The sequence below is a fragment of the Salvelinus fontinalis genome, chromosome 19 (assembly GCF_029448725.1).
Source record: "Salvelinus fontinalis isolate EN_2023a chromosome 19, ASM2944872v1, whole genome shotgun sequence".
Lineage (NCBI taxonomy): Eukaryota > Metazoa > Chordata > Actinopteri > Salmoniformes > Salmonidae > Salvelinus > Salvelinus fontinalis.
Genome location: NC_074683.1, coordinates 22920483 through 23064661, shown reverse-complemented (window position 1 = coordinate 23064661; position 144179 = coordinate 22920483). Strand labels below are relative to the sequence as shown.

General features: G+C 43.0%; 4 protein-coding genes across 6 annotated transcripts in view; 2 read left to right on the top strand and 2 right to left on the bottom strand.

The window, feature by feature from the left end:
* Window positions 1-6348, bottom strand: part of LOC129816505 (5-hydroxytryptamine receptor 1F-like) — a 10449-nt gene extending 4101 nt beyond the window's left edge. The window contains exons 1-2 of one of the 2 annotated variants that reach the window (XM_055871063.1): window positions 6127-6348; window positions 3155-3279 (exon numbers count right to left, since the gene is read on the bottom strand). The gene's annotated coding sequence lies outside the window, so the exon portion shown is untranslated. The remainder of the gene's footprint in view (window positions 1-3154; window positions 3280-6126) is intronic. The other variant, XM_055871064.1, reaches the window with a different exon arrangement.
* Window positions 6349-36164: 29816 nt separating this feature from the next.
* Window positions 36165-44272, top strand: pou1f1 (POU class 1 homeobox 1). 2 transcript variants are annotated; one of them, XM_055871059.1, is made up of 8 exons: window positions 36165-36287; window positions 41040-41203; window positions 42322-42483; window positions 42585-42683; window positions 42778-43020; window positions 43125-43289; window positions 43391-43451; window positions 43608-44272. In XM_055871059.1, the coding sequence occupies exons 2-8, from the start codon at window positions 41068-41070 to the stop codon at window positions 43813-43815; spliced, it is 1074 nt and encodes a 357-aa protein (XP_055727034.1). In that variant the 5' UTR covers window positions 36165-36287; window positions 41040-41067; the 3' UTR covers window positions 43816-44272. The 2 variants fall into 2 exon arrangements, with proteins under 2 accessions (XP_055727034.1, XP_055727035.1); XM_055871060.1 differs by lacking the exon at window positions 36165-36287 and having other exon boundaries at window positions 40812-41203.
* Window positions 44273-45401: 1129 nt separating this feature from the next.
* On the bottom strand, window positions 45402-60027 carry LOC129816504 (charged multivesicular body protein 2b-like). Its single transcript, XM_055871062.1, has 6 exons — window positions 59961-60027; window positions 56630-56721; window positions 50195-50389; window positions 48937-49039; window positions 48584-48690; window positions 45402-46855 (listed from the first exon to the last, which is right to left on the bottom strand). Exons 1-6 carry the CDS (start codon window positions 59992-59994, stop codon window positions 46742-46744), a joined length of 645 nt encoding a protein of 214 aa, XP_055727037.1. The 5' UTR covers window positions 59995-60027; the 3' UTR covers window positions 45402-46741.
* A 15213-nt stretch (window positions 60028-75240) lies between these two features.
* Window positions 75241-85718, top strand: LOC129816502 (transcription cofactor vestigial-like protein 3). The gene is made up of 4 exons (XM_055871058.1): window positions 75241-78635; window positions 79339-79702; window positions 82579-83163; window positions 84801-85718. The coding sequence occupies exons 1-4, from the start codon at window positions 78513-78515 to the stop codon at window positions 84836-84838; spliced, it is 1110 nt and encodes a 369-aa protein (XP_055727033.1). The 5' UTR covers window positions 75241-78512; the 3' UTR covers window positions 84839-85718.
* Window positions 85719-144179: the final 58461 nt, after the last annotated feature.

Genomic DNA, 144179 nt, shown 5'->3' with positions numbered 1-144179 from the left:
TAAACGTTAATCTGTGGATTGAAGCGCTAGGACTGTGAGAGTGACGTGTCCCCCTGGAGATGCAAAGCTTAGCATGACTAATTTATCAAGCTGGGGGTAGAATCAGGGATTTCAACAGACCTGTTTCAGTTGAACTGAGATTTAAACAGGCCTGTTTCATTTGAACTGGGATTTAAACAGACCTGTTTCAGTTGAACTGGAATTTAAACAGACCTGTTTCAGATTAACTGGGATTCAAATAGACCTATTTTAGTTGAGCTGGGATATAAACAGACTTGTTTCAGATGAACTAGGATTAAAACAGACCTGTTTCAGTTTAACTTGGATTTCAAAAGAACTATTTCAGCCAAGGCTTGGAGTATGCAATAATGCATCAATCTTTAAAAAATGTCTCCCCCTATCTATATATCTATCTATCTGTGTGGGGATGTAATCTCCTTCTATAAAGTGCTCTGGAGACAGAGCAGAGCAGACAGGACACCCAGCAGCAGTCTACTGAGGTGATACTGGGTGACACAAATATGGCATTTGATTATTCTTACTTCGATTGTCAAACACACACACACAGACACAAACACAGATACACCACCACCACCGGTCAATACTGTTATAGACACACTTATCTCCCTGACTGGCTGAACTGAGGGACAAGGATGAGTGGCTTCTGTTGGTGGGGGATGTTTGTGGATGAACACACACACATACACGCACACTACATGACAAGCAGTAATTACTCTGTGTTGATTTGAGTATAATCAAAGGAATGAACTAATTTAGGATGGAGTGTATGTGTACAGTATGCGTGTGTGTGTATGTGTGTGTCATGCATACTTCCTCCTCTCAGCAGGATCACATCCTGCTAATTATTCGCCTCACTGTATGATTGTGTAATGAGGCACCATGTATAAGGGGGCTGTATCAGGGTGAGAGACAGGGCCCTTTTTAAGGTTAGGGGGCTCTATTAGGATGAGAGACAGGACCTGTGGTGTATAATAAGGAGTCCCAAAGCAGTACTTGCAGATGAAAATAAATCAGGTTTTATTCCCTATTCGGTCGAGAGCTTCAAGTTTCTCTGTTTCCAAATCACTAAGGACTTAAAATGGTCCACACACACGCGAAGTCGTGAAGAAGGAACAACAACGCCTGTTCCCCCTCAGGAGATTGAAAAAGTTTGGTATGGGCCCTCAAATCCTCAAAAAGATCTACTGCTGCACCATTGAAAGCATCTTGACTGGATGAATCACTGCTTGGTATGGCAACAGCACCACCCTTTACCACTTGACACAACAGAGGGTGGTGCGGACAGCCCAGTACATCATTGGGGCCCAGTTCCCTGCCATCCAGGACCTCTATATCAAGTGATGTGAAAGGAAGGGCCAGAAAATCGTTCAAGACTCCAGCCACCCAAGCCATAGACCGTTCCCTCTGCATCCGCACGGCAAGCGGTACCAGTGCATCAAGTCTGACACCAACAGGCTCCTGATACAGTTTCTATCGCCAAGACAAATGACTGCTAAATATCTAACAACAATGGCTACATGGACTGAGTTGACCCTTGTATTTATTTAAAATGTTGAACTGTCTCTATGCACACTCACAGGACTCTACACACACTGACACTCATAACCTCCACACACATTTTTACTGACTCTACACGCAGGCATACACACTTATGTATAATCTTCCATTACACTGCTGCCACACTGTTTATCTTACTTTCTTATGTTCTCATTTCTTATTTTAATTTCTTGTGTTTTTGTTCTACCTTATGTAAATGTTAGTACTACATTGATATTGATTACTACATTGTTGGATTTAGAGCTTGCAAGAAAGGTATTTCACTGTACTTGTGTAAGTGACATTAAAACTTGAAACTATTGGTGGAGAGAGAGCCCATTTGCAGAGAGTGGCGCTCTCCACTACTGTGGTGATTTCTTCAGGGCGTTGAGGGCGCTCTCCGTGGTCCTGAAAATTGATTTTTTTTGGAATAGGCACATTATCTGGCTTACGGGTTAACATGATATTCTTCATGTAGTTACAACAGGGCTTGTCTAAGGTGGCTGTATTAGGGTGAGAGTCGGGGCCTGTGAACAGTTGAGTGACTGTTTTAGTGCAGAATGACTCTGTTTCCTTCTCTGGAGACACAGCCTGTCCCACAGTGATGAATACAGCCATGGTAATAAAACAGTGTAGCTCAACATACAGTAATGAAGGTGTGTACATACTGTCCCTGTCAGAGAACAGGACACTTCTCTCAAGGACTTGGCAGACGACGAGGGATGAAAAAGGAGAACACGTTTAATATATCTTTCCCTCTCAGCAGAATATACATAGGTCTGATGGAAAGATAGGGGAGAGAGAGGGATACTATGCTCTGATTCTAAGGGTTAAGTGGGAGACACCACCAGGTCTGTTCTATAACCACCGTCTGGCCCAGTGATTGATGTAACGTATTGAGGTATTTCCTTCCGAAGCTGTGGATATTAAGAAAGAGGCTTTAGAGCAGACGGCTAATTGGTGGTGTTCTGAAGGGAACCTCAGAGGGGCAGAAGATAGACCCTGTAATCTGTGTTAAAGGAATAAGACCCTGGTAGAAATCAGTGTTCACACCGCGTTGCTTTCTGCCACAGGACCCTGGGAATCATTTAGACCGAAACACGTTAACAGTCTCTTAATAGTGAGACCATAGAGGTACCGTTGGGCCGGCTATGTGTGTTTCACCAAAAACTCAACAGTAGATCCCAAGACGATATGTTGCTAAAACATTTCAATTTGACTGCAAGATCTTCCTTCAGCAGTCTTTATTTGTTTGAGTATGTAACCTGTCAAGGTATTTTCTGTTCTCTCCTATTCACCTGACAGAAGAATCCCTTGACTGTTTCATCCTGCTTCCAGACTAAACATTTTGCTTTCAGACTAATCAGTGTTTGTAAATAAGACGTCTGATGTCTGCCTGTGATAACTGGAACAGAGGGGGTTTGTGCATAATATCATTCATTACCCACTGGGCACGGATGTCAGTTCAATTTCTAGTTTGATTTACATTTGGTTGAGTTGTCAACTAACGTGAATTCATCATAAAATCAACAAAAAATGTACCATGTCATTGGATTTAGGTTAAACATTGGGTGGAAGAAAGACTAAATGCCCTTACGTTGATGACGTTTTGCAAATCCAATCAGTTTCCCACGTTGATTCGAAATCATCACAGATGTTGTTGTTGAAAGGGTGTGGAAACAATGTTGATTCAACCAGTAGTGGGTAGTTGCAGGATCAAAGCTACACACAAACGAGGCAGGAAACAGTTTTCTATAGTGGGTAGTTGCAGGATCAAAGCTACACACAAACGAGGCAGGAAACAGTTTTTCTATAGTGGGTAGTTGCAGATCAAAGCTACACACAAACGAGGAAGGAAACAGTTTTTCTAATGTGGGTAGTTGCAGGATCAAAGCTACACACAAACGAGGCAGGAAACAGTTTTTCTAATGTGGGTAGTTGCAGGATCAAAGCTACACACAAACGAGGCAGGAAACAGTTTTTCTAATGTGGGTAGTTGCAGGATCAAAGCTATACACAAACGAGGCAGGAAACAGTTTTTCTATAGTGGGTAGTTGCAGGATCAAAGCTACACACAAACGAGGCAGGAAACAGTTTTTCTATAGTGGGTAGTTGCAGGATCAAAGCTACACACAAACGAGGCAGGAAACAGTTTTTCTATAGTGGGTAGTTGCAGGATCAAAGCTATACACAAACGAGGCAGGAAACAGTTTTTCTATAGTGGGTAGTTGCAGGATCAAAGCTACACACAAACGAGGCAGGAAACAGTTTTTATATAGTGGGTAGTTGCAGGATCAAAGCTACAGACAAACGAGGCAGGAAACAGTTTTTCTATAGTGGGTAGTTGCAGGATCAAAGCTACACACAAACGAGGCAGGAAACAGTTTTTCTAATGTGGGTAGTTGCAGGATCAAAGCTACACACAAACGAGGCAGGAAACAGTTTTTCTCTTTCTTTCTCTCCTCTGACAGACAACAGGGTTTGACTGAGACAATGTGACTTTTAAAAACTCAATATCCTCAATACTGCCTCTAGGTTTGAGGATCACTCATCTGTACCCTTTACTATTAAAACCTAACTGCTAATGTCTGGATTTATGATGGATGAATGGCCCAAGGTCTGTCTCAGATCCCCCTCCCTCCTGCTTCCTCCTCCTCCTCAGTAATAACAGAAGAGACTACAGATTAACGGTCCTCTTCACCAGAGACAGGGAAGAGATTAAAACCTCTACAGGATCGATGTCCCCCCCGCGGGACGGTTGAGCTAACGTAGGCTAATGTGATTAGCATGAGGTTGTAAGAAAATTTCTCAGGACATAGACATATCGGATATGGGCAGAAAGCTTCAATTCTTGTTAATCTAACTACACTGTCCAATTTACAGTAGCTATTACAGTGAAATAATACCATGCTATTGTTTGAGGAGAGTGCACAGTTATGAACTTGAAAATGTAATAATAAACCAATTAGGCACATTTGGGCAGTCTTGATACAACATTTTGAACAGAAATGCAATAGTTCATTGAATCAGTCTAAAACTTTGCACATACACTGCTGCCAACTAGTGGTCAAAATCAAAATTGCGCCTAACCTGGAATATTACATTTTGACCTTTCACTTGCATTTCAAAGATAATGGAACAAAAAAACGCATGTTTTTTTCTTTGTATTATCTTTTACCAGTGCTAATGTGTTATATTCTCCTATATTAATTTCACATTTCCACAAACTTCAAAGTGTTTCATTTCAAATGGTATCAATAAAATGCATATTCTTGCTTCAGGTACTGAGCTACAGGCAGTTAGATTTGGGTATGTCATTTAAGGCGAAAATTGGGGAAAAAAGGTGTCTACTCCAAAACCTATCTATTATATTTTTGTGTTTTTATATTCGTTTTTATTTATATTACATTTTACATATTTGTTAGGAATTCAGTTTACTTTCAATTCGTTTTCAGACCTGTTTTACTAGTTGTTTTTGTTTGAGTTATATAAGCCATTCTATTTCGTTTTTACATTATTTAGTTTCAGTTTTAGTTTGAGTGTTAGGGACAGAAAGTAGCAGATTTATTTCCTGTTAAATACTGTAGTGATAGCTAGTAATAGTGATGCACAAACTAGCCCTATTTGAAACATCCCCATCTCCTGGCTGCATCTACCTGCCAGATTCACAAGCTTGAAAACCCCATTAGATGTTTTTCCCCCATACAAAATAAAAACTCTAACTCAACATATAATTCATTATTTTAATTTGTTTTGGAATCAAATATAGTTTCAGTATATATAACAGGTTTGTTAATTATTTTATTTCAGTTTACGAAAGTGTTTTTCCATGTTTCGTTTTAGTTTCAGTTTTCGTTTACTATAATAACCTTGTTTGGTAGAAGTTGGCCGAAGACCGACCCTCCCCCATAATGGTCCATCCGGTAAGGGGGATTTGTGCCCTACCCACTCTCCTTGGGGAATCATCATCACATTGTATAGGCCCTACATGGAAGTTCACGGCTGGCAAAGATGTCTGTTGAAGTTGCAATTCAGCTGACCAGCATAATCAATAGCAACTAGTCTGTCTACTACTGCTCTGAAGGCTTGCTCTCATGAGAGAATGGGTCAAATAAATCATTAAATTAGAGACATAAAGGCCAGGGGATGAAGAAGAGGAGGATAAAATATGAAGGGGAAGAGGGAAAATGGGGATGAGATAAAAGGGATAGTGAAGTTTCTCCTCTCCCTGCTAGTCAACTATAGTGACCATCTTATTAACAGACTGACAGGAAATCTATATAAATCATTATGGATTGGAAAAGATGCAGCAGCCTATCTTCATTAAATACACAATACACAGGACAACGAGACAAGGGAAATCATTATCGTTCAAACACTATTCAAAAATAGTCATTTCAATTAAACAAATGCTGTAGAATGAAATGGTTCCAGCTGCAAACCATTCATTATGGTTCCAACAAATAAAATCTACTTATTTGTTTGTTGCAAAATTGTTCACGCCTGCAATTATTTCTAATCTACAATAGTATAAAAACAGACGGTGAATAAAACGTGTCATCTCCTCACCTGTGTTCTCAACCGCGATAAAACTGTCCGATAATCTGATGATCTGTTGAATAGTCACATCCTCCCGCTCTTCTCCCGGTGTTTTGGTCCCTGGCCACGGTTTGAGGGTTTGACCGGGGAAAAGCAGGTGAGGAGGGGATATAGCTCAATTCCACACAGCGACGTGAATACCCTTTTCTGTTACCGACTTCCATCCGACCCGTCCAAACACGAATGCGCAATTGGGAGCGCGCACGGGTGGTCCTCCTACAGTTAATGTAGTGCTGGTGCACCAGCGCTCAGGGAATGGAGCTATAGGTATCTGCGCGAAAAGGTGCCACAGGCTGTGCTTGTGCATGCAGGTCACCCGTGATACAAATCAGTACACTCTAAAAAGTGCTGGGCCAATATATAGTACATTTCCAGCACTGGGTTATTTTGAAACAGCTCTGTTTGGTTATATGAATGATCAAACACATTGGGTTTCTTGATTTACCCCAAAATGTGGTTATTTTGACCAGTGGCGGTCAGTGCCTTTTAAGATGAGCGAGGACAATATTTTTTTTTTACGAGCATGGCCTTATTTCTATTACAGCATATTGGATGACTGTCATTCATACTCCATTCACCCAGCTCAATGTAACATCAATACGTTTAGGCAACTACATGATACTCACATGTTCCCTTCACCCATCATGAGGTTGCTACTACCTAGTCTATGAATGAAAGTTTACAACGTAGGTGCACAGGTGAAGATACATTTTAGTAATGAAGGTAACAGACATTGACACATTCAATACCGCCTTGCACACTCCTGCCTGCATCTAGCTGATCTAGGGTGTAATCATTAGTCCAACAGCTGCAAACGAGAGTTTCTATTGGACAGATTCAGGTATGTTTACCCCTGTTTCGTTCCGTTTGATTCCTTTTAATAAACGTTTTTCAACAGAATTGGCAGAATGAATACACCCCTGATCACATGCAAACACAGTTCACTTTTGTAACAGCCACATAAAAAAGCATGATCCCTTTGATCGTTGTATTCCTTTTCGCATCTACGCGCTCTCCTCTCACCTTTTCCCTTCACTTGTGCACAACACATCAGATTTCTGTGACCAGGCAAAAAAAACTCTACAGGCCAAACCTTCATATCATAACCGCTACACACAGCCTATGTTGTCACTATATTAACATCATAGTCAACAGAGGTACTAGAACTAACATGTTAGTAAATCCACTACAATCACGCAGTACAGTGTATGGTCAGTAGCAAAAAGTTTAGCAGTTACACCAGCGGGTCCCAGTGGCAATAAATTAATAAACCAAAAGCTTACCTTGACTTGGAAGCGTTCCAGTGTTGGATAGCCATAGCCAGCTAGCTTACATTGCATCCCTCTCTGTTTGAGCCAGGTGTTTGAGTAGTCTAAACTAGCAAGCTGCATTTGCTAGTTAAGTAGGCTAGGTGAAAGTGAAAAACAAAAATAAAATATCTCTCTCCTTTATTTTTGAAGAAATTAATTTGTTCAAAACTATTCAACTATTGTCTTTTGCTCTCTTTGAGTCAACTACTCAACCTATTTTATGCACTGCAGTGCTAGCTAGCTATAGCTTATGCTTTCAGTACTAGCTTCATTTTCTGATCCTTTGATTGGGTGGAAACATGTCAGTTCATACTGCAAGAGCTCCGATAGGTTGGAGGACATCCTCCGGAAATTGTCATAATTACTTTGTAAGTCTATGGAAGGGTGTGAGAACCATGTGCTTCCTAGGTTTTGTATTGAAGTCAATGTACCCAGAGGACAGACACTAGAGCTGTCCCTCGGCTACACCAGGGTGCTACCCTACAGAGCGCTGTTGAGGCTACTGTAGACCATCATTGCAAAGCAGTGTATTTTAATCAATTATTTGGTGACGTGAATATATTTAGTAATTTTATCTAAACACATTAACTTTTTTTAATGTTTCACTATTTTTATTTTTATGAAATTCACTGAGGAGGATGGTCCTCCCCTTCCTTCACTGATTTTGACCCAGCTTGCTTTTAACTGTTTTGCTGGGTTATTGTTATTCATGTATTTTTGACCCAGCCGTTAACGTTATTTCTTACTTTATGTTTGGGTTATTTTTTTCTACCTTCTCTCTATTACAGAATCCGTTCATTTTTTAACGTTACAAATATGTCAAACAATATCAATCAATGTTACAATGTTACTACACAGTTGATGAAATTCTTAAAATTACATATGGCCAATTATAACCAATTGTAGATAAAAAATCAAAATGTTTATTTTCATATATTAATTTCAGCTACAAAATGAAGTAACGCAAAAGAAACAAATAAGCAATACACAAATAAACAGAAACTTTACAAACACAATCCATAATTTGAGAATCACAGCAGCCCTACCAATTACAGCTGAGGAAATGGGCTGAAGAAAAGGAATCACTTTACCCTCTACACCCACAACCCCTACCAGGTATCAATTTTCAATAGCAATTTGTGTAAAACAACAACATAACATAATGTCTTTTGCTCCAGAGCCTGCCCATTCATGATGGCCAGGGAGTAAATGCATTTGTTCCAGAGAGTCAGAACTAAGGTTTCGGGTCTCTTGTTCTTTTGGTCACCTGGTAGAGATATTCAGCCATATTGGTTCCAGCCTGGGGATTAGAGAATATGACTATAAAATGTTGAACAATAATCAAGACACTCATCACACTCTTGCACAAGCCCGCGCTCACAAGCACACAAATTGTGGCATTTCTGAATACTCAGAACAAACTATACTCATATATAGTCTATTGCTGTGTGCAGGACTTTAAGTCCAGCCACTTTGTGTGCAGTTTACAGCAGGGGTGGGAAGAGTACTGAAATAGCCTACTCAAGTAGAAGTACTGTTTTTCAATTACATTTTACCCCAGTAGATGTAAAATGACTGACTTTGGAAAAAAAGTACTTGGAAAAGTTACTCAATTATAGTAACGAGAGTATTTGTATTTATTTACTTCCCACCTCTGATTTACAGTATTACATATGAAATAGTATTCAATATTCCACATGTATACTTACGCTACATTATGACTTTCAGGCCTCATCAATGCTTGGGTGGGCAGTCTTCTTTCCAACTCATCTTTCCAACTCAACTCGATCATGTTGTTTTTAGTACCTGGTGGACAAAGACTTTGCAAGCTTTTAGGGGACAGACAAAATGGATAAACGTGGATGAACATTTGAGAAACAACTTTCATTTCAATATGTAGCTACCTGCATTCGGTGTATTGGTGGTGGGAGAAGCACTCTCAGGACCATGCAACCTCTAGTATTCTTGCAATGGGGGACAAAGACATAACATACATTTTTATTTTTAACTAGGCAAATCAGTTAAGAACAAATTCTTATTTACAATGACGGCCTACCCCGGCCAAACCCTAACCCGGACAATGCTGGACCAATTGTGCACCGCCCTATGGGACTCCCAATCACTGCCAGTTGTGATACAGCATGGACAAATCCACCACCGACAAATCCATTATAATTGAGAATTTCAATAAGCATTTTTCTACGGCTGGCCATGCTTTCCACCTGGCTACCCCTACCCCGGTCAACAGCACTGCCCTCCCCTCTGCTACTCGCCCAAGCCTTCCCCATTTCTCTTTCTCCCAAATACAGTCAGCTGATGTTCTGAAAGAGCTGCAAAATCTGGACCCTTACAAATCAGCCGGGCTAGATAATCTGGACCCTTTCTTTCTAAAACTATCTGCTGAAATTGTTGCCACCCCTATTACCAGCCTTTTCAATCTCTCTTTCGTGTCGTCTGAGATTCCCAAAGATTGGAAAGCAGCTGCGGTTATCCCCCTCTTCAAAGGGGGAGACACTCTAGACCCAAACTGCTACAGACCTATATCTATCCTACCCTGCCTTTCTAAGGTCTTCGAAAGCCAAGTCAACAAACAGATTACCGACCATCTCGAATCCCACCATACCTTCTCCGCTATGCAATCTGGTTTCAGAGCTGGTCATGGGTGCACCTCAGCCACGCTCAAGGTCATAAACGATATCTTAACCGCTATCGATAGGAAACAGTACTGTGCAGCCATATTCATTGACCTGGCCAAGGCTTTTGACTCTGTCAATCACCACATCCTCATCGGCAGACTCGACAGCCTTGGTTTCTCTAATGATTGCCTCGCCTGGTTCACCAACTACTTCTCTGATCGAGTTCAGTGTGTCAAATCGGAGGGTCTGTTGTCCGGACCTCTGGCAGTCTCTATGGGGGTGCCACAGGGTTCAATTCTTGGACCGACTCTCTTCTCTGTATACATCAATGATGTCGCTCTTGCTGCTGGTGAGTCTCTGATCCACCTCTACGCAGACGACACTATTCTGTATACTTCTGGCCCTTCTCTTGACACTGTTAACAACCCTCCAGACGAGCTTCAATGCCATACAACTCTCCTTCCGTGGCCTCCAATTGCTCTTAAATACAAGTAAAACTAAATGCATGCTCTTCAACCGATCGCTGCCTGCACCTGCCCGCCTGTCCAGCATCACTACTCTGGACGGCTCTGACTTAGAATATGTGGACAACTACAAATACCTAGGTGTCTAGTTAGACTGTAAACTCTCCTTCCAGACTCACATCAAGCATCTCCAATCCAAAGTTAAATCTAGAATCGGCTTCCTATTCCGCAACAAAGCATCCTTCACTCATGCTGCCAAACATACCCTTGTAAAACTGACCATCCTACCAATCCTCGACTTCGGTGATGTCATTTACAAAATAGCCTCCAAAACCCTACTCAATAAATTGGATGCAGTCTATCACAGTGCCATATGTTTTGTCACCAAAGCCCCATATACTACCCACCACTGCGACCTGTACGCTCTCGTTGGCTGGCCCTCGCTTCACACTCGTCGCCAAACCCACTGGCTCCAGGTCATCTACAAGACCCTGCTAGGTAAAGTCCCCCCTTATCTCAGCTCGCTGGTCACCATAGCAACGCCCACCCGTAGCACGCGCTCCAGCAGGTATATCTCTCTGGTCACCCCCAAAACCAATTCTTCCTTTGGCCGCCTCTCCTTCCAGTTCTCTGCTGCCAATGACTGGAACGAACTACAAAAATCTCTGAAACTGGAAACACTTATCTCCCTCACTAGCTTTAAGCACCAGCTGTCAGAGCAGCTCATAGATTACTGCACCTGTACATAGCCCATCTATAATTTAGCCCAAACAACTACCTCTTTACCTACTGTATTTATTTATTTTGCTCCTTTGCACCCCATTATTTCTATCTCTACTTTGCACCTTCTTCCACTGCAAACCAACCATTCCAGTGTTATTTTTTTTACTTGCTATATTGTATTTACTTCGCCACCATGGCCTTTTTATATATATTTTTTTATTTATTTATATATATATCTTGTTTGCCTTCACCTCCCTTATCTCACCTCACTTGCTCATATTGTATATAGACTTATTTTCACTGTATTATTGACTGTATGTTTGTTTTACTCCATGTGTAACTATGTGTTGTTGTATGTGTCGAACTGCTTTGCTTTATCTTGGCCAGGTCGCAATTGTAAATGAGAACGTGTTCTCAATTTGCCTACCTGGTTAAATAAAGGTGAAATAAATAAATAAATAAATACAGCATGGAATCGAACCAGGGTCTGTGGTGAAGCCTCTATCACTGAGATGCAGTGCCTTACATGCTGACCACACCGCTCGCGTCGCAAAAAAAATGCAAACAAAGATGTTATTCAATTATGGCACCCACACTGCTGGAGCACGCCAACGAGCATCTGCATTGCCAACGAGCATCTGCATTGCCAAGTGCTAAAATATAAGTTAGTTCTATTTGTGACCCTGAATGCGGTGCAAGTCCTGCCTCTCCCATCTCCTCATTGGTTAATAGAAGCAGATACCCACGTGCCATCTCCTCATTGGTTATACCCACGTGGGTGATTGAAATATGAACTGAGTTCGGTCGTTCGTCGAAGTAACTATTGAAGTTAGATGCCAATCGCCATATAAAATCCTGGGAGGAGAGATGACTAGAAAGAATTCAGTCGACCGTTTTCTGTGTGGATTAATTGTCGGAGTAGAGGACCTTGTGCATTTCAGGTAAAAAACAACTCGACGTCTATTTCCCAGGACAAATTATCTAGCAGCAGCAAGCTAGCTAAATAGTACAAATTAGCTAGTAACTGCAAGCTAGCTAGCTAAATTGCCATAAATGTTTAATGCTTTTCGACCTGTCCCCAAATTAATATAATTGGTTCAGAGTTTGTTTTGATATTTCAACCTGAGTGTCGTGATCGCGTTTGGTGTGGGGGGACAAAATCAATTTGAGCATGATGGCGCGCGCCTGGTTTGTGTATGGTGTGAGACCACATTAACATAATTTAAGTAGAAAGTCAAAATGGATAGTTTAAAGTGGAACTGACAGCATTTTAGCAACATGAAATCTTATAAAAAAATCTGTTCATATACAAACCCAAGGAAGAATATGATACTTTTAAAAACAATTTGGTCATTTTCCTATTCTCATTCATACTTAGAATGTTTGGGAATGACGTGTACTAAGGCATTTAAAAAAATTCTATAGCAATATAGAGTGGGAAATGCAATTGGACAATTAATAGACACTGCAGGAAATAAAACCTATTAAAAACATCTGTCTCATCCAGGACCGGAGTCTACGCAGACAGGTGCACCATAGCCAATCAGAGCTACAGTAGGCCTTCATGCAAAAAAAGCCTGCCATCATTCACTTTGAATTGGACTGTGTGTTTACAGGCAGTTGCAACAGTGTGACTTTAGATCATTTTAATACATTTGACAATTTTACAATTTGGGACTTTACAGTCCTATTGATTAAACAACCATGAAAAGGTAGGCTCTCTCTCCCTCAGTTAATCGCATCAACAACAAGATGTAAGGACCGACACTGGAGGAGAAAAGCAGGTACGGGGAGTCAACATTTAATTGGAACAGACGTGGAACATGACAGGAACAGCGTCAGCACACTGGTAACACAAAGACAGACGACAATCAATGCAGAAGCGGGGAACGGAGCTGGGGAACAGACAGATATAGGGGAGGTAATAAAACAGGTGATACAGTCCAGGTGAGTCCAATGAATCGCTGATGCGCGTGACGAGGGAAGGTAGGTGTGTATAATGATGGTGGCAGGAGTGTGTAATGCAGGGCAGCCTGGCGCCCTCAAGCTCCAGGGGGGAAGAGCGGGAGCAGGCGTGACACAAGATCAACAACAAATGCTAGCCAGAGCGAGATTAGCTAAAATCTAACGAAGGAACATGAGATAACCTTTTCAATGTCACGACTTCCGCAGAAGTCGGCTCCTCTCCTTTTTTGGGCGGCGTTCGACGTCACCGGCTTTCTAGCCATCGCCGCTCATTTTTTCATTGTTCCATTTGTTTTGTCTTGTTCCCTGCACACCTGGTTTACATTCCCTAATCACACTGCATGTATTTATTCCTCTGTTCCCCGCCATGTCTTTGTGTGAAATTGGTTTTGTTACGTGTCTTGTGTGTACCCGCCAGGCTGGGTTTTTTCCCGTTATTCCGTGGTATTTTCACGAAGGATGTTTATTGTAAAACATTTGCTCATTTTTGTGACTGTTTCGCGCCTTGCACTTTTACCTTTGCCTGGAGGTTTTGACGCAGTGGCATCTGTCTGTTTTATTGCCTCTGCCTAAATAAAGTGTGCGCCTGTTCACAACTCTCTGCTCTCCTGCACCTGACTTCTCCACCAGTAGCGCACACCTTGACACTCAAACTGTTTCAGTTAGCTGGCCATCAAAATTACACTGATAAGCGAGGAGGAATTGTAGCCTACTTGTCCTCTGCGGCTTGTCTGCAACCAAGCTAACTGGCTAAAGTTGGCTAGCTAGCTACTTCCAGACACAAATGAGAGAACACCTCACTCTGAGGATGGTTTTGAATGTTTTGACATTCCCAGCCTTAGTTACAATAAATTCATCTGTTTTGTCCCAAGAATTTTGTCATGGAAACAAACAATGCATCCCGAATGGAGGCTGCAAACAATGTACCAGGCCAGCTGTGATTTACAACCTGATAGCAATATGTTTTGGACTACCAAGAAATGTATTGGTGAATTATATTAATCATGCATTGAACTGCATCCATCTATTCTGCCAACAATGCCTTACTGTACGTCATGGAATGTTGAGTCAAATAGAACCTCTTATTAAAACCTCTTATAAAGTTGGTTTTGTAGCATAAACTGGGATTTGATTATTTTTTACTGATATGATTGTCTGTTTCATATCTGCAAAGTAGTTATGTTTGTTTCATATCTCCAAAGTAGTTCAAATGCGGTCAGTTCCACTTTAAAATTGGATGAACAATTGAGACACTCCTTTCATTTCAATATAAAGTCAAAGTAACGGTCTGCATCCAGACTAGCTCACTAACTCAGAAACAATTAGGCTATAACAACATACAGTAACTGAACCACAACAAAAGCATGAGTTATAAGCTTGCCAACGATCATACACTGTTTACCAGGGGGCAGGGCTACCGACGTAAAGGCTAATCTGAAGATGGTGCTGGCTAAAGCTAAAACTGGCGAATGTAGAGAGTATAGGGAAATTGTTATCCCCGTCAGCACCAACGATGTTAGGATGAAACAGTCAGCGGTCACCAAGCGCAACATAGCTTCAGTGTGTAAATCAACTAGAAAGATGTGTCGGCATCGCCAGTAATTATCTCTGGCCCCCTCCCAGTTAGGGGGAGTGATGAGCTCTACAGCAGTCTCACAACTCAATCGCTAGCTGAAAACTGTTTTCTGCCCCTCCCCCAAAACATTTTTTGGTAGATAATTGGCCATAATTGGCCTCCTCCTGCTGAGGAGTGACGGACTCCATCCTAGCTGGAGGGGTGCTCTCATTTTATCTATGAACATAGACAGGGCTCTAACTCCTCTAGCTCCACAGTGAGATAGGGTACAGCCAGGTGTTAGCCAGCCTGCCAGCTTAGTGGAGTCTGCTCCCCAATGAGACCGTGTCTGTGCCTTGATCTAGGTTGGGCAAAACTAAACATGGGGGTGTTCGCCTTAATAATCTCACCGCAATAAAGACCTACATTTCTGTCATTATTGAAAGAAATTGTGATATCTCCCATCTCAAAATAGGGCTACTTAATGTTGGATCCCTCACTTTTTTTATATCATGTAGAATAATCTGTATACATACAAGAAGTATACAAACAGAGAATGATAACATATGCTAGGGGGTACAACACATTACAGATTATACAAAGACCTTAAAAGAAACACACATATTGATTGTTTTAACAGCTTTCTTATTAGAAGAATGTTGATTGGTCTTAATGTACTGCTCAAATTCCTTATAGAAAACACGGAAGAGTGTTTTTTTATTAGTGAATTTACCTTTATGAATATGACATTTTGCCATTAGCACAATTAGATTTATGAGATAAAATATTTTTTCTTTATCATGGTTAAGAAACCGAGCAGCACATTCTCCCATAACAAACAAAAGTCATCAAGAATATTAACAATTATAAAACTGTGAATATCTTTCCATAATTGTTTTACATGTAGACAATGCCAAAATAAATGTGAAACTGTTTCTGGATGCTCAACACAAAACGGTCAGTCAATGTTAATGTCTTTTTTAAGTTTCTTCAGGTAATGATTCGCAGGGTAATACTTATGGATCACTCTGAAAGAGACCTCTTTGACCTTGTTAACAAGCAAGTGTTTGTGTGGTAATAACCAGACTTTTTTCCAACAGATATTAGTGACCAATGTATTCCAGTAAGTTGTGACATAAGGAATGGATATAATATCCCTTTGAAATAAAGCACGTATAGATCTGTTGTTCTGAGGGAGCAAGGAGAAACATATTTTCCCTATTGGAGAGTCAACTGGATTAAGCGAGGGTAGGTCAAGAAGGTGAGGTCTGGCTACACCTCTAAATAACATGAGAGTTCCAGATGGAATAGCATCAAAGACGATGGCCAACTCTCTAGGTGTTACAGGGATATTGTAACGAGATAAAAATTGCTCATAATTGAGTGAGAATCCTTCTGCATTAAAAAGTTAACTCACCAGCAGGATATGATTATTGAACCAGTTCTTAAAAAATAAAGACTTGATTCAATACAAAACGTCCTTATTGTTCCAAATGAAATACCTATGCAGGGAAAAATTGTGTTTATATATTAACAACCACACTAACAATACTTGTCTATGAAAAGCAGATCATTTTGCAGGAATCTTATCAATGTTATAGTTTTTTTAATTTTTTTATGGCGGTTTTGGAGCAGTGGCTTCTTCCTTGCTGGGCGGCCTTTCAGGTTATGTCGATATACTTTTGTACCTGTTTCCTACAACATCTTCACAAGGTCCTTTGCTGCTTCTAAAGCCTTGACATAATTTTCTGGAATTTTCCAAGCCGTTTAAAGGCACAGTCAACTTAGTGTATGTAAACTTCGGACCCACTGGAATTGTCATACGGTGAATTATTAGTGAAATAATCTGTCTGTAAACAATTCTTGGAAAGATTACTTGTGTCATGCACAAAGTAGATGTCCTAACTGACTTGCCAAAACTATAGTTTGTTAACAAGAAATTTCTCTGGAATGGTTGAAAAACAAGTTTTAATGACTCAAACCTAAGTGTATGTAAACTTCCGACTTCAACTGTAAATTCCTGTCGAAGTTGCAACTAAAGTTAGAGATTAATTTGGGATCATCGTTGATGATGAAATTATTTTTAGAGTGGTATTTTTCTAACGTGAAAAAAGATGAATTTTGTTCACCCTCTAGCCACTTCTTCCTAGATCTGACAAAGGCTCCCTTTGCTTTCAGTTCATACATATCATCCAACTTGTTTTGTAGCTCAAACAGAACAGATTTGTCCTCTGAGAGACTTTCAACAGGCTTTAGAACAAGAGAGGTGCTCTTTGTAATTACACTTTCTTTTTCAGCTCTCCTCGTCTTGGCAAGAATACTTCCATATTTTCCAACCTCATATTTAAAAAGCTCCCCGTTATTACTGTATGAATTGTCATTTATAGCTTTGTTCCAAAAGTGTGTAATTAAATAGTTTATCTCCATAATGACCGATTCATGTTTTAATATAGTGTCACTTTCGTCTTAACATTTAAGAGAGGAGGACCAAGGCGCAGCGTGATAACAATACATTCTTCTTTAATGAAGACGAAAACGAAACGAACACTATACAAACTAATCAAAACAACAAACAGACGCACGTGAAGCTATACAAACAATAAGTGCAGACACTGGCAACTTACACATAGACAATCACCCACAACCTACCTAATGACTATGGCTGCCTAAATATGGCTCCCAATCAGAGACAACGATGGACAGCTGTCTCTAATTGAGAACCAATTTAGGCAACCATAGACTTACATAAACATCTACAATGAACACAACCCCATGAACTCTACAAACAACCCTAGACAATACAAACACCCTAGACGAGACAAAAACACACAAACATCCCCCATGTCACACCCTGACCTAACTAAAATAATAAAGAAAACAAAGATAACTAAGGCCAGGGCGTGACATATAGAGCTATTAAGCTTCCAGTAGGATGCTCTGCCAAGGCCATTATCAGAGATAAAAGTTTCATGTCAATATAAATAGCTATATGATCAGTAAGGGGAGTGGCCAGGATGTTAACAGAAATGCCCTGTTAATCAAAACATTTAGACACCAGACAAACATCTACGCGTGATTGTCTGGAGCATGCCTTAATACTCCATGTGAAAGACTTGTCATTAGGAAACTTTACTCTCCAAATATCTATAATATCAAACATTTCCATAAACTGCCTCAAACTTGTATTCATAGAAGTGTACTGACCCGGAGGCCATCTATCAATTAAAGTATTCAGAGAAATATTAAAATCCCCATCTACTATAAGTAAAGCATTCAGGAACGTGGTTAGGCAACGGAGAATAAGTTTTTCTAAAGATTCAAGTGTTAATTTTCAAGTTTGGAATTGTAACCATAAATGTTGGTAATAATAATGATGATGTTGTTACAGTTGATAACAAGACAAAGAAAGTGACCAGAAGGGTCACAGTCGGAGTGCAAAATATTTCCATTGAAATGATTCTTTAGAGTAATAACTCCAGCAGAGCGTTCAGAACCATGAGAGAGACATCCTTCTTTACCCCACTGAGAAGTTGACGTCAGTAGCAACTGAATGAGACTCTTGAAAAAAAACATAAATCTGTTTTAAGCTGTTTGGCAAATAAAAATAATGCTTTGGGCTTTACATTATTTCTTAACCCTCTAGCATTGAGTAACACAATAGACAACGACAAAGTGGAATATAGAACAAAGTACTATGAGCTAAATAACAATCACAAATCGAAAAAATAATGAATAGATCCCTCACTTCCAAAGCAGTTAAAGTCAACAAACTAATCACTGATCATAACCTTGATGTGATTGGCTTGACTGAAACATGGCTTAAACCTGATTCATTTACTGTGTTAAATGAGGCCACTAGTGACCATATCCCCGCCCATCCCGCAAAGGCGGAGGTGTTGCTAACATTTACAATAGCAAATTTCAATTTACCCCCCCCAAAAATGACTGTGTTCTCGTCTTTTGAGCTTCTAGTCATGAAATCAGCCTTCTCAATCACTTTTTATAGCTACTCTTTACAGGCCTCCTGGGCCGTATACAGTGTTCCTCACTGAGTTCCTATCGGACCTTGTAGTCCAGATAATATCCACATTTTTGGGGACTTTAATATTCACATGGAAAAGTCCACAGACACACTCCAAAAGGCTTTCGGAGCCATCATCGACTCAGTGGGTTTTGTCTAGAGGTCAACCGATTAAACGGAATGGCCGATTAATTGGGGCCGATTTCAAGTTTTCATAACAATTGTAAATTGGTAATTTTGGACGCCGATTTTGCAGATTCTTTTTTACAACTTTATTTAACTAGGCAAGTCAGTTAAGAACACATTCTTATTTTCAATGACGGCCTAGGAACGGTGGGTTAACTGCCTTGTTCAGGGGCAGAACAACAGATTTTTACCTTGTCAGCTCAGGGATTCAATCTTGCAACCTTACGGTTAACTAGTCCAACGCTCGAACCACCTGCCTCATGAGGAGCCCGCCTGTTACGCGAATGCAGTAAGACGCCAAGGTAAGTTGCTAGCTAGCATTAAACTTATCTTATAAAAAACAATCAATCAATCATAATCACTACTTATAACTACACATGGTTGATGATATTACTAGTTTATCTAGCGTGTCCTGCGTTACATATAATCAATGCGGTGCGCATTCGCGAAAAAGGACTGTCGTTGCACCAATGTGTACCTAACCTAACCATAAACATCAATGCCTTTCTTAAAATCAATACACAGAAGTATATATTTTTAAACCTGCATATTTAGCTAAAAGAAGTCCAGGTTAGCAGGCAATATTAACCAGGTGAAATTGTGTCACTTCTCTTGCGTTCATTGCACGCAGAGTCAGGGTATATGCAACAGTTTGGGCCGCCTGGCTCATTGCGAACTAATTTGCCAGAATTTTACGTAATTATGACATAACATTGAAGGTTGTGCAATGTAACAGGAGTATTTAGACTTATGGATGCCAGCCGTTAGATAAAATACGGAACGGTTCCGTATTTCACTGAAAGAATAAACGTTTTGTTTTTGAGATTATAGTTTCCGGATTCGACCATATTAATGACCTAAGGCTCGTATTTCTGTGTGTTATTATGTTATAATTAAGTCTATGATTTGATAGAACAGTCTGACTGTGGGATGGTAGGCACCAGCAGGCTCGTCAGCATTCATTCAAACAGCACTTTAGTGCGTTTTGCCAGCAGCTCTTCACAATGCTTCAAGCATTTCGCTGTTTATGACTTCTAGCCTATCAACTCCCGAGATTAGGCTGGTGTAACCGATGTGAAATGGCTAGCTAGTTAGCGGGGTGCGCGCTAAAAGCGTTTCAAACGTCACTCGCTCTGAGACTTGGAGTAGTTGTTCCCCTTGCTCTGCATGGTTAACGCTGCTTCGAGGGTGGCTGTTGTCGATGTGTTCCTGGTTCGAGCCCAGGTAGCGGCGAGGAGAGGGATGGAAGCTATACTGTTACACTGGCAATACTAAAATGCCTATAAGAACATCCAATAGGCAAAGGTATATGAAATACAAATCGTATAGAGAGAAATAGTCCTATAATTCCTATAATACCTACAACCTAAAACTTCTTACCTGGGAGATTGAAGACTCATGTTAAAAGGAACCACCAGCTTTCATATGTTCTCATGTTCTGAGCAAGGAACTTAAACGTTAGCTTTCTTACATGGCACATTTTGCACTTTTACTTTTTTCTCCAACACTTTGTTTTTGCATTATTTAAACCAAATTTAACATGTTTCATTATTTATTTGAGGCTAAATTGATTTTATTGATGCATTATATTAAGTTAAAATAAGTGTTCATTCAGCATTGTTGTAATTGTCATTATTACAAATACATTTAAAGAAATCGGCATTGGCTTTTTTTGGTCCTCCAATAATCGGTATCGGTGTTGAAAAATAATAATCGGTCGACCTCTAGTTTTGTCCAACATGTCTCCGGGACCTACTCACTGCCAGTCATACTCTGGGCCTAGTTTTGTCTCGTGGAATAAATATTGTGGATCTTAATGTTTTTCCTCATAATCCTGGACTATCGGACCACCGTGCTTCTACATCTGCATTGCTTACTATTTGGGGTTTTAGGCTGGGTTTCTGTACAGCACTTTGTGACATCAGCTGATGGTGTGAAACAATGCACCTCACAGTAACGTTAGGCTTACAAAAGACAAGCTTTCTATGGGCACGGCACCGACATGGCTAGTTAGCTAGCCAAACTTCAACAAAAGCCTAAAATGTTTGCTTCCACACAGAGCACAGGAATATAGCTTGCTAGCTAGTCCACCCACAGCAATATAGCTTGCTAGCTAGTCCACCCACAGCACAGGAATATAGCTTGCTAGCTAGCAAGCCAGCTAAGTTAGCAAACGTTAGCTAAGTAGCTAGCTAGCTACTTGCTCAAGCTAGCATGCATGGGGTTGTTTGCTAACTAGATACGATTATCTAAAATTGTCACTGACAGAGATAATATGTGGATAATGGATAATTAGTCATGTTATCTAGCTAGCAATTTTCTCACAGTTTTTGTTCAGCCACAATGCCTTTTTAAAAATTTTAGCCCTTTTTCTCCCCCGATTTTCGTGGTATCCAATTGCTAGTAATTAGTATCTTGTCTCTTCGCTACAACTCCCGTACGGGCTCGGGAGAGACGAAGGTCGAAAGCCATGCGTCCTCCGAAACACAACCCAACCAAGCCGCACTGCTTCTTAACACAGCGCGCCTCCAACCCGGAAGCCAGCCACACCAATGTGTCAGAGGAAACATCGTGCACCTGGCTCCCTTGGTTAGCGCGCACTGCGCCCGGCCCGCCACAGGAGTTGCTGGTGCGCGATGAGACAAAGATATCCCTACCGGCCAAACCCTCCCTAACCCGGACGACGCTAGGCCAATTGTGCGTCGCCCCATGGACCTCCCGGTCACGGCCGGCTGCGACAGAGCCTGGGCGCGAACCCAGAGTCTCTGGTGGCGCAGCTAGCGCTGCGATGCAGTGCCCTAGACCACTGCGCCACCCGGAAGGGTTGAAAAGATATTCCACTCAGTGCTGGCTGCACTGTCTGGTATACTTGCTACACAACTGCAACAATCCTCATTCACGAGCTTCATGATTTTAAAATACAAAGTCTGCATGGGGGCTTTACCTCGCATTACTCAGCAACATAATTAACTGTACCTATAACATCATGTTATACGTACAGAGGGACCTGGATTCTCACTCAATTATGAGCAATTTTTATCTCGTTACAATATCCCTGTAACACCTAGAGAGTTGGCCATTGTCTTTGAAGCTATTCCATCAGGAACTCTCATGTTATTTAGAGGTGTAGCCAGACCTCACCTTCTTGACCTACCCTCGCTTAATCCAGTTGACTCTCCAATAGGGAAAATATGTTTCTCCTTGCTCCCTCAGAACAACAGATCTATACGTGCTTTATTTCAAAGGGATATTATATCCATTCCTTATGTCACAACTTACTGGAATACATTGGTCACTAATATCTGTTGGAAAAAAGTCTGGTTATTACCACAAACACTTGCTTGTTAACAAGGTCAAAGAGGTCTCTTTCAGAGTGATCCATAAGTATTACCCTGCGAATCATTACCTGAAGAAACTTAAAAAAGACAGGTCAGAAAATGTATTTTATTAACAAATGGTAAATAAATGTTTGCTTTACTATACTTTTTATTGTTGTTGCAGTTTTACAACAAACTTCCTGCAATTCTACATTTTGCCATGGGGTCGGGAGACATTTTTGCAGTTTTATAAGCAAATTTCCTGCAATTCTACACATATTGCCATGACTTAGGTCATGTTAATATCTGAGTGAGACTGACTAACAAAATCAATTGGCGCCCCCTGGGCACATGCCCAGGCGGTAATTTGGCCATGATTACTACAAGTGGCTAGACTAACTAGACTGATTTACCAATCACATTCATTTAACTTTTTTTTTACTGACATGGGCTGAGTGACTGCCAGTAAGTGACATATAACAAGAAGAAAACTGCTGATGCACAACCAAGTTTTCAATGGCACCTTGTGTATTCTACTATTCTAACAACAGTAAATCGTTTTTATTCTAAAATAGTTCCGGACCTCAGTGTCCTTATATAGCTATGGCCTTGCATGGACTCCCTCTGTGTGAAATAAAAACATATTGTTGACTACCCCTTCCTCTGCCCCCATACATACAACATCTGTAAGGTCCCTCAGTCAAGTATTGAATTTCAAGCACAGGTTCACTACAAAGACTAGAGAGCTTTTCGGAAGCCTCATAAAGTAGGGCAGTGATTGGTAGATGGTTAACAATAACAAATCAGATACTGAATATCTCTTTAAGCATGGTCAAGTTAATAATTCTGCTGTGGATTATGTATTAAACCACCCAGACACATCAAAGATAGTCATCCTTCTGATCTGATCTGAGCTGCAGGAAAGGATGGAAACTACTCAGGGATGTCACCATGAGGCCATTGATTATTTTACATTTTAATTTTAGTTCAATGGCTGTGATAAGAGAAAACTGAGGATGGCTCAACAACATTGTACTGACTCCACAAAAATGACTTAAATGTCAGAGTGAAAAGAAGAATACAAATATATAGAATACCAAACATGCATCCTGTATGCAACAAGGCACTAAAGTAATACTGCAAAAAAAACACAGCAAAGGAATACACTTTTTGGCCTAAATTGAAAGCCTTATGTTTGGGGCAAATCCAACACAACACTATGTAACTGCCTCCTTATTTACAAGCATGGTGGTGGCGGCACCATGGTATCGGTATGCTTGACATCGGCAAAGACTGTGGAGTTTTTCAGGATAAAAAGAAACGGGATGGAGCTAAGCACAGGCAAAATACTAGGGGAAAACCTGCTTCAGTCTGCTTTATACCAGACACTGGGAGAGGAATTGATCTTTCAGCAGGACAATAATCTACAACAAAATGCAAAATATACACTGACATTGCCTACCAATAAACGGTGAATGTTCCTGAGTTGCCAAGTTACAGTTCTGACTTGAATCTGCTTGAAAGTCTACGGTAAGAATTGAACATTTCTGTCCTAGCCATGATTCCCAACACCTTGACAGGGCTTGAAGAATTTTGAAACGAATAATGAGCAAAAATGGCACAATCCAGGTGTGCAAAGCTCTTAGAATTACCCAAGAAGACTCACAGCTGTAATCACTACCAACGTTCTTTCTAACATGTATTGACTCAGGGGTAATCAAGGTATATTTGTGTTTAATTCTTCTTAAAAAATGTCCACTTTGACAGAGTATTTTGTGTAGATCACTGACCAAAAAATAACATTTCATCCATTTTAATTCCACTTTGTAACACAATAAAATGTGAAGAAATCCAAGAGAGGTGAATACTTATGATACCCACTGTATGTGTATTAAATGAAGCGTAAGGGGAGATAAAGCTGAATGGAACATGAAGACTCCCTGATCTGTTTCAACTGTTCCTGTGATTGTCTCCACCCCCTCCAGGTGTCGCTTATTTTCCCCAGTGTATTTATCCCTGTGTTTCCTGTCTCTGGGCCAGTTCGTCTTGTATGTTTAGTCAAGTCAACCAGCGTGTTTTCCCCGTACTCCTTTTTGCTATCCTCCTTTTTCTAGTCCTCCCGGTTTTGACCCTTGCCTGTTCTGGACTCTGTACCTGCCTGCCTGACCATTCTGCCTGCCTTGACCATGAGCCTGTCTGCCACTCTGTACCTCCTGGACTCTGATCTGGTTTTGACCTTTTTGCCTGTCCATGACCATTCTCTTGCCTACCCCTTTGAATTATTAAACATTGCAAGACTCCAACCATCTGCCTCCTATGTCTGCATCTTGGTCTTGCCTTGTGCCTTGATAGACTGTTGTAGTTAACCTGTGATTAACCTCCAAGCCCACCTTGCAGAATCTATGCATTTATTATAATTGGCATCAAAATGCAAAGCTAAGATAAAGGCAACAAATAAGATAACATGTCAAAGTCAACAAAACGAATGGAGACATCCCATTCATAGAGAATGACCAATCACATCTGTAATCAGATATGTTCCAAAATACACACACACACACACCAAACAAGTGCTATAGAAGGACATGGGGACTGGATGAGGAGGGAGGAGAAATTTAGTCTGTCTTGGTCCCTGATTAGAGGGCCAGCTGAATCCACCTTTTGTCATGCCTTGGCTCTGGATGGGCATAGTGGGTTTTACACTGTTTGAACGGGCATAGTGGGTTTTACACTGTTTGGATGGGTGGTGTGTGGATTTAGATGGGCTGTGCTTTGGTCAAATTAAAGAATGCCACAGATTCATCTTTGTTCTCATATGCTCTGTCACACTGACCATCACACTGTGGACCATGCAGGGGAAGGGCCATTGTTCTATGACTGGTGCATGGTGTCACAATGTCACTCCTACACAACGCCAGTCCTTCCACACAGTACAAACAGTCGCACTATATAAAATCAGAGCTCATGGAGGTGGCTGAAGAAAAGACAGGTGACTGAAAGGCAATATTTTCTGAAAGATGAACCTGAAGCTAACACTCCCTTGCTGGGTTTGGATACACAGTAATTCCCCTGTTAAAATGTAATTTCCATGGTCCAATGCAGTTACATCTTTGATTTTCTATTCATAACTCCCAATTGAGTAAGGAGTGAGCACACACTGGTTGAATCAATGTTGTTTCCACATTATTTCAATGAAATGGCATTGAACCAACGTGGACTAGGATTTTAGTTAATGTCTATGCCCAGTGGGTAAGAAGTGGGCGTAGAACAGCGAAGTAGGGCATAGAGACTGCAAAAGTCTAGGAAGTCTACCAAAACAATCTGGGCTCCTTCTACAAAGACTCAGAACTCTTTGACAGACAACAATGATGAATTATGCAGTTAACTCAATTCCCTCTCAACAAACCCTGCACAAGTTTCCTTGAATTGTAATAAAACTCAGACTTGCCAGTGAGCTTCTTCAGTCAGTTATTCAGAATGTGTGGGTGTTCTGAGCTCCTGTTTAAGGGAAAATCCACTCAACAACTGCGTTACATGGCCAAAAGGATATGGACACCTGCTCATCGAACATCTCATTCCAAAATCATGGGCATTAATATGGAGTTAGTCCCCCCTTTGCTGCCATAACAGCCTCCACTCTTCTGGGAAGGCTTTTCACTAGATGTTGTAACATTGCTGCGGGGACTTGCTTCCATTCAGCCACAAGAGCATTAGTGAGTTCGGGCACTGATGTTGGCCGATTTGGCCTGGCTCGCAGTCGGCGTTCCAATTCATCCCAAAGGCGTTCAATGTGGTTGATGTCAGCGCTCTGTCATACCGATCGACAAACCATTTCTGTACGGACCTCGCTTTGTGCACGGGGGCATTGTCATGCTGAAACAGGAAAGGGCCTTCCCCAAACTGATGCCAGAAAGTTAAAAGGAAAAAGGGGGAGGCAAAGTTAAAAAAAAAAATCTTATCTGACTTGCCTAGTTAAATATAGGTAAAAAAATGTAATTGTATGCTGTAGCGTTAAGATTTCCCTTCACTAGAACTAAGGGGCCTAGTTCGAGCCATGTAAAACAGCCCCAGAGCATTATTCCTCCTCCACCAAACTTTACAGTTGGCACTAATCATTGGAGCATTTAGCGTTCTCCTGGCATCTGCCGAACCCAGATTCGTCCGTCGGACTGCCAGATAATGAAGCAAGATTCATCACTCCAGAGAAATCATTTCCACCGCTTCAGTCCAATGGCGGCGAACTTCACACCACTCCAGCCGACTCTTGACATTGTGCATGGGAATCTTAGGCTTGGGAGCAGATGCTCGGCCATGGAAACCAATGTCATGAAGCTCCTGATGAACAGTTCTTGTGCTGATGTTGCTTCCAGAGGAAGTTTGGAAATCGGTAGATAATATTTCAACCAAGGACAGACGCTTTTTACGCGCTTCAGCACTTGGCAGTCCCATTCTGTGAGCTTGTGTGGCCGTTGCTGCTCCTAGACGTTTTCAATTCCCAATAACAGCACTTGCAGTTGACCAGGCAGCTCTAGTAGGGCAGAACGAACTGACTTGTTGGAAAGGTGGTATCCTATGACGGTGCCACATTGAAAATCACTGAGCTTGTTATTACGGTCTATTCTACTGCCAATGTTTGTCTGTGGAGTTGAATTGCTGTGTCTGTGATTTTATACACCTGTCAGCAATGGGTGTGGCTGAAATAGCCGAATCCACTAACTTAAAGTGGTGTCCACATACCTTTGGCCATGTAGTGTATCGTTTGGTATTTTTTTTCATTAGTCCACTGCATTTTGCTTCATCAAGATGATGTGGCTTGTGACACTTTGCTTGTTGAAAGTCCAAAATCTTGACTGCTGACATGCAAAAGATTTTGGGCCTTATCAACAGTTGATTAATTTAAAAAACACCAAAAGAGTGGATTTTACAATCAATATATTTTTTATAAGTCTTGAGATGTTATAAGTATAGCAGTCTTTCTAAATCAGAAAGATGGCATTCCTGGACAGATAGGTCTACTGTCGGGACTGAAGGAGTATCAGTAATACGGGGCACGGTCACTAGCAGTCCAAAACTACACATTACAGCTCTCAGTAATGCAAATAACACACTCTTGATACCAGAAAACAAGATCTAGATATCATTGGAGTGCTATTCTGAGTTGTTTGGTAGGATATGCTGTGGAAGGGACAACTTTCTAGCTGTGTCTCTGGTCTCTTCTAAATGAGTGAAAGGATGATGAGGACCTGCTGAGCATCACTAGCTGATGTACCATATGTGTTAATGATAGATGGAGGAATGATAGGTGATGTACCATATGTGTTAATGATAGGTGCCGTTTAGATTCTGCCCTTTCTGTCCTGCCACCTCGTGCGTGTTTCTGTATGTGCGTGTGTACAGTATGTACCTACCTAACTACCTAAGTAAAGATGACGATCTGCATAGTGATGATGAGCGCCACCTGGGTGGAAACATTCCTTCTCTGCAATCGCAATCCTTTCATCTGACAAACGCACGCACACACACACACACAATAACCTTTCACATGCCACTGTTTCATCAGGAAAGGCATACTGAAAAAAGGAACTGAACTGCCATTATATTCCATCCCTTTCATTCCTGTCAGTGACTCTGACTGTTAGAACAGCATGGGGCTTACAGTAACCATATCTACATATGGAACTAATCAGATCAAACATGCCTCCTCATTTCTCATAAATAATAAAGGTGTTATGTGATGAGTAACCTCATCCCCAGGTTCAGTTGCTAAAGAGCCAGCAGGGGACAAGTTGATGTGATGAGGGTGGATGAAGTGTGGTGGTGGGGTGGAAAAAACAACATCATGGCATTCCAAAATGAACAATTAATAAACTAGTATTTATTTAACAAACAGTTTTATATACTGTAGCATAACATTCTCAAATAACCTACACAATTGCCCATTTTGTTTTGAAATATTTTTTTGAAATATTCATAAATGGAGACACACTGTCAACAGGCAAACCCTCCGCGGTCTGTCTCAGGGGCCACGGGAGGCATGTTTTCTTATAACCCTGTGAGTTATAAGAAACCCTGTGAGTTATAAGAAACCCGGGTGCGTTATATGAAACCCTGTGAGTTATATGAAACCCTGTGAGTTATAAGAAACCCTGTGAGTTATAAGAAACCCTGTGAGTTATAAGAAACCCTGTGAGTTATAAGAAACCCTGTGAGTTATAAGAAACCCTGTGAGTTATAAGAAACCCTGTGAGTTATAAGAAACCCTGTGAGTTATAAGAAACCCTGTGAGTTATATGAAACCCTGTGAGTTATAAGAAACCCGGGTGCGTTATAAGAAAAAATGCTACGCTAACTATACTGCATTGTGTACAGGTCCTAAACTCGTAAGTAATGTAAAACACTACATAGGGCATCTCCTTAGACCCAGATGTTTCTCTTTTTAGTATTTGTTGTGGGTTGGTATGATTAATGTGGCATCAGTAGTCTCTGCCACAACCATTAGAAACCTGCCCACTCGTCTGACACCACACTGGTCCCCTACACACGCAGATGTTGTAAGCCATCCATGCAATTACATGACTTAAAATACATTTTCCTGTCTACTCTAACATGTAATGATTATGTAGAAATAAATCGATAAAAAGACCATTCTGAGCCAGGGCTGGAGATAGTTTAGTAAATATTGGCTTAAAGGGTTGCCAAACTGAGCCATGGGGCCAGATTAATTTATTGATAGACAAGTTAGAGTGATTGTTTCCTTTTCAAATTCATCATGACACAGAGACAATATTATGATATAAATAGACACTACCTCTGCAGCCCGCACTTCAGTAGCTAAATAGGATAATAGCTTGGCTCAGTCTGCGCTCCAAAACACACACATGCATGCACGCGTACCAACGTACGCACACACACACACACACACACACACACACACACACACACACATTGCGTAGGAACCGACACATTTCTGTCAAAAGGGAAATCAGAGAAGAAGGCCAACTCCAGTCAACTCAGCCAGCCAAGCCATTACACCAGTTCTCTCACATAGCCAGACTCAGGCAACGAGAACAAGTGAACCTAGCCAAGTGATTATACCAGCAAGCGAGTCCACAGATAGCCAGACTCAGACCCAGCCAGGCAACAACCCACCAACATGGACCAGACTGTGTCAGATGATGGGGTGAACGATAGAGGCTGCACAAAAAAGCTGCACAAAGAAGCTACAAAATGTAACAGAATGTTTTAGAGTTATTTGCTGGATATGGTAACTTAAACCTTGAAACTGACGTCACCCTTTTCCCTCTGCTGGGGAGAAGGGTTGTTGCTGGAAAAATGACGATATTGATTGAACCATGGTTGAGATATTGTAATCTGACAGACAGGAGCAGTCATTCGTGTTGACACATTCAGTGAAGGTCATGGCTAGAAGGGATCCAGTTACCTGTAAGTTACTGTAAAAAGAATAATACAGTATGTTACCGTAAATTCCAAAGAAACTCTGTTTTAACAGTACACTATTGGAACGTTTGTTGCATTTGATCTAACCCTAACACTAAGCCTTTTCCTAACCGTAACCTACTTCTCCTAACCTGCTGCGTAAGTTATCCTAACCTGCTTCGAAAAGTCAAATCTGACGTTAATTTGACAAAAGCTGGAACGCTTCTAGACATGACTGTCAGTCAGTCAATAGACAAAGAGATATTCAGACACTGTGGAGACAAAGTGGAAGTGAATTAAGTGTTTAATTGTTAGCAAAGCCACATGTGTGTGTGTGTGAGTGTGAGTGTGAGTGTGTGTGTGTGTGTGTGTGTGTGTGTGTGTGTGTGTGTGAGTGTGAGTGTGAGTGTGTGTACTGTAAAGGGGTTGCTGTGAATTTGACAGTAACTTACAGGCAGCTCAGTGGCAGGTAAAATTCTGTATTTCATATTACAGTACACCTACTGTAATATAAATACGGTATCAAAGCAAGTACTGTGTAATGACACACAGTACAATACTGTAAAAAAGTAAATGCTACCGTACTCACAATGAATTCATCAATGGATGAATGGAATTCATTGGTATTTGATATTTTATTAGGATCCCCATTAGCTGTAGTGATAGCAGCAGCTACTCTTCCTGGGGTCCACACAAAGCATGAAACATAATATAGAATGACATAATGCAGAACATTAATAGACAGGAACAGCTCAAGGACAGAACTAGATAAATGTAAAACAAGAAAAGGTTCTGTACTGACCCAATACTGAGAGAAAAAACACAGACCTACTATTCTATACCTACATTTATCATTTCTATGTTCATATATTGTATTTTCATTCAGTAGCATTTATCAGTACATTTAGGTCAAAATCGGGGGAGGCGTTGTGCTGGGAGGTGTTGCTTTATCTGTTTATTAAAGCCAGGTTTGCTGTTCACTTGAGCAATATGAAATGGAAAGGAGTTCCATGCAATCTTGGATCTATATAATACTATACGATTCCTTCGAATTCGTTCTGGATATGGGGACTGTGAAAAGACCCCTGGTTGTATGTCTGGTGGGGTAAGTGTGTGTGTCAGTGCTGTGTGCAAGTTGACTGTGAAAACCATTTTTAATTTTCAACACATTAATGTTCCTTATAAAAACATTGGGGGGGAAAAAAAAACTTACAGCATATTATTCATATTTAGTGTTTTATATCACTTACACTTCTAAAGGCCTTAACAAGAGCTTCCACACTGTCAACAACTACAGGGCATAACAGAACAAAAGGTCATGGCAAAAATACTCAACCATTAAAGGTTTAAAACTTGCTTCCACTCCAATCTGGACCCTATACCTTTTACATAGATGGGGTACTATAATCACATAGGAGTTAAATTGGTACAGCATTCTCACCCACAGTAACAACAAATATAGCCTCAAAAATATGAAATAATATATAATAATGGTCATAGGGTACGATAGTGAATTCTGTGGGGTGGAATTACGGTACACTGTAAAAAAATATCCTGTTGTTACTACAGTAACTTACTGACACCCAATATGTTACTGTAAATTCCAAGGAAACCTTGGTTTAACAAAGAAAGCACCCCCCTCCCTTCCATGGGCAGAGCAGAGCAGACCAGCAGCAGAAGATGTGGAGGGTGGTAACAACAGGATAATGACTCAGATATTCTGCTACCGGAGGGAAATAACTGCTAGTGGGTTCATCAGACCCTGAGGGGGGGGGGGGGGGGGGGGGGGGATTTAGAACTACGGCACAGCACTTCCTGCTTCCTTCCTTCTCACAGGGCAACTGTCTACACCAGCTGGTCCTGGTCCATGATAGAGGGAAATGGAACCTCACCCTCATGTCTGACTACACTAACACCACTCTATGGATGGTAATGTTCTCTAACACCCACAGAGATGAGCACAGAGCCTACACATCCTGACACACAAGTATCAAATCAAATTGTATTAGTCACATGCGTCAAATACAATTTCACCTTACAGTGAAATGCTTACTTATGAGCCCCTAACTAACAGTGCAATTTCAAAAAAATGAGGATACGAATAAGAGATATAAGTAACAAGAAATTAAAGAGCAGTGGTTAAAAAATAACAATATATACAGGGGGGTGCCGCTACAGAGTCAATGTGCGGAGGCACCGGTTAGTTGAGGTAGTATGTACAGTACATGTAGGTAGAGTTATTAAAGTAGTGTGTGTGTGTGTGTGTGTGTGTGTGTGTGTGTGTGTGTGTGTGTGTGTGTGTGTGTGTGTGTGTGTGTGTGTGTGTGTGTGTGTGTGTGACTAATAGGTCAATAGTACATGTGAATCATGTGTGATGATCAGCAGGCAGTCAGGATGTGACATGTGGATTACGCAAGCTACCTACATCACAATGATCTTAGCAGGTTATCCAGCTGTGATTCCTTTATACACAATAAACCACATCACCCTTTCCTCTCCTATAGTTCATCTGTGTTAGTTATTAGTGTGGTTATAGGTGGAAGTAAGTCTGGCGGACACAGGAAGCTCATGGGTGATAGAATACACTTAATCTCTTGGCAGTCACAGACGTCTGTAAAAAGTATTTCTCCAACGTCATACAGGGAGACACAGTTTCACAGCTAATGAAAACTTTGAAACTCTGCACATTCATTATGTTATGATCTCAGCGGGGGACCAAACAATCCTGGATTTCTGCGTGTGCATGCGTGTGTGTTCACACTAAAGACCTGTGCTAATTGGTTGGAAGTTGGTTGTTGCAGACTAGACATGGGTTGTAGCAGACTGTTAGCTGTATGAAGTGTGATCTGCTGGGACTTTGGGAGGGGAAGGGCTGCATGTTATAGTGCTGCATAATACTACTGCTTACATTGGTCCATAGAAAACAAAGCTCAAAAAGCTTCCTGAACCCGTGGAATACATAGTTACATAGGGTGAATGTATATTAATGAACTGGATTAGCAGTGGCTATAGCCTCAATAACTGGGAATCTGTCCCACATTTGATAAAATTGTCAACTAATGTGAATTCAAAGGGAAATCAACAAAAATGTAACCATCTCATTAGATTTAGAGTCAAAGTTAGATGGAAAAAAGATTCCTTTACATTGACTTTTTGCAAATCCAAACAAGTTTTCCACTCTGATTCAACGTCAACACATTATATTTTTGTTGTTGTTGAAATGACATGAAAACAACATTGATTCAACCAGTTTGTGCCCAGTGGGATGTGTGTTTACAGACCTGTTAGAGGTATCCAGGGGGATTTTAACATGTTCATACAGTGGCTTACTTCGCAAACACAGATGACAGTTTAACCATAATGTTAGACACCAGCTGATACAAGCCATACCACGTCTCACAGCAAAAACGAAACTACCCTTTAGAGGGTGAATCATGACTCATGAATAGATGGATGGATGGTAAGATGGAAGTGAAGGTTTGGATGCAGTTTGGCATCTCTGCTCAAGAGCTCTCCCCCCACCCACACGCGTAGCTTAGCGACGTGGGTCTTTTATCAGCGACAAAGAGCAGTGGTCTGTTTGATCTGGATCTCCTGTTCTCTGTCTGAATGAGCCCGACTCTACAGTATCAGTCCTGGACCACTAGAAAGAGCCCACCACAGCCCTGTCCCTTATCATCATCCTCAGCCTGACCAGTATAAGTACCCAGTTCTCCCATCCCCAGACCCCAAACCCTGCATGGCACTGATCAACGACAGCTCCCTAATCAGGCTGTTTAGTCATGGTTGTCATTCTATACATGCAGCAAGGACAGTCTCTCTCGCTCTTTGTTATGTGTCCCCCTGGTGGTCAGGTAGGGAGATTGCTCTTGAATCCCCTATTGTTATATCGAGCACTCTGAATGGTGTTGTAGTTCCTTTTGAAAACATTTGACCTGCCCATCCATCTATTATATTGCTGTAATAACTACGTACAGAAACCCCAAGCGTATCGTGGGTAGTATGGAGCTCATTCAGCCAGTCCACCATGTGGACACAGTTTCCCTAGAGCGCCTGTTGCTTAGCTACAATCTACTATCAGGCCCCCGAGGACTGGAGTTGCCCACCCCTGTACTACATACACCATGGTATGTTTCAGCTGCATATCTGGAAAGCTCTTAAAAAGTACATACAAACCATCTCTCTCTCAATTCAATTCAATTCAATTGACATGGTAGGTTCGTTATTACTTACATTGTCAAAGTATACATATCGCAAAAATAAAAATCAAATATATATGTATATATATATACAAAATATATATATATATATATATAAATAAATGGTGGGACCAACAGCAATAATAACAGTACTAGTGGACATGGGATCACCATTAACAACAACTACAACAACAATATTAATCAGAACAACAATAAATTAAAGCAACAGTAGTAGACCAGTGTCAATATGACTTGAGAAGACATATGACCTGGTATGAAAGACAAAACAAACTAAGCTAAATGGGAAATATTATCAATATTACTTTGCATTTTTCACTGGCTGTCCCTCAGGTTGTGGCAGGAGGACACATATTTGGCTGCCAAAACTGCACATTTTGGCTTTTCACCCAATAAATATTAGATTTTTTCTTCATCTTTTATAGTTTCAAATTCTTTGTATTGAGTTATAATTTTGGGAAAGAAATATGCTCTTAGGTCTGAGTATTTGTCACAGTGTAGTAGAAAATGCACCTCTGTCTCTACCTCTCCCCTGGAGCAGAGTGAGCACAGCCTGTCCTCTCTGGGCAGCCAGGTTTGTCTGTGACGACCGGTCTCTATAGCCAGACGGTGCTCACTGAGTCTGTACCTAGTCAATGTTTTCCTCAGTTTTCTATCAGTCACAGTGGTCAGATAGTCTGCCACCATGTACTGTCTGTTTAGAGCCAAATAGCATTGAAGTTTACTTTGATTTTTTGTGTTGTCTTTCCAATAGGTGATATATTTTTACTTTTGTTTTGTGATGATTTGGTTGGGCCAGATTTTCTGAGGGCTGTCCCGAGGCTCTATGGGGTTGGTTTAGGTTGGTGAACTGAGCCTCAGAACTAGCTGGCTGAGGAGACTCTTCTCTGGTTTCATCTCTTGACATTGTAGAGCTGTATGATGGAATGTTTTAGGGTCACTTGTTTTTAGATGGTTGTAAAATTTGATGGCTCTTTTTTCTATTCGAATGAGGAGGGGGTATTGGCCCAATTCTGCCCTACATGCGTTATTTGGAGTTTTTCTTTGTACTTGCAATACCGTCTTGCAAAACTCTGCATGCAATATTTCAATTGGATGTTTGTCCCATTTGGTAAATTCATTATTAGAGAGTGGACCCCATACTTCACTGCCATATAGAGCAATTGGTTCTATAACTGATTGAAAAATTTTGAGCCAGATTCTAATTGGAATTTCAATTTTGATGTTCCTTTTAATGGCATAGAATGCTCTTCTTGCTTTGTCTCTCAGCTCATTCACAGCCATGTGAAAGCTACCTGTGTTGCTGATATTTAGTCCTAGATATGTGTAGTTTTTGGTGTGTTCTAATAGAACTGTGTCCAAATAGAATTTATATTTGTCATCCTTATTTCCGGACCTTTTTTGGAATATCATTATATATATATTTTTTTAGGTTAACGGTCAGAGCCCAGGTCTGACAGAACCTGTGAAGACGATCTATGTGCTGCTGTAACCCCTCTTTAGTCTCTCTCTCTCTAGCCTTCTCTCTCTCTCTAGCCTTCTCTCTCTCTCTAGCCTTCTCTCTCTCTCTAGCCTTCTCTCTCGCTCTCTCCAGTCTTCTCTGGCTCCCTCTCTCTCTCTCTCTAGCGTTCTCTCTAGGCTCTCTCGCTCTCTCTCTCTAGCCTTCTTTCTCTCTCTAGCCTCTCTAGCCTTCTCTGTGCACATTCTCTCGTAGCCATGACTATAAATGAAAGGCACTGCTTCAGTTCCCCATAATTGTTCAGCGAAAATAAAGATTGAGGTTATTTCATTTTCTTTTGACGGTATAAAGGTAGCTGAAAGCAAACAGTCTGAAACGATAAAATAGTTTCCTGTGCATGTTTATTTTAAAGTATATACATATATGACCCTACACTGCACCCTTTGCATTATCATGATATCATTGTTAGCTGTATCTGTGTATGTAGTCGACAGAGAGAAAGCCTATCAGTAAAGTATAGTACCCAGACAGCTATGACTATGGAGGGAGAGAGGGGGGACTCGGGTGTGTTCTTGGTGTATATTGATAGTAAAATACATGTATCTTTAAACATTCAGCATTGAGTCCGATAAATATATTTACCAGTCCGATAAATATATATTACCAGTCAGATATATATATATACTACCAGAGACGTATTTCAGAGGGATCAGAGAGAGTGTTCAGACTGATGAGGTGCAGTGTCTGGGAGGTCTGGAACTGTAGCTACAAAGGAAAGAGAAAAAGAAAGAGAGAGATAAAATAAACCAGATTGACCAGAGAGATATGCCCTGATGGACTGGTAGGTCATATTCTGATAACTTTCTACATTTCTCCAGGGAAAATTTTCTTTAAAAGCAGGCTATGACTGATTCGTCTCCTTGCTCACAAGGTTTCTGTGGTAATAGAGAATTTCCTGTTCTCAGTAACCAACAGAGCATTGATCTTCTTGTTTGTTTAACTACAGTATGCGCTAACTGTAGCAGGATGCACATACAAAAAAAAGAGGCTAAGATTACATTTTTATATTGATAATTATCCAGAAACGTTACTTTCTTTATGTGGCTCACCTTCACTCTACTATATTTTAACCTTTTTCCTCTTATTGTCCAAGTCTTACCATAGTGACAGAAGGACAAATCCAACAGATATGACACCAGTAAAATGCCATGTAAACTGACCAAGGAATCACCACCAATGCACTTCCTGTAATCTGTGCAGTTGGGGACAAACAAACAAACAAACACATGCAATCTCGTTTGGCCGGAAAACATTTGGCTGTGACATTTACTAAATGAGAGCAGATGAATGGAGCAGAGTTGTATATCCAGGCTAACCTTTAGCTTGTTGAATATGTTGATGAAATTAGCCTCATGCACTGGTGCTACGTGTTTATGCAGTAGAGCTCAGAGGCAATGAGCGCTCAGGGCAGATGTTGCACGATGGAAGCATAGGGTAGCTCTCTATATTCATCAGTTGGCGAGGCGCTCTGCTATAGTTCAGGTTTGCATAATGGAAACAGGAGTTAAACATGACTCTGCTGTTTGGCCTCGTAGGGAAAACCACTTCAGTTTCAGGTGACATTAATGTCCCAGTTCAGTTCTGCTTGCATAAAGAAAGTATAACTTTTATGTAAACTACGTACGCTTCATCTGCTTTCCACTGTTATATAACTGTACTGTATGAGATGACATTATAACGTCACAGGAAAATATTTTATGTTACTTCATTGTAAATTGTATAAAAGCTACCAACATCCTTAACCCTTAACCACACACAAACAACCACACACACACACACCTACCCACAGATCACCTGGCCTCAGTACTGTACGGGTGCATGTGTGTATATGATGTGATACCTGTGAGAAGACGTGGATGTGTCCTGTTCCCACTGCTCTGGTAGATCAGGCTGTGTGTGTGTGTGTCTCAGTGAGGGGTCGGAACAGGGCAGGTGCTGGGGACAGGTCCCTGCCGGCTCATGGTCCAATCACTAATTAGGTTGAGGGTCTTTGTTCCTCCACCATGGGAAAGGTTCCTCTTCACAGCTCCCTAACCCCTCTCTCTCTCTCCCCTCCCTAACCCCTCTCTCTACCCTCCCTAACCCCTCTACTTACCCTGCCTAACCCCTCTCTCCTCCCTGCCTAACCCCTCTCTTTACCCTCCATAACCCCTCTCGCTACCCTGCCTAACCCATCTCTCTATAACCCCTCTCTTTACCCTCCTAACCCCTCTTTACACTCCCTAACCCCTTTCTCTACCCTCCCTGACCCCACTCTTTACCCTCCCTAACCCCTCTCTTTACCCTGCCTAACACCTCTCTTTACCCAGCCTAACACCTCTCTCTACACTCCCTTTACCCTTTCTAGCCCATCTCCTTACATTCCCTAACCCCTCTCTACCCTCACTAACCCCTCTCTCTACCCTCCCTAACCCCTCTCTCTACTCTCCCTAACCCCTCTCTCTACTCTCCCTAACCCCTCTCTCTACTCTCCCTAACCCCTCTCTCTACTCTCCCTAACCCCTCTCTTTACCCTCCCTAACCCCTCTCTTTACCCTCCCTAACCCTCTCTCTACCCTCCCTAACCCCTCTTTACCCTTTCTAGCCCATATCCTTACATTCCCTAACCCCTCTCTTTACCCTCCCTAACCCCTCTCTTTACCCTCCCTAACCACTCTCTCTACTCTCCCTAACCCCACTCTTTACCCTCCCTAACCCCTCTTTACCCTCCCTAACCCCTCTCTTTACCCTCACTAACCCCTCTCTTTACCCTCACTAACCCCTCTCTTTACCCTCACTAACCCCTCTCTTTACCCTCACTAACCCCTCTCTTTACCCTCACTAACCCCTCTCTTTACCCTCACTAACCCCTCTCTTTACCCTCACTAACCCCTCTCTTTACCCTCACTAACCCCTCTCTTTACCCTCACTAACCCCTCTCTTTACCCTCACTAACCCCTCTCTTTACCCTCACTAACCCCTCTCTTTACCCTCACTAACCCCTCTCTTTACCCTCACTAACCCCTCTCTTTACCCTCACTAACCCCTCTCTTTACCCTCACTAACCCCTCCCTAACCCCTCTCTTTACCCTCCCTAACCCCTCTCTTTACCCTCCCTAACCCTTCTCTTTACCCTCCCTAAACCTTCTCTCTACCCTCCCTAACCCCTCTCTCTACCCTCCCTAACCCCTCTCTCTACCCTCCCTAACCCCTCTCTCTACCCTCCCTAGCCCCTCTCTCTACCCTCCCTAGCCCCTCTCTCTACCCTCCCTAGCCCCTCTCTCTACCCTCCCTAGCCCCTCTCTCTACCCTCCCTAGCCCCTCTCTCTACCCTCCCTAGCCCCTCTCTCTACCCTCCCTAGCCCCTCTCTCTACCCTCCCTAGCCCCTCTCTCTACCCTCCCTAGCCCCTCTCTCTACCCTCCCTAGCCCCTCTCTCTACCATCCCTAGCCCCTCTCTCTACCCTCCCTAACCCCTCTCTCTACCCTCCCTAGCCCCTCTCTCTACCCTCCCTAACCCCACTTTTTACCCACCCTAACCCCTCTCTTACCCCTCCTAACCCCTCCTAACCCCTCTCTTACCCCCCCTAACCCCTCACTCTACCCTCCCTAACCCCTCTCTCTACCCTGCTTCTCCTCTCTCCTTTGTACCAGTATTCTCTCTCTCTGCTCCAAGAATCCAGCTCGTTCCGTCCAGACATGAATCTTTACAGTAGGGGATATTACAGAGACTATTCACTGTGGTTAAAGGGCCTGCTACTCTGGAAATGGTTAGACAGCTAAGCACCTTGCTGAGGACAGACACACACATTTGAACCGCAACTAAGCACCTTGCCAAAGGCATAGGGATAAACCATGATTTATCAATTATGACGGTTTAAAATGGCATTGTAGTGTGTTCACTGCTTGTTTTCTAAGCTTTACAAATCAATTTGATCTATTAGGGTACATCAGTATGGCTTTTTACTCCTTGTGGTGTTGTGAGGCAGGTTGGAGCGTGCCCACATGATGCTTTGACTTCTGGCTAGTTGGTGACATCAGCTCACCTGCTGCCCACCTACAACTACAGCTTATTGTCTCTTAAACAACAGTGTGACTTCACTGGTTTAACTCTCACTATAATCACCACAAAAACAACAGCTGGACTGAAGTCTTTCTCCAGCAGAGTGACTCAGGGCCAGAGAGGAACTCACGGCAGCACGCGTCTCCAGATGAACTACTAATCAGAGATGACTTCTGTTGTCTTTCATGCGAACACAGTTAACACACATAGAGCCCACACAATACACACCCAATACCAACCTATTTGATACAATACTAACACAATACACACCCAATACCAACCTATTTGATACAATACTAACACAATACACACCCAATACCAACCTATTTGATACAATACTAACACAATACACACCCAATACCAACCTATTTGATACAATACTAACACAATACACACCCAATACCAAACTATTTGATACAATACTAACACAATACACACCAATACCAACCTGCTTGATACAATACTAACACAATACACACTCAATACCAACCAATTTGTTCAATATTTACACAATACCAACCTAATTGATACAATACTAACACAATATAGACACAATGCCAAAACAATGCCAGGCACATCCTCTCCAATTCCCCTCCTAATCCTGCCAGACAGATGGTTAGAGTACAAACACACACACAAACACTTACAAACACACACTCTGCTTCTTTCACTACAAAACCAGGTCAATCACATAAAAAAAGCTTAGATTAATTAAAATGTATTGCTAGAAGTTTTCTAGTATTCAGTTCTGCAGGGAGGGACATTGCTAGAAAGCTCATGAAGAAAGTATAAATGAAGTTTAAACCTATAGATGTGAATGTTCGATACTATTGATGTATGTAGTGTGCCTTCTTTTTCCAGCAGCACTCATGACTATTCTGTCTTTACACATGTTACCCTAGCACAGTTTCTTCTCATAAACATAGAGTTTGAAATTGAAAGATGGGAATGTCTGTTCCCTATAGAGTCTGGTGCTCAGAATATCCATCCATATCATAAAAATAGCATGGAAATAGAGACAGACACCCAGAGAGAGAGAGAGAAATAAATGGATTGAGAGAGGGGGGGACCCAAATAGACCCACCTAGAGAGAAGATTAAGTTACCCAATTCTCTCTGCTACTAATCCAGGCTTTTCCCGGCACTGGCTAGAGGGCTGGAGGCAGAGGGTCAGATACAACCACAGCTATGGGGGTTGGGTGGGAGTATTAACATGGATGAGGTGGCGGTGGTGGGGGGGCAGAGAAGGGTGGGGTATAAATACCTGCAGTAGACAGGCGGGCGTCACTCAGGTGGGCTCACAGGGAGGCCAGGGAGGAACACAGAGTAGATACTGGCCAGGTGACAGACACATGGGAAGCAGAAGGAGAGGAGACCAGCCAAGCACAGCAGCTTTTACCTGTCCAGGGAAGAAACGACAAGAAGTCAGCACCTGTGTGTTGACCTGAGAACAGCTAAGTGCAGAGAAGGTCAATCTTCCTGATCCTGTCCAGGTGAGAAGGAGGTCGTGAGATCATTGTGATGTCGTGCCAGGCGTTCAGCACGGACTCCTTCACCACCCTAGCAGGAGACTCCCTGCCCCTCCTCATGCACCACGCCTCCGCTGCCGACTGCCTGCCCTCCTCCGCCTCCACACACACACACATGGTGTCTGCAGGTAACGTCTCACCCCAACCCCTAACCTCTGATCCCTGACCTCTGATAACACATTCTTTCTATCCCTCTGAACCATGTCCAGTCTTCTAACAGGTGTGCTGGGCCCTGCTCTCTGTGGTGTAACTGCGTTGAAGGCTGTCTTTTTGCTGTGTGTGTGTGTGTGTGGGTGGATATTAGCAGAGCTGTTATAGCTGAACCCTGAAGATCTCTCTTAGATGTTTGTAGATAGAACATCTTCAGCTCTTGGCCTTGGAGAGATTCAACAGAGATGGATAGAGTTGTGTGTGTGTGTGTGTGTGTAGAGCGTAGGTGGGGTGTTTGTGTGACCCCCACTGCTATCCAGGCTGCAGACTGGATTCATTAACTAACACCCCCACACTGGCACGCGATTGCACACACACACGCACAGGCAGCAGGTAGCCTAGCGTTTAGAGCGTTGGGCCAGTAACCGACAGGTTTCTAGTTTGAATCCCTGAGCTGACAAGGTGAAAAATTGGTCAATGTGCCCTTGAGCAAGGCACTTAACCCGAACTGCTCCAGGGTCGCGTTGGCAGACACTGGTCGTGACTTGACTCTCCGAAGGGGGTCTCAGGGAGAGTTGGGAAATGGAAAAAACACATGAAATAGCACAGATCAAATTATTGTTACACGCACACAAACACACATCTTACTTTACAGCTGAAGATGAAGATTTTGGACTGCATCTGAACATTGTCTGCACAGTTTCTTATAAGATTCACAGTTTCTCCCTGCTGTGTCTGTCTGTAGAGAATTATTACTGTAGTATGGAGGACAGTAGGAGTGTTATTAGCCTGTCCAGTTTGAGAGCTAAATTAACAGTCCACATTCACCATGAGAAATGACTTCACCAGAAGAACACACCTGCTAACTGAGATCCAATGTTCTGTCCATTGTCATTGGAAAGGAACCCACACTATTGCTAATTCAACACTACAGCTTCTACAACAAAGAATGTAAATCAACCACCATCATATTGCTATCACTCAATACAGTTTCTTCCACAAGCAAGTGCACCCATTGACAATTACACAAGTACAGCAAAAAGCCATGTCTAAACTGATCTAAGGTCTCTCTCCCTCGTTCCCTCAACCTCTCCAGTCCCGTCAGGTCTGTCTCTCCTCCAGTCCTCCAAGCGTTCCCACATGCACCTCTCCACCTCCACCCTTGGCAACGCTCTCAGCAACGGTCCCCCCGGCCTGCACTACCCCGTCACACCCTGTCACTATAGCAACCAACAGACCACTTACGGCATGATGGCAGGTCAGTGATGATGGTGGTGGTGATGATGATGATGGTGGTGGTGGTGGGGATGATGATGGTGGTGATGGGGATGCTGCTGATGATAAAGGTTTCCTCCCTAGCTCAGGAGATGCTGTCTGCCAGTATATCTCAGACCAGAATCCTCCAGACCTGCAGCGTCCCACACCCCAACATGGTCAACGGAGCAAACACACTGCAAGGTACACACACACACAAACAACACCCTTTACAGAGCTACACTCCCCTCTAGTGGCTGTAGCTGGTATCACAGTTGATGTTTCTCCATCTATTTAGGTTCATTGGCCCCTTGTCTGTATAAGTTTCCAGAGCATGGTCTGGGTGGGGGGTCGTGCTCTCTGAGCCACAGTTTCCCCCCACTGCCCCCTGCCGTGCTGTCTGAGGAGCCGCCCCTGGGGGGCACTAAGGACCTCCGCCTTAGGAGCCGGCCACCAGATGACCCCCCCGACATGGACTCACCTCAGATACGAGAGCTGGAGAAGTTTGCCAACGACTTCAAACTCCGCAGGATCAAACTGGGTGAGTTAGATAGCTACTGTCTTTCTGTCCTGAACTGTTTAAAACAGTTACACACACACACCCACAATGTAATGGCTGACTGTGTGTGTGTGTCTGTTTCAAAGGGTACACCCAAACTAACGTTGGAGAGGCTCTGGCTGCGGTGCATGGCTCAGAGTTCAGCCAGACAACCATCTGTCGCTTTGAGAACCTGCAGCTGAGCTTCAAGAACGCCTGCACGCTAAAGGCCATCCTGGCCAAGTGGCTGGACGAAGCAGAGCAGGCCGGGGGTGAGTGGAAAACTATGCTCTTCCCCTGGAAGAGAGGGACAGCCATGACCTTAAAGTAATGAATGACTAAGGATGTGACCTTAATGTTGTTCTTTCCACAGCTCTGTTTAATGATAAAATGGGCATGAATGAGCGTAAGAGGAAACGAAGAACCACTATCAGGTAACTACCCTCGCAATTTTCTCTTCTGCATCAGATACCTACAACATATTTTTCCATCAGGTAACTAACTACACATTACAATTACAGAGATGCTTGAAGGCTGTTTGATCAAACACCACCTCCCTCTTTAAACACTGCATCCCTCTCCTCCTGTAGTCTGGGGGCTAAGGAGGCATTGGAGCGTAGTTTCGGGGAGAAGATCAAGCCCTCATCTCAGGAGATCGTCCGTATGGCCGAGGGGCTACACCTGGAGAAGGAGGTGGTCCGGGTCTGGTTCTGTAATCGTCGGCAACGAGAGAAACGGGTCAAGACCAGCCTTCACCACAGCTCCTACCTGACCAAGGACAGTCCTACCTATAGATAACCCTAGCCCCTATCTGTCCCCCAATGCCAAAAAACCTTGAGTTCGGGTGTGACCTCATTCTTTATTGGACCAAAAGCATATTGTTCTTCAAGTTCCTGCAGCCTACTACTATTTCTCCCAGAAGTGCCTAAACCAACGAATAACAATTTATGATTCCATGTCTGGTCGTTGTAAAAACAAATGATACTAATACATTCCCATGTGTCTTTATTATGATTTATTTATCTGAAATATAATATATAAAACTGAATCATTATGAATGTGAACATCTAATTTATTGACAGATGTGTTTTCAAGTCAGAGACATCTTCAACACAGAGAGAGAACGATATAGAGACATTCTCAGACATTTTGATATGTAAGAAATCAAAACGCAATGTCCCAGTTGCACATGTCATTTTTTTCATACGTACTGATTTCTTGATGCATTTCCCATGAATAAATACATACAAACCAACAGTGTGGTGAGGACAGGAGATGATTTAAGTGATGAATATACAAGCACCTGTGTCCCTGTAGCATACTGGAGACATTATACTGCATCAGTGTAGAGCTGGGCTCAAAAGCAGGCCAGAAGTGCCAGTCATTGTCTTACAATCAATCATTCAGTACAGGGTAGATGTATACAGATGAAAGAGGAAAACATATGATTTAATTAAACATTTATCAGAGATGCAATTAATTAATTCATGGATTGTGCACTGACATGCATTTAATGTAATGATTTGTTGATTAATTTATTAAGCAGTTGGTATTTCCGAGCCCAATAAAAGGGAGCTGAGCACCATGCACTGTATGACAGTGACATTTGACATATTCCCTAATTTATTAACGTGTTTCTGTGAATACGAAACATCCAGCCCACTAGTCAACACGTGCATACTGTGCTAAACTCACCCGGTCATTATAACTGTAGAGTTGCTCCTGTCTTACAGCTGTCTGGTGGAGGAACCTCTGAATTCATCTCCATAGCCCCTTCCCCCAGGAACCATTCACTCTCCCATGTCTTCATTGGGTTGTACTGGGAGAGCAGAACTGTAGGAATCTAGACAGAGTCATCTCAATAGGACAGGCATGAAACAAGGATAAAATTAGAAGGGAGCATGCTCTGTGGCCTGAGAAAAGGACCCTACATAATGAGCTCTATGCGCTAATTCACAGCCTGTGGTATATGGCTGCGCTCTCCAGCGGGACAAATCGTTGCGTGAGTGTGTCAGGGCTGGGGTCAATTCAAATTGAAGGCAGTCAATTCCGGAAGTAACCATTCCACATTTGAAAAAACTGCATCTATTTTCAATGACTTCACAATAAAATGAGTAGAAGCTATTTATTTAAAAAAAAATCCTTTTTGAATTTCAATTAAAATCACTTCCTGAATTGACTCCCTTCAATTCAAATTGTGTCATTACAGCTCTGGGCCTCCATGCTTCTAATGTGGACTATCCTAAATGTAAAAAATGTAAAATCCTCTTCAATGACTGAATAAAAACACCATTGATGTGAAGGAGGTGTGGTTGGCATAGGTCATTGTTTGAGCAGCAGCTAGTAAAACAACACATTTCACTGCACCTATTCAGTCTGTGACAATAAAACAATTTTTTTGTACGATGCTATTTTATTCATTATAAAAGTCATCACGTCTAAACAGCACAACTGTACAGATACAGAGGATACATACAGTAGTTTACATACATGGTGGATAAAAAGTGTAACAACCTTCATTTATTCACCTTTCCTCATTGGAGAATTGCACCACAAAATGAAGTTGAAAAGAAACTGATGTAACGATAGTAAGCCAGTCAATGTTTTCCAGTAACAATCATTAAGACAATTACTTTAGTATACAGTGATATACTAGAGTCGACATTAGAAAACCAGATGAGAACCATGAGAGGGAACATTCTACAATGATATACTAGTCGACATTAGAAAACCAGATGAGAACCATGAGAGGGAACATTCTAGAATGCATGAAATGTTTTTTAGTTGATAATGCACAATATGTCATTGTCTCCTAACCTGCTCTTACAGCATGGTCGAGTGAAACAGAGCACGCGTCAGGAAGACAATGATCAGTGTCTTCTTCATAAACCCATTGTACACTCTAGAATGTGTGTGTGTGTGGTGTTAAAAAAACAGCTCTAACAGATACGATAACTGCACAGCAGCCGAGATAAAAGGAGAGAGATGAGGACAGACAGACTGCTGGTTCAATCCCACATCAGAAAGACAGGACACACAGAGATCAACTAAGACAATATCTTCAAATTAGAGTACAACTCAATAGTACAAAACAAGCAACTCAAAATTAACCATTCTTTGATATATCAAGTTAATGATTATTAGTTTGAATTCTCTTAATTATTCTTTCACACATTGTTTTAAACTGAATCTATTTACGTATCTGACATCTAGTATGATCCTGCTAATTCCATAGATTCTCATGCAAAATGTTTATTAGTGAAAAAGTCAAGCCCTTACCCTACTCGTAGGGGTTAATGTCAGTAGTTCCTAGAGTTAATGTCAGTGGAACTAGACAGACACATTGTCAGTAGTTTGACACCAGCAGCATCTATAGTACTGTACCTAAAGATGTGAGAGCACAGAGAACAGTCATTACCTCACTCTGTTTCTTTGACTTCATCATCCTCCCACAGGATTTGTACTCCCAGGACTAATGGAGAAGCCATGCACAAAATATAATGTGAACATAGAGGTCACTTTTCCAGAGTCAACACTCTGTATGTACATAAAGAAGCCAACCCCTTCAGCAGGCTGCCTGCTGCAGCAGAATGTAGTGTGGGTCACAATATCATATTATTCCTTCATTTAGTCATTAAATATTCATAACCACCCACAATCTCCCAGTGTCAGACACATGGACCACCAGCCTGCTAGTACACAGGCCTAGACCATGGTGTGTGTGTTAGTCCACTCCCAGGGCTCGAAGTTGTCGCTCTATCTCGTCGTCAGAGATCTGCATTTTCCGTTTAGGAGAAGCAGTAGGGAGACTCTTCCCTGCTGCTGGGGCTCTCACCATCTGAAACACACACACATTACAACCGGTTAACACTGGCACTGGGTTTACAACACACATCCCAACAGGTTAACACTGGCCTTACAACACACAGTAGCCCTTCTGTATAGAAAGCGGTGGTGTAGTAACACATGCTGTCCCCCAGGGGGAGTTGGTTCCCTGCCAGATGGACAGTTACTGTAACTGCCTCTCGTTTATCACCACACACAGGACGTCTACAGCACGTGTCAAACTCATTCCACGGGGGGCCGAGTGTGTGCAGGTTTACGCTCCACCCTTGTACTGATGGATGAATTAAGGTAACTAATTAGTAAGGAACTCCCCTCACCTGTTTGTCTAGTTCTTAATTGAATGGACAAAAACAAACAAAAACAGACACTCAGCCCTCAGTGGAATGAGTCCTGGTCTACAGGCTGTCATCTCATAAAGACAGGCAGATGACAGGCTGTCATCTCATAAAGACAGGCAGATTACAGGCTGTCATCTCATAAAGACAAGCAGGGTACAGGCACAGACTACAGGCTGTCATCTCATAAAGACAGGCAGATTACAAGCAGATTACAGGCTGTCATCTCATAAAGACAGGCAGGCTACAGGCACAGACTACAGGCTGTCATCTCATAAAGACAGGCAGGCTACAGGCACAGACTACAGGCTGTCATCTCATAAAGACAGGCAAACTACAAGCAGATTACAGGCTGTCATCTCATAAAGACAAGCAGGCTACAGGCAGACTACAGGCTGTCATCTCATAAAGACAGGCAGGCTACAGGCAGACTATAGCAGTGGCATTGAAACTTTTTCAGCAGGGACCCTATTTTTTTACCACCAGAATTTCCATTCACCCCCCAAGAATTTCTCACTAGCAGTCCAAATCTAATGACAACCTTAATCTACAAATTTAGATTTTTATAACAAATAAACCTTTAATTCATTGCATTCATCTCTTATCAAAATTAATAGAAACCAATAAATACATTTACTCAATAAAATGGTTTTTCAAATCTTTCTCAAAACCGTTTGTATATTGTCCCACCCAGTTATCTGTACACGCAACCCAACTGCAGTACCCCCACCTACAAGCAATCTTCCATAAAGACAGGCAGGCTACAGGTACAGTCTACAGCAGTTTCCCAACTCCAGTATCTCCAACTGTACACAATGTTGTTGTAGCTCCGGACAAACACCTGATTCAACTTGTCAACTAATCATCAAGTCCTCAATGAGTTGAATCAGGTGAGTATTTCCGGGACTACAACAAAAATGTTGGGTAGGGCTATGACGATACCAGTATCGCAATATTTTTTCCACGACAGAAATGAAAACACAAAGCAGTAAGAACGCGTTGGTCCTTTAAAAAGCTGCTGTATGTAGAATATTGTGTTCTATATCTTGGAATATAAATAAATGTGACTCTAGATGACAACATGATGTTTCCAACATTAGGGCTTTTTATAAAGTTAAATCTACTTTGTTTTGTTTCCTTACCATGATACTAACGAGTATTGTGATACTGGCATCGTCCCAGCCCTCCTGTTGGGTACTCGAGGACTGGAGTTGGTCTTCCTCCCATTAAGACAGGCTACGGGCTATCCTGCTACTTTCTTTGTCTGCTACACCTCAAAGCATCCAGACGGGAGAGGGCTTTGAGATGATACAAGACTCTCTCTTACCTTTCCACTACTTGTGGGGAGAAGTGACTGGGGATTGGCATTGGGCAGTATGTCTTACCTTTCCAGAGATCTCGATGCCGATCTCATCCAGAACCTGGTTCACTATGTCCTGAGATTCTTCCTCGTCTCCTGATTCCACAAATATCTCATCTAACGTATCGTTGACTGGAGGGAGCAAGAGAGAAGGGTAGAGGGGGAAAGGGGGAAGACAGAGAGTGAGAGGCAGCGAGACAGAGGTCCTAGTAAGTTTACCGTTAAAAGTTGCGAGTTAACAGGTCATTGAACCACTAGGCAAACACACTGATCTGCATGATGTTTTTGGTTCGGACAGTTTTTTTTGTCCGTTACTAATGTGCATTTTTTTTAAATGTTTAAATCCTAGGCAAGGGAGCCAATGACAGCAGGTCTTACTCATGTCCTCGGTCATGCCCATCTTCATGTTCTCCTTCTGGAAGTCCTGCATGGTCTGGAGGGTCTTCTGAGGATCCATCTTCTTGTTCACCACCTGCATCGTCTGGACAAACACAGACAAGACTTACAGCACCAAAACAGTTATATTACACAGACACAATACACAACTCCCAGAGCATGTACGCGCATCATAAATATGCAGAGGGATTCTGCCTCTTCTTCCTGTGTGTTATCAGCCTTGGCCTAGTTTCACGACGGAGCCTCAAACTGCCAAATGAGCTGCACACGCCACATGTAATTAGATGACATTTTTGTATTGCTCAAAAACGTTTTTAGAGCGTGTCCCTGTTGTTAGTGGGTCTCTCTGCAGCCCCATAGTCTAGATGAAGCTAGAAGTGGGCTGTTTGGTGAAACTTTACTGTTTTTCCTCCACACTGAAGCCTTGGTAACACAGGCACGGTAACGCAGGCACGGTAACGCAAGCACGGTAACGCAAGCACGGTAACGCAAGCACGGTAACGCAAGCACGGTAACGCAAGCACGGTAACGCAAGCACGGTAACGCAAGCACGGTAACGCAAGCACGGTAACACACAATGAGCAGCGCTCCCTAAACACATTCCTTTTTCTGGTCTAATTCTGTGAGACCAGCCAATCAGACATCCTGCTCATGACTAATTAACTACCACACAGAGAAAACACTCCGATCAGAAACAATGCACTGATTAGAAACAGATTAATACATGAATAACTACATTAATAAATACTTTCCGACTGTAAATAGTTCACATTCTTAGCTCTAAACATTATGGGCTTATAGTCCTATAACGGGGCTAATTAGATACGCTACTTTATACATTACCAGAAGACTAAATAATAATAAACTAAGATGTGTAAGGATGTCATCTGATCTGTGTCTCTGAGCTGTGAAAAGGTATAGGATGGACGAGAGTAAAATGAGAATCTCTACCCAATCAGACAAACATTACCATCCTGAGGGGATGACAGGATATATAGACAGACTAATTATCACACACTCAGAGATGAAGAGAGGAATCCTTTGAACTGTTTTAGAGAAGCTGTTTTAATGTTAACTGGGTTAGTCGGTCTGCTTTTGAGCCTCATTTACACAGATGTATGTTTGTGGAGCAACAATACAATAAAAAAGATGACTTTTAGAGGCCCAACATCCAAAATGTGATGGTCTGCGTGCCTGTCAGAATGTGTGTGTGAATGGACGCATGTGTGGTGCTCTTTACCTTAGCCGTAGTGGACATGGCTCCAGCCATCTTCATCTGAGAATTCATGACCTTGGTCTGTGTGGACATGGAGGTGACCTTTGAACTGACGGCGTAGGTCCTGTTCTTCTGCTTCCTCAGCTGGACCAGCTGCTTGGCCAAGATCTTACACGCCTCGCGGTTCCCAGACTTAGCCATCTTCTTTATCTCCATCTCCTACAGGGGGAGGGAAGGAACAGGAGGAGGATCAGCAAGGGGGAGCTTCTGACTGGCTTTGCATCCGGCTGTAAACAGGCAACTTCACTACACTCACACGTTACAAAAATATATAAACACATACAGTACCTGTCAATTTTGGACACACCTACTCATTCCTGGGTTTTTGTTTATTTTGACTATTTTCTACATTGTATAATAATAGTGAAGACATCAAAACTATGAACATAAGATAAGGAATCATGTAGTAACCAAAAAAAGTGTTCAACAAATAAAATTATATTTTAGATTCTTCAAAGTAGCCACCCTTTGCCTTGACAGATTTGCACACACTTGCATTCTCTCAACCAGCTTCATGAGGTAGTCACCTGGAATGCATTTCAATAAACAGGTGTGCCTTGTTAAAAGTCCAGGCTATGTAAGGGCTATTTGACCTAGGAGAGTGATGGAGTGCTGCATCAGTTGACCTGGCTACCACAATCACCCGACCTCAACCCAATTGAGATGGTTTGGGATGAGTTGGACCGCAGAGTGAAGGAAAAGCAGCCAAGTGCTCAGCATATGTGGGAACACCTTCAAGACTGTTGGAAAAGCATTCGATGTGAACCTGGTTGAGAGACTGCCAATAGCGTGCAAAGCTGTCATCAAGGCAAAGGATGGCTACTTTGAAGAATTTAAAATATATTTTGATTTGTTTAAACACTTAATTGGTTACTACATGCAACCCTGAGTGGCCCAGCGGTCTAAGGCACTGCAGCTCAGTTCTAGACGAGTCACTCCAGACCCTGGTTTGATCCCAGGCTGTGTCAAGAATCAGCCGTAAATCGGGAGTCCCATAGAGCAGAGCACAATTGGCCCAGCAGCGTCCGGGTTAGGGGAGGGTTTGGCCGGAGTAGGCCATCATTTTAAATAAGAATGTGTTAACTGACTTACATAGTTATATTTAAAAAAATATTCCATGTGTTATTTCATAGCTTTGATGTCTTCACTATTATTCTACAATGTAGAAAATAGTAAAAAAAAAAAAAACTTGAATGAGTAGGTGTGTCCTAATGTTACTATGGAACACTGAAGTATAGTTACAAGCATTTCATAAGTGTCAAAGGCTTTGATTGACAATACCATGAAGTTTACGCAAAGAGTCAATATTTGCAGTGTTGACCCTTCTTTTTCAAGACCTCTGCAATCCGCCCTGGCATGCTGTCAATTAACTTCTGAGCCACATCCTGACTGATGGCAGCCCATTCTTGCATAATCAATGCTTGGAGTTTGTCAGAATTTGTGGGTTTTTGTTTGTCCACCCGCCTCTTGAGGATTAACCACAAGTTCTCAATGGGACTAAGGTCTGAGGAGTTTCCTGGCCATGGACCCCCAAAAAATTATGTTTTGTTCCCCGAGCCACTTAGTTATCACTTTTGCCTTATGGCAAGTTGCTCCATCATGCTGGAAAAGGCATTGTTCGTCACCAAACTGTTCCTGGGTGGTTGGGAGAAGTTGCTCTCGGAGGATGTGTTGGTACCATTCTTTATTCATGGCTGTGTTCTTAGGCAAAATTGTGAGTGAGCCCACTCCCTTGGCTGAGAAGCAACCCCACACATGAATGGTCTCAGGATGCTTTACTGTTGGCATGACACAGGACTGATGGTAGCGCTCACCTTGTCTTCTCCGGACAAGCTTTTTTCTGGATGCCCCAAACAATCCTCAGCAGTCCAATCCCTGTACCTTTTGCAGAATATCAGTCTGTTCCTGATGTTTTTCCTGGAGAGAAGTGGCTTCTTTGCTGCCATTCTTGACACCAGGCCATCCTCCAAACATCTTCACCTCACTGTGCGTGCAAATGCACTCACACCTGCCTGCTGCCATTCCTGAGCAAGCTCTGTACTGGTGGTGCCCTGATCCCGCAGCTGAATCAACTTTAGGAGACGGCCCTGGCGCTTGCTGGATTTTCTTGGGCGCCCTGAAGCCTTCTTCACAACAACTGAACCGCTCTCCTTGAAGTTCTTGATGATCTGATAAATGGTTGATTTAGGTGCAATCTTACTGGCAGCAATATCCATGCCTGTGAAGCCCTTTTTGTGCAAAGCAATGATGACGGCACGTGTTTCCTTGCAAGTAACCATGGATGAAAGAGGAAGAACAATGATTCCAAGCACCACCCTCCTTTTGAAGCTTTCAGTCTGTTATTCGAACTCAATCAGCATGACAGAGTGATCTACAGCCTTTTCCTCGTCAACACTCACACCTGTGTTAATGAGAGAATCACTGACATGACATGAGGTCAGCTGGTCCTTTTGTGGAAGGGCTGAAATGCAGTGAAAAATGCTTTTTGGGGGATCAGTTCATTTGAATGGCAAAGAGGGACTTTGCAATTAATTGCAATTCATCTGATCACTCTTCATAACATTCTGGAGTATATGCAAATTGCCAACATACAAACTGAGGCAGCAGACTTTGTGAAAATTAATATTTGTGTCATTCGCAACTTTTGGCCACGACTGTATCAAATCAAACACCTGAGAGCTAGCAGCCCCTCTTAGCTTTGGTAAAACAGCCTATTGCCCTGAGGGAACACACACTGCAAGGCTGTAAAGCCATGGCCCCTGGGAAACAATACAGCTGCAGCCCTGTGTGTCTCTGTTTATTCTGAAGAGCCAGTCCTCAAAAAAAGTATTTAATAATTATGATTATTGCTGTTTATTTTACAGGAATAATAGTCCCATCCCTCTACCCCTTCCCTCTGTCAGAGTGTAGTGCAGGTTAAACTATCATTAGACCGATCAGTGCTATGTAGATTGGAGAAGAGCTGAGTGAAGGAGATGATTATTCAGCAGACCCAGTCTCCTCCTCAGGTAGCGTGCTCTGCTGAACAGCTGAGTAGGCATATTTCCATTACATTACCCCTCAGACACACAAACAGGTGCAGTCTCTGCCTGCAAAACATATTAATGATCAGAATAGACAGAACATCTTAATAATGAGGCTGCTATCTGCCATAAAGCAAAATGACATTTAAATATGTAACAGTGATCTAGGATGGGATGACGAGTGCTGCTGATGTCAGCTTATTACTGATATTATATTAGGAAATACCATGGTTGAACATGACCAATGGTACAACTACCTGGAACAAAAAACAAACAAAAAAAATCAGCGCCTCTGGTGGATTTGGTCTCGGAGTGAATGCACGAAAGAAAAAGCCTGCAAAGCATTTTACCCCCCCCCCCCAAAAAACAAATCTAAAAATAAAAAAATATTCCTATTCAAATCAAGTACAAAATATTCAATAGTGTAATTTTACCAATTGCACTATATGGAAGCAAGGTTTGGGGTCCAATCTGTAATTACGATTATAAGCATTGTGCAAAAAAACTCACATCCAGAATTCTGATTGCCAAAGCCTGAGGGACATCCCATGACCATTAATTCCTTGAAGTATTTACATTGTATATAACTTACAAGTAATACAGTGTAAACATCATCCATGTATATTTTGTTGTTTATTTAATAGCCATTCTTTTTTATAATATTATTTTTATTTAATTAAATGTATCAACCAAAGATTAGACTATACAACTGCAGTAGTGTTGTACCTGTAGACATGATCATATGTGACCCGTTTCAAGAAACTAGGCATATGTCACACGTCATAGGAGTGTCATTTGAACGTGTTTAATTTTTTTTTTTTAAATGCGTTTTTTGGCAGAAATGACTTCTGGATCATGTGAACGTTCATGTACCTTAATAAAAAAATTGTATGCCATCTGTAAACACATAAATATGTTAAATTACAAGCCTAGTTTGTTTAGCCATGGGACAAAATACAGGAAACTTCCCGCTAGCCATGATTGGCTGAGATAATGTCTGGGCTGGACATGCCGGGAGATGAGTTCGGATTGGTCTGCCATGTAAAATGCTTGTGTCTATAACATGAGCTGCTCAGTATGTGTAGATAATCCTTTCTACTGTGGCGTATTTTGACAAAGTGCTGCCCTGAGGTTAATAGCGCTATTGACAAAAATCAGTGGGAAAAAGTAGTGATGGAGTACTTTCTGGAGGACGATCGTGCGAAGCTGACTCTGAAAATGAATCAGACGATGAGGAAGTCCCTGATTTAGGTAAAAACATTTTATTTGAACCAGACATTGTAGTCTTCCCCCATCACTGTCATCAGAAGAAACGGCGCTCAACAGTATCGTCTCGGAAGAAGTTGAGCGAGTTTAGAAATCAGTGGAATGCCCGGTGGAAGCAGAGAGATGATTACCAAATGCAGAGTCCAGAGAGTCCAAAAGAACACAGGAGAATGTTGTAGAAAACACCTGTCTCTGGATTACATCTTCAAACTAAGGGCAACCATGGCATCTGGGACAGAGGGAGAAGTGTCCATCCATGTATATGGGTAAGAGTCTAGCTACATTTTCAGATATTATACGTTTCCAATTTGGTCAGAAAGCTGTTTTCATTGCAAGTTAAAGCATACTGTTAGCTAGCTAACGTTAGTTGGCTGGCTCGCTCGCTAACATTACGTGTATCATCTGTGTTTCTAAACACAAGCCTACATTATGAAAGTAACCATTTCACTGTACCGTTTACACCTTATGTATCTTGTGCATGTGATAAATAAAGCTTACATTTATTTTGATATAGTATGACAGATACGGTAATGTGAAGAACAACATGACCTGCACCAAAATCAGATTAGGACTAGATAAAGTGTATTTCGACTAAAACTTTCTGCTACTACTTTCACCACTTTTAATCTTGAAATCTTTGTTTACTACACTACTATCGTATTCACTCTGTTCAGCACATGGCCTCACATGTGAATCCTTAAAGAGATGGGTGGGGCTAAGGCTTAAGACTGTGTGAACGATGCTGAATAGTGTAGACAAAGAAGGGCTCTCAAACATTTTTATGGGACATTTTCTCAAAAGTGAGGTTAGAGTATTGTCAACATTCAAAGCAGAATTACTTTACCATTGTTCTTCAACTGCAGGTTATGATATTCAATTTTCTAGCTCCGAGTCTCTACTTTTATCCAATGTAAAAAACACAATTTAAATTTTTGCTACATTGGACAGAATCTAGGTGGTGGGTCACATACTGTATGTACTTTTATTAATACTGAAATGAACTGTGTTTCATTATCCTCATTGCACTATATTTACTGAAATGCTGTACCACTACACTGCTTTGGCAATATGTACAAATTGTATTTCATGCCAATAAAGCAAACTGAATTTCAGAGAGGGGAGAGAGAGAGGGGAGAGAGAGAGGGAGGATTCAGTAAAACTGATAGATGAATGATGCTATCACATAACAATGTACATAGAGACAGACTGATCTAATGTTCACTGGACCAGGGCAATAATTCAGCTAGACAGAGGAGACAAAACATGCTCTTTTTCATCTGAATAATGAACCAAGTTGTTCTATGGAATAAAGTGGCTATAAATTCAAATCATGGGCTATCCCTGGATCCATGCCAGTACACACACTTTGCTGAATAATATAGATATCTTGAAGAAAAACAAATGTTCTTCTCCAAAAGGGTGTTGTGTTTTTGGGACACATGCTGAAAGCCCAAGTAGCCTCTGTGTCAAGAGTCTAATACTAATGAGTCTCCCAGCATAGCAATTACAGCAGCCCTAGCAGAGGAAGTGCAAACAGACACTGGGAAGGCTGTGTGTCACAAATACATTTATACTAAATTGTAATATAGGACACTTCCTCTTCTTAGAGAATAGCTTTTTTTTCAGACCAACAAAGATAAAAAAAATAGATTAATTAGGAGAAATATTAATGAGTAATAAAACGCTTGTCCCTGAGAAGGTAATTATGGCCTGTGTGATGTTTACTTAAAACAGAGAGACCACTCTTCCATACATCCTTATGGTATAGTGGGAAAAGGAGGGGAAACGTTATATTCTTTTGTTCACACAGCCCTATGGTGAATCATTGTGTGTGTACACACACGTGTTCTATCTCCTCTTTCCCCTGAAGCTATTCTACCTGTCCAAACCTGTCTTTTCAATCCCACCGGTTAGCCAAGCAGCTTGTAGGCCTAACAGACAGATCAGGAAAGGGATTGAGTGGAGGTAGGGGGTAGTAGGATGGAGCAGGATTCGCCTTGAGTCATTTACACACATTTGATGCAATCAGCCGCAATCAGCAGAAAAGGTACTGAGAAACTGAAACCTGCTGCCGTCCTACAGCACTTCACAGGGGGAGAGGGGGTCTCACCATTTGTTTCTCTTGTTTCTCCAGAGCAGCTCTGTCTCTAGTGATCTGTCTCTGAGTACCACGAAGCTCCTTAGTCTGTTCTTTTATAATGTCTGAGAGAGAGAGAGAGAGCAATTAGAAAAACATTTACCCTACGAACATACAGTTATTGAATCAAACTGTTTTTTTGTTTTGCTTTATGACATAGATACAGCTCATTCATACAGTTATACTGGACATTGGGCTTTCTGTAAAGCTATAGAAGCAGAGTAGCATTCTGTTCACACGGGTAGATAGACAGGGACAAAGCTCTGGACATTCCTCCTTCACAGGGCTGAGCCTTGACTCGAAACCATTCCTGCCTCACACACTACCCATTACCCTGACACGACGCGTGTAACACAGTCCGACACACGCAATGCTCCAAATACCAGACTCAACTGTACACAACTGGGTTCTTTATCAAATGTATAGGGGGACCAACACTAAAGAGAGCTCAGGATTGAACTCTTATTGACATCATTCATACTTCAGATCGACCAGACTAAAATAATTCCTTAATACCATATTACTTAGACTTCTGGAAATATTGGCAGGGTAAACTATGTGATGAGTCTTGTTTCAAGGTTTTCCAATAAAAATAAACCAGGCTCCTGACTTTATATGTACAACAGCAATAATGTAGCAAAAATAATAATCATTTGAATCAATGTTTTAAGGCAGGATAAAACCCTTGAAGTGTAGCATCAATGGGAACAATATAGGCACAAGCGTGAGGTGAACTGAATAAGTGAAGGCATTCACGGAGAGATGGTCACACAGCAGCAGTTCCTAATATAAGGCTGTGGAGTATGAGTTTGGAGAGCAGTCCCAGAGAGAGACCAGGCATGTCTGTAGGCAAGGGTACACAGTTCCAGCCATTTCCTCCAAACCGCCTCACACATTCTCTCACTTACACACACACACATCCTGCTGTGAATGTGTCCCGGCCGTCCCAGCTTCCGTTATTGGGTAGAGGACACGATCCCCTACACTGCTATTAGCTCTAAGGTTACCGCAGAAACATATAGTGAGCCAGGGCACTCCACCAGCTGATGCACTAAACCATTGCACTGGACTCCATCACTAGAGCTAGAGGATTCCCAGAGATTCTCTCTACAGTGGAATAGGTACCAGAAGCGCTACCAACAATCTCTAAATTGAGCCTGTTTCAATGCTGGATCAAAACGCTAAATATTCAACAGAAAACTATCTTTCTTTCGTCAAAATAAGGTTTTTCCACAAAACTATAAAAAGGTATAAAACAATTAAAAACAATAACAGGAAATTATTTGTTTAATGTTCAGGTAATTCCTGCAGTGGAAGTCCAAAACTGAAGCATACAGCAGTGAAAGTTGTGTTGTTGTAAAGCACTCAAACTTTTAGAAGAAAATGCATGAGGAAAGTGAAAAATATATATATATATATATTTCTCCCCCCAAAAAATACTGCAGTAAAGTTCACAGATAAATGTTGCAGAATAACAGGCTCTCAAACTCTTTAAAAATGACCATAATGTAAAAATATAACATTTTAAAAATGAACTGAAGTAGTGACAGTCCTTGCTATAGGTACCTATGGTGCCCTTATCACTCCAACAACTCCAGAGAAAGAGAGAGCTGGACCACTTGTGAGAGTGAAGCGTAGTATCTACGTGCAGGGTGACGTATCGACAACGTCTACAAGAGGGTGGGGTATTGTCTACAAAACTCCACCAGCTATTCTCTGCCCGCCATCGCACCCACACGCCCTACCATGGGATACCACCGCGTCTCGACACCGGGCAACCTTGGCACCCGACACCCAGAGAGAGAAAGAATGAAAGAAGGGGCAGAGACGCTGAGATATCCTATCAACTATCTGGCCTTGAGTAAACGTACAGTACAATCACAGTAAGTGACTATTGATTCTCCATCAATGAGACCATGGTCATGAAATAACTTGTTAATTTTGAATTAGGTAAAAACTTGAAATTGATTACATAAAAACATACAATATGTTTTTGTTTAATAAAGTTATTAGTGATTCAGATGTAATGTATTGATTATGTATTCTGAATAGTCTGAATTGTTCTGTTGCATTCTGACCCTGTAAGACCAAGACATTTTGACTGATAAGGCCCAACATTTCAATGGCTCAAGGAAATACACAATAAGATGGAGACATTTCTTCCTCTTCTTAACTTTCCTTTATCGAGGTTAGGCACATTGAGATAAAGTTGATTTTCAAGAGACACCTGAAAATCAATCTTAAAAGTTCTTCTTTTAACATGTTGCTACATTTTCAAAGTATCAGCAGCAGCAAAAAGCTGCATGGCACGTACTGTGTTATCTTTACAGGCAGTTTGAACTTTCTCACACACACTTCACTGTTGACTTTTGGTTTCCCCTTGCGTCATGTTTGACTACTATGAGACAGGAAAACTGACAAGTGTTTAACAGTCAAACATAGCCTAATGGAAATCTTGACATGATCATTACTAGGGTTGGGAATTGCCAGGGACCGGACCATATGATATTATCACGATACTTTGGTGACTAAATTATTAAGATTGAGAACAATTGGAGTGTTTGTGCAGGTACAGCCAACTAGCGCAAAAATAATATTGCGATATTGTCAAAACGATACATCAAAAATAATTTCCCGATGTGTAACTGTATTGATTTTTTAGAGAGTAGCGGGAATGGATCGCGCAGACAGTGTGATAAACCTTACGTATATCCATCTGTCTTTAACTGAACAGAGTGAAGTAACACAGTCATTCTACACAGGGTCTCTCTGGGTCACATGATTCTCTCACATGTTTCTCTCGTGTGAACAAAGCTTTCTTACAGGCTAGAGGCTGTTAATCATGGAATTAATCTGTTGCAGCCAGCAGGTAAATTACAAAGTAACTATTAAACATACTAGGCAGCATCATCAAATCAATGTAACAATGTACTAATTTAGCCTAATACAACTACACTGTTCAAACGATGGTCAAATTGTGACCATTTTTTTTTTTTTAGCGTTTAGCAATTTAACAAGGAACTTTCACTGATAACGTTACACAGACAAGTGGAATAGTAACGTTATATTGTCTAGTTTCAGACTGTGACACAATCTAACTTGAGGGGATTCCACGTTGACCAATGTCATTGTTGATTTTGTAACAAACATGCATCTTCACTTGTTAAACTGGTGTCAGGTGAACTTGTAAAACAGTTCAACTGGCTCGTTCAGTAGGCAAGTCTATGTTCGTTAGTGGCGGACTGGCTCTCACCAATTCAAACAACTTTGTTACAAGCCTACTAGCAGTGGAAAACAAACTTACCGTCGACTGTCTTCTTCTTGAATAGAGAAGCCATGGCGCACAAATTAAAACCAAATACTAGGCCTAATTACAATGTATGTGCTTCCAGGCCGTGGGCAGCTAAACTGTAGCTCTATCAACAAGCTGAGATTTCCTGGTCGAACTGTTCCAGCCTTTCACATGACATCCCAGACTCACCCCCGACTCTCTGACGTCACCACGGGACTCTCCCAGTTCCTCTTGTCTCCCCTAGAGTGCGGTACTGTTCCGACGCAAATTGAGCTCTTTTACGGTTCGTATCAACCCGCACAGTGAACTGGGGTAGATTTTTTATTTTTTATTATCAGTGATTATTTTATCAACTCTGCTCAGAAATTACAGAGTGAGTAGAAAACGAGGACGGTAACTTTGTGAAAAACGCCCTCTACGGAAAAGTTTGTTAAGATTTAGATATGTGCATACTGGCTATCCTTAGGCAAACACACTTTGAAGGGAAATAATATTTATTTTGTTCTTTAATAAAAATAGAAACCCAAACATACTCACTTTAAATTGTACTACTTTATTAAAAACGGGTAAAAAAAAATCTCTCTAACCAAGGGGATTATTTATCTTTAGGCTCCCCTACTGGTATATATAAACACGTTTATATATCTAACTTTATAATATTATATATACATAACTTTTTTCTAAATGACAAAATATTAGATCAATGTACGTCAAAATCGTTTTATTGAAGTGACTTAAAAAGTTGAGATGAGACAGCTGACATCTTTAGTTGAGCAAGACAAGTGGCATCCAAGGTAACTGTTGGTGACACTTGTGAAAATGACAGGATGGGGGTGTTTAACCTCAAGCCACCAGACCAGTCACTAGAAAGCAATAGTAGGTCAAGCACAGGCCATTTACATTAGCATTTAGGATTTTTATTTTTGCATTGTGGATTATGCCCCCATTAAAAATTGGTTGGAGGTATTTTCTATGCACATGAAAATATAGCAAATGCTCGGGATTGGTATGTCTGTGTGTGTGTGTCCCTCTGTGTGCGCACGTGTGTGTGTGTTTTTTTTTTAAGAAGCTATGAAAATGTAAAGTACCACGTCCATAAAAACAACCACATAGGCTAGATAGACATAAAATAACCCCCTACGGCTTTACACCGCCATCAATTATTTTGTTCTCATTTCATCCTCATCTCACTGGATAATGTTACCGCTGAGGTCAGGGACCTGCTATATTAAAGAATAAATTCATTGGATGGTTTCTCTTCATATTAATGCTGCTGTGAGAAACATTGCAGTCTGCTCACTTGAACCGTAACCAACTCAATTCAATGAAAATTCTGAGTTCCCTCCATTTGGTCAAATGGAAAAGGGGGGAGTAGAGAAGAGGAGAATAGGAGAGGAAGAGAGGGGGAGTTATGGATCAAAATGAGAGGATGGGATCAAGTACAGAAGGAGGAGAAGATAAGATAACAGATGAGAGGAGACAGAGGATAGTGGGGTGACTTTGAGAAGACAGAGGAGAGGAGGATTAGTAGCTCTCAGCTCATACCCCTCTCCATCCCAGCGGAGGAGTGCAGCGTCCTGGGGCGTTGTTCTAGTTGAGGTTATTAGGGAGATGTTAGGTCTAATCAGTAGTAGACTACAGGGAACAGCGCTAAACGCTCTCATCACTACTACTACCACATGTCCTGAGGTGATCCATCCAGCCAGCCAGCACACAGGCCCTCTACAGACCCCTTCATAATGACACTAGCCACAGATGGCTGTATTTGCTGTGGAGGTTGTTTTCAAAGTATATTACATATCTACATCTCATATTGGAGGGAAGGGAGGGAGGGACATGTTGAGGACATTAAATGAGAATTCCCTCTGAGGTATTTAAAAAAATAATATCTCTCTATTTTCTCTATCTCTGTTGGTGGTCTTGCCTGAGGCGAACAGACATGTTAACATGCTGCTAACTAACTACACAGACAGACAGAAGACAGACAGCAGAGAGAGATGTCATGTGTGAAATTAGATCCCAGTACAATCACTGGGAATACATGAGAATTATAACAGAAAAATCTAACATTTTGCTTTGAGGTCTCATTCTACACGTAGACTCACTGTAGTGCAATCCATCTGCAATCCATAATAACACGTGTTTCCCCATCAGCAATGCTGAGGGGTTGAATTATGACTTTAGTAAGAAGATATTGGATTTTATCTTTCTTTGTCAATTATTATACGTATATCTGTCAAAGTGTTTCTGATTCATTTACAATATGATGCATGTGATTTTTATTGCTCTATAGCAGGGATCATCAACTACATTCAGCCACGGGACAATTTATTCTTGAGCGGATGGTCGGGGGGCCGGAACATTATAAAACACATATTTGTAGACTTCAAATTGACCGCAAGAAGCCTAAACAGATATAATATTTGACTAAAACATAATCATTTCAAACCCTGATTACATTTCGGGACATTGCCCTGCGTCGGGTGCCGTCTTTCGGATGGGACGTTAAAACGGGTGTCTTGACTCTCTGGTCATTCAAAATCCCATGGCACTTATTATAAGAGTAGGGGTGTTCACCCCGGTCATGGCTCAATTCCCAACCTGGCCACATTCCATCATGGCCACCTAATCAACCCCCTCATTCCTAATTTCCATATATGACTCCTCACCTCTCCACGTGATAGCTGATGAGTGGTGAGCGTTTTGGCACAAAATGTTTGCCGTGCATCACTGAGGTTGGAGCTACACATTGATGGTGGATGAGGTGAGTTTCCCCCTACTATGTAAAGCGCTTTGATGACCTAATTTGGTAGAAAAGCGTGGTATAAATCCAACCAGTTATTATTTATTATTATTATTTGTATAAAATCACATACAGTATGTCTCTCTATTATACTTGCGAACAGATTTCCAAAATTTAAATCACTTAGTGGTGATTTTTAAAGGTGGTAAAGTTTTAAAGTATTTTATGTCCAACAATGAAAATTTAAAAACAACAATTAAAAATATATATACATATTACATTTTTTAACTCAGAAAACTCCGGAGCCAAAATAAAACCACCCGCGGGACAAATTTGGCCCACAGGCTGCCAGTTGGGTAACCTTGCTCTATAGTGTTGTTCATATTCAGCATGTATTCAAGCAGAAGTAAATTATGATTTAATTACCATGATCATCCACCAATCCTGAGTTCATGGCTGGTATAATATGTGTGATATGTGACATGTAACAAGGCAGAGTTATGGTGCTATGATAACAGACAGATACAGGCGGAGACAGGCCCAGGACTTAGAGTGGTAGCAGGGGATTTAAACAGCAACATCCTGTAGCTGATGGATGGATGCTCTCAACTAGAACGAGACACATGGAGGGGAGGGTGGAGAGAGGGAGGGGTGGGTGGGTGGGAAGAGAGGTACAGGGTCAGGAGGGGTAATATATCGAGTGAATGACTCCACTCCTTTAGCCCTTGGGAAGAATGAGAGAGAGGCGTGTTGCTCTCAGGCACAGGCCAGCAGGGAAACGTGGGTAATGAAAGATTATCTCCCCTGGTGGGTTAGCTCATCACTAGCAGCCTGGAGCAGGGGACACACACGCCCACATGCGCATGCACACACACACACACACACACACACACACACACACACACACACACACACACACACACACACACACACACACACACACACACACACACACACACACACACACACACACACACACACACACACACACACACACACACACACACATACACCTTTCACACAGAAAATTAAGTTAATTGACATGTCTGTGAATATGAATGATCCTAATAATCCATTCATTCAGCAGAGTTACTGACTCCAGTGATAATGTAACATAGCTCAAAGTGGGATATGGTACTATTGTTTAAAACTGCTCTCTGGCTGACATCTCACTGGGGAGTCGAGGGATACTAATGAAGACACTCATTATTCCAGCCAATGACAAGCTCTTATCCACAGGTATGTCTAGCCCAAGGAAGACAATCTGGGCCAGGTATGGAACATGTGTAACATCAGGTTCCTCCCGTCATTCCTCTGTCTCTCCCCATCCTCCCTCAGCCCTGCATCACATGCCCTTCTCCTGTCCCCTCCTGGTTTCTATCTCCATTACATCCTACATATGTCTCTCCTCCTCCATTCTCCTCTCTTCCTCTGTCTCATCTTCCCTGTCCCTTCTACCACCCCGCCGCCCTGGGGCCAAGCTGAGTCAGTATTATTGAGGGGATGGAGGCTGGTGAATATTATTAGCATGGGGAATTAGACTCACTAAGTAGGGAAGGGCAGAGAGGACAGGTCCTGTGGTCAGATTCGAGAGGGGACAGCCAGACACACCCCATACAGTCGCACACAAACATACACATACACATGCACATATACGCCAAGGATGAGCCCACACCAGTACATTAAGGTAGGTAATTATATTCAGACAGACAGAGATGTGTTAAAGACTTTCTAATTCCTGACGGTGCTGGCACAGCAGAAACTGTTTCTCTGTCTGCTTGTGTTCGCATTATCCTTTTCTGTCTGTGCTTTTTAAAACGACTCACTTCAGAAAGACGCCTCTTTTCCCTATATCCCACTGTTCTACAGTAGTCCTTCAAGACAACTTAAATCTAATCTACATTATATTCAGTATTTCTATTGTTTGACGGAGGCATATCGTCTAAAGAGGGGAGGAAAGAGGAAGCAGAGCAGACAGTGATTACATGATGTGCTTTAATTAGGGGATTGTAACAGTCCTGACCTATTTATGTTAGTTTTTATGTGTTTATGGTCAGGGCATGTGTTTTGGGTGGGCAGTCTATGTTACCTGTTTCTATGTTGGTTTCGGTTTGCCTGGTATGGCTCTTGATTAGAGGCAGGTGGTTTGCATTTTCCTCTAATCAAGAGTCATATTTAGGTAGGGCATTATCACTGTGTGTTTGTGGGTGATTGTCTCCTGTGATGTCTTCGTTATGTTAGATGTATTCACTTTTGGAGCTGTTTGGCTGTTCGTTCGTTTTCGATGTCCGTTCCTGTTCGTGAGTTTACGTTTGTCCATGTAAGTTTATGTTCAGGTTGCGTGTACGTCGTTTTCTTATTTTGTAGTTTGTTGAAAGTGTTTTGTTTAGTTTTCGTGTTGCCATCTGCATCGTTGTCAAATGTAAAATAAAGATGGCATATTTCCCTAACTCCGCATATTGGTCTGAAGATCCTTCTCTCCTCACCTCGTCCGAGGATGAGGAAAGCGACAGCTATGACAGAATCACCCAACAAAATACAGAGACCAAGCGGTATGGGAAAAATGCTCGACGGAGCAACAAGGACTTTTGGACTTGGGAGGAGATCCTGTCTGGTAGAGGACCCTGGGCGCAAACTGGAGGAAATCGCTGCTCTCGTGAGAAGAGTGAGGCAGCCACAGCCCAGGAGCGCTGGTATGAGGAGGCAGCTAGGAGACGTGGATGGAAGCCGGAGATTCAAGCTCGTAACCGGAATTATGAGGGGACACGTCTTGCACGGAAGCCCGAAAAGCCCGTGAGTAACTCCCAAAAATTTCTTGGGGGGGGGCTAAGGGGTTGTGGGCCAAGGGCAGGTAGGAGACCTGCGCCCACTTCCCAGGCTAACCGTGGAGAGCGGGAGTACGGGCAGACACCGTGTTACGCAGTAGAGCGCACGGTGTCTCCTGTACGTGTGCATAGCCCAGTGCGGGTTATTCCACCTCCCCGCACTGGTAGGGCTAGATTGGGCATTGAGCCAGGTGTCATGAGGCCGGCTCAACGCGTCTGGTCTCCAGTGCGTCTCCTCGGGCCGGCATACATGGCACCTGCCTTACGCATGGTTTCCCCGGTTCGCCTGCATAGCCCAGTGCGGGCTATTCCACCTCGCCGCACTGGCAGGGCGACCGGGAGCATTCAACCAGGTAAGGTTGGGCAGGCTCAATGCTCAAGAGAGCCAGTACGCCTGCACGGTCCGGTATTTCCGGCGCCACCTCCCCGCCCCAGCCTAGTACCTACAGTGCCTATATTACGCACTAGGCTACCAGTGCATTTCCAGAGCCCTGTTCCTCCTCCACGCACTCTCCCTGTAGTGCGTGTATCCAGTTCGGTGCCTCCAGTTCCGGCCCCACGCACTAAGCCACCTGTGCGTCTCCCAAGTCCTGTACACACTGTCACTTCTCCCCGTACTAGTCCTGAGGTGCGTGCCCTCAGCCAGGTGCCACCAGTGCCGGTACCACGCACCAGGTATAGAGTACGCTTTGAGAGTTCAGTGTGCCCTGTCTCTGCTCCCCGCACTAGTAGGAAGGTGCTTATCATTAGCACGGTGCCTCCAGTTCCGGCACCACGCACCAGGTCTACAGTGCGCCATATCCGGCCAGAGCCATCCGTCTCCCCAGCGCCATCTGAGCCATCCGTCTCCCCAGCGCCATCTGAGCCATCCGTCTCCCCAGCGCCATCTGAGCCATCTGTCTCCTCAGCGCCATCTGAGCCATCCGTCTCCCCAGCGCCATCTGAGCCATCCGTCTGCCAGGAGCCTGCAAAGCCGCCCGTCTGCCATGAGCCTGCAAAGCCGCCCGTCTGCCATGAGCCTACAGAGCCGTCAGCCAGACAGGAGCCGCTAGAGCCATCAGCCAGACAGGAGCCGCTAGAGCCGTCAGCCAGACAGGATCTGCCAGAGCCGCCAACCAGACAGGATCTGCCAGAGCCGCCAACCAGACAGGATCTGCCAGAGCCGCCAACCAGACAGGATCTGCCAGAGCCGCCAACCAGACAGGATCTGCCAGAGCCGCCAACCAGACAGGATCTGCCAGAGCCGCCAACCAGACAGGATCTGCCAGAGCCGCCAACCAGACAGGATCTGCCAGAGCCGCCAACCAGACAGGATCTGCCAGAGCCGCCAGCGAGCCATGAGCAGCCAGAGCCGTCAGCGAGCCATGAGCAGCCAGAGCCGTCAGCGAGCCATGAGCAGCCAGAGCCGTCAGCGAGCCATGAGCAGCCAGAGCCGTCAGTGAGCCATGAGCAGCCAGAGCCGTCAGTGAGCCATGAGCAGCCAGAGCCGTCAGAGCGCCATGAGCGTCGAGAGCCGTCAGCCTGCCATGAGCGTCGAGAGCCGTCAGCCTGCCATGAGCGTCGAGAGCCGTCAGCCTGCCATGAGCGTCGAGAGCCGTCAGCCTGCCATGAGCGTCAAGAGCCGTCAGCCTGCCATGAGCGTAGAGAGCCGTCAGCCAGCATGGACCTGCCAGAGCCGTCCAAACAGGACCTGCCAGAGTCCTTCAGCCGGGATCTGCCCCTTGTCCCGGTGTTGCCCCTTGTCCCGGTGTTGCCCCTTGTCCCGGTGCTGCCCCTTGTCCCGGTGCTGCCCCTTGTCCCGGTGCTGCCCCTTGTCCCGGTGCTGCCCCTTGTCCCGGTGCTGCCCCTTGTCCCAGTGATGGTCCTTATCCTGGTGCTGCCCCTTGTTCTGGTGCTGCCCCTTGTCCCGGTGCTACCCCTTGTCCCGGTGCTGCCCCTTGTCCTGGTGCTAGCTGTTTATTTAGGGGAAGGTAGTGTTAGGGTGGGCATTAGAAGGGGTAGAAAGAAGAGGGGAGTGACTATGGTGGTACGGGGACAGCGTCCTGAACCGGAACCACCACCGTGGTCAACTGCCCACCCGGACCCCCCCCTGGACTTTGTGCTGGTGCGCCCGGTGTTCGCACCTTGGGGGGGGGGTACTGTAACAGTCCTGACCTATTTATGTTAGTTTTTATGTGTTTATGGTCAGGGCATGTGTTTTGGGTGGGCAGTCTATGTTACCTGTTTCTATGTTGGTTTCGGTTTGCCTGGTATGGCTCTTGATTAGAGGCAGGTGGTTTGCATTTTCCTCTAATCAAGAGTCATATTTAGGTAGGGCATTATCACTGTGTGTTTGTGGGTGATTGTCTCCTGTGATGTCTTCGTTATGTTAGATGTATTCACTTTTGGAGCTGTTTGGCTGTTCGTTCGTTTTCGATGTCCGTTCCTGTTCGTGAGTTTACGTTTGTCCATGTAAGTTTATGTTCAGGTTGCGTGTACGTCGTTTTCTTATTTTGTAGTTTGTTGAAAGTGTTTTGTTTAGTTTTCGTGTTGCCATCTGCATCGTTGTCAAATGTAAAATAAAGATGGCATATTTCCCTAACTCCGCATATTGGTCTGAAGATCCTTCTCTCCTCACCTCGTCCGAGGATGAGGAAAGCGACAGCTATGACAGGGATAATATGCTGATCTGGTATGTTAGGAAAAATAACAGCACAGACAGAAACAATTACTGTGTAGACCAAGATGGAAGTTAAATGTAACATACTAGATGCATTGCAAAATGAAATTTGTTCACTTCTTTCCCTCACTTTCTCTCTCTCCGACCTGAACATTTCCAATTACCTCTTTGTCTTGACCAAGAACCCCATTTGACCTTCCTGTCAGACCAGTCAAGGAGGGTCCTCTATCAATCCAGACAGTCTTTGAGTCTCCAACACCTCATTAAATAACTCAGTATTCACGCCTGTCTCTATTACCATCTTATTTGCAAACTAGTGATTTTTAATAGAGCAGGAGTTATATTATTATTATTGTAATTATCTGTTTATAAAGGCCTGGTCCTTCATTCCAGAGAGATCTTAGTCCTCCACTGGTCAGTTCATTAACACACTACAGACACATATCACCCCGCTCTGCCACCGCGGAGCAGGACACACACACGTGCGGGATTCCCTTTGTGAGATCCAATTAAAAGTTCCATTGACATTCTGGTTCTGCGTGGCAGTATGATATAAGTATGACAGCTAAAACAGCAGGAACAATTAAAAATGTGGTTATCTTGGACTATGTTACATTATATTGTGATTAAATTAGTCACAATGTGGGATTAGACTGGATGGTCAATGAGCCTTTTGTTAAAACGTGGAGTTTTGTCATTTTACATAAGAATTATATTTTTTATTTAAACCACCACCCACAAATAAATTACAAATGACCATGTATTAAAGTTATTGACTGAAATTAGCCCGCATACAACAGCCATGTACATACTGTACCTATTCCTTTTAATAGGAAATATATTATAAACGATACCATCTCTGTCTGTCACGACTTCCGCCGAAGTTGGTCCCTCTCCTTGTTCGGGCGGCGTTCGGAGGTCGAAGTCACCGACCTTCTAGCCATCGCTGATCCACTTTCATTTTCCATTGGTTTTGTCTTGTCTTCCATCACACCTGGTTCCAATTCCATCAATTACATGTTGTGTATTTAACCCTCTATTTCCCCCCATGTCCTTGTCGGTAATTGTTTCTTGTAGTGCTTATTTATTTATTTATTTAAAAAAAAAAAATCACCTTTATTTAACCAGGTAGGCTAGTTGAGAACAAGTTCTCATTTGCAACTGCGACCTGGCCAAGATAAAGCATAGCAGTGTGAACAGACAACAACACAGAGTTACACATGGAGTAAACAATAAACAAGTCAATAACATGGTAGAAAAAAAAGAGAATCTATATACAATGATGCACGGTATGCTGGTATTTACCGGGTTTTGTTTGACCCATTTATTGTATTGTTCTGTTGACGGTGGTTTATGGATATTAAACAACACCGTTGTAAATCAGGTTTCGCTCTCTCCTGCGCCTGACTTCTCTACCGCCAGTACGCACCTCACTACACTGTCTGTCTGTCTGCCTGTCTTTCTGTCTCCCTCTGCCTGTCTGCAGCGAAATGCTTATGTTTCTATCTATGTATGTGAATGGTGTGTATAGACAGCATGGACAGTATATGAATAGAAAAGGTGTGTACAGCAGTAGTTATATAGGATGAGCCATGACTAGAATACAGTATATACATATAAAGTAGGTAAAACAGTATGTAAACATTATTAAAGTGACCAGTGTTCAATGACTGTATTTATTTGTTATTTTTTATTTCACCTTTATTTAACCAGGTAGCGTTAGGCCAGTTGAGAACAAGTTCTCATTTACAACTGCGACCTGGCCAAGATAAAGCAAAGCAGTGTGACACAAAACAACAACACAGAGTTACACATGGAATAAACAAACGTAGAGTCAATAACACAATAGAAAAGTCTACATACAGTGTGTGCAAATGAAGTAAGATTAGGGTGGTAAGGCAATAAATAGCCTGTAGTGGCGAAATAATTACAATTTCGCTGCCAAAGGAAAAATTGGCTTGGGGGTGACTAGTGAAATATACCTGCTGGAGCGCGTGCTACGGGTGGGTGCTGCTATGGTGACCAGTGAGCTGAGATAAGGCGGGGCTTTACCTAGCAAGGACTTATAGATGACCTGGAGCCAGTGGGTTTGGCGACCAATATGAAGCGTGGGCCAGCCAACGAGAGCATACAGGTCGCAGTGGTGTGTAGTATATGGGGCTTTGGTGACAAAACGGATGGCACTGTGATAGACTCCTTCCAATTTGCTGAGTAGAGTGTTGGAGGCTATTTTGCAAATGACATCGCCAAAGTCAAGGATCGGTAGGATAGTCAGTTTTACGAGGGTATGTTTGGCAGCACGAGTGAAGGATGCTTTGTTGCGAAATGGGAAGCCGATTCTAGATTTAATTTTGATTTGGAGATGCTTAATATGAGTCTGGAAGGAGAGTTTACAGTCTAACCAGACACCTAGGTATTTGTAGTTGTCCACATATTCCAAGTCAGAACCGTCCAGTGAGTAGTGAGTAGTGATGAGTAGTGATGCTAGGCGGGCGGGCAGGTGCGGGCAGTGATCGGTTGAAGAGCATGCATTTAGTTTTACTTGCATTTAAGAGCAGTTGGAGGCCACGGAAGGAGTTTTATGTCATTGAAGCTCGTCTGGAGGTTAGTTAACACAGTGTCCAAAGAAGATGTATACAGAATGGTGTCGTCTGCGTAGAGGTGGATCAGAGAATCACCAGCCGCAAGAGCGACATCATTGATGTATACAGAGAAGAGTCGGCCTGAGAATTGAACCCTGTGGCACCCCCATAGAGACTGCCAGATTCCGGACAACAGGCCCTCCGATTTGACACACTTAACTCTATCTGAGTAGTAGTTGGTGAACCAGGCGAGGCAGTCATTTGAGAAACCAAGGCTGTTGAGTCTGCCGATAAGAATGCGGTGATTGACAGAGTTGAAAGCCATGGCCAGGTCGATGAATACGGCTGCACAGTACTGTATGTACATAGAGCAGCAGAATCTAAGGTGCAGGGTACACTGTTAGACGTTTGTGTAATTTTATCAGTAACTTACTGTGTTAAACAATAGTATGAAACTGTGTAAACTAAATGCAGTAGATTATCGTAGGATGCACAGTAAAATATCGTAAATGTGTTTTACAGTATTAATTATGGTGCGTTGTGGGTAAATGTTTTTGTCAGGGAAAGAGTCTCTGGCTCATTAACATATTTTAAGGCATGTATGAGGCTATATTTGTTGCACCTGTGAGTGAGAATATTCTACCCCCACAGAATACAGTAATACAGTATACTGTATTTTAGGAGTTCTACAAACTTTGTCCTGAAACTCTACAGTAATTTACTGTCATTCAGAATACAGTACCATACTACATTTTTGTAGTGCCAAAAACTGTTTGAACTGGTGGATGCTTGGTATATCAACATATTTTAAGAGGCTATATTTGTTGCACCCGTTGTAGTGGTTCCCTAACAATTACCTTTATATAGGGTTCAGATCAGAGTGGCAGCAAGTCTCAAACCTTTAATGGTTGGTTAGAAGCCTTTGTTAAGGCCTAAAGTACAAGGGTTATCAAAACACCAATACAATTCAACAATAAAGTACTGTATTGCTGTTTTGCTATACATTTACTGCAGCATACTGTAAACGATGGTGCATTGTGGCGAAGTATTGTGGGAGGAGAAGGAATCGCTGGGTCATTAACATATTTGAAGGTGTGCTTTGTAAGTGGTTATATTTGTTGCACCCCTTAGTGAGAGTCCTGTACCAATTTAAGTGAAATGTGATAGTAGTTCCCTATCAAAAGTATATATGGAGCAGATCAGAATGGTAGCGTGTCTTAAACCTTTTAATGGTTGAGTATTTACCCATGTCCATTTGATCTGTTTTGCCCTGTAATCATGGCCAGTTTGGAAGCTGTTGTTAAGTTCTCCAGAAGTGCAAGTGATATAAAACACCTAGTATTCAATCATATGCTGTAATATGCAAATGCCTACAGACGACCTGCTTTCTCTAATCCCTTATAATTACAGTAAAATACTGTAGAAATAATTGTATTACAGTTTAATAGTCACTTTCACTATATTGTACTGTGTTTCATTAGTCTGGAATCAAGTTACCGATAATATCTCAGTATTGTATTGGCAGTATCCAGAGATAGTCAAAGATATCATACGATATCTTGTTGTAATTACAATTATTTTAAAGACTAATGTATCACATTACATTTTCAGTAACAGTTCCAGAAAAGTTTTACTTGCTATGACTGCGATATGTTTTTTTTAATCAACCTTGGTTAAATCTACTGACTGGTAGTTACTACGTATAAGAGCCAAAATATTAATGTAAATGTTCAAATGAATGTTCAAATGAAAACTTGCAAAGAACACTGGTTAGAACACTGTCAATTAGATTACAGTAACGTTTTTGGTGCCGTACAATGGATTACAGTGAAATGAATGACAGTAGCTGTACTGTCAAATAAATTACAATAACCTACTTGCCAATTGCTGCCTGTAAGTTACTGTAGAATTTACATGAAATGTTTTACAGTGTCGGTGTGATTACTAACATCAAGGCGGTGACCCGTTCCTGTAGGTTCATGCTCTACAACATTCGCAGAGTACGACCCTGCCTCACACAGGAAGCGGCGCAGGTCCTAATCCAGGCACTTGTCATCTCCCGTCTGGACTACTGCAACTCGCTGTTGGCTGGGCTCCCTGCCTGTGCCATTAAACCCCTACAACTCATCCAGAACGCCGCAGTCCGTCTGGTGTTCAACCTTCCCAAGTTCTCTCACGTCACCCCGCTCCTCCGCTTTCTCCACTGGCTTCCAGTTGAAGCTCGCATCCGCTACAAGACCATGGTGCTTGCCTACGGAGCTGTGAGGGGAACGGCACCTCCGTACCTTCAGGCTCTGATCAGGCCCTACACTCAAACAAGGGCACTGCGTTCATCCACCTCTGGCCTGCTCGCCTCCCTACCTCTGAGGAAGTACAGTTCCCGCTCAGCCCAGTCAAAACTGTTCGCTGCTCTGGCACCCCAATGGTGCAACAAACTCCCTCACGACGCCAGGTCAGCGGAGTCAATCACCACCTTCCGGAGACACCTGAAACCCCACCTCTTTAAGGAATACCTAGGATAGGATAAAGTAATCCTTCTAACCCCCCCCCCCCCCTTAAAAGATTTAGATGCACTATTGTAAAGTGGTTGTTCCACTGGATATCATAAGGTGAATGCACCAATTTGTAAGTCGCTCTGGATAAGAGCGTCTGCTAAATGACTTAAATGTAAATGTAGGGTAGCCAGCTAGTGACAGTCTTAGGTTCAGAGGAGGGTACTGGGCGGAGGTCGGCTTAGTGATGACTGTTTAACAGTATGATGGCCAGGAGACAGAAGATGATTATCTCTCTCTCGGTCCCAGCTTTATGCACCTTAACTGTCTCCGCCTTCTGGATGGTAGCGGGGTGAACAGGCCGTGGCTCAGGTGGCTGAGGTCCTTGATGATCTTCTGGCCTTCCTGTGACACCTGGTGATGTAAATGTCCTGGAGGACACGCAGTGTGCCCTCGACGATGCGTTGGGCTGACCGCACCACCCTCTGGGGAACCCTGCCATTGCGGGCGGTGCAGTTGTCGTAACAGGCGGTGATCCAGTGATCAGTATTAGTATGTTACAAAACCACTTTAATAACTACAGCTGTACTAATGGGTATTTAATTGGCTATTAATGTATTTCGCTCCCCTCTCCTTTCCTCAGTCAGCACACTGACACATGAGTTTGTACTGTAGCTGGGTGATTAGAGGTGACATGAACCATTAGAGCATCATGGTCATCAACATTCTCAGGTGTTGTAGAGAGACTGGAGAAACCAATAGAGACAGGTGTTCTTCAGAAGGGATTACAATAGACCAACATCCATGTTACAAACTCCAGACTCTGCAGTTCTTATGATGAAGGAAGTCATCCTTATTAATCACGTATTACTACTAATAACACTCACAGCTGCAGCTTATCACATTCAGCAGTTACGCACTACTAATGACTAGGATGGTAATTATGTCCAGTGATACGGCAACTACGGTACTGAAGAGTGATCGTAACGAAAAAACATCTAACAATATGCTCTATTTGTTTTCTGTTGTGAATCAGAAATGTGTTTTCCACAAGGCTAAAGACAAGATTTTAGACCAAAACACTACACCCCACTGAGATATAACCCAGTGGATGAGTTTCATTCTTTCAGCATAACATGAGCAGAAAACAAACAACTGTGTAACGAGTGCGCTGAGAGTCGGGACGCAAGTTCAGGGAGTGAGTTTTAATAAATAAAAGAAACAATGAACACGAAACACAAACATCGCACCGACATGAAAACAGAGTCAGTAACACCTGAGGAAAGAACCAAGGGGAGTGACAGATATAGGGAAGATAATCAAGGAGGTGATGGATTACAGGTGAGTGTCATGAGGTGCAGGTGCGCGAGACGATGGTGACAGGTGTGCGGGATAATCAGCAGCCTGATGACCTAAAGGCCGGAGAGGGAGTATACATGTCAGTACCCCCTCCCCGACGCGCGGCCCCGGCCGCAGGATGCAGTCAAAGGGGACGAACCCAGGGATCAGGAGCGGACCGGTCACCCCTGCTGATGCGCGAGAACCTGTTACGCCCGCTGAGGTACTGGAACCTGTTGTGTCAGCTGGGGCGCGGGAAACCTGACAGATCGGTAGAGGCAGGAGAGCCTGGCGATCCGACTGAGGCATGAAAGCCCGACGTGCCGGCTGAGGCAGGGGAGCCTGGCGATCTGGTTGAGGCATGAGAGCCTGACGAGCCGGCTGAGGCAGGGAAGCCTGGCAATCTGGTTGAGGCATGAGAGCCTGACGAGCCAGCTGAGGCAGGGAAGCCTGGCAATCTGGTTGAGGCATGAGAGCCTGACGAGCCGGCTGAGGCAGGGAAGCCTGGCAATCTGGTTGAGGCATGAGAGCCTGTAGCAGTTCCCGGACCCAACGTCATTACTCTGACACAAAAAATTAAATTAAAAAACACACCCTGATCCTTAGGTGAGGTGTTATTTTGTAAAGAGTGTGCTGAGAGTCTGGAAGCAAGTTCAGGGAGTGAGTGTTTATTTTATTTATTTATTCACTCCCTCAACTTGCTTCCCGACTCTCAGCGCACTCGTTACAAACTGCTTTTATCCCTGCATGCCCGCCTCCTCTAATCCCTGTAATTCTCCACACATCCCTTCGAAACATCCTCTAATAATGATCTCATTAAAGCGAGAAGAGGAGAGAAAGGAGGAGAGGATAGGATAGGAGAGAGTTGCACCTCCAGATGTGACTGAGACCCTGAGAGAAATATATTTAGTGAGGGACCCTGAGGACTGAAGCATCTGTGTGGGGTCTTTAGCTCTGTGTGTGTGTGTGTGTGTCTCCGTCTGTAACACTGCCTGACTTCCACAGCCCAACGACACATCATCAAACCCTGCCGCTGACTCTGCCACAGTTCCAGGCCTAACACATCATCATAACAAGACTGACTAATTCAGCTTCCATCTGCAGCGTGCGGCATCATCAAAGTGAATGGAACAGTTACCCCCTGTCTCAGCTTCAGCCTCTCACACAGCATCATCATATCTGACAGATACAGGGAATAGGGCTGAATCAGGAAATCAATAATATAACCACCATATTGTCTTTCCTAACTACCGCCCTGTCAGAATGGATCAAATGTCAAATCCACAATGTGGCATACTAACTGTGTATGTGAAATGGAGATGAATAGAGAGCAAGAGAGAAAGAGATAAAGATGTTTTTAAATAAAATAGGGAGAGTGACAGAGCTTTGCCCCATAACCTGTATAGCTCTTATAGTCAATAATACAGACACAGGATATGATGTTCCTACATCTCAGACATGTGACCCCTTTTTCTAAAACTGGGGCAAAACAACACACACTGATATCAATAATAAAATAATATCAAGATCGCATTCATTTATACATTGCATACATAAGTAAGATTATCACAGGGATTATAAAACAGCAGTATTAGGAAAATGTAGATCCTTTACACGGAGTCCTTCTGTAATGAGATGAGCAGTGCGAATGAGCCCCTCAGGATATACACACTGATATCTTCACCCCTGAGAGTGTGTGCATGCGTGTGCGCGCGCGTGTGTGTGAACGTAATTTCTCCATGGGTGCGTGTATGTGTGTGTGTAGGGCAGCTGCTCCTCCAGTGTGTATGAACAGCAGCGTGGGACGTCAGGCTTCATCATGGAACTCACTTGAGAGACAAGTGGACTCAGAGAACTCAGCCATCTCTCTGTTATCTGTAGTCCTCTCATTATCCTGCTCTCCACTACACTGAGGGTCTGAACCAGACCAGGCACCACCTGAATGTGCTCTGCAGGCTCACCTCTCTTCTCCTAAAAATATCCTCATAATAACCGTCATCATCATCAACATCACCATCATCCTCAGCAGCACTTCTGTTGTTTACAGCCTCTGCTCTCTTCCCCTCCACTCCCTTCCCTTCCCCTCCCATCTCCTCCACTCCCTTCCCCGCTCCTATCCTCTCATCTCCTCTCCTCCCATCTCCTCTTCCCTCCCCTCCCCTCTCCTATCGTCTCCTCCCCTTTCATCTCCTCCCCGCCTGTCTCTTCTTTCTTCCCCTCTCATCTCCTCTCCTCTGCACATGCCTCTCAAGAACAGCTGTCTATGCTCTACAAAAACTGACACGGACGCACCATCTACAGAGTTTGGGCTGAAATCACAGGCCAGGACCATTTCCAATCTTTATTCAGTTCTATAGCTGGGAGCCTGGGACAGAAGCACCAGCCATGTGAGAAACACAAGGTTTACTCAGGGTCAGAGAGGAGTGGTGAGACCCACAGAGATCCTATTCAATTAAGTTATATGTAATTCTTTGGCGTAATTATTTGGTGAGACCTCTGTCGGTCTGAGAGCAGTGATCTCTGTGATGTCACCAGCAGGTGGAAGCAGATCACTCATTGACAGCTTCCACTGAGTTCCTCACTAGTCAAAGGACCAAAGACAGCTAAGGGACATGTTCCAAACCAAACCCTGGCTCCTTCACACAGGTTCTTATTATAGATCTAAGAGGAGTGGGTATGTGGAAAAGCAAAGTATTCCTGATTCCTATTCAAAATCTTTTGATTTGGAATTGGGAAGAGAATATCCTAGTCAGGTGAATGCAGTCAGTCAGTGTGGTTCAGTTCCTTAGTTCCACTGGTTTATTCAGTGTAGTATGAATATAGTTATATAAGTACATAATAATGTTGACATCCCTCTGTTACATCATTTATGGGAGTCTTTTATACTGCAGTCTAACCTGCCACTTTCTTTTTTCTCCCTTTTTTGGGGTCATGTCAGAACCTGCCAAGTTTACTGGAAAACTATGCCAAATGTTCTACTATAGGTTAGTATATGGAATTCTCCAAACAGATAAGACTACACTCAATGGATAGACGACACTCAATGGATAGACGACACTCAATGGATAGACGACACTCAATGGATAGACGACACTCAATGGATAGACGACACTCGATGGATAGACGACACTCGATGGATAGACGACACTCGATGGATAGACTACACTCGATGGATAGACTACACTCAATGGATAGACTACACTCAATGGATAGACTACACTCGATGGATAGACTACACTCGATGGATAGACTACACTCGATGGATAGACTACACTCGATGGATAGACTACACTCGATGGATAGACTACACTCGATGGGTTAAAATGACAATCAACATACAATGAAAGATAGTCTATGACACAATGCTGAATATTTACATTCACTTATCTGAAGATACCTACAATTACATTTCACTCGAGGCCAAGTCTTGAGGTTTTATGCTTGGTATCTGTAGAGCACGTTGTGACAACTGCTGATGTAAAACGGGATTTATAAAATTAAATACATATGATTGATTGAATGAATCTTCAAGTGGCAGCTACACTCATCATACCCCTCTACTTCGAGCCGCGTGTATGAGTTCCATGGGCGTGTGCACGCAGAGTCCTATCCCTCCTCTCCCTCCATATACAGTACCGTTAAAACTTTCCTCCAATCAGTGTAGCGTCTAATAACTTGGCCAAGTGGAGTTTGTCCGGTACCTTTTTGTTCACTTTCACTCGGGTTTGGTTTGGCACAGTATGAGGTGTTGGTCTTAGTGATTCGGTATTGTCTTTATGCAAACAGCTCCTTTCACCGACATCATGCCTATTGTCACAGTCGTGGTTTATATGGAGGCAGCGGTGGATATGAGGATTACATCCGTTTGAGGAGCGCTGAACCAGGCTGTGTTTCTCTCTGAGCCCCTGACAGCCCCGTCTCAGCCATGAGTTGTCTGGATGTGATGTTTTACCAGAGTTATGGAGCTCACTATCTCCCTGCGTCTTCAGCAGCAGCGGCAGCAGCCTACAAAGCCGCATACTACCATCATCAACAGCACCAGCAGCAGGTGGGTGTCCAGACACACTGCTCTAAAATAGTTTGTAATATTTGTTTGTTTTTTAATACTAGGCTGTTTTAGTGTTCCCATAATTGTCCCGGTGCTTTAGGCACCAATACACTCCGTGCTGAATGTTTTGGCCCGTCGCAGATGTCAGTTCACAGCGAAAAGTCCTGACTCCTTTGTACCACAGAACTCATAAAGTTACAATTCGAAAAGTTGAAGCGGTCATTTCTCGCCGTGTATTTAGAGCAGGTCATGTATAATGACTAGGATGATTAATCTCCTCGTCCGATCAGAAGGGTGTAGGCTAATGACAACTCGTCACTGTCTCTCAGGAATGTTGATGATGATGGTTCTTTTGAAACGGCCACGAGCATTTTCATAGTTGACATACTTTCACCAGAACACACGCTGAGAAACATCCTACAACTTCTTGAATAAACTTCGGTATGTAAAGATGATTCGTTTTCCTTTAAAATGGAGGTCATAGAGAATTGAAGTTTGTAACGGATAGTATGACTTTTAACAAGGGTATTGATGTAGGCTATTCTGTTCAGTGTATGTGGCACACACGTTTAATCATGTGGCTTGATCGTTGTGGCGCAAAATAGACAGACAGATGGTGCTCTCATGGCTGAACCTTTGAGATTAATTTTTCGTACTTTAACCTTATCTCTCTTGCTCTCTCTCTCTCTTTCACTCTCTGTAGAAGAAGCTGGATGTGTACAGCAGCATGCAGCAGGACAGCCAAGAGCAGCAGTGTCCAGGGGGGAGACAACAACAGCAGCGTGGGGGAGGAGGGGGGAGACTGGCTGGGGAGCAGTGGGTCCAACGGGGCCTGGAGGGTTCTGGGCTGAGGGGCTGTGGGGGTACTGGGAAGGACAGCCAGCCCGCTGAGGCAGAGTACCTGAGCTCCAGGTGTGTCCTGTTCACCTATTTCCATGGTGACATTGGGGATGTGGTGGATGAACATTTCTCTAGGGCTCTGAGCCAAACCAGTGCCTTCACTGGAGAGACCAAGAACTCTAGGACCACCCCCATGCACACCTCTGCCTCGGTTGGACTGTGGAAAGGTAGGAACACACAGGGACTTTCATATCATTACTCATAGTTTGAATTCTGTCATCTGAAAACAGTCTTATTCATATAGGTGTATTATCTTTCACTGTAACAAATTACTGTACATTTACAGCAAAACTTTTACAGTTTGATACTGTAATTCTATATCACAGTACAGTACTGTAAAGAGCAATGCAATTTTACAATAAAATACTGCATTACCTGTTCTGCTGTATATTTACAGCAGAATACTGTGTTAGGCTGCATAGTGGGGAAATTATGTATAGCTCATTAACATATTTCAAGGCATGCCTTGTAAGAGGCTATATTTGTTGCACCCCTTAGTGAGAATGCTGTACCCCACAGAATACAGTACCATACCGTATTTGTTTTTATTTTTGTCTTGTAAATCTACAGTAATTTACTGGTTTCTGTGCTACCAGTAATTTACATAATTTAGTTACACACCCACAGAATACAGTACCATACTGTAATTTTGGAGTGCCAAAAACATTTTGTGGGTGCATGGTATTGTTGTGCCTCATAAACACATTTGAGGCTATACTTGTTGCACCTGTTAGTGAAAGTGCTGTAACAATTGAAGTGAAATGTGGTAGTAGTTTCCTAACAATTAAATGTATATAGGGGAAAGATCAGAGTGGCAGCAAGTCTCAAACCTTTAATGGTTGAGTGTTTAGCCATGTCCTTTTGATCTGTTTCACCCTGTAGTCACTGCCAGTTTAGAAGCCTTTGTTAAGGCCTCTACAAGTGCAAGTGAAATAAAACACCAAATATTCACTGGTATGCTGTAATATACAACTACCTAGCAGCCAACCTGCTTGCACTAATCCCATGTAATTACTAGTGATGTTACGTTTGATATTGGAGCTCCGGGGCATGTGTCAAAAGCAGCTAACTTAGAAGCAGTGTGCCGATGTGTGTATCACTTTATCAGAAGTACGTCATCAATGACGTCTGACGCTTCGTTCGATGACATGCTTTTTCGCTCTTACTGACAGTTGTGGCTGCTTTTTGTGATGTATTGTTATCTCTACCTTCTTGCCCTTTGTGCTGTTGTCTGTGCCCAATAATGTTTGTACCATGTTTTGTGCTGCTACCATGTTGTGTTGCTACCATGTTGTGTTGCTACCATGTTGTTGTTATGTTGTGTTGCTACCATGTTGTGTTGCTACCATGTTGTTGTTATGTTGTGTTGCTACCATGTTGTGTTGCTACCATGTTGTTGTTATGTTGTGTTGCTACCATGTTGTGTTGCTACCATGTTGTTGTTATGTTGTGCTGCTACCATGTTGTGTTGCTACCATGTTGTTGTTATGTTGTGCTGCTACCATGTTGTGTTGCTACCATGTTGTTGTTATGTTGTGCTGCTACCATGTTGTGTTGCTACCATGTTGTGTTGCTATCATGTTGTTGTTATGTGCTGCTGCCTTGCCATGTTCTTGTCTTAGGTCTCTCTTTATGTAGTGTTGTCTCTCTTGTTGTCATGTGTGTTTTGTCCTATATTTATATGGTATTTATTTTTAATCCCAGGCCCCTTCCCGCAGGAGGCCTTTTTCCTTTTGGTTGGCCGTCATTGTATATAAGAATTTATTCTTAACTGACTTGCCTAGTTAAATAAAGGTTCTATAAAAAATATAAATAAATAGTATAAGCTGTCTTAAGCATCCTAAATAATGCCATAGATTCCATTTTAGAAAAATAGTAAACTTGTTGGCAAAAAAGGGAGCATGATGTAAGATGCAAACCTGGCAATCCATTAAAGCCAACGACTTACTGCTGCGCTACAGAGTTTTGATGAAATCAGTAGAGGGGAAAAAACCTAGCTGATAATCACACGTTGCTATTTATTGCTGACCAGCAGATGTCACTAAAGTTCATTGTGAACGAATAATGACACGTCGTTTAATGAACCTATTTTCAACACAATTGCCTGGAAAGGAAGCTTTGTTTCCGCATCACTAGTAATTACAGTAAAAAACTGTCTACAGTAGCATTTCCTTTGTTACAGTATAGTGGGCTAATTTTACAGTATTGTACTGCATCATTGCGCTGCATTTACCTTTAAGTCACAGTAAGCTAGTGGCACGTTACTGTGAAAATGACCGTATCACACTTTTCAATAGCCAAAGATGGGCAAAGTTATTTCCAGAAGTTATCTTGTTACAAATACAGGATAATTTGAAGACCAATGTATCCTTAACTACAACAACATTCCCAGTAATGGTTACAGAAATGTTTTACTTGCTATGACTGTGATATGTGTTTTTAAAAAAAAATCAATGTTAGATGAATGTAAGTCACTCTGGACAAGTGCATCTGCTAAATGACCAAAATGTAAATGTTTAAAATGTACATTTGCAAAGCACACTGCTGGGTATTATTCTATTGACATGGCCTTGTTTAGGGGTGGAGGTCATTATAATAATACCAAGCAGTGTGCCTAGCAAGTGTTAATTTTTTTCATTTACATTTTGGTCATCTAGCAGACGCTCTTAACCAGAGCGACTTACAGTCAGTGTATTAAAATTAGGGTAAATAAGAATATACCACAGTCACAGCAAGTAAAGAGATAGCTACCTGCACTGTAAGTCTGCAACAGTATACTAACCACTGTTCTTCCAGTAATGCGCTGTAAATTATAGAAATACAGCATGTTACTATAGTCAGGTGTTCCAGTAATATGCTGTACCTTTGTTACAGTAAATTTCCTGTAAATCTACAGTAATTTACTGGCTTCTGTGCTGCCAGTAATTTACTGTAAATTTACATTGTACTGTTACTTTTGATCTAGAATTAATACAATTACATGGTAGAAACTTGTGTCCATAACAACCTCTTCTCATACAAATGACCTCCCTCCCTCTCACAGACAGTGTATCTCTCTCGGAGGCCCAGTGTGGTTCCCTGTCCTCCTCTCTGTGGGGTGGAGGTTACCCGTCCCAGACCAGCCCCTGTCTCTCTGTCCACCCAGACTTCTCCCCCAGCCCAGCAGCCTTCCATGCCCCAGACAGTGCTCTGTGGACGGGCCACATTCTGCCCCAGCCCAGCCTCCCTCCTACAGCCTCTCTCCCAGACCACTGGGCCTACAGCCGCAACCCTCAGACCTCCGCCAGCTACACACACGCCCACAATGTCTACACACACACACACCCTCACACACACATGCACCCCCACCACACCCACCCGGTCATACATCCCCACCTGTCCCATGGCCCAGGCCTAGACCCCAGGTTCAGCCCTCTGCTCCTGCCTGGTGTGAAGACTCAGAGTCCCCTAGCCCACAGCCCTGCTGGTCACAGCACACACAGTAACACACACAGCAGCCAGAACCCAGGGATACATAGTGGTGTGAAGATAGAGGTGGAGCAGGCCAGCCCCAGCCCGAACCCCCCCACCCTGACCCCCTCAGCCTGGCCCGCAGCTCTACACACACCCTTGGATATCTACGACTCAGGTAAGCCTCGGACCTGGAGCACACATACACACACATGCACTCTCTCTCTTGTATGTCTACCAGTGGCGGTCAGTGCCATTTAAGATGAGGGAGGATTTTTTTTGTCATGCGCATGGCCTTATTTTTATTACAGCATATTGCATGACTGTCATTCATATTCCATTCACCCAGTTCGATGTAACATCGATAGGTTTAGGCTACTACATGATACTTGAATTTTTCCTACACCCATCATGAGGCTGCTACAACCTAGCCTATGAATGCAAGTTTTTTTTAACGAAGGTGCACACAGGTTAAGAGAAAATTGAGGTGACAGACACATTCAATACTGCCTTTCACACTCTTGCCTGCATCTATCTGATCTAGTGTGTAATCATTAGTCCAACAGTTGTACATTCCGTTCCGTTTGCATCTGTTTAAGAAACGTTTACAACAGAATCTGTTAAATGAATACACCCCTGATAACATGTAAACACAGTTCACTTTCATAGCCGCCACGTTGTATTCCTTCTCGCATCTATGCACTCTTCTCCTCTCACCTTTTCCCTTCGCTTGAGGACTGCAATGCACAACACATCAGCTGAATGTGTCCAGGTGAAAACCCTTTCCAAGCCAAATCATAACCGCTACACACAGCCTACATCGTTGTCACCATATTAGCCAAAGTAACGTCATAGTCAACATAGCTAATATAACTAACATTTTAGTAAACCTGCTACAGTCATGCAGTAACGTTACAGTGTGCAGTCAGTAAGCAGTTGAATAAGCACTTTAGCAGTTACACTGGTGGCAATACATTTGTAAAACCAAAAGCTTACCTTGAATTGGAAGAGTTCCAATTTGTAAGTCGCTCTGGATAAGAGCGTCTGCTAAATGACTTAAATGTAAATGTAAATGTAAGAGTTCCAGTGTTGTGCTATATAGGCATAGCCAGCTAGCTAACATAGCATCCCTCTGTTTGAGCCGGGTGTTTGAGTAGGCTAAACTAGCTAGCTAGCTGCATTTGCTAGATATGTGAAAGTGAAAATAAATTACTAAATATCTCTCTGTGTCTCTTGCTTCTCCTTAATTTTTCAAATTAATTTGTTCAAACTGTTCAACTATTGTCTTTTTCTCTTTTTGTCAACTAGTCACCACATTTTATGCACTGCGGTGCTAGCTAGGTAGCTGTAGCTTATGCTTTATGAACTAGATTCATTCTCTGATCCTTTAATTGGGTGGACAACATGTCAGTTCATGCTGCAAGAGCTCTGATTGGAGGACGTTCTCTGGAAGTTGTCATAATTACTGTATAAGTCTATGGAAGGGGGTGAGGATCATGAGCATCCTAAGTTTTTTATTGAAGTCAATGTACCCAGAGGAGGACGGAAGCTAGCTGTTGTCCGGCTACACCATTATGCTACCCTTCAGAGTGCTGTTAAGGCTACTGTAGACCTTCATTGCAAAACAGTGTGGTTTAATCAATTATTTGGTGACATGTGAATATATTTTGTATAGTTTTATCTAAAAAGGATAACTTTTTAAATGTTTTGCTATTTTTATGAAATTCACTGAGGAGCTTCCACTGATGTCTACATGCATGCTACGTTTTTGTTTAATCTAAAAGTTTATGTTGTCCTCTCTCACGCTCTCGTCAGGTCTGGATCAGGACAAAGTCAATACTGTTTGGTTCTGAGAGAGAGGATATGACATCGCTGTGACATCACCCTGGCACTGAGCTGTGACCAGCTCTAATAGAACCCCCTGGAACCACAACACATTTCCTGTGTACTCACTCTCAAGTAGAAGACTCTCCGCTCACTAGAAAAAGTCCAGGGTGGGTTTACAGATGTAGGATCTTAATTTGATCACTCTTTTATTGATGAGAATTTTACTGCAAAGCAGGAAATGCAAAATTGTAGAGTATTTCACTTTTAAAAAGGCTTCTAAAGTTTGTAATTTCCACTTTGAAATTTCAGACTTCATTTTCCCTAATGAATGAAATGTATTAACTCCTACAAAAAATGTATTATAATCCACATAATAATTCACATTTCCTGTTGCTGCAGGATTATTTTACTGCTGTAGCAAACTGTCTCAAATTAAGATCCTACATCTGTAGGTCTCTTAGAAAGCACTCTGGAGAAGCCTATACCACTCTCCATGCCTCACACCACCCCCCAAGGATACTTCTGATCACTTCTTGGCCAAATATGTTTCAAATTTGTAACAAAAGTATTAGCTGGCTGTTTTGGACCTAATATACCACATGATGGTTCTGTTTAAAGGATTTAGTTTGTGGGAACACTGCTCAGCCAAGCCTTTTTCTGATCTTTTTTTTTTTACATCGTGCTATGTGTGTAACTATGTGTGTAATTGACTGTAATATATTTTGTATATAGTACTTTGATTTGATGTGATTGTCATTTCCTTAAAGTGTTTGATTGTTGCTAATTGTTTTTCACCAACCCTGTGTTGTCATGTTGCCTAGTGTTCTATATGTGCAGAGAAATCATGTAATTACTGATGTGTAATAAATTGCTAAGTTCTATTGGCAAACATTTCCTCATCTTTAAGAACTGACTCAAAGTATTTTATTTTGTATCAGATCTGATAATTGGACATCACTCAGCATGGTTTAGCCCATAGGGAAAAGTAATATATGGCAATACACTCAGTTGCCAATTTATTAGGACAACCCTTTGCCCCCAGAACAGCCTGAATTCTTTGGGGCATGGAAACGTTACGCAATTGGTATCAAGGGCCCTAACGTGTGCCAGGAAAACATTCTCCACACCATTACACCACCGCCACCAGCCCGTTGACACCAGGCAGGATGGGGCTATGGACTCATGCTGCTTATGCTAAATCCTGACTCTGCCATCAGCATGACGCAACAGGAACCGGGATTTGTCGGACCAGGCAATGCTTTTCCATTCCTCAATTGTCCAGTGTTGGTGATGGCGTGCACACTGGTACTGCTTCGTCTTGTTTTTAGCTGATAGGAGTTGAACCCGGTGTGGTCATTTGCTGCAAAAGCCCATCTGTGACCAGGAGCAATGATTTGTGTGTTCTGAGAAACCTTTCTGCACACCACTGTTGTACTGTGCTGTTATTTGCCTGTTTGTGGCACGCCTGTTAGCTTGCACGATTTTTGCCATTCTCCATTCTCCTTCGACCTCTCATCAACAAGTTGTTTTCACCCAAAGGACTGGAGATGACTGGATGTTTTTTGTTTGTCGCACCATTCTCGGTAAACTCTAGACACTGTTGTGCATGAAAAGCCCAGGAGACCGGCCTGTTCTGAGATACTGTAACCGGTGCATCTGGCACCGACGATCATACCACGCTCTAAGTCGCTTAGGTCACTCGTTTTTCCTATTCTAACGTTCCATCGCACAGTAACTGAATGCCTGGTGGTGTACCTAATAAACTGTTCGCTGAGTGTGTATATCACTTAAACTCATATATGTGGATACATATACAAGATTTGGCCGTTTTCATATGTGAAATATATTTATGCCTTATATACACTTACAGTGCATTTGGAAAGTATTCAGACACCTTGACTTTTTCTACATTTTGCTACGTTACAGCCTTATTCTAAAATGTAATAAATAGTTTTTTCCCCTCATCAATCTACACACAATACCCCATATAACAAAGCAAAAACGAGTTTTTTAGATATGTAAATATCACATTTACATAAGTATTCAGACCCTTTTCTCAGTACTTCACCTTTGGCAGAGATTGAGTCTTCTTGAGTAGGACGCTACAAGCTTTGCACACCTGTATTTGGGGAGTTTCTCCCATTCATCTCTGCAGATCCTCTCAAGCTCTGTCAGGGTTGATGGGGAGCGTCGCTGCACAGCTATTTTCAGGTCTTTCCAGAGATGTTAGATTGGGTTCAAGTCCTGGCTCTGGCTAGGCCACTCAAGGACATTCAAAGACTTGTCCCAAAGACACTCCTGCATTGTCTTGGCTGTGTGCTTAGGGTCGTTGTCCTGTTGGAAGGTGAACTTTCACCTCAGTCTGAGGTCCTGAGCGCTCTGGAGCAGGTTTTCATCAAGGATCTCTCTGTACTTTTCTCTGTTCATCTTTCTCTTGATCCTGACTAGTCTCCCAGTCCCTGCTGCTGAAAAACATCCCACAGCATGATGCTGCCACCACCCTGCTTTACCATAGGGATGGTGCCAGGTTTTCTCCAGACGTGACGCTTGGCATTCAAATCTAATCAAATCAGGCCAAAGAGTTAAATCTTGGTCTCATCAGACTAGAGCATCTTGTGTCCCATGGTCTGAGAGTCCTTTGGGGGCCTTTTTTTCATCAAACTCCAAGAGGGCCTTTTACTGAGGAGTGGCTTCTGTCTGGCCACTCTACCATAAAGGCCTGCTTGGTGGAGTGCTGCAGAGATGGTTGTCCTTCTGGAAGGTTCTTCCATCTCCACAGAGGTACTCTGAAGCTCTGTCAGAGTGACCGTCGGGTTCTTGGTCACCTCCCTGACCAAGGCCCTTCTTCCCCGATTGCTCAGTTTGGCCGGGCGGCCAGCTCTAGGAAGAGTCTTGGTGGTTCCAAACTTCTTCCATTTATTAATGATGGAGGCCACTGTGTTCTTGGGGACCTTCAATGCTGCAGACATTTTTTGGTACCGTTCCCCAGATCTGTGCCTCGACACAATCCTGTCTCTGAGCTCTACGGACAATTCCTTCGAACTCATGGCTTGGTTTATGCTCTGACATGTACTGTCAAATACACCTTATGGAACAGCAGGGACTGTGAAGCAACACAAAAATAGACACATGCATACACCCCAGGAAAAATAGCTTCAAATACAAGTACAACTGTGGGACCTTATATAGACAGGTGTGTGCCTTTCCAAATCATGCCCAATCAATTGAGACAATCACCCACAAACAAACAGTGAGAACACCCTACCTTAATATGACTCAATTAGAGGAAAATGCAAAACACCTGCCTCTAATCAAGAGCCATACCAGGCAACCCAAAACCAACATAGAAACGGAAAACATAGACTGCCCACCCAAAACTCACGCCCTGACCATCACACACATAAAAAACACCAGAAAACAGGTCAAGAACGTGACAGAACCCCCCCCTCAAGGTGCGAACGCCGGGCGCACCAGCACAAAGTCCAGGGGAGGGTCTGGGTGGGCATCTGACCACGGTGGTGGCTCAGGCTCCGGACGCTGTCCCCACACCACCATAGTCACTCCCCGCTTCTGTATCCCCCTCCCAATGACCACCCTCCAACTAAAACCACCTAAATGAAGGGGCAGCACCGGGATAAGGGGCAGCACCGGGATAAGGGGCAGCACCGGGATAAGGGGCAGGTCCGGGCTGAGGGACTCTGGCAGGTCCGGGCTGAGGGACTCTGGCAGGTCCGGGCTGAGGGACTCTGGCAGGTCCGGGCTGAGGGACTCTGGCAGGTCCGGGCTGAGGGACTCTGGCAGGTCCGGGCTGAGGGACTCTGGCAGGTCCGGGCTGAGGGACTCTGGCAGGTCCGGGCTGAGGGACTCTGGCAGGTCCGGGCTGAGGGACTCTGGCAGGTCCGGGCTGAGGGACTCTGGCAGGTCCGGGCTGAGTGGCAGCTCCGGGCTGAGTGGCAGCTCATGACTGAGTGGCAGCTCATGACTGTAGGGCAGCTCATGACTGTAGGGCAGCTCATGACTGTAGGGCAGCTCATGACTGTAGGGCAGCTCATGACTGGAGGGCAGCTCATGACTGGAGGGCAGCTCATGACTGGAGGGCAGCTCATGACCGGAGGGCAGCTCTGGCAGCTCCTGACTGGCTGGCGTCTCTGGCAGCTCCTGACTGGCCGGCGTCTCTGGCAGCTCCTGACTGGCCGGCGTCTCTGGCAGCTCCTGACTGGCCGGCGTCTCTGGCAGCTCCTGACTGGCCGGCGTCTCTGGCAGCTCCTGACTGGCCGGCGTCTCTGGCAGCTCCTGACTGGCCGGCGTCTCTGGCAGCTCCTGACTGGCCGGCGGCTCTGGCAGCTCCTGACTGGCCGGCGGCTCTGGCAGCTCCTGACTGGCCGGCGGCTCTGGCAGCTCCTGACTGGCCGGCGGCTCTGGCAGCTCCTGACTGGCCGGCGGCTCTGGCAGCTCCTGACTGGCTGGCGGCTCTGGCAGCTCCTGACTGACGGACGGCTCTAGCGGCTCCTGACTGACGGACGGCTCTAATGGCTCGGGACAGACGGGCGGCTCTAATGGCTCGTGGCAGACAGATGGCTCCGACGGTGCTGGGCAGACATATGGCTCAGACGGAGCTGGGCAGACAGGCAGTGCAGAAGGCGTTGGGCAGACGGCCGAATCTGCCCTGCTGAGGCGCACAGTAGGCCTGGTGCGTGGTGCCGGAACTGAAGGTACCGGGATGACGGCACGCACTTCAAGACTAGTGCGGGGAGCAGGGACAGGGCACACTGACCTCTCGAAGCGCACTATAGGCCTGGTGCATGGTACCGGAACTGGAGGTACCGGGCTGAGGGCACGCACCTCAGGGCGAGTGTGGGGAGAAGGAACAGTGCGTACAGGGCTCTGGAGACGCACAGATGGCTTAGTGCGTGGTGCCGGAACTGGAGGCACTGGGCTGGAGACACGCACCATAGGGAGAGTGCGTGGAGGAGGAACAGGGCTCTTAAAACGCACTGGAAGCCTGGTGCGTGGTGTAGGCACTGGTGGTACTGGGCTGGGGCGAGGAGGTAGCGCCGGAAATACCGGACCGTGTAGGCGTACTGGCTCCCTTGAGCACTGAGCCTGCCCAACCTTACCTGGTTGAATGCTCCCCGTCGCCCGACCAGTGCGGGGAGGTGGAATAGCCCGCACCGGGCTATGTAGGCGAACCGGGGACACCATGCGTAAGGCTGGTGCCATGTAAGCCGGCCCAAGGAGACGTACTGGTGGCCAGATATGTAGGGCCGGCTTCATGACATTTGGCTCAATGCCCAATCTAGCCCTACCAGTGCGGGGAGGTGGAATAACCCGCACTGGGCTATGCACCCGTACAGGAGACACCATGCGCTCTACTGCGTAACATGGCGCTCTCCACGGTTAGCCTGGGAAGTGGGCGCAGGTCTCCTACCTGCCCTCGGCCCACTACCTCTTAGCCCCCCCCCCCCCCCCCCCCCCCAAGACATTTTTGGGTAGTACTCACGTGCTTTTCGGGCTTCCGTGCTAGACGCGTCCCCTCATAACGCCTGTTCCTCTCTCCGGTTTCCTCCAGCTGTTCCCATGGGCGGTGATTAACTTCAACTTTAGCCCATGGTCCCTTTCCTTCCATGATCTCCTCCCAAGACCAGAAATCCTGCTTTGTGCGCTGTCCTTTAACCCGCTGCTTGATCCGGGTTTGGTGGGTGATTCTGTAACGGGCTTCCTCCTTCTCCTCATCCGAAGAGGAGTAGCAGGGATTTGACCAAAATGCAGCGGGTTGTGAATACATAATGATTTAATAGACAAAACGGAAAAACACGACAAACACTTGAATAATTACAAAACAAATAAACGAATGTAGACAGACCTGGACACGAACTTACATACAACGTGAAGAAAGCAATGAACCAGGAAAACAGACTACATAAAACGAACTAACTAACAAAAACCGGAACAGTCCTGTGTGGCGTAACATACAGACACTGACACAGGAGACAATCACCCACAAACAAACAGTGAGAACACCCTACCTTAATATGACTCTCAATTAGAGGAAAACGCAAAACACCTGCCTCTAATCAAGAGCCATACCAGGCAACCCAAAACCAACATAGAAACGGAAAACATAGACTGCCCACCCAAAACTCACGCCCTGACCATCACACACATAAAAAACACCAGAAAACAGGTCAGGAACGTGACATGAGTACTGAATTGCATGGCCTCTAAAGGCACACTTAAAAGTGTCCCATACAATATGAGGATCTGCTGTACCTATGTTATGTCTAAAAAAGTCAGTTATAAATTCTTCTGTCCTAGTTCTAAACAATTTATCATCTAGTAGGCTTTGATTAAATTTCCAATATCCTCGCCCACGTGGAAATTCTGTAAGACTTTTTAACTTTTGGTGCCAGAGAGAATGATATAAGAAAGTAGTCAAGGCGACTAGCTTGATTAAGCCTCCGCCATGTATATCTCACTAGGTCAGGGTATTTAAGTCTCCATATATCCACTAATTCCAATACATCCATGACATTCCTGATTTCCTTAAGTGCCTGAGGGTGATAGTTTGTAGTGTTATTTCCTTTCCGGTCCATAGAGGTATTTAAGACCGTATTAAAATCTCCCACTATAATAATAGAGTCTAGTGTTGCTTGTAGAGTTGATACATTCTTATATATATTGTCAAAGAAGCTTGGATCATCATTATTCGGACCGTATAGGTTAATAAGCCATATATGTTTATTGTCCAATAACATATTTAAAATAATCCATCTACCTTGAGGATCTGTTTGGACAAGTTGCACATTTGGATCAAAGTTATTATTAATCAAAACCATCACCCCTTTTGAATTTCTTTGCCCATGGGAGAAATATATTTTGCCCCCCCAGTTCTTTTTCCACAAAACTTCATCTAAAACTGTCGAATGGGCTTCCTGTAAACAGTAGATATTATAATCCTTCTCTTTTAGCCAGGTAAATACTGATCGTCTTTTCTTATTATCTGCTAAGCCATTACAATTGTAACTGGCTATACTTATTTCACCACTTACCATAATGAGACACACCTTTCAATTATTTTTATCAAAATATATGTTTGTAAACGTCCTATTAAAAAGTAACATAATGATTGAGTGTCTATATAGTTGTACAATGACATTTGCATCTCCACTAAGCAAACCTCCAATTGGTCCCCACTATTCCACCCGCCAAAAGCCCCCATCTCGAGTTGGGTTGTCATCCCAATGCCCGGCAGACCACCCCCGACCCCCCGCATCGCACAGCCCCGGACCGACTGGGATCCATCCTTCGAAAAGTGCACACAGCACCATCCACCGAACCGAAGCAGATCCATTGCCAAATGCATTTCCATCGCCCTCACCTCGATTTTTATTACATATTGCTGTGAATCATCCTCTATAGTCCCTAACATCTTTTACTTCTTCCTTCGCAACAGTTGTGGGATACACACATACACCCACACACATTCAGCCCTTACCCCCACACAACCATAAGCTCACTCTCTCAACAATTGCACCATCCCAGAGCCCAACTCAAGATGGGTCATGATTTACAAATGTACTTGCAGTTGCAGCTGCATGAGAAGGCCTGCAAGACCGCGCAAAAAATTTGCATAAATGTAGAGATTTATTTACCATTGTCACATCCTAGATGATGGAGGTCAAATGTACACCTTCTTCCTGAAACACCCACAATACGGTCATCCATTTTGACCATGTTCCCAAGCATCTCCATGCAGTCCGATTGGTTTCGTGCCACCAGGGCCACAATAATATACCCCCTCTCTGAATGTCCGAGTGTGACCCCCTCCCCATGGGTTACTGCAGCTAGTGTTGCCAGCACTGCCACTGCCTGGGTGGGGGCACCCCACCGGAATCCCCACCGGCTAGGTACAAGGTCGTCAAGGTTCTCATTAGCAGCTTTGAGAATTTCCTTGTTTATTATGCTCTCCCTTTAGGGGGCTTTGGCTTTGCAGGACCAACCCTGCCAAGCAGGCTCAGAATCTTGAGGGGGCAGTGCTGCTCATGGTCCCTGTCCTCATTTTGGCTGCATACAGACCGTTTACAGCATGCACATAAAACAGTTAGGGACTTCTCCTTAGTATCTGGGCCATTCATGTGGGTGTCTAGGGTATAGGGCCATGGACCATACCATTAAAATAGGATAATAAATAATTAGATATAATTTATTTTAAAAATGTAGTTCCCCATGATAGGACAATAAATAAATAAGACGTATAATTCATTATAAAAGTATATCCATCATTTGAACAACATTGAAAGCCCTCTCATACCCGGCCCACAGCAATACACTGGCTCTGGGATATGCAACTATTTCATTTATCACTCACTCAACTTTCCAAACATAACAAATAAAAATAAACACACACCACACCATCCACACATACTGTGCCTTCTGTTTACTTAGTTTTTATCTTCACTATGTAGAAATAGTGCTTGTGTTCAATTAGTTATATGTGAAGATTTATAGAAAAGCTATATTTTGTATTGTATTGTTACAATCAGTAACCGGGCTTGAATTGTGTTTATTTTCCTCATCTATGAGAACTTTGTAATTTTTTAAATAACCATGGAGTAATCTTTGTGTCTCTGAACAACTGGTTATCAATATATAGTTTATCCACGACGAGAGCTACTCGTTTCGCTTTTAATCTATTTTCTTTGAAAATTGGATACAGAACTTTGCGCCGTTCTGCAATTTCTTTCGGAAACTGATCATTCATGCCAATTTTGGTCCCAGCAAGTCTTTTACCCAGGCTTTTAACCATTATTTTATCTTTAAATTAAGCAAATTTGGCAACGATTGGGCGTTCATACCTCTGCCCTCTCTGTCCGAGGCGTGTACACGTTCAAGTTGGATCTTATCGATAACTTCGTGTGGAATCTGAAGCGCTGCAAAAAGGAACTCTCTAACTACAGATTCAGGAACCTCTCCTTCTTTCTCTTGGATACCTGTAAGTACCAAATTCTCTCTCATGGATCTAGTTTGTATGTCCAGTAAGCATTCTTTCAGAACGTTGTTCTCCATTTTAAATTCATTCATTTCGGTTTCAATCTTATTGACCGTCACTTTTAGCGAGTGTGTTTCCTTCTCCAATGTTGCAGCTTTTTCATCACTCATCTCTAGGCTTGCCTTCAAGTATTTTATATCTTTACTAACTAATTCAAGTATACCCAGTTTGTCATTTATTGATTTTAGATCGGTTTCGACCTTTACCATTGCTGGTGTTGAGAATATTAGATCATCCGTGTCGGTTGAGGAGTCACGTTTTCGTTTTTGATTCGGTTCCCCTGTCTTATTCTCTGTCATGTTTGGGTGTTGCTTGTTTTCGTAATATTTGTCGATAAATGTTTCTAGTCTTAGGATTTGTTTTGTGTTATTATCCAGATTGAAGGTTATCACCCACCAGATTATTTAGTGCTAATATTTTAGTCTAATTTAGCAGATATTTCGAATATTATGTTTTATCTTGAGGTGCTCTACATAACTTCGTTCAGTCCGCCATTACCTTTACGTCCGTCTTTGTCCCCATGTCCCCAGTTGCAAACCATAGTCTGGCTTTTTTATGTTGGTTTTGGAGCAGTGGCTTCTTCCTTGCTGAGCGCCCTTTCAGGTTATGTCGATATAGGACTTGTTTTGCTGTGGATATAGATACTTTTGTACCTGTTTCCTCCAGCACCTTCACAAGGTCCTTTGCTGTTGTTCTGGGATTGATTTGCACTTTTCACACTGAAGTACGTTCATCTCTAGGAGGCAGAACGCGTCTCCTTCCTGAGCAGTATGACGGCTGTGTGGTCGCATGGTGTTTATACTTGCATACTATTGTTTGTACAGATGAACGTGGTACCTTCAGGCGTTTGGAAATTGCTCCCAAGGATGAACCAGACTTGTGGAGGTCTACAATTTTTAGTCTGAGGTCTTGGCTGATTTCTTTAGATTTTTCATGATGTCAAGCAAAGGGGCACTGAGTTTGAAGGTAGACCTTGAAATACACCCACAGGTACACCTCCAATTGACTCAAATAATGTCAATTAGCCTATCAGAAGCTTCTAAAACCATGACATCATTTTCTGGAATTTTACAACCTGTTTAAAGGCACAGTCAATTTAGCGTATGTGAACTTCTGACCCACTGGAATTGTGATGCAGGGAATTATAAGTGAAATAATCTGTCTGTAAACAATTGTTGGAAAAATTAGATGTAGATGTCCTAACCGACTTGCCAAAACTATAGTTAATTTTGTGGAGCGGTTGAAAAACGAGTTTTAATGACTCCAACCTAAGTGTATGTAAACTTCCGACTTCAACTGTATATAACTCTTGGGTGGGGAGATGTCAGGGCCTACACCATATAAACGGATTAGATAAGAAACCACAAAATTACCTCAGAGGAGCTATAAATCAATATATTCATACCAGAGTTTTAACTCTGACATTTTGTCTTGTGTTTTTCTATGGGCTAGCCTAGTTTAGCCACAAACCCAGTAATCTCAATGTCAAGATCGCTAACCGTTTTCACTCAATAAATGTACGCATTTAAACTTTACAATTTCAACATAAAAGGCAAGTATCACTCAGGTAACCCTTTCTACTCTAACATTGTCTATACATTTTTTTGCTTGTGTACACCACATACCTGTTTAATAACAACAAGGAAAATGGTGACAGGAGGAGAAACTATTGCATGCTGACCACACTGCTCGCATCGCGTGCACGAGCGTTGCAAAATAAATGTACACGTACATGTTATTCAATAATTGCACCCACATTGCTCGCACGTGCCAACGAGCATCTGCGTTGCCAAGTGCTAAAATAGAAATAAGTTATATTTGTGATGCTGAACGCGGTACAAGTCCTGCCTCTCCCATCTCCTCATTGGTTTATTGAAGCAGATACCCACGTGCCATCTCCTTATTGGTTACCCCCGTGGGTGATTGAAATATGAACTGAGGTCAGTCGGTCGTGGTAATAAACCCTATTATGAAGGTAAATGCCAATCGCCATATAAAGTCCAAAGAAGAAAAAGCCTGGAAGGAGGAGAGATGACTACAAATGATTCGGTTGATCGTTTTATGTGTGGATTAATTGTTGGAGTAGAGGACCTTGTGCATTTCAGGTAAAATAACAACTCAATGTTTATATCCCAGGACAAATTAGCTAGCAACAGCAAGCTAGCTAAATAGGACAATTTAGCTAGCAACTGCAAGCTAGCTAGCTAAATTGCCATAAATGCTTAATGATTTTCGACCTGTCCTCAAATTAATATAATTGGTTCTGAGTTTGTTTTGATATTTTAACCTGAGTGTCGTGATCGCGTTTGGTGTGGGGGGACAAAATCAATTTGAGCACGATGGCGCACCCACGCGTCCAGTTTGGGCATGGTGTTAAAGTTGTCACAGGCGTCTTCTTTGTCAGGTTTTGGCCAGGACTGTTCAGGTTTTGGTCACTAGATGTCCCCATTGCACCTTTTTTGTACCTTTTTTCCCCCCTTGCTCTAATTATTGTTTGCACCTGTGTGTCGTTCCCTTGTTAGTATTTAAACCCTGTGTGTTCCTCAGTTCCTTGCTCAGTGTTTGTATGTTAGCACCCAGCCCAAGCCTTGTTCTGAACATATGATTCTCTTATTGGATTTTCCAGAGGTTCTCTGGTTTAGTTCTTGTGTATTTTTGAGTAGTCTTTTGAGGTTTGTTTTTCCCTGCTGTTTTTACCACTTTGTGGAGTTTCATTGTATTTTGGAGGATATCCATTTTGTGCTTCTTGGCTTTATGTTTGGACATTGTGGATTTAGATTCTTTGCCTGAAGATTTTGTTCTTTAATTAAACCACCATCTCTAGTACTGCTGTGTCTGCCTCATCTTCTGGGTTCTGACGATTATTAGTGACTGTTTCTCGCACCGGGTCCTGACATTCTTTGAGTGTAGTTGAGGGAAGGGGACACGCAACCCGCTGTGCTCACGCTCCTACCGAGCCCCCTGCTGGTGGTAACAGGCTGTCACGTTCCTGACCTGTTTTCTGTTGTTTTGTATGTGTTTAGTTGGTCAGGACGTGAGCTGGGTGGGAATTCTATGTTGTGTGTCTAGTTTGTCTGTTTCTATGTCAGCCTGGTGTGGGTTCTCAATCAGAGACAGATGGTAGTCGTTGTCTCTGATTGAGACTCATATATAGGAGGCTTGTTTTGTGTTGGGATTTTGTGGGTGTTTGTTTCCTGTCTCTGTGTTTGTTCTGCACCAGATAGGACTGTCTCGGTTTTCACGGTTTGTTATTTTGTTTGTTGTTTGTAGTGTTCACTTGTTATTATATTAAACATGTTGAACACTAGCCGCGCTGCACTTTGGTCCTCTCCTTCACCCCTGGAAGAAAACCTTTACACAGGCATAAACAATTCCCAATGGAAATCCTTGGAGGACTCAGCCCAAAATAATTGTGGATTACAACCAATTACATACACTGCTCAAAAAAATAAAGGGAACACTAAAATAACACATCCTAGATCTGAATGAATGAAATATTCTTATTAAATAATTTTTTCTTTACATAGTTGAATGTGCTGACAACAAAATCACACAAAAACTATCAATGGAAATCAAATTTATCAACCCATGGAGGTCTGGATTTGGAGTTACACTCAAAATTAAAGTGGAAAACCACACTACAGGCTGATCCAACTTTGATGTAATGTCCTTAAAACAAGTCAAAATGAGGCTCAGTAGTGTGTGTGGCCTCCACGTGCCTGTATGACCTCCCTACAACGCATGGGCATGCTCCTGATGAGGTGGCGGATGGTCTCCTGAGGGATCTCCTCCCAGACCTGGACTAAAGCATCCGCCAACTCCTGGACAGTCTGTGGTGCAACGTGGCGTTGGTGGATGGAGCGAGACATGATGTCCCAGATGTGCTCAATTGGATTCAGGTCTGGGGAATGGGCAGGCCAGTCCATAGCATCAATGCTTTCCTCTTGCAGGAACTGCTGACACACTCCAGCCACATGAGGTCTAGCATTGTCTTGCATTAGGAGGAACCCAGGGCCAACCGCACCAGCATATGGTCTCACAAGGGGTCTGAGGATCTCATCTCGGTACCTAATGGCAGTCAGGCTACCTCTGGCGAGCACTTGGAGGGCTGTGCGGCCCCCCAAAGAAATGCCACCCCACACCATGACTGACCCACCGCCAAACCGGTCATGCTGGAGGATGTTGCAGGCAGCAGAACGTTCTCCACGGCGTCTCCAGACTCTGTCACGTCTGTCACATGTGCTCAGTGTGAACCTGCTTTCATCTGTGAAGAGCACAGGGTGCCAGTGGCGAATTTGCCAATCTTGGTGTTCTCTGGCAAATGCCAAACGTCCTGCACAGTATTGGGCTGTAAGAATAACCCCCACCTGTGGACGTCGGGCCCTCATACCACCCTCATGGACTCTGTTTCTGACCGTTTGAGCAGACACATGCACATTTGTGGCCTGCTGGAGGTCATTTTGCAGGGCTCTGGCAGTGCTCCTCCTGCTCCTCCTTGCACAAAGGCAGAGGTAGCGGTCCTGCTGCTGGGTTGTTGCCCTCCTACGGCCTCCTCCACGTCTCCTGATGTACTGACCTATCTCCTGGTAGCGCCTCCATGCTCTGGACACTACGCTGACAGACACAGCAAACCTTCTTGGCACAGCTCGCATTGATGTGCCATCCTGGATGAGCTGCACTACCTGAGCCACTTGTGTGGGTTGTAGACTCCGTCTATGCTACCACTAGAGTGAAAGCACCGCCAGCATTCAAAAGTGACCAAAACATCAGCCAGGAAGCATAGGAACTGAGAAGTGGTCTGTGGTCACCACCTGCAGAACCACTCCTTTATTGGGGGTGTCTTGCTAATTGCCTATAATTTCCACCTGTTGTCTATTCCATTTGCACAACAGCATGTGAAATGTATTGTCAATCAGTGTTGCTTCCTAAGTGGACAGTTTGATTTCACAGAAGTGTGATTGACTTGGAGTTACATTGTGTTGTTTAAGTGTTCCCTTTATTTTTTTGAGCAGTGTATATAAACTTTTATACACATAATTGATTACAACCATATCAAGTCATTTATTACAACGACAATATCTAAACCATGTTTTCAAAACAATGTGATTCCACAACCTTATGGCCAGCCACAACTATAGTGTACGAAAATAAACATTCATACTTAGATAGGTATCTGTGCGTTTTTCAAAACTTTAAAATGATAGAACCTACAATAGTTGTCTATACCATCTCAATCTAATCTCAAAATGACATGGTAAGTATCATCTACAGTAGATACAAAAAACAACAAAGTAGTCAATCTCCCTATGTGTGAGATTTAATGTATAAATGCATTATACAAAAATAACTAATGTTCTGAGAACATTTTACCTGATGAAAATACATATCCATATTATAATTTTTTGTATGGGGTGTGTGAGATTTATAAATGTTATTAAAATATATGATCATATATTTTTTTATATATGTCACATTTATATATGGGTTTTAAATCAAACTTAGATTTGGTGTTTTAGGTTATTGTTCTGCAGAAAGGTGAATTTATCCGGTGGAGACTGAACCAGCTCTTCCTCTATGATTTTGTTTATTTTTTATCCTGAAAAACTCCCCAGTCCTTAATGATTACAAGCATACCCATAACATGATGCAGCCACCACCATGCTTGAAAATACGGAGAGTGGTACTCAGTGATGTGGGGCGGCAAGTAGTCTAGTGGTTAGAGCATTGGGCAAGTAACCGAAAGGTTGGAAGATCGAATCCCCGAGCTGACAAGGTAAAAATCTGTTGTTCTGCCCCTGAACAAGGTTCATAGGCTGTCATTGTAAATAAGAATTTGTTCTTAATTGACTTGCATAGTTAAATAAAGGTAAAATTTAAAGAATTGTGTTGTATTGGATTTGCCCCAAACATAACACTTTGTATTCAAGACAAAAAGTGAAGCTATTTGTCAAACTTTTTGCAGCATTATTTTACGCCTTGTTGCAATATTTTTATTCTTTACAGACTTCTTTTCACTCTGTCAATTAGGTTAGTATTGTGGAGTAACTACAATGTTGTGGATCCCTCAGTTTTCTCCTATCACAGCCATTAAACTCTAAAACTAGTGGTTTCCTTCCTCCCTAGTGGTTTCCTTCCTCTCTGGCAACTGGGTTAGGAAGGATGACTGTATCTTTGTAGTGACTGGGTGTATTGATACACCATCCAAAGTGTAATTATTAACTGCACTATGCTCAAAGGGACTACCGAGTGGTGCAGCTGTCTAAGGCACTGTGTCTCAGTGCTAGAGGTGTCACTACAGTCCCTGGATAAAATCCAGGACAATTCACATCTGGCCATGATAGGGAGTCCCATGGGGCGGTGCCCAATTGGCCCAGCGTCGTTCGGGTTTGGCCTGGGCAGGCCGTCATTGCAAATAAGAATTTGTTCTTAACTGACTTGCCTAGTTAAATAAAAAGGGATATTCAATGTCTGCCTTTCTATTTTTTTTATCCATGCGAGGCATTAGAAAACCTCCCTGGTCTTTGTGGTTGAATTTGTGTTTAAAATTCACTGCTTGACTGATGGATCTTACTGATAATTGTATGTGTGGGGTACGGAGATGAGGTAGTCATTCACAAATCATGTTAAACACTATCATTGCACACAGAGTCCATGCAATTTATGATGTGACTTTTTTAGGACATTTCACTCCTGAACTTATTTAGGCTTGCCATAACAAAGGGGTAGAATACTTATTGACTCAAAACATTTCCATTTTAATTTTTTATTAATTTGTACAAATTTCTAAAAACATAATTCCACTTTGACGTTATGGGGTATTGTGTGTAGGCCAGTGACAAAACAATCTTCATTTAAACTATTTTAAATTCATGCTCTAACACAACAAAAATATGGAAAAAATCAAGGGGTGTGAATATTTTCTGAAGACACTGTATGCCTATATATTACTTTTTTGTATGGGTGTAGGACAGCCATGAACGTTTTCTCAGGAATCCACCTACATTACAAAGTCTAGAAAATCCTCAGAGATGATGGAAATGAACCTACACCATCCAAGGTTTCAGTCTCATACTCAGACAATTAATTGTTGAAGATACCATGACATGTCTGTCGCCTGTCTGGTACTCTAGACCATGCTTAGGAATCTATTTCCTGTTTCTTGTCTGGACAGGAAGTCCACCAGTGAGAGGAGAAGACATCACAAGCACAAAACCCACTCCCAATTACACACACTGCAGACATGTCTTCATGCAGACAGAGATGAACAGAATGTGGAGTTAACCTCTTGGAGGTCAACCCTAATCTACTCCTCTTTAAGGAATGTATGAAGCACAAGCTAATACTGTATGTGCTCTAGTGTGAAATCAACATTATTTTGGAAAATAACAGCTTTAAAAATGTCAGCTTGACTCTGGTGTCAAGACTGGCATTATTCTTTTTCATGACGGACAGCTGTGTGTGTGTCTGCACGTGTGTGTAGTATGTGTGCGTGTGTGCGTGCGTGTGCGTGTGTGTGTGAGTGAGCTATCTAACCAGGTGGTCTGTGTTCACCTAACATTCCAGTCTCACCCTGAACTTAAGGATCCAGCTACACGCTTGAGCATGTTGTTTTCTTTGCTGCTTAATGTGCTGACAAACAGAACTAAAACTGATGATCACGACAGTGAGGCTCTGAGTCCCTCTAGTCCCACTCTGCTTTAGATGAGGAGGCCTCTCCTGGTGTAGTGAGGGCCTGTAGAGCACCATGATTACTGGGTCATTCTACAAAATGAGTCCCTTTCGCGTCCCTTTGATATTTTAAGTAGAAATTGTGCACCAAAATTGGATTTCAAAACCTTGTTATATTAAATGAAGTGCCCTTTATTATAGACCACAGTTAAAATGCAATACATGTTGGCTTGGGAAAGAGGGAAGGAAGGATTTATCTATACTACAATGTCATTTTATTCCTTTATGTGACTTGCAAACCTGCTGTGAAATGAATAAGAGTTCTGGACAAATTAGGAGAGGAGGTCAAGTCATTATTATTCCTTGTTTACCATTCTAGTTACGATCCAATGGTGTTTATTGGCGAGAGTGGAGATGGGCTCTATCCGAGGGATCGGGACGAGGTAGCTGGAAGGGCATCAGACACTTTCCTGAAGTATATGTGGTGACTCCACTCATCTCACTTCGGTCTCTCGGTGGGTCCATTCTCCGCAAGTAGAGCCCCACTAGCCACTGTACTTTAATTCACAAGATATTACAAACTGATCACAGTATTTAAGTGGGAGGCTTTCTCCAATGTATTTACAATGATGTTATCCACAGATTTTTGGTACATTAGGGGAGGAGTTAGCGCTTAAAAGCCATAAAAAGGCATAGCGCCTCAAAGTACAAGAGGTACTTGCTTTATGTTTTTTGTTTGTTCTCTGTTAAATGTTTGCTCAGCTTACATGTTCCGAGATGTTTACACGTTTATATACAGTATATATTCATACTATGACTCTTCGCTCTTTCAATTTAGCGCAAATGCTGCCATCTATCCACAGTATCCATGAGATGTCCACCGCCCTCAAATGACATGTCTGCTAAAATGTTTTATCTGGTTCTTCAATGACAGATGGAACAGACAATGTTAACATTGATTCTATAAAAGAAAAGGCCAACAAAATCTAACTTATTATATGGAATGTGCACGGGCTTCATGATGGCAAAAAAAAGCAGAACATTGTCTGCAGATGTGTTTTTTCTGCAAGAGCTACACTTAATTTTTGGGGTGAAATGTTATATTTAAAGAGGAGCTGAGTTGGAGAGGCCTATGCTGCCACCTACTGTAGTAACAGCAGAGTTATGGGCATCCTGATAAATAAGAATTCACCCTTTTCCCTTATATCCCAGCACACAGACCAAAAGGACGTTTTCTAATTGTTTTTAACCTTACATGGGGAAAAATACACATTGATTTAATGTTATATCCCCCCAGTGGCAAACCTGGTGTTTTTAGATCAAATCAAATCAAATGTTATTGGTCACATACACATATTTAGCAGATGTTAATGCGGGTGTAGCGAAATGCTTGTGTTTCTAGATCCAACAGTGCATTAGTATCTAACAGTGCAGTAGTATCTAAAAACGATTGACAACAATACACACAAACTCAGTAAAATAATGGAAATTAGAACTATATAAATATTAGATTGAACAAGGTCAGAGTGGCATTGACTAAAATACAGTAGAATAGAATACAGTATATACTGTATATATGAGATGAGTAAAGCAGTATGTAAACATTATTTAAACATTATTCAAGTGAATAGTGTTCCAATATTAAAGTGGCCACTGATTTCAAGTCTATGTATATAGGACAGCAGCCTCTAAGGTGCAGGGTTGCTTAACCGTGTGGAAGCCGGCTAGCGATGGCTATTTAACAGTCTGATGACCTTGAGATATAAAATGTTTTTCAGTCTCTCGGTCCCAGCTTTGATGCACCTGTATTGACCTCGCCTTCTGGATGACAGCTGGGTGAACAGGCCGGGGTTCGGGTGGTTGATATCCTTGATTATCATTTTGGCCTTCCTGTGACATCGGGTGCTGTAGGTGTCCTGGAGGGCAGGTCGTTTGCTCCCGGTGATGCATTGGGCAGACCGCACCATCCTCTGGAGAGCCCTGCTGTTGCGGGTGGTTCAGTTGACGTACCAGGCAGTGATACAGTGTTGTCTGTAAACTTGATTATTGAGTTGGAGGCGTGCGTGGCCACGCGGTCATGGGTGGACAGGGACTACAGGAGGGGGCTGAGATAGCACCCTTGTGGGGCCCCTGTGTTGATGATCAGTGAAGTTTAGGTTTTGTTTCCTACCTTCACCATCTGGGGCAGCCCGTCAGGAAGTCCAGGACCCAGTTGCACAGGGCGGGGTTCAGACCCAGGGCCCTGAGCTTAATGATGAGCTTGGAGTGTACTATGGTGTTGAATGCTGAGCTATAGTCAACAAACAGCATTCTTACATAGGTATTCCTCTTGTCCAGATGGGAAAGGGCAGTGTGCAGTGCGATGGCGATTGCATTGTTTGTGGATCTATTGGGGCTGTAAGCAAATTGAAGTAGGTCTAGGGTGTCAGGTAAGGTAGAGGTAATATGATCCTTAAATTAAAATCGGCCCCTTTTTCTTTTTTTTCCGCCTAAAATGACACACTCAAATCTAACTGCCTGTAGGTCAGGCCCTGAAGCAAGGATATGCATATTCTTGGTACCATTTGAAAGGACACACTTTGAAGTTTGTGGAAATGTGAAAGGAATGTAGGAGAATATAACACATTGATGGTTGTAAAGTCGTCTCAAATAAAACTGTAAAGGACCTCGGCATTACTCTGGACCCTGATCTCTCTTTTGACGAACATATCAAGACTGTTTCAAGGACAGCTTTTTCCCATTTACATAACATTGCAAAAATCAGAAGTTTTCTGTCCAATAATGATGCAGAAAAATTAATCCATGCTTTTGTAACTTCTAGATTAGACTACTGCAATGCTCTACTTTCCGGCTACCCGGATAAAGCACTAAATAAACTTCAGTTAGTGCTAAATATGGCTGCTAGAATCTTGACTAGAACCAAAAAATGTGATCATATTACTCCAGTGCTAGCCTCCATACACTGGCGTCCTGTTAAGGCAAGGGCTGATTTCAAGGTTTTACTGCTAACCTACAAAGCATTACATGGGCTTGCTCCTACCTATCTTTCCGATTTGGTCCTGCCGTACATACCTACACGTACGCTACGGTCACAAGACGCAGGCCTCCTAATTGTCACTAGAATTTCTAAGCAAACAGCTGGAGGCAGGGCTTTCTCCTATAGAGCTCCATTTTTTATGGAATGGTCTGCCTACCCATGTGAGAGACGCAGACTCGGTCTCAACCTTTAATTCTTTACTGAAGAGTCATCTCTTCATTAGGTCATATGATTGAGTGTAGTCTGGCCCAGGGGTGTGAAGGGGAACGGAAAGGCTCTGGAGCAACGACCCGCCCTTGCTGTCCCTGCCTGGCCGGTTCCCCTCTCTCCACTGGGATTCTCAGCCTCTAACCCAATTACAGGGGCTGAGTCACTGGCTTACTGGTGCTTTTTCATGCCGTCCCTAGGATGGGTGCGTCACTTGAGTGGGTTGAGTCGCTGACGTGATCTTCCTGTCTGTGTTGGCGCTCCCCCTTGGGTTGTGCCGTGTCGGAGATCTTTGTGGGCTATACTCGGCCTTGTCTCAGGATGGTAAGTTGGTGGTTGAAGATATCCCTCTAGTGGTGTGGGGGCTGTGCTTTGACAAAGTGGGTGGGGTTATATCCTTCCTGTTTGGCCCTGTCCGGGGGTATCATCGGATGGGGCCACAGTGTCTCCTGACCCCTCCTGTCTCAGCCTCCAGTATTTATGCTGCAGTAGTTCTTGTCTCAGGGGGCTAGGGTCAGTTTGTTATATCTGGAGTACTTCTCCTGTCTTATCCAGTGTCCTGTGTGAATTTAGGTATTCTCTCTCTAATTCTCTTTCTCTTTCTCTCTCTCGGAGGACCTGAGCCCTAGGACCATGCCTCAGGACTACCTGGCATGATGACTCCTTGCTGTCCCCAGTCCACCTGGCATTGATGCTGCTCCAGTTCCAACTGTTCTGCTTGCGGCTATGGAACCCTGACCTGTTCACCGGACGTGCTACCTGTGCCAAACCTGCTGTTTTCAACTCTCTAGAGACAGCAGGAGCGGTAGAGATACTCTTAATAATCGGCTATGAAAAGCCAACGGACCTTTACTCCTGAGGTGCTGACTTGCTGCATCCTCGACAACTACTGTGCTTATTATTATTTGACCATGCTGGTCATTTATGAACATTTGAACATCTTGGCCATGTTCTGTTATAATCTCCACCCGGCACAGCCAGAAGAGGACTGGCCACCCCTCATAGCCTGGTTCCTCTCTAGATTTCTTCCTAGGTTTTGGCCTTTCTAGGGAGTTTTTCCTAGCCACCGTGCTTCTACACCTGCATTTCTTGCTGTTTGTGGTTTTAGGCTGGGTTTCTGTACAGCACTTTGAGATATCAGCTGATGTAAGAAGGGCTATATAAATACATTTGATTTGAAATTTGATTGATTTGGAGCAAAGGTGGCCCATAGTTTTTTTTTCCTCTGGTTGCACATTTAACATCCTGTCAAAAATTTGGTAAAATGGATTTAAGTTTCCCTGCATTAAAGTCCCCGGCTACTAGGAGCGCCGCCTCTGGGTGAGCGTTTTCTTGTTTGCTTATGGAGGAATACAGCTCATTCAATGCTGTCTTAGTGCCAGCCTCTGACTGTGGTGGTATGTAAACAGCTATGAAAAATACAGATGAAAACCCTCTAGGCAGATAGTGTGGTCTACAGCTTATCATGAGATACACTACCTCGGGCGAGCAATAGCTCGAGACTTCCTTAGATATCGTGCACCAACTGTTATTTAAAAAAATACATAGTCCGCCGCCCCTTGTCTTACCAGACGCCGTTGTTCTATCCTGCCGGTACAGCGTATAACGAGCCAGCTGTATGTTGATAGTGTCGTCATTCAGCCATGACTCCGTGAAGCATAAGATATTACAGTTTTGAATGTCCCGTTGGTAGTTTAGGTCATCTACTTTATTCTCCAAAGATTGCACGTTTGCTAGCAGAACGGAAGGAAGTGGGGATTTATTCGATCGCCTATGAATTCTCAGAAGGCAGCCTGCCCTTTAGCCCCTTTTTCTCCGCCTCCTCTTCACGCATTCACAGGGATCTGGGCCTGTTCTCGAGAAAGCAGTATATAGTTCACGTCGGGCTCGTCAGACTCGTTAAAGGCAAAAATGGATTCTGCCAGTCCGTGGTGAGTAATCACAGTCCTGATGTTCAGAAGTTATTTTTGGTCGTAAGAGATGGTAGCGGCAACATTATGTACAAAATAAGTACAAAAATAAGTTACAAAAACTCAAATAAACAAATAAAAAACATATTGGGTTGGGGAAAAAGCCTGCCTTCATCTCCGGCGCCATCTTTCGATTCTCAGAGGCTACTGGGAACATATCTCAGTCCTCGTGATCAAAACCTACTTGAAGCATGGATTCCAATTGGTCAGACCAGCGTTGAATGGACCTTAGCACAGGTACTTCCTGTTTGAGTTTCTGCCTGCAGGAAGGGAGGAGAAAAATGGAGTAGTGATCAGATTTGCCGAAGGGAGGGCGGTGGAGGGCCTTGTAGGCATTTCGAAAAGTTGAGTAGCAGTGGTCCACTGTTGGTTGAACTTCGGTAGCATTTACCTCAAAGTTTCTTTGTAAAAATCCCCAGCTACAATAAATGCGGCATCAAAGTATGTGGTTTCCAGTTTGCATGAAGTCCAGTCTAGTTCTTTGAGGGCTATTTTGGTATCGGCTTGAGGGGGAATATACATGGCTGTGACTATAACTGAAGAGAAATCTCTTAGGAGGTACAGTAATACAGTCTGCTTTTGATTGTGAGGTATTCTAGGTCGGGTGAACAAAAGGTCTTGAGTTTCTGTATGTTATCACAATCACACCATGAGTGGTTAATCATGAAACATACACCCCCGCCTTTCTTCTTCCCGGAGGGTTCTTTATTCCTATCTGCTGGAAGGAGATCCTTGCCCTGAGCTCATCTACTTTAATGTACTCGGAAGCGGTCGATGGTGTGCACGCGTCCTGAGTTGGACTAGAAGTCCACTCCGAATACCAAATACCGGTGTTTTGGAGCAGCCTCTGGAATAAATTAAACTGCCTTGAGGGGTGCGAACAAAGGACCCAATTCGGGAAATCATATTCTTGGTCGTAATGCTGGTGAGTTACCGCCGCTCTGATATCCAAAAAGTTATTTTCGGCTGTATGTAATAACATTAAAACATTACTGGGCTAATGATGTAAGAAATAACACACACACACAAAATACTGCAATGTTGCAAAGTTGCTTATGAGCTAGAAGCAGAGGTGCCATATCTGTCGACTCCATCTTACTGGGAAAGTCAAGCTATATTAGAATTAAATTGAATTCAAGCTATATTATAAGTAAATAGAATTTAAGCTATATTAGAATTAAATAGAATTCAAGCTATTTTAGCTCAAACCCAGACAGGAACTATTATTTTAGCAGGTGACCTAAATCAAGCATTCAGCAAGTTAGACAGACATAACAGCAAAAGAAAAGGGAAATTCAAGGAACCAAAGATGCTGAACAATTTAATCTTTACAAATATTTTACAGGACACCTGGAGATTATTATTCTCAACTACAAATTACTACTCTTTTTTTTCTCAAACTAAGAAAAGCTATTCAAGAATTGACAACATTTTTATTTCCATAAATGCACCCAACAATATACTGGGTTCTAAAATCCATGATATAGTGATATCAGATAATTCTCCTACATCATGCTGAATTACACCAACAGAAAATATACTTAGTGACTGAATAATTATGGAGAATTAACAGACCGCATCTTCAAGAAACAAAATGTATTAAACACGTAAACAAAAAAATGAAGACCATTACCGTCACAAATGTAGACATAGAGCACAGAGAAAAGCTGACCATCAACATCATTTGGGATGTTTTTAACCTGTTTGGTGCAGGTGTTTTCGCTGTAAAACATTTAAAAAATCGGACATGTTGGCTGGATTCACAAGATGTTTATCTTTCATATGCTGTATTGGACTTGTTAATGTGTGAAAGTTAAATATTTCAAAAATATATATTTTGAATTTCGCGCCCTGCACTTGAAGTGGCTGTTGTCATATTGTGCCCGGCTTCGGGCTTGCAGCACAAAGAAGTTAAGGCGTACATTAGGGTAATTATAATCTCATACTAAAAGTTACATCTGAGTTAGAAATAAAAATGTCATAAAAATAAAAATAGTTGTCCATAAAATACACTACCATTCAAAACACGTACTCATTCAAGGGTTTTTCTTTATTTTTACTATTTTCCACATTGTAGAATAATAGTGAAGACATCAAAACTATGAAATAACACAAATGGAATCATGTACTAACCAAAGAAGTGTTAAACAAATCATAATATATTTTATATTTGAGATTCTTCAATGTAGCCACCCTTTGCCTTGATGACAGCTTTGCACACTCTTGGCATTCTCTCAACCAGCTTCATGAGGTAGTCACCCAGAATGCATTTAAATAAACAGGTGTGCCTTGTTAAAAGTTAGTTTGTGGAATTTCGTTCCTTCTTAATGCGTTTGAGCCAATCAGTTGTGTTGTGAAAAGGTATGGGTGGTATAAAGAAGATAGCCCTATTTGGTAAAAGACCAAGCCCATTTTATGTCAAGAACAGCACAATTAAGCAAAGAGAAATGACAGCCCATCATTACTTTAAAGCGAGACCGCACCGAAAATAATGGCGGAATATGAGTTTTACATTTTTCAATAGAACAACGAATTAACATCATAAATAGTTCTTACTTTTTGATGAGCTCCCATCAGAATCTTGGGCAAGTTGTCCATTTTCCAAAAGAATCGTTGCTCGGTTGTAGATTGTCGCCTTCAACGTTGGAATTAGCAGTAAACTTTAGCCATGTGGGCCAGACGTGCCCAACTCCATAGAACGCAGCACAAATAAATACCCGAAATTCGCAATATACTGATATAAACTGATATAACTCGGTTTAAAATAACAACATTATGATGTCTTTAACACCTATATCGAATAAAAACAGAGCCGGATATATCTAAGGGCTATAACGGGAGCTTTCTAGATCGACATCCTGAGGTCCTTTTTGCGTCATGGCGAAGAGAAGAAAGGAAGGACCCCACGTTGCCAGCCCATTTATAAGCTCTCAGATCTGCCTAGCAACACCATTTCAATTCTCACTATTCGCTGACATCCAGGGGAAGGCGTATGCAGTGCATCTCAACCAATAGAAGACAGGCAAATTAATAAACGGACCTCAGAACAGCCTGCAGATTTCAGCATTCTCACATCCTCATAGGAAAATTGCTCCAACTCGAGTTCTGTTTTACTCACAGATATAATTCAAACGGTTTTAGAAACTAGAGAGTGTTTCCTATCCAATAGTAATAATAATATGCATATTGTACGAGTACGAGGCAGTTTAATTTGGGAACGAAATTATTCCAAAGTGCAAACAGCACCCCCTATTGAGAAAAGGTTAACCAGGTAGGTCAGTTGAGAACAAGTTCTCATTTACAACTGCGACCTGAAAGTTGCATATCGAGGCGGCTATTCGATGCTAATTCAGTACGCCACAGGAAGTTTTTGTGCTGATCAAGGGCAGTCAAGTCTGGAGTGAACCAAAGGCTATATCTGTTCTTAGTTCTACATTTTTTGAATGGGGCATGCTTGTTTAAGATGGTGAGGAAAGCACTTTTAAAGAATAACCAGGCATCCTCTATTGACGGGATGAGGTCAAAATCCTGCCAGGATACCCTGGCCAGGTCGTTTAGAAAGGTCTGCTTGCTGAAGTGTTTTAGGGAGCGTTTGACAGTGATGAGGGGTGGACATTTGACCGCGGACCCATTACAGACGCAGGCAATGAGGCAGTGATCGCTGAGATCCTGGTTGAAAACAGCGGAGGTGTATTTAGAGGGAAAGTTGATCAGAATTATATCTATGAGGGTGCCCGTGTTTACGGATTTAGGGTTGTACCTGGTAGGTTCCTTGATAATTTGTGTGAGATTGAGGGCATCTAGCTTAGATTGTAGGATGGCCGCAGTGTTTAGCATATCCCAGTTTAGGTCACCTAACAGTACGAACTCTGAAGATAAATTGGGGGCAATCAATTCACATATGGAGTCCAGAGGACAGCTGGGGGCTGAGGGTCTATAACAAGCGGCAACACTGAGAAACTTATTTCTGGAAAGGTGGCTTTTTAAAAGTAGAAGCTCAAACTGTTTGGGCACAGACCTGGATAGCATGACAAAACTCTGCAGACTATCTCTGCAGTAGATTGCGGCTCCGCCCCCTTTGGCAGTTCTATCTTGGTGGAAAATGTTGTGGTTGGAGATGGAAATTTAAGAATTTTTGGTGGCCTTCCTAAGCCAGGATTCAGACACAGCTAGGACATCAGGGTTGGCGGAGTGTGCTAAAGCAATGAATAAAACAAACTTAGGGAGGAGGCTTCTGATGTTAACATGGATGAAACCAAGGCTTTTACGGTTACAGTAGTCAACAAATGATAGAGCCTGGGGAATAGGTGTGGTACAGGGGTATAAAGGGCCTGGGTTAATCTCTACATCACCAGAGGAACAGAGGAGGAGTAGGGTAAGGGTACGGCTATAAGAACTGGTCGTCTAGTGCGTTGGGAACAGAGAATAAAAGGGGCAGCTTTCTGGGCGAGGTAGAATAGATTCAGGGCATAATGTACAGACAAGGGTATGGTAGGATGTGAGTAGAGTGGAGGTAAACCTAGGCGTGAGGACCGCCACAGGAAAGGAAGACCCAGAGTTACCTCTGCTTCAGAGGATAAGTGAATTAGAGTTACCATCCTCGGAATTTGCAGCCCAAATAAATGCTTCACAGAGATCAAGTAATATACACATCTCAAAATCAACTGTTCAGAGGAGACTTCATGAATCAACCACTACTAAAGGACACCAATAATAAAAAGAGACTTGCTTGGGCCAAGAAACATGAGCACTGTGTCACGCCTGCTCCTGCTCCCCTTCTCTACCGCTTGAGAGCGCCAGGCTGCCCATCAAACACACTTGTCACCATCATTACGAGAATCAGCACTTCACTGGACTCTCTCTTTATCTGTTTTTTCTTCAGTTTAACTTCTTTGGGCTGCAAGCCCGAAGCCGGGCACAATATGACAACAGCCACTTCAAGTGCAGGGCGCGAAATTCAAAATATATTTTTTTGAAATATTTAACTTTCACACATTAACAAGTCATATACAGCATATGAAAGATAAACATCTTGTGAATCCAGCCAACATGTCCGATTTTTAAAATGTTTTACAGCGAAAACACCACATATATTTATGTTAGCTCACCACCAAATACAAAAAAGGACAGACATTTTTCACAGCACAGGTGGCATGCACAAAGCCAACCTAACTAACCAAGAACCAACCAAACTAACCAAGAAACAACTTCATCAGATGACAGTCTTATAACATGTTATACAATAAATCTATGTTTTGTTCGAAAAATGTGCATATTTGAGGTATAAATCAGTTTTACATTGCAGCTACCATCACAGCTACCGTCACAAATAGGACCGAAGCAGCCAGAGTAATTACAGACACCAACGTCAAATACCTAAATACTCATCATAAAACATTTCTGAAAAATCGATGGTGTATAGCAAATTAAAGACAAACATCTTGTGAATCCAGACAATATTTCCGATTTTTAAGTGTTTTACAGCGAAAACACAATATAGCATTATATTAGCTTACTACAATAGCCTACCACACTACCGCATTCATTCATCAAGGCACGTTAGCGATAGCAATAGGCACGTTAGCTATAGCGAATAAACCAGCAAAAGATATATAATTTTTGGCTAACCTTGATAAGCTTCATCAGATGACAGTCCTATAACATCAGGTTATACATACACTTGTCACGTTCCTGACCTATTTCTGTTAGTTTGTTGTATGTGTTAGTTGGTCAGGACGTGAGTTTGGGTGGGCATTCTATGTTTTCTGTTTCTATGTTGGTTTAAGGGTTGCCTGGTATGGCTCTTAATTAGAGGCAGGTGTTTGGCGTTTTCCTCTAATTGAGAGTCATATTTAGGTAGGTTGTTTCACAGTGTTCGTTGTCGGTGGTTGTCTCCTGTGTCAGTGTTTGTCGCACCATACGGGACTGTTCGGTTTGTTTTGTACATCGTCATTTTGTGTAGTCTATTTTCCCTGTTCGTGCGTTCTTCGTGTTTAATGTAAGTTCGTCGTCCAGGTCTGTCTACTCCGTTTGTTGTTTTGTTAGTTATAGTGAAGTTCGTTTTTTTTTTCGTCTTTTCTTTAAATAAATTATGTGTTCACAACCCGCTGCGCCTTGGTTCCATCACTCTTCAACCGAAGAGGAGGAGGACCACCGTTACAACACTTATGTTTTGTTCAAAAATGTGCATATTTAGAGCTGAAATCAGTGGTTATACATTGTGCTAACGTAGCATCTTTTTCCCAGAATGTGCGGATATTTTTATGGCACTAAACTATTCTGACCAAATAACTATACATAAACGTTACTAAAAAATACATGTTGTATAGGAAATGATAGATACACAAGTTCTTAATGCAATCGCCGTGTTAGAATTCTAAAAATAACTTCATTACGACATCCAGCTTAGGTATAGCGAGAGAGTACACAAAATCTGGGCGCAAACGACTATTTCACATGTTCGACAGATATATGAAATAGCATCATAAAATGGGTCCTACTTTTGATGATCTTTCATCAGAATGTTGTACAAGGGTTCCTTTGTCGGGAACAATCGTTGTTTGGATTTAGAATGTCCTGTTCTCCAGTCAATTAGCACGGAAAGCTAGCAAAGTGGCGCGAAGCTCTCCTTCCTGAACAAAGGCACACAACGCAACACGCCTAACGTCCCGAAAAAATTTCAATAATCTAATAAAACTATATTGAAAAAACATACTTTACTATGATATTGTCACATGTATCAAATAAAATCAAAGCCGGAGATATTAGTCGTCTATAACGACAGCTTATCAGAAGGCAAAACCAGGTCCCTTCACACGCTCTCCAGAAAACTGGAAACACGTCATGCCGAGAGCTTTTATTCAACCCCAGATCAAGTTATTCACTCCATTTCTTCTCTCACTGCCTGTCGACATCTAGTGGAAGACATATGAAGTGCATGTATTCTAATAAATATCAAGGACATTTATAGGCAGGCCCTAGAACAGAGCATCGATTTCAGATTTTCCACTTCCTGTCAGGAAGTTTGCTGCAAAATGAGTTCTGTTTAACTCACAGATATAATTCAAACGGTTTTAGAAACTAGAGAGTGTTTTCTATCCAATAGTAATAATAATATGCATATTGTACGAGCAAGAATTGAGTATGAGGCCGTTTGAAATGGGCACCTTTTATCCGGCTACTCAATACTGCCCCTGCAGCCCAAACAGGTTAATCCCCATGTCAGCATTAATGTCGTTGTTTCCCTTGTCCAGACGGTGTCCGTGTTTTGTTTCATGTTTGTTATTTAATAAATATTCACTCCCTGTACTTGCTTCTTGTCTCCCAGCATCTGTTCTCTCACAATGGACATTAGACCGGTGAAAATCTGGCTTTTGGTCTGATACGTCCAAATGTGAGATTTTTGGTTCCAACTGTTGTTTCTTTGTGAGACGCAGAGTAGGTGAACGGATGATCTCCGCATGTGTAGTTCCCACCGTGAAGCATGGAGGAGGAGGTGTGATGGTGTGGGGTACTTTGCTGGTGACACTGTCAGTGATTTATTTAGAATTCAAGGCACACTTAACCAGCATGGCTACCACAGTATTCTGCAGTGACACGCCATCCCATCTGGTTTGCACTTAGTGGGACTATCATTTTTTTCCAACAGGACAATGACCCAACACATCTCCAGGCTGTATAAGGGTTATTTGACCATGGAGAGTTATGGAGTGCTGCATCAGATGACCTGGCCTCCACAATCACCCGACCTCAACCCAATTGAGATGGTTTGGGATGAGTTTGACTGCAGAGTAAAGGAAAAGCAGCCAACAAGTGCTCAGCATATGTGGGAACTTCTTAAATACTGTTGGAAAAGCATGCCAGGTGAAGCCGGGTGAGAGAATGCCAAGAGTGTGCAAAGCTGTCATCAATGCAAAGGGTGGCTACTTTGAAGAATCTTAAATATAAAATATATTTTGATTTGTTTAACACTTTTTTGGTTACTACATGATTCCAGATGTGTTATTTCATAGTTGTGATGTCTTCACTTCTACTCTACAATGTAGAAAATAGTAAAAAAAAATAAGAAAAACCCTTGAATGAGTAGGTGTTCTAAAACTTTTGACCTGTAGTGTACATTTACAGGGTAAAGAAGAAAATAACATTTCTGAATTTAAGCAGAAATATCATCTTTTACTTTTGAAGAGAGCTAACTACAAGTTAAACTCAAATAAAGCATATTATTTAATGGCAAATAAACCTGGTAAACACTTCGCAGCCCTTACAAAAAAATACTCCCAAAACCAGTTATAATTTTAAAAGATAATGCTTTAATTAGGAACAGTAATGCTATTAATAACCATTTTAACAGCTTCTATGAGAATCTATGTCAATCTGAATTAAATAACAGTTGGACTGATTCTACAGCTTTCTTAGACTCAATAACCCTGAAGCAACTATCAGCAGATTGAAAAATCACCCCAAAATGAATATGAGACACTGTTAAAACATTCACGATGAGAAAAGCACCAGAGATGGATGGCTTTCCTATAGAATTTTATTTTATATTCTGGGACAAAGTAGCATCCCTATTTACTCAAATGACAACACGTCACTCAATTCAGTACTTCCTAGTTCCATATATCAAAACATGATTTCAGTTATATTAAAACCAGGAAAATCTACAGAGTCCCCTGTAGATTACAGACCCATAAATGTAATACATTGTAACAATAAAATAATAACATAACTCATTACAACCGAATGGAAAAAGTATGACCAGACTTAATACATATTAATCAAACAGGGTTTATAAAAAGTAGACACTTACAAAGAAATTCAATAACATGTTTTAGTATAATACAGTACACTAAAAAACAAGATGTAGATTTTGGCTGTTGATGTGGAAAAGGCTTTCGACCGTCTTGAGTGGCCTTTTATTTTAAAAGGTGGCAGCATTCAACTTCCCAGCTGAAATAATACATTTCACAAAAATATTATACAGTGCATTCGGAAAGTATTCAGACCCCTTCACTTTTTCCACAATTTGTTATGTTACAGCCCTATTCTAAAATTGATACAATTGTTTATTTCCCCCCTCATCAATCTACACACAATACCCCATAATGACAAAAACAGATGTTGAAGGTAGGAAACATCTCCACTTCGCTGACCCTCAACACTGGGGCCCCACAAGGTTGTGTGCTCAGCCCTCTCCTGTACTCCCTGTTCACCCACGACTGTGTGGCCATGTATGCCTCCAACTCAATCATCAAGTTTGCAGACGAGACAACTGTAGTGCGCTAGATCACCAACAACGACGAGACAGCCTACAGGGAAGAGGTGAGGGCACTCAGAGTGTGGTGTCAGGAAAACAACCTCTCACTCAACGTCAACAAAACAAAGGAGATGATCGTGGACTTCAGGAAACAGCAGAAGGAGCACCCCCCTATCCACATTGAAGGGGCAGCAGTGGAGAAGGTGGAAAGTTTTAAGTTCCTAGCCATACATATCACAGACAAACTGAAATGGTCCACCCACACAGACAGTGTGGTGAAGAAGGCGCAACAATGCCTCTTCAACCTCAGGAGGCTTTAGAAATTTGACCTGTCACCCAAAACCCTGACAAACCTTTACAGATGCACAATCGAGAGCATCCTGTCGGGCTGTATCACAGCCTGGTATGGCAACTGCACTGCCCTCAACTGCAAGGCTCTCCAGAGGGTGGTGCGGTCTGCACAACGCATCACCGGGGGCAAACTACCTGCCCTCCATGACACCTACAGCACCCGATGTCACAGGAAGGCCAAAAAGATCATCTAGGACAACAACCACCTTAGCCACTGCCTGTTTACATCGCTATCATATGATGCTTAATATGTGACAACAAACAAAAAATACTGTTTATAAAGATAACTTTATCACATTACTCAACAATATAAACACAGATCTAAGTAAATGGAATAATCTCCCCATAAATCTTACAGGTAGAATAAATCTCTTTAGAATGGCATGGCTACCCAAGTTTTTTATTTATACTTGGTAATACCAATTACTCCACCGAAGACATTCTTTAAAAAGTATACTCTGCCATAACATACTTTATATGGGCAAATAAAACTCAGAATAAAAAGGGAAGTTTTACATGTCCCTAAATCTGAGGGTGGGTTTAACCTTCCAGATTTGGAATTGTATCAACTCCCCACCCAAGGCTTTTACTTGCGTCATCTTGTTAAATGCACTAAAGAGGAACAATGGGTACAATTGAAGGTGTGCATGCTCATCCCCAGAATCGTTTCACATGTTTTCAAATATATGCAACTTAAAAGTTTTATATCACCAAATATTGAACTGAAAGATTTTGGACATCAGAGCAATGTTGAGGGAATCCTATTTGAGTCAGAAAAACATACCCATATGATAGGTAAGATATACAAAACCTTGAATAGAGCCTATCCAACTGACAATCTCTTCCACAGAAATATGAACTATTGGAACCAAGACTTAAAATAACTGATATTGGCACGAGATGGAGGGAGAGTTGGAACATAAAACAACATTACAGTTAACAAAAATGTACGCTTAATCCAGTATAAACTAATCTATAGAATGTATTAAACAAAATAGAAAATGTACAAATTCTACAGCACAATGGCAGAGTCATGTTTCGAATATGAAACTAACACTGACTCAATAAATGTTCATTGTTTTTGTCTATGTACAGCACCAGAAGTTTGGACACACCTACTCATTCAAGGGTTTTTCTTTGTTTTTACTATTTTCCACATTGTAGAATAATAGTGAAGACATCAAAACTATCAAAATAACACATTTGGAATCATGTAGTAACCAGAAGCAGTGGATTCTTCCCTGCTGAGCGGCCTTTCAGGTTATGTTGATATAGGACTCATTTTACTGTGGTTATAGATACTTTTGTACCTGTTTCCTCCAGCATCTTCACACGGTCCTTTGCTGTTGTTCTGGGATTGATTTGCACTATTCGCACCGAAGTACGTTCATCTCTAGGTGACTTTCCTGAGCAGTATGACGGCTGCGTGGTCCCATGGTGTTTATACTTGCGTACTATTGTTTGTACAGATGAACGTGGTACTGTCACGTTCCTGACCTATTTTTATGTTATTTTGATTATGTTTAGTTGGTCAGGGCGTGAGTTGGGGTGGGCATTGTATGTTGTGTGTGTTTGGTTAGTACATGGGTGTTGCATGTGTATGGGATAGGCTTGACAACATTGACTGCCTTTACAGAAACACCCACCACAACAGGACCAAGCGGATTGAGGAGAGAGAGAAGGATATACAGCAATGGGGAAAAGAGGAATGGACGTGGGAGGAGATTCTGGACGGGGAAGGACCCTGGGCAGAACCAGAGGAGTGTCGCCGCCCCAAAGCGGAGCTGGAGGCAGCAAAGGCGGAGAGGAGGTTTTATGAGGCAAAAGCAAGGCAGAGCGGCTGGAAGCCTGAGAGGCTCACCCAAAAATTTCTTGGGGGGGGGGCTAAAGGGGAGTGTGGCGAAGCCGGGTTGGATACCTGAGCCAACTCCCCGGGCTTGCCGTGGAGTAAGAGGGCGTCGTACTGGTCAGACACCGTGTTATGCGGTAAAGCGCACGGTGTCCCCAGTACGCGTGCTTAGCCCAGTGCGGGCTATTCCACCTTGCCGCACTGGGAGGGCTAGGTTGGGCACCGAGTGCCATGAAGCCGGCCCAACGTATCTGGTCTCCAGTACGTCTCCTCGGGCCGGCGTACATGGCACCAGCCTTACAGGTGGTGTCCCCGGTTCGCCTGCATAGGCCAGTGCGGGCTATTCCACCTCGCCGCACTGGCAGGGCTACGGGGACCATTCAACCTGGTAGGGTTGGGGAGGCTCGGTGCTCAAGAGCACGTGTCTTCCTTCACGGTCCGGTATATCCGGCGCCACCTTCTCACCCCAGCTCAGTACCACCAGTGCCTACACCACGCACCAGGCTTCCAGTGCATCTCCAGAGCCCTGTTCCTCTTCCACGCACTCTCCCTATGGTGCGGGTCTCCAGCCCGGTGCCTCCAGTTCCGGTACCACGCACCAGGCCTGGAGTGCGCCACGAGAGTCCAGTGTGCCCAGTTCCTGTTCCCCGCACTCGCCCTGAGGTGCGTGCCCACGGCCCGGTGCCTCCAGTTCCGGTACCACGCACCAGGCCTATAGTGCGTCTCAGCCGGCCAGAGTCTGCCGTCTGCCTAGCGCCAGAGCCGTCCTGCCATGACCAGCCAGAGCCGTCCTGCCATGACCAGCCAGAGCCGTCCTGCCATGACCAGCCAGAGCCGTCCTGCCATGACCAGCCAGAGCCGTCCTGCCATGACCAGCCAGAGCCGTCCTGCCATGACCTGCCAGAGCCGTCCTGCCATGACCTGCCAGAGCCGTCCAGCCAGGACCTGCCAGAGCCGTCCAGCCAGGACCTGCCAGAGCCGTCCAGCCAGGACCTGCCAGAGCCGTCCAGCCAGGACCTGCCAGAGCCGTCCAGCCAGGACCTGCCGGAGTCCCTCAGCCAGGACCTGCCGGAGTCCCTCAGCCAGGACCTGCCGGAGTCCCTCAGCCAGGACCTGCCGGAGTCCCTCAGCCAGGACCTGCCGGAGTCCCTCAGCCAGGACCTGCCGGAGTCCCTCAGCCAGGACCTGCCGGAGTCCCTCAGCCAGGACCTGCCGGAGTCCCTCAGCCAGGACCTGCCGGAGTCCCTCAGCCAGGACCTGCCGCCCCTTGTCCCGGTGCTGCCCCTTGTCCCGGTGCTGCCCCTTGTCCCGGTGCTGCCCCTTGTCCCGGTGCTGCCCCTTGTCCCGATGCTGCCCCTTCAGTTAGGTGGGTTTAGTTGGAGGGTGGTCATTGGGTGGGGGATACGGAAGCGGGGAGTGACTATGGTGGTGTGGGGACAGCGTCCAGAGCCGGAGCCACCACCGTGGACAGATGCCCACCCAGACCCTCCCCTAGACTTTTGGTGGTGCGTTCGGAGTACGCACCTTGAGGGGGGGGTTATGTCACGTTCCTGACCTATTTTTATGTTATTTTGATTATGTTGGGGTGGGCATTGTATGTTGTGTGTGTTTGGTTAGTCCATGGGTGTTGTATGTGTATGGGATAGTGTTTGTTAGGTTGTCTAGTTATGTCTATGGCTGCCTAGATTGGGTCTCAATCAGAGACAGCTGTCATTCATTTGTCTCTGATTGGTAGCCAGATTTAAGGTAGCCATAGGCAGTAGGCTTTTGTTGGGTGTTTGTTCCTGTGTCCTCACAGGACAGTTGAAGGTTAGTCTCATTTGTTGTTTTGTAGTTTTGTAGTGTATTGTTTTGCTGTTTTCATTAAAAGATGGCTTATTTCCCTCAATCCGCATCTTGGTCCTATCCATGCTCCTCCTCGTTTGAGGAGGAGAACAACATTGACTGCCTTTACAGGTACCTTCAGGCATTTGGAAATTTCTCCCAAGGATAAACCAGACTTGTGGAGGTCTACAATTGTATTCTGAGGTATTGGCTGATTTTTTTTAGCTTTTCCCAGGATGTCAAGCTAAGAGGCACTGAGTTTGAAGGTAGGCCTTGAAATGCATCCACAGGTACACCTCCAATTGACTCAAATGATGACAGTCAGAAGCTTCTAAAGCCATGACATAATTTTCTGGAATTTTCCAAGTTGTTTAAAGACACAGTCAACTTACTGTATGTAAACTTCTGACCCACTGGAATTGTGATACAGTGTCTTGTAAGTGAAGTAATCTGTCTGTAAACAATTGTTGGAAAAATGACTTGTGTAATGCACAAAGTAGATGTCCTAACCGACTTGCCAAATATATAGTTTGTTAACAAGACATTTGTGGATTGGTTGAAAAACAAGTTTTAATGACCTAAGTGTATGTAAACTTCCGACTACAACTGTACTTAAAATACATCTGATTTGGAATTTGAATAAAGACTAGCTAAAAATTCTAAATTCAGCATTTTGACATGTCCCTCTGTGCACTCTCTGTGACTTCTCTGAAGATTTTAACCCAATTAACCACCAAATGTCTAAGTCATTTCTGAAGATTATTAGTGATTCATTTTAAGGTAAAAAAAAATATATATATAATAATTTTAAGGTTAACCCTGTTACGTGAACTAAACTCTTAGTATATATACTATGGTGAAACTCTTCCTGTTGAAATAATATTTTCAAAAGAAACATTGAACATCTAATAGTAAAATCATAGTTTAAAAGCAGGTGAGCTGCTTCTACTCCTTTTGTCACACCCTGATCTGTTTCACCTGTCCCTGTGCTTGTCTCCACCCCCTCCATGTGCCGCCCATATTCCCCATTATCCCCTGGGTATTTATACCTGTGTTTTCTGTCTGTCTTTGCCAGTTCATCTTGTTTGCCAAGTCAACCATTGCTTTTCTCTCAGCTCCTGGGTTTCCCCCAGTCTCTCCTTTTCTCGTCCTCCTGGCTATGAACTCTTGCCTGTCCCCGACCTTCCTTTTGTCTATCCCTTGGACTATAATAAATATCAGAGCTCAAACCATTTGCCTCCTGTGTCTGCATCTGGGTCTCGCCTTGTGTCGTTATAACTTTGGTAATTTTCTGATGTTTTGTGGTGGAAAACTGAATGGGTCGAGTATAACGAGGTCACCCTGTTACCCATAGATAAACAGACAAAAGAAAATGCAACAATTAAAACATTTGTAATGCTTGCATTCTATTGCCACTCCCTGTTGCACACAACAAGCTTCCATTTCCTCTGTCACAAGGGGAGTTATGGCTGATTTAAAAATGTAATCTCTTCAAGTGGGAAAACAGGTTTTGTATTAAGTTGAACATGTGCTCGTCATGACAGAGTGTTAAAACTAGTTACACTACCCAAAAGGGACTCATTTTGTGGAATGACTCGTACTCCTTACTGACCATGATGAGAGAGAGAGAGGAGGATGGAGAGGGAATATCAGTGTTGCTTTCCTCTACTCCAACTGAGTCCTCTTCAGTCCCTCCTCCACAATCTCTCTTCTCCCTATGTTTTCTCTCTCCCTCTCTTCTCCCTATGTTCTCTCTCTCCCTCTCTCTTCTCCCTATGTTCTCTCTCTCCCTCTCTCTTCTCCCTATGTTCTCTCTCTCCCTCTCTCTTCTCCCTATGTTCTCTCTCTCCCTCTCTCTTCTCCCTATGTTCTCTCTCTCCCTCTCTCTTCTCCCTATGTTCTCTCTCTCCCTCTCTCTTCTCCCTATGTTCTCTCTCTCCCTCTCTCTTCTCCCTATGTTCTCTCTCTCCCTCTCTCTTCTCCCTATGTTCTCTCTCTCCCTCTCTCTTCTCCCTATGTTCTCTCTCTCCCTCTCTCTTCTCCCTATGTTCTCTCTCTCCCTCTCTCTTCTCCCTATGTTCTCTCTCTCCCTCTCTCTTCTCCCTATGTTCTCTCTCTCCCTCTCTCTTCTCCCTATGTTCTCTCTCTCCCTCTCTCTTCTCCCTATGTTCTCTCTCTCCCTCTCTCTTCTCCCTATGTTCTCTCTCTCCCTCTCTCTTCTCCCTATGTTCTCTCTCTCCCTCTCTCTTCTCCCTATGTTCTCTCTCTCCCTCTCTCTTCTCCCTATGTTCTCTCTCTCCCTCTCTCTTCTCCCTATGTTCTCTCTCTCCCTCTCTCTTCTCCCTATGTTCTCTCTCTCCCTCTCTCTTCTCCCTATGTTCTCTCTCTCCCTCTCTCTTCTCCCTATGTTCTCTCTCTCCCTCTCTCTTCTCCCTATGTTCTCTCTCTCCCTCTCTCTTCTCCCTATGTTCTCTCTCTCCCTCTCTCTTCTCCCTATGTTCTCTCTCTCCCTCTCTCTTCTCCCTATGTTCTCTCTCTCCCTCTCTCTTCTCCCTATGTTCTCTCTCTCCCTCTCTCTTCTCCCTATGTTCTCTCTCTCCCTCTCTCTTCTCCCTATGTTCTCTCTCTCCCTCTCTCTTCTCCCTATGTTCTCTCTCTCCCTCTCTCTTCTCCCTATGTTCTCTCTCTCCCTCTCTCTTCTCCCTATGTTCTCTCTCTCCCTCTCTCTTCTCCCTATGTTCTCTCTCTCCCTCTCTCTTCTCCCTATGTTCTCTCTCTCCCTCTCTCTTCTCCCTATGTTCTCTCTCTCCCTCTCTCTTCTCCCTATGTTCTCTCTCTCCCTCTCTCTTCTCCCTATGTTCTCACTGTCAGTATGTTTGTTTTTGTGTTGTAAATTGCACATACAGTTGAAGTAGGACGTTTACATACACTTATGTCGGAGTCATTAAAACTCGTTTTTCAACAACTCCACAAATGTATTGTTAACAAACTATAGTTTTGGCAAGTCGGTTAGGACATCTACTTTGTGCATGACACAAGTAATTTTTTCAACACTTGTTTACAGACAGATTATTTCACTTATAATTCACTGTTTCACAATTCCTGTGGGTCAGAAGTTTACATACACTAAGTTGACTGTGCCTTTAAACAACTTGGAAAATTCCAGAAAATTGGCTTCAGAAGCTTCTGATAGGCTAATTGACATCATAAATAATTCTCTCTACTATTACTCTGACATTTCACATTCTTAAAATAAAGTGGTGATCCTAACTGACCTAAGACAGGGAATTTTTACTTGGATTAAATGTCAGGAATTGTGAAAAGCTGAGTTTAAATGTATTTGGCTAAGGTGTATGTAAACTTCTGACTTCAACTGTATCTTCAGCCACAATACCTGGCTCTTAGGCCCCTAGGTCCTGCATACCACCCCCTTTCTCTCCTCTCTCCCCCACAGCAGAATCAAAGTACTGGGCGTGTAGCTTCTCATTAGCATGTAGCCTATGCATCAGCATGTAATGGTCTTCCATGCTAAAAGCCTGGCCCCTGCTGTTAGCCTGGGGAATAACCACAGGTACATCCAACCCACACTGCCACAGTCTGCCAGGGGAAGGACTGGAGGTGGAAATCAACTATGACTGAAGAGATGAAGAACAAAGAGTATAAAGCACAGCTTTAGGAAATGTTAGAAAATGGTACAACATGTTATTGACAATTTTCAATAATGACAATACACAAACACACATGTGCACACTCACACACACACAGACCCCTGTACAGATTCCAACGTAATGAGATCAGGCTGAGCTGAACCCGAAGCCAATCACCCTCACGCAACACACACTCAGAATGACATGGTTACTCATCGGCCTCTGAACCTACCTATAAGACGGGCCTTTTAAACTGGGGGTTATTTTTTCCTTTGTGACACATAAATACATTAATGTTGACAATGACTGGAAATGCAGTCTTTATGGATTATTTTATTTTCATTCAAGTACACTCCTCATGGACAACTCTAGGTTTTCAATCCAAGAATCTCAGGAGCAGAGCGAGCAGTGGGTACTATGAACAGACTATATACAGTACTTGACCTTACAGTGGCCCTTTGTAGATCCTTCACAGTAATGTCTGTTATCAAAAAAAATGATGTAGAGGAGAGGACAGGAAATGAGAGGAGAGGACAGGAAGAGAGGAGAGGATAGGAAAGGAGAAGAGGAGAGGAGAGTGTGGCTGCAGCTCTCCGTGTCACACGCATAAATTGATGTAGCCATGGTTAAATCTTTGAGTTACTGTACAAATTAATGTGAAATGCCTTGAACGTTCTATTTCCTGCTCATTTTGATCAAACACAACTCACACAATTGTAGACATTGATCCAATAACAATATTTGTCCTTAGTTAATATATGAATAACTTAAGGGTTGGTCTTCTTGTTCCTGATCTGTAGTTGGGGAACTTTTCAGATGCAGGGCTTGACAGCAGCAGAACTGTGATCTCAACACTACAGGAATTAATTAGCTTCTAGATAAACATCTAATCATGCTGAATATCAAGTGTGATTATACCAGCTGTAAAATCTTATCACTGTGATGTTCTACAGGCCACGCTCTATGAAAACCTGCAACCAGCTGCAGAGTTTGATTAAATCTGGCCCTGAGTCCTGCTCGAGGAGGGTTAGCTCCTAACTGGTTTAACTGGCGTACTGCTGCCTGCTGTGGTGGCCTGGTCCCTGAGAAATACACCAATAAGATAAACAACATTTTCTCCTCTGTTGTTAATCAGAGTTGATTCCTCCAGAACAGAACAACTGTGCTGTGTGGTCTGGTTGGGATAATAGAATGTCTGTTAAACATACCCTGCATTCACACAGTCAACAACAACCCCTAAATACTGTGACATGTATTAATGTCATTTTAACAGCCTGTTAAATGTAAAGATGGCCGTGGTAGATGGACAGCCAGAAATGAGGGCATACTGAATCAAGTTCTCTGTCTCTCACCTTGGTGGATCAGTATGGTAGCTCATGACTGATCAGATGTGTGATTTCTCCTTCTAGCCAACCAGAGAGACAGAGAGAGAGAGAGAAGGGGGGGAAAGAGCGAGAGAGTAGGGGGGGAAAGAGCGAGAGAGTAGGGGGAGAGAGGGAGTAGGGGGGATAGAGAGAGTATGAGAAGAGAGTGAAAGAGAGAGAGCGATAGAGGAGAGAGAGTGCTGATCTGTCAGAACACGGCCCTCGTCCATCCTTCATCCCTCCATCCTTTGCTCCACATTCCTGAGTAATTGAGCAGATGATTAGCCTAACAATCAGCAACACAATGCCAGCTGTCTGAACCTCAACCTGCATAAATACAGACAGCGGGCTCAGGTTCATAAGGCACTGCCTGCGTTGGTATCACCCTGCCCTGGTTGGGTCCTGCAAGGGGGGGGGGGGGGGGGGGGGGTTCTTGGGGTGTCACAGTGCAACCAGGCTTTAGGATAGTCCCTATGGCAGTCATAAGCTAAGCTCTATCCCTCACACCATCCCACCCTCTCATCCAAACAGCTCTTCTCTCCTCTAGCAGAGTAGTTGGATCTAATTGTCTGGCAGCGGAGATGAAACAGTGTTTATAGTATTAAGTGTGTGTTTGGTTATGGGGAATATTAGGGACTGTGTTAGGGGTGTGGTTGGTACTTGGTAAGGGCAGTACTCTCTCTGTCAACACCCGTCTCCAATGAAGCATGCTGGGACTGGTAGAGATCACATGTCCCCTGATTAGCCAAATTGGTGGGTTTTCGTGTTTGAAGTGCCACCTAATCCTTCATTAATGAGCATTAGGAACTAACAAGAACATGCAGGCGAGTTAGGAATACACAAGCAGCTGTTATTAACAGGAATCAACAAGCTCAGGTAAAAGAGAATATTTCACTAATGTTGACTTTCTCTCTACTTACTCTGAGGGTTTCAACAGCGAAAACATATTGTTTACATTATTTAAATCTCACCCAGCCTGCTCGTCAAATGTATTCATTTAATCAGACTAAACACATAGTTGAGTTACATCTGACATATGGCTTTACAAATCTCAACCATTGACACGGTTCACTATTCAACCGTTTAAGCGTTTAACTCTGTTCTGCATTTCCTCACCGCAGTGGAATCTACTCTTAGAGAGATGGAGCACTGCAATATGTTTAATTATGTCCAATAAGAAAAAGTGCTGGTATCTCTGAGTCCAGCACGGGCCTGGTGTTTACACTAGCTGTGGCACAGACTGAGGAATATTTGCAGGGAGCTGTGAAATGACTGTAGCATGCATGTGGTCTGTTGGAACTAGCAGCTGGCAGACACTGATGTTAAATCAAAGTTAAATACACAGTGAGACTGCAGGCTCAGATCTACAGTGATGAGTGTTTATGGTCTGTAGTAAGACTATACCCTCCTAACACTTGCTTGGCTAGACTAGACCTACTCTACTTCACCTGACCACCCACTGTGGAAGGAGAATACTCTCTCTACCCCCCACCCTCCCTCTCCCGCTCTGACGGTTTAGTGAACACACTGTAATAAATCCTTAATGATTATGTCAATTTTCGCCCCAGGACTGAAGTATGTAGAGATCATAGAGGCTGGGGGACCAGAGACCAGAGGTGGCTCAGGTTGGGATGTTGGATTTGAGCATAGAAGGTAGGGAGGGGCAGTTCTCCTTGCTGCTCAGTAGGCAAGCACCATGGTCTTGTAGCGGATGCAAGCTTCAAGGTTTGTGCGGAGGAGCGGGGTGACGGCGGGAGAACTTGGGAAGGTTGAACACCAGGTGGGCTGCAGCATTCTGGATAAGTTGCAGGGGTTTGATGGCAGGGAGCCAAGCCAACAGAGAGTTGCAGTAGTCTAGAGAGAAGATGACAAGAGCCTGGATTAGGACCTGCACAGCTTCCTGTGTGAGGCAGGGTCGTAGAGTATGAACCTGCAGGAGCGATTCACTGCTTTGATGTTTGCAGAGAATGACAGGGTGTTGTCCACGGTTACACCAAGGTTCTTTGCACCCTGGGAGGAGGACACCGTGGAGTTTTCAACCATGATGGAGAGGTCTTGGGCAAGCCTCCCAGGAGGAAGAGCATCTCCGTCTTGTCAAGGTTGAGCTTAAGCTGATGGGCCGACATCCAAGCTGAGATATCTGCCAGGGCACACAGAGATAGTGTCGCCACCTGGGTGTCAGAAGGGGGGAGGAGAAAAGTAGTTGAGTGTCATCCGCATAGCAATGATAGGAGAGACAGAGCCGAGTGACTTGGTGTAAAGAGAAAAGAGTAGAGGGCCTAGAACCGAGTCCTGGGGGACACCAGTAGTGAGAGCATACAGTGCACGTCACCTGGTAGGAGCGACCTGCCAGGTCGATTGGAAAAATGAGAAACATCCAATTATACATATTCAATCATACTTACTAACCCTGGCGTGCCTCACAATGTTGTCTCCCAATCTGCATGTGTTATATTATGGAGAGATTGACAGGAAATGTACTTGCTTCCTGGAACACACGTGCACACATGCACACACACCTCCTGCTTAGAACAGTCTGTTAGGGAACAGTGGGTTTGTGACCATCTCAGACATTCATTCATCATTCTAATCAACATTAAGCTCATCATTCTCTGACCTTAATGATAGTTGGAAGGTGATTGCATTGAGTGAAGTGTGACTTGACAGGTTCACTGAGGGGTGAACGAGACTAAACCATTAGGAGGACTATCATCACTACCAGGCCTGGCCAGCTGAGACCCTGTTACCCAGCTCTGTAGGCAGGACAGAAGAATATATTTAGGCCCAAATCCAATAGTTAGCATACTGAAATGATGAATGAATCACTAGACCTGTGGAGAGACAATTGTTATCAACGGACTAAAATATTGAAACATTCAGAATACGTAATACACAAAAAGTAAAGTAAAGACCTACCTGCCTCCTCAAATATACACAAATGCAACCAATTCCATTCACAAACAATAAGTCCCCACCCACCCCTTGACCACATCCCTGTACCCAGGACGCCTAAAACACCATTGTTATTCCCCTGCAGGGGTCACTTCCTTATTCCCTGGGGAAGGTGTCGATGTCATAGCTCCCAGCAGCACACAGGTGCTATTCAATCTAAACTAATAACCAGTCCGGTGTTACTCAAGCTTTTCCCATTTGGAGCACATGGGAGGGCGTCTTTGAGTTTATCCCTGTGAATAATGTTTTGTCGTATACAACTGTGCATCATTGCCATTCCAGAAGAAAGAGATGGCTTTTTGACTTATGTTTAGTCTTTAATTCATTCACAAAACCCTCATTAAACAGTTGTGTCTGTAAACTCTTTCCTGGTGGGTAGGGAGCCAAAGCCTCCAGCCCGGAAACAGTAACAGTAACATAGCTAAATAATCACCCAGCAGTAACATAGCTAGATAACCACCCAGCAGTAACATAGCTAGATAACCACCCAGCAGTAACATAGCTAGATAACCACCCAGCAGTAACATAGCTAGATAACCACCCAGCAGTAACATAGCTAGATAACCACCCAGCAGTAACATAGCTAGATAACCACCCAGCAGTAACATAGCTAGATAACCACCCAGCAGTAACATAGCTAAATAACCACCCAGCAGTAACATAGCTAGATAACCACCCAGCAGTAACATAGCTAGATAACCACCCAGCAGTAACATAGCTAAATAACCACCCAGCAGTAACATAGCTAGATAACCACCCAGCAGTAACATAGCTAGATAACCACCCAGCAGTAACATAGCTAGATAACCACCCAGCAGTAACATAGCTAGATAACCACCCAGCAGTAACATAGCTAAATAACCACCCAGCAGTAACATAGCTAGATAACCACCCAGCAGTAACATAGCTAGATAACCACCCAGCAGTAACATAGCTAAATAACCACCCAGCAGTAACATAGCTAGATAACCACCCAGCAGTAACATAGCTAGATAACCACCCAGCAGTAACATAGCTAGATAACCACCCAGCAGTAACATAGCTAGATAACCACCCAGCAGTAACATAGCTAGATAACCACCCAGCAGTAACATAGCTAAATAACCACCCAGCAGTAACATAGCTAGATAACCACCCAGCAGTAACATAGCTAGATAACCACCCAGCAGTAACATAGCTAGATAACCACCCAGCAGTAACATAGCTAGATAACCACCCAGCAGTAACATAGCTAGATAACCACCCAGCAGTAACATAGCTAGATAACCACCCAGCAGTAACATAGCTAGATAACCACCCAGCAGTAACATAGCTAGATAACCACCCAGCAGTAACATAGCTAGATAACCACCCAGCAGTAACATAGCTAGATAACCACCCAGCAGTAACATAGCTAGATAACCACCCAGCAGTAACATAGCTAGATAACCACCCAGCAGTAACATAGCTAGATAACCACCCAGCAGTAACATAGCTAGATAACCACCCAGCAGTAACATAGCTAAATAACCACCCAGCAGTAACATAGCTAAATAACCACCCAGCAGTAACATAGCTAGATAACCACCCAGCAGTAACATAGCTAGATAACCACCCAGCAGTAACATAGCTAGATAACCACCCAGCAGTAACATAGCTAGATAACCACCCAGCAGTAACATAGCTAGATAACCACCCAGCAGTAACATAGCTAGATAACCACCCAGCAGTAACATAGCTAGATAACCACCCAGCAGTAACATAGCTAGATAACCACCCAGCAGTAACATAGCTAGATAACCACCCAGCAGTAACATAGCTAGATAACCACCCAGCAGTAACATAGCTAGATAACCACCCAGCAGAAACATAGCTAGATAACCACCCAGCAGTAACATAGCTAGATAACCACCCAGCAGTAACATAGCTAAATAACCACCCAGCAGTAACATAGCTAGATAACCACCCAGCAGTAACATAGCTAGATAACCACCCAGCAGTAACATAGCTAGATAACCACCCAGCAGTAACATAGCTAGATAACCACCCAGCGGTAATATAGCTAGATAACCACCCAGCGGTAACATAGCTAAATAACCACCCAGCGGTAACATAGCTAGATAACCACCCAGCGGTAACATAGCTAGATAACCATCCAGCAGTAATATAGCTAGATAACCACCCAGCAGTAACATAGCTAGATAACCACCCAGCAGTAATATAGCTAGATAACCACCCAGCAGTAACATAGCTAGATAACCACCCAGCAGTAATATAGCTAGATAACCACCCAGCAGTAACATAGCTAGATAACCACCCAGCAGTAATATAGCTAGATAACCACCCAGCAGTAACATAGCTAGATAACCACCCAGCAGTAATATAGCTAGATAACCACCCAGCAGTAACATAGCTAGCATACCTCTGCTCTGTAATAGCAGACAACACCTGTTTCTCTGACTCAGTCTCTGGCAGTGGACTGCTCTGTCACACTACTATACTGCTCCACAATCCAGCCTCAGCGTCAGCCTGGACAGGCTGTCAACGGCTATTCTGTACGTTTAACCATTTGTGTGTGAAAGAGTGTGTGTTTGTGTGTTTGTGTGTGTGTGAGTTCCTCTTCCCATCCCACTGCTCTAGTGGTCTCTGACAGTTTTCTATAGTGGCAAATCCCCCTAAACTCGCACACCCCTTCCGACACACACACAGCCATTGTTAGTCCATTGAGTTAAAACAGTGCTGGGGGGTTCACATACTTTAGGAAGTGATCTGTCTCAACCCTGTCACGTTTCCAATCAGACCGTACTACTAACTACAGCCTGGCTATTAACGCATTAGTAATATATTTAATTATGTATTATTCCTCATTAATGATTAAAGTGCTAGCATTTAGCATGTCCTACATGAACCATCCCAGTACTGAGAACCAGAGAATACTGCATAGGGCAGATGGTAGGATATGTTTGCTGGAGTACATAACTGTTGCTTACGAAGGTGTGACTGTTTCTGTAGAGAGTGTGTGTAGCTTCCGCAGCTGTTTGAATTCCCGTAGACAGAGAGACCGTCAGCTCTGATCCTCTCCGACACAGAGGTTTCAGGGCCTAGGAGGAACAAACACCTGTCCATCAACCACATCCCACTGAGTGACAGAGACACTGGTTCTCTAGTCCTAACACACTGACTTTACAGTGAGGAATCACCCGCCGCCACCTGCAATTCATTCCTGCTCTGCTCTCCGACCCTACACATTCAATTAGATTAAAAGGCAATCCTACCTGCTGCTACTGTTCCATACTGACCATACCATACATACCACAAGCCATACCAGACATACCAGTGATGTGTGTGTGTGTCTGTCAGCCAGCCGTGGGGTCATACACTCCCCACACTCCCCACACTGTGATCCGACCAGCAGAGAGTGTAATCGGAGAGAGGGATGAGAATATACAGGGGTAATATCCTTTATCACTCTGATCCTTCTCTCTCCTCAGAGTTCCTCTGAGGCCTGACAGGGTGTCTAACTGTAGCCTTAAAAAGTAACTCACACTAATCGGCAGCTAATTCCTTACTCCACCAGGGCTAGTCTTTGTCCTCCTTACCCATGAAAGTCCCTCTGAGGGCAGCTTGTCTAGGCCCTCTGAGGTCTACCCACTTGGGCCTGTCACTGAAGCCTGGACCTGGAGTTTGGAGCCCCCCTCCCCTCACAGCAGACACTCTGCTGGGCACGTCTCTGCCAGAGCGGCCCCGAATCAGCCAGCCTGGCTCCCCTGTTACATAACTTTCCACTCTATTCACTCACACACCCTCTACAAACATATAAATTCGCACACTAATATATTCTCGACAAACACGCACACTCTCTAAAAAAACTACCCTACAAACATACTACACATACGCAAGCTCTCTATAAAGAGAGAGGCTGCCTCCTCTGGATGTCTCGATCCTGCCTCTCAGCGTCCACGCAGGCAGAAAGACAGGGAAAGAGAGGAATCTGGAGGGACAGAAGAGGGCGAGAAGAGTGGTTGGACGGGAGGAAGTGGTGTGTATTCTGTGTGAGGGGGCAGTGTGTGTGTGGAATGTGTGTGTGATAAAGGGCCTTGACAGCTCTCATCTGCTCGCCAGATGCTACAATGGTGTCATTGACAGGCAGGAGAACGGGCTATTGTGGGGTGCGGGTAGTGACACCACAAAGTGTTGTGAATGTTTGGCATAGCTGGCATTCTCCCTCTCGTGCCCTCCACAGGGCTCCAGGCTTATCACACATTCTTCTCCCCTTTCTCTGCCCCTGAGCCTTTGTGGTTGTGTGTTCACTGTGCTGGCAGCCAAGGCTAATGCAAATGAGTAAAACACTCTAATGTTGATCAATCTTATTCATTTCTTTATTGAGGAAGCACAGCATTTACGGTGTAGACATGGTTGGACATGACAACATAATACAACATAGCATAACCAGTGAAAGACAAAACATAACAGGTCTGCAGTGGGAATTCAAACAAGCATCACATCTCTCTGAGCTCTGAGGGTGTTCTGCTATCAGAGTTGATTCAGAGATGGTACGTTAAAATACCTGTATGATAGATGGTACGTTAAAATACCTGTATGATAGATGGTACGTTAAAATACCTGTATGATAGATGGTACGTTAAAATACCTGTATGATAGATGGTACGTTAAAATACCTGTATGATAGATGGTACGTTAAAATACCTGTATGATAGATGGTACGTTAAAATACCTGTATGATAGATGGTACGTTAAAATACCTGTATGATAGATGGTACGTTAAAATACCTGTATGATAGATGGTACGTTAAAATACCTGTATGATAGATGGTACGTTAAAATACCTGTATGATAGATGGTACGTTAAAATACCTGTATGATAGATGGTACGTTAAAATACCTGTATGATAGATGGTACGTTAAAATACCTGTATGATAGATGGTACGTTAAAATACCTGTATGATAGATGGTACGTTAAAATACCTGTATCGTAGATGGTACGTTAAAATACCTGTATGATAGATGGTACGTTAAAATACCTGCATGATAGATGGTACGTTAAAATACCTGTATGATAGATGGTACGTTAAAATACCTGTATGATAGATGGTACGTTAAAATACCTGTATGATAGATGGTACGTTAAAATACCTGTATCGTAGATGGTACGTTAAAATACCTGTATGATAGATGGTACGTTAAAATATCTATATGATAGATGGTACGTTAAAATACCTGTATGATAGATGGTACGTTAAAAGACCTGTATAATAGATGGTACGTTAAAATACCTGTATGATAGATGATAGGTTAAAAGACCTGTATGATAGATGATAGGTTAAAAGACCTGTATGATAGATGATAGGTTAAAAGACCTGTATGATAGATGATAGGTTAAAAGACCTGTATGATAGATGATAGGTTAAAAGACCTGTATGATAGATGGTACGCTAAAATACCTGTATGATAGATGATAGGTTAAAAGACCTGTATGATAGATGATAGGTTAAAAGACCTGTATGATAGATGATAGGTTAAAAGACCTGTATGATAGATGATAGGTTAAAAGACCTGTATGATAGATGATAGGTTAAAAGACCTGTATGATAGATGATAGGTTAAAAGACCTGTATGATAGATGATAGGTTAAAAGACCTGTGTGATAGATGATAGGTTAAAAGACCTGTGTGATAGATGATAGGTTAAAAGACCTGTATGATAGATGATAGGTTAAAAGACCTGTATGATAGATGATAGGTTAAAAGACCTGTATGATAGATGATAGGTTAAAAGACCTGTATGATAGATGATAGGTTAAAAGACCTGTATGATAGATGATAGGTTAAAAGACCTGTATGATAGATGATAGGTTAAAAGACCTGTGTGATAGATGATAGGTTAAAAGACCTGTGTGATAGATGATAGGTTAAAAGACCTGTATGATAGATGATAGGTTAAAAGACCTGTGTGATAGATGATAGGTTAAAAGACCTGTATGATAGATAATAGATTAAAAGACCTGTGTGATAGATGATAGGTTAAAAGACCTGTATGATAGATGATAGGTTAAAAGACTAAATTAATCATCATCATGCTGTGTCCTCCTGAAGGAGGCTTGACCCTGCTTGTACAGAGACAGAGAAAGGTTGAGATGGATAAGGGGATCGGGCGGAGGAGCAGAGAGAGAGAGAGGGAGAGGTTCCGTTACCGAAGCGTTCTGTAGAGTATGATATGCCCTGTTGTGTAGAGAAAGAGCAATATGGTGCAGAGCTGTTATTGTGGGCAGCTGATCCAGTCCTGGGGACGGGGGGAATCGGCCTGGACCTGTTTCCTGCTACTCTTACTTTCCCTCACCCTTTACCCCTGCTCACCCCTCCTCACCATCCTCACCCTTTACCCCTGCTCACCCCTCCTCACCATCCTCACCCTTTACCCCTGCTCACCCCTCTTCACCATCCTCACCCTTTACCCCTGCTCACCCCTCCTCACCATCCTCACCCTTTACCCCTGCTCACCCCTCTTCACCATCCTCACCCTTTACCCCTGCTCACCCCTCTTCACCATCCTCACCCTTTACCCCTGCTCACCCCTCCTCACCATCCTCACCCTTTACCCCTGCTCACCCCTCTTCACCATCCTCACCCTTTACCCTTGCTCACCCCTCTTCACCATCCTCACCCTTTACCCCTGCTCACCCCTCCTCACCATCCTCACCCTTTACCCCTGCTCACCCCTCCTCACCATCCTCACCCTTTACCCCTGCTTACCCCTCCTCACCATCCCACAGAAAACTACAGATTTTAGGAAGAGAACACATCCATGCCTTCCCTGCCCCCCAACCCATAGCTCCCCCTTCTCTCCCCCTACCCTCCTTCTCTTCTCTCAGGCAAACACCCAACCCAGCCGGGTATGGTGCCCACATGTAGGCCATCACACACATACATACACACATGCTTGAGAGCGCACCCACGTATGCACACAGTTGTTGCTTCACCAGTCCAGTGCCAGGGTTTTGTAATTTAGTGTTTGATTTCCTGGCGTTGCAGCTGTAACATGACTCTGCTGTTGTTTAGAGAGAGTGTGTGTGTGTGTGTGTGCGTGTGTGTGTGTGCGTGCGCGTGTGTACGTGCATGGGGCAGCTGTAAAGTAAGTCTGCTCTTGTTTATCATGTTTACATCTCCTAGCGCTCTCTTTCTTTCACATGGCAACAAGGGCACACGTACCTCACTACAAAAAGACTACAGTATCAACATGGATGATGATTTTAGTTAACAGTAATTTTGATCCGAATGTGCAAATTGTCCAAACAGATCCACAAGGTAGATGGATGATTTTAAATTTGTTATTGGACCATACACAGATATGGCTCATTAGCCTTTATGGACCAAATTATGATGATCCACATTTCTTTAAAAATATATACAGTATAAACTGGATGGAATATGGAATAAAATGCACCAAATTATTTTTCTTATATTCAACCTAGAAATGCTACCAAAAATAATTTACTGAAACTTTACTGAAACAAATGACGGAGTCACCCATGATTCACCAAATTATATTTTGAAAGAGGAAGCAAAGTACTTTAAGCATATGTTTTTGTTTCAGTCTCCTCTATCTCCTCTAACCGAAGCTAATTGCATGGATTTTTTTATATGGATAGTGTAAAATTAACAGCTGTACAGTAAGACTCATGAGAGGGCAAAATTACAGAGGAGGAACTTCTTGATGCAGTTAAAGCCTTTAAGTCCGGGAAAACTCCAGGGCTGGATGGAATACCAGTTGAGGTATACCAAACTTTATTTTATGTACTCAGAAGACCGTTATTAGCATGTTTTAACCATATAAATGGTAGATTATCAGACACTCAACCAGAAGGTCTGATTTCATTATTACTGAAACAGATACAAGAGGTAAATATAAAGATCCAGTCCATTTAAACAATTGGAGGCCCCTTACACTTCAGTGTTGTTGTCACGCCCTGACCTTAGAGATCCTTTATTCTCTATTTTGAGTTAGGTCGGGGTGTGACTAGGGTGGGCATTCTAGTTTCTTTATTTCTAGGTTGGCCTGGTATGGTTCCCAATCAGAGGCAGCTGTCTATCGTTGTCTCTGATTGGGGATCATACTTAGACAGCCTTTTCCCACCTGTTGGTTGTGGGATCTTTTTTGTGTATAGTTGCCTTGAGCACTGCATAGCTTCACGTTTGTTTTGTTCTTTGTCATGTAATAAAGATAAATCATGTAATAAAGATGATGAACCTAAACCACGCTGCATTTTGGTCCGATTCTTACAACAACATTCGTGACAGTTGTGATGCAAAAATTCTAGCAAAATGTACAGCGCATAGAATTAAAAAGGTATTGTCAGATATTATTAATTCTAATCAGACAGGTTTTTTTTACATGGACAGTACATTAGAGATAATATAAGACAAGTCCTGGAAACAATAGAACACTATGAAAAAGCTGTGGAAACCAGGCCTGCTATTCATAGCTGACTTAGAAAAGGCTTTTGATAAAGTACAACTGGAGTTTACATATAAATGCCTGGAACATTTCAATTTTTGAGAATCTCTTATAAAATGGGTAAAAATCATGCATAGTAAGCCTATGTGTACAATAGTAAATAATGGCTACTTCTTAGAAAGTTTTAAACTGTCAAGAGGAGTAAAACAAGGTTGTCCACTATCGGCATATCTATTTATTATGGCCATCGAAATGTTATCTATTGAAATCAGATCCAACAATAATATTAAGGGATTAGAAATCTAGGGCTTAAAAACAAAGGTGTCATTGTACGCTGATGATTCATATTTTCTTTTAAATCCACAATTTGATCCCTACACAACCTCATAGAGGATCTAGATACTTTTTCTAACCTCTCTGGATTACAACCAAATTATGATAAGTGCATGGTCCAATTTAAAAGACCAATAGAATGTTATATATATGGGCGATACAACCTTCCCAGCTCTGCAAATATTTCTGTGAAGAGACAGAATCATTAGATAATTTGTTTTGGTACTGTCCATATGTAGCTTGTTTTTGGTCACAGTTCCAGGAATTGCTGATAAATTGCAACATTTACCTCGAGCTAACTCTGCAGATAACACTACTGGGTGATCTGAAAAGTCATAGTCAATCGATCAATAATAGAATAATACTTTGAGCAAAAATAATTATTTTTAGTTTACAATCTGTAGAAATTATGAGAATAGAAAGGTTCGGAACTTTTGTGAAGCATCACAGTACAGTTGAAAAATACATGGCAAATAGAAATCCAATATGGATGGTGTTATGAGATAGATGGGAGGGGTTGAATGAAGCTGAAGGGTGGGACTAATAACAACAAGATAACAAATGAAAAATATAATGTGTCAGAAAAACATATATAGGTTCAGAACTTTTGTGAAAGAAAAAGATGGGAGAGGTTGAGGTTAGAGGAGTAAAAACAAACAAAACATAACTATTGTAAAATAGACTGTGCCCGTAAAATGTATATAGTATGCATGAGCTGGAAGTAGAAGCCTAAGTGTTTTCTAGTTTACTCCAATTAGGGGAGGGGTGGTGGGGTTAGAAAGTAATAAAGGAAAATATATTTAAAAAAATATGTGTATGCATATGTATGTACATGTATCTATATGTACTGTCTGTACCTTAGCCAAATACATTTTATCTCAGTTTTTCACAATTCCTGACATTTAATCCTTGTAAAAATCCCTGTTTTAGTTCAATTAGGATCACCACTTTATTTTAAGAATGTGAAATGTCAGAATAATAGTAGTGAGAATTATTTATTTCAGCTTTTATTTCTTTCATCACATTCCCAGTGGGCCAGAAGTTGACTTACACTCAATTAGTATTTGGTAGCATTGCCTTTAAATTGTTTAACTTGGGTCAAATGTTTCGGGTAGCCTTCCACAAGCTTCCCACAATAAGTTGGGTGGATTTTGGCCCATTCCTCCTGACAGAGCTGTTGTAACTGAACCAGGTTTCTAGGCCTCCTTGCTCGCACACGCCTTTTCAGTTCTGCCCACAAATTTTCACTGGGATTGGGTGCTGAGTTTTGTGATGGTCACTCCAATACCTTGACTTTGTTGTCCTTAAGCCATTTTTCCACAACTTTGGAAGTATACTGGGGGTCATTGTCCATTTGGAAAACCCATTTGCAACCAATCTTTAACTTCCTGATTGATGTCTTGAGATGTTGCTTCAATATATCCACATAATTTTCCTGCCTCATGATGTCATCTATTTTGTGAAGTGCACCAGCCCCTCCTGCAGCAAAGCACCCCACAACATGATGCTGCCACCCCCGTGCTTCACGGTTGGGATGGTGTTCTTCGGTTTGAAGCCTCCCCCTTTTTCCTCCAAACATAACAATGGTCATTATGGCCAAACACTTCTATTTTTATTTCATCAGACCAGAGGACATTTCTCCAAAAAGTATGATCTTTGACCCCATGTGGAGTTGCAAACCAGAGTCTGGTTTTGGAGCTGTGTCTTCTTCCCTGCTGGGCGCCCTTTCAGGTTATGTCAATATAGGACTTGTTTTACTGTGGATATAGGTACTTTTGTACCTGTTTCCTCCAGCAACTTCACAAGGTCCTTTGCTGTTGTTCTGGGACTGATTTGCACTTTTCGCACCAAAGTATGTTCGTTTCTAGGAGACAGAACACGTCTCCTTCCTGAGCGGTATGACGGCTGCGTTGTCCCATGGTGTTTATACTTGCGTACTATTGTTTGTACAGATGAACATGGTACCTTCAGGCATTTGGAAATTGCTCCCAAGGATGAACCAGTCTACAATTGTGTCTGCTGTTTAAAGGCACAGTCAACTTAGTGTATGTAAACTTCTGATCCACTGGAATTGTGAAAAAGTGAATTATAAGTGAAATAATCTGTCTGTAAACAATTGTTGGAAAAATGACGTGTGTCTGATAAGTCCAAATTTGAGATTTTTGGTTCCAACTGCCATGTCTTTGTGAGACGCAGATTAGGTGAGCAGATGATCTCCACATGTGTAGTTCCCACCGTGAAGCATGGGGAAGGAGGAGGTGTGGGGATGCTTTGCTGGTGACACTGTCAGTGATTTATTTAGATTTCAAGGCACACTTATGGCTACCACAGCATTCTGCAGCGATACGCCATACCATCAGGTTTGCACTTAGTGGAACTATAATTTGTTTTTCAACAGAACAATTACCCAACACACCTCCTGGCTGTGTAAGGGCTATTTGACCAAGAAGGAGCGTGATGGAGTGCTGCATCAGATGACCTGGCCTCCACTATCACCCGACCTCACCCCAATTGAGATGGTTTGGGATGAGTTTGACTGCAGAGTGAAGGAAAAGCAACAAAAAAGTGCTCAGCATATGTGGGAACTCCTTCAAGACTGTTGGAAAAGCATGCAAGGTGAAGCTGGTTGAGAGAATGCCAAGAGTGTACAAAGCTGTCGTCAATGCAAATGGTGGCTTCTTTGAAGAATCTTGAATATAAAATATATTTGGCTTTGTTTAACACTTTTTTGGTTACTACATGATTCCATATGTGTTATTTTATAGTTTTGATGTATTCACTATTATTCTACAATGTAGAAAATCGTAAAAACAAGAGTAGGTGTGTCCAAACTTTTGACTGGTACTGTATGTATGTATGTATGTATGTATGTATGTATGTATGTATGTATGTATGTATGTATGTATGTATGTATGTATGTATGTATGTATGTATGTATGTATGTATGTGTGTGTGTGTGTGTGTGTGTGTGTGTGTGTGTGTGTGTGTGTGTGTGTGTGTGTGTGTATATAGCTCAAAAAAATAAAGGGACCACTAAAATAACACATCCTAAATCTGAATGAATTAAATATTCTTATTAAATACTTTTTTCTTTACATAGTTGAATGTGCTGGCAACAAAAATTATCAATGAAAATCTAATTTATCAACCCATGGAGGTCTGGATTTGGAGTCACACTCAAAATTAAAGTGGAAAACCACACTACAGGCTGATTCAACTTTGATGTAATGTCCTTAAAACAAGTCAAAATGAGCCTCAGTAGTGTGTGTGGCCTCCACGTGCCTGTATGACCTCCCTACAACGCCTGGGCATGCTCCTGATGAGGTGGCGGATGGTCTCCTGAGGGATCTCCTCCCAGACCTGGACTAAAGCATCCGCCAACTCCTGGACAGTCTGTGGTGCAACGTGGCGTTGGTGGAGGTCTAGCCACATGAGGTCTAGCATTGTCTTGCATTAGGAGGAACCCAGGGCCAACCGCACCAGCATATGGTCTCACAAGGGGTCTGAGGATCTCATCTCGGTACCTAATGGCAGTCAGGCTACCTCTGGCGAGCACATGGAGGGCTGTGCGGCCCCCCAAAGAAATGCCACCCCACACCATGACTGACCCACCGCCAAACCGGTCATGCTGGAGGATGTTGCAGGCAGCAGAACGTTCTCCACGGCGTCTCCAGACTCTGTCACGTCTGTCACATGTGCTCAGTGTGAACCTTCTTTCATCTGTGAAGAGCACAGGGCGCCAGTGGCGAATCTGCCAATCTTGGTGTTCTCTGGCAAATGCCAAACGTCCTGCACGGTGTTGGGCTGTAAGCACAACCCCCACCTGTGGACGGCGGGCCCTCATACCACCCTCATGGACTCTGTTTCTGACCGTTTGAGCAGACACATGCACATTTGTGGCCTGCTGGAAGTCATTTTGCAGGGCTCTGGCAGTGCTCCTCCTGCTCCTCCTTGCACAAAGGCGGAGGTAGCGGTCCTGCTGCTGGGTTGTTGCCCTCCTACGGCCTCCTCCACGTCTCCTGATGTACTGGCCTGTCTCCTGGTAGCGCCTCCATGCTCTGGACACTACGCTGACAGACACAGCAAACCTTCTTGCCACAGCTCGCATTGATGTGCCATCCTGGATGAGCTGCACTACCTGAGCCACTTGTGTGGGTTGTAGACTCCGTCTCATGCTACCACTAGAGTGAGAGCACCGCCAGCATTCAAAAGTGACCAAAACATCAGCCAGGAAGCATAGGAACTGAGAAGTGGTCTGTGGTCACCACCTGCAGAACCACTCCTTTATTGGGGGTGTCTTGCTAATTGCCTATAATTTCCACCTGTTGTCTATTCCATTTGCACAACAGTATGTGACATTTATTGTCAATCAGTGTTGCTTCCTAAGTGGACAGTTTGATTCCACAGAAGTGTGATTGACTTGGAGTTACATTGTGTTGTTTAAGTGTTCTCTTTATTTTTTTGAGCAGTGTATATATATGGAGGATTTGAAGTTATGCAGACATTTTAATTGAAGGAAGCTACAATCTATCTGCAATATTAAAGCTGATCTACCCCCTAAAAAATAATAAAATAAAAAATAGTAAAGACTACAGTATCGCAGACTGTGCTGTACACTGTGAGACTTGGTGATTAGTTTCAGACTGCTGCATCAAAGCTCTCTTCTACAGCAAATCATCAGTAGCCCTGCATCTATTACATAGCCTTCATTGGCATACAAATAAAACAGTGGTATTCCCAGCAGTTGTCGTAAACACACCAGATACTTCTAAACTGCCATATTGTGTCCTGAGTTCATAGTCTTTATGTGATTCTGTAGTATGTTGTGTCTGCTTTGGCTATAGGCTGGTGCAATCAAGCATCCCTTTGGAGATGAATAAAGTTATTTTATAGTATCTTATATTATGTTATCACACCACCCAATTTTCCTCCATTACCCTGCTACTCTATTCAGGATCAGTAACAGCATCCATGACCCATTATACATATATATATATATATATATATATATATATATATATATATATATACATACACACACACACACACACACACACACACACACACACACACACACACACACACAGCCCATTAACTCCTAGGGTCTACTGAGGTGTTCATGGAGTAGATTCAGAGCCATTCCATCAGTCTCATCAGCACAGCCCTGGGAATAACATTAACACAACAAATTAGCCCTCAACGATTCCTCACACACCTGGGAATACTGGATAATGGCCGTTGTGTGTGTGTGTTTGTCCGTGGCGTGTGCGTGCTTGTGTGTGTGTGTTGTCTGTTTCTCCACTGCTGAGTTTTCACTTGCAGTAATGTGAGACTGTATATTAGCTGTTGTGAGTGATAAAGCAGAGAGATGGAGGAGATAAGAGGAAATAGTCCTGCTGTGAGTCCTGATACAGTCTTGTCTAACTCCTGATAAGTGCACATGAGATAATTAGTGGAAACTTTGTACAAGTGCACTGCAGTTGACTAGCACTAATTAAAATACACTCTATTCATGTTTGGTTTTGGTACACACATTTAGGGCAGTGCCAAGCTACTAGCTATATCAGTAGCTGACCACGCAATCTATGAATGTAGTCTGTGGCCTTAGCAAGATACTGAGAGAAGAGTTTGGAAGGTTGCCCTCAGATCTAGGGTCAGCTTACCTTACACATTTCCCAACTTTAACTATTACAACTGCTCTTAGATCAGTGTCTAGGGCAGGCAACTAGATTAGGGCAGGCCGGTTTTTGTCAGAGCGAATGGGGCCGGAACCTAATTATAATAATTTGTACACTGCAAATTGACCATAACTAAGCCCAACTGAGCCCAAAAACAATCCTTTCATACCTAGATGACATTGAGACAAGATCAAATATAAATTTTTATGGGGGGGGGGGGGGGGGGGACTTGGGTACAGATTTCCTAAATTAAACTAATCTTTAGCTGAATTCTTGGTGATTTTACAGTCTTTTTGGGGGGCACAAAAAAAATTACTTGCGGGACGCTTTTGGCCCATGGGCAGCCTATTGCCGACCCCTGATTAGGGGTATTCTGGGGTTTGGCCTTGCAGTACCTGCAGTCCGCTGTGTTTCCCTGAGAACTCAGAGATGTAGCATGGTTATTCCCAACCAGCCCTGGGCCCTCAGCCGACTCACATTCCATAACTTCCAGGCTTCCAGACAACTCTGACTTGATTTCTAGGGGAAAAGGCATCGAAGCACTCACATGACATTCCCAAAAAAGGCTGTTTGGCATGAAACTACCCAGCATGCTCTACATGACTTAACCAGACAGGAATTACAACTCTGAGACCGTCAGAGAGAGACCCAGAGTGACCAGAAACACGCAGGCGCATGCACATACGCACACACATAGGCACTTTCACACAGGCGGTTCTGTGTGTGTATGCCCTGTAGTAGTATTAGAGATCTGGAGAGGGACAGAGCTTTGAAAACACACAGAGAGTGTGTAGTGTAGTATTGTATGTAGCCTAGTGAGTTAATGTATTCTCCTCCTATAGAGGATAAGCAGTCTCTTTAACAGTAAAGACAGACAGAGGCCAGTTCAACTGGAGGGCCAGTTGGCTATAAAGGGACTTTGACGCAAACTGAAATTACTTTTTCAAAGATGTTTGGATCACTGTAATTTCCAGCCTTGACCATGGTCTCATATGGGAGATTAGGAATGAATGTACATACATCATCAGGGGTCAGAGTTGATATGAGCGCTACACTACACAGCACACTACAGTATTGCTCTCTGTGCTACATGTGTCTGTCATCCAGCCTCTGGCTCTCTACTGCTGAGATGGTGGAAGGACACTGGACAGTCCCTCACCATACCACACTACACATATCCTAACCTCAACCATCAGGAGGGAAATGGTGAGAGAAAGGGGTGAGAGAGTGAGAAAGAGAGAGAGAGAGAGAGACCTCAAACAATGAATCATTCTGAAGGCCATCACTCTCTCTTTCTGCCAGCTGAACAGAAAATGACTCCTCATTAATTGTCACTGACAACTTTGAGAAAACAATGAAATTCAATCATGCCCATTACTGAAAGAAATAGGTAGCCAGACAGAACAGACCTGTTGGCCAAACTAATCCAGGAGAGTGTGTGCGTGTGATTCCTATAGCAGAGGGACGGCAGGAACATCTCCAGCAGAAGAAATAGAGTTCAGTTTATAAGAATGAAATAAGTTCCAGACCTGTTAGTTTCATTTATGTTGATTACATAATGGATCCTAAATATCCAAAGGGAATACCAAGTGGTGATTAGGCTAACATCTCAAATGATACATGGAGTGTACAAAACATTGGGATCACCTTCTTAGTATTGAGTTGCACCCCATTTTGCCCTCAGAACAGCCTCAATTCGTCGGGACATGGACTACAAGGTGTCGAAAGCA

What these genes read in the sequence shown, in the direction of transcription:
- LOC129816504 (XM_055871062.1), bottom strand. Translation starts at nt 59,994, where the DNA reads ATGGCTTCTCTATTCAAGAAGAAGACAGTCGACG. An exon ending in AGAAACAAGAGAAACAAATG is followed by an intron (nt 50,390 to 56,629) that starts GTGAGACCCCCT and finishes CTCCCCCTGTAG; the next exon opens with GAGATGGAGATAAAGAAGAT. An exon ending in CCATGTCCACTACGGCTAAG is followed by an intron (nt 49,040 to 50,194) that starts GTAAAGAGCACC and finishes GTGTTTGTCCAG; the next exon opens with ACGATGCAGGTGGTGAACAA.
- pou1f1 (XM_055871059.1), top strand. Translation starts at nt 41,068, where the DNA reads ATGTCGTGCCAGGCGTTCAGCACGGACTCCTTCACCACCCTAGCAGGA. An exon ending in CACTTACGGCATGATGGCAG is followed by an intron (nt 42,484 to 42,584) that starts GTCAGTGATGAT and finishes TTTCCTCCCTAG; the next exon opens with CTCAGGAGATGCTGTCTGCC. An exon ending in ACTCCGCAGGATCAAACTGG is followed by an intron (nt 43,021 to 43,124) that starts GTGAGTTAGATA and finishes TCTGTTTCAAAG; the next exon opens with GGTACACCCAAACTAACGTT.
- LOC129816502 (XM_055871058.1), top strand. Translation starts at nt 78,513, where the DNA reads ATGAGTTGTCTGGATGTGATGTTTTACCAGAGTTATGGAGCTCACTAT. An exon ending in ATCAACAGCACCAGCAGCAG is followed by an intron (nt 78,636 to 79,338) that starts GTGGGTGTCCAG and finishes CACTCTCTGTAG; the next exon opens with AAGAAGCTGGATGTGTACAG. An exon ending in CTCGGTTGGACTGTGGAAAG is followed by an intron (nt 79,703 to 82,578) that starts GTAGGAACACAC and finishes TCCCTCTCACAG; the next exon opens with ACAGTGTATCTCTCTCGGAG.